This window comes from Phascolarctos cinereus, unplaced genomic scaffold (genome assembly GCF_003287225.1).
Source record: "Phascolarctos cinereus isolate Bilbo 61053 unplaced genomic scaffold, phaCin_HiC Scaffold_4;HRSCAF=312, whole genome shotgun sequence".
NCBI classification, from domain to species: Eukaryota; Metazoa; Chordata; class Mammalia; order Diprotodontia; family Phascolarctidae; genus Phascolarctos; species Phascolarctos cinereus.
In genome coordinates this window covers 104293020-104437198 of record NW_027555847.1, presented here as the reverse complement: position 1 = coordinate 104437198, position 144179 = coordinate 104293020, and the positions used below count along the sequence as shown (strand labels likewise).

Genomic DNA, 144179 nt, shown 5'->3' with positions numbered 1-144179 from the left:
GTATTTGTTGGTTAAATGTCTTCTTCATGCTCTTTTGTCATTAAGTCTGACATAAACATTTGATGATATTCTCAGGAAAGATATTGACTTTCCATTTTGGAGTTCAAAGTGTAGTGGAATGAACTTTGAACTGGAAATCAGAAGACACTTGAGTTTAATCCTACTTCAGCCACTAACCAGTTGTGTGATGTTGGCCTAGTTACTGGGACTCAGATTTCTCATTGTAAAGTAAAGGATGTTGGACGAAATCTTTAAGGCCCATTCCAACTCTAAATTCTATGATTTTATAAAAGTAGGCATGGGGAAGATGATAAACTTTTGGAAAATGTGGATGGAATCGAAGAATGAAAGAGCCTCAAAACTGCACAAATGTCTAACAAAAATCTTTTGTTTTTACATCATCTACATTTCCTATTACATCCTTCCACAATGCCTCTCAGAGAACCATCCCTTAAAATACTTTAAAAGAGAAGAAAAAGCTCAATAAAACTAATTAGCATATTGAAAAAGACAGATATTATATGCAGTGTTCCATAGGCCTGCATGCTTTAAATACATTAAAAGAGAGTCAGATGGCACTTAAGGTGGTGCATAATTTCTTAACAGATAGAAATTGATTGGTTACAGATGTAGCAATCATGATTTGGAAAAGTTTTATGCTATGAAAAATTCTTATTGGAGCCTTTTGAAAAATAAATGGCTTGAATTTATTAGCTCCTTCTGATCCCAAGGCTTATTTTACTGCTGTGTCTTCAAGATCTTAATACAATAACTTGTGCTTGGTGAGTTACATCATGCTTATTTTAAAGGATTTTGTCACTTAGTAAACTGTTTTATTTTTATTGAAAAAAAAAAAGCTGCACCCCCCCCCCCCCGGATCTTGATGATTTACTTTAGCTTTTCTTTAAGAATTTAGACACTATGCTATTTGGGGTGTGTGTGTGTGTGTGTGTGTGTGTGTGCACGCGTGTGTGTGCACGCGCGCGTGCATGTACATACATGTTCAGTGGTGATATTGTTTCATTAGCTATTGGTCTTTAGGCATATTGTAGTTTCTTTGTTTACTAAACTTCTTGACATTGTATATTTTTCTTGTTGCTTTGTCTGAAATCATGATCGTAACCCCCTTTTAAAAAGAAATACTTGATGTATTGTCATTGTTGTTCTAGCCTGTTATTTTAATTTTGTATAGGTCTTTATTTTTTAAAAATGTTTCATGTTTGCAACAAGTTGTAGGGTTTTGTTTCCATATCCCTTGTACATTGGGAAAATTCCATTTTATTGAGGAGTTTAATTCGTTCATATTCAAGGTTAAAATTGTTAGATTTCTGTTTTTCTTCATTTAATTTAAGAAGTGTGAACTAGTATTAAAATTATGAAGATCTTGTTTCAAGTCCTGCCTCTGAAACATATGTAGCTGTATGACCATGGTCAAGACACAGAGAAGTTGTCAGTATGCGTATTTATGGAAGGAGTTTTAACACTTCCTACACCAAGGAAATTTGAGGTCCAAACAGTGACCTCTCAAGAAAAAAAAGCAAAAACCCAATACTATTTCGTATTGATTTTCTCCTCTGTGCTTGGTTATTTCTGTTGCTTTTGCTTATACTAATTTAATCATAGTTTTCTCACAGGTTCTTTCATACTTCTCTTTCTTCCCATTTCCCTTTTCTGACCCAAGTTTCTTAAGTTTATTTAAATTATTATTCTCTCACTCTTCCTTATTAAATATCTTTTTACTCTTTTTTTTTTGTGTGAAGCCATCGGGGTTAAGTGACTTGCCCAGAGTCACACAGCTAGTGAGTGTTATGTGTCTGAGGACGGATTTGAACTCAGGTCCTCCAGACTCCCTGGCCAGTGCTCTCTCCACTCTGCCACCTAGCTGCCTCTGCTTTTTTTTTTTCATACTAGATAGGAGTATGAATCAGAATTCTCCTTCAGAATTCTCCTTATACATGCCATCTCCTCCTCCAATCTGTTTTCTTAACTTTGAGTAATGTTCATTTATGATGTTCTTTTCTAAGAAGTATTAGTTTACTACTTCTCTTTCTTTATTTTATTCTCCTCCCAGTCTTTTCTGAAATCTTGTCTCCTGTTCGTGAGTTCTAAGTTTTAGAACCAGAAGGTACTTCTGCTAATCAGTTGTTTTTTCTTTATTTTCTCTGTGTATGTCATATGAGATAGGGCTTCTGTCTTTCCTCTGTCCCAGTGATTGATTAACATAATGGCAAATCATGTCTGATCTCTCTTCATTTTTTGTTATTTAGTTTTGATTATGTTTTGAAGAACATTTTTTTTTTGATGAATTTCATTCTGAGACCTAAATGAAGGAGGTAGTGTGGTATGATGGGAGGTAACTTGGTCTCAGGGCCCATACTTACTACATACCCTTCTATTCACCTCTGTCCATTCTAAGGCCAGTTTATAGTGTTTCTGGACTTATGTCTCCATGTCTGTCTTGGACATTGACTCTTCCTCGGGGCCAATATGTTCTCTCTCTTATGTGGTAAGATTGATTTTTGCTCTTATTGGGAAAAGATGCTTTCCTGAGATGCCTCTGTCAGAGGCAGCTTATCCCCAGCTTTATTGGCCTTCTTTCCATATCATCTCGGAGCTTTGTATTAGGCTTTTTATATTATGTTCTCCACCTCTATCTCCCTACTTCCCCAGCAGAAAACAGCATCTCCCACCCTACCACTCTACCTCCTTTGTGAATTAAAAGTCTTAGGAAATGAGATTCATAAGAAAACAGCTTCAAAAGGCTTCTCTTTCTAGGCCAGCAGAGCTGAATAATTCCAGGGAACTTTTAGAATTGAGTATTGGGGATATCACACTGGCCTGCTCTCCAATGGAAATTCTGCAGGGGAATGATTATAGTTCATTTGGTCATTTCCACTCTCCTCTGCCTCTTCATCTGTCTGAATGGAAGAGTGGCTTTTCACTGCTAGGTCTTCTCTCCCCACACAGTTGCTCATGCCCTGGTTGCCTTTCCTTTTTCCTGCAGTTTTAATTACTATAATGTATATGTGGCATACTACTTGTTGGTTCAAAGTAGAAGAGTTTGTGAGTTACTCTAAGAATCATCTTATTCTACTATCCTACAAGTTACTTAACCATTCTGGACCTTAGTTTTCTTTTCTGTAAAATAGAGGGTAGAGGGAGAAGGATGACTTTCAAGATCCTTGCAGCTCTGAATATAAGACCCTATGATCTTCCTAATCAGATGTCCCTTTTAAAATGAGACCAATTGTTGTATAATATCAAATTCCCTAGAACAGAATTAATTGTAATAAGTATGTAGTAGAGAACATGGAGTATAATTTAAAATCTAATTTTTATGGTATATTAGGAGTGCAGTAGTTTTTTACCTGTTCTTCAGTTTTATTAATGAAATAAGATGAATAAGAATAAAAATAAAATCACCCACCAACTTGTATCTTGTGTTTTATTGGTTAGGTGGATTGGTGTGCTTATTTCTTCTGTGATTTTTGGATCAGAAAGCACTTAAAAATTAATTGTCTATATTTTTTTTAGGATTCTTTTTTTTAGCTTGAGGCAAAGTATTCTGCACATATTACTTGGTGAACCTATCTTCTGTAGTAATTAATTAGAAAGTATTAATTTCCATACATGTTAAATAAGAATAGTGAATTACAGAGAAATTTGATATTTTACTTAGTTTGCATAGTATATTATATGCTTTAGTTAACTAAAACGTAAGTTTCCTCTCTTCTAAAAAGTGTAATTTATCAGTGTAGTTTCCAGGAAGCTGAAATGAATTATTGAGAATGAAAAGCAGTAGGTGACAAAAGATTTGTAGAACATCATAGAGGGAATGGGCCTTCAGAGATAATTCCGATCCCTTCATTTTACAAATGAGAAAATAGAGTTGTAAAGAGATGATGTGATTTGCCATAGGTGACAAGATATGTTAGTAACAAAGCTATGTCTAGACTAGGATTCAATTTCTGGTCTAGTGTTCAGTCAGCTACGTCATACTTTGTCATTATTTTAATTAAACGTAATGTTAATACACTGTGTCTGATAATTTAATAAAGCATATAGTGTCTTGATCTGTTGTAAATGAGTCATCTCTGAGAATAAGCTACCACCTCTAATTAAAATGACATCACTTAAAAATACATACATACAGCAGAATTTTAGCCCATATAATCTATATACCTGCCAAATGACTTGAAGAATATGTTCATTTTAATTGAAATGTTTTAACCTGGAGCCCTAACAAATAGAGAACATTTATATAAGCCTTGCTATATTTTCTATAAGTCTGTATAACTTCCTTGTACTTTTCCATCCAAATGGCTTATGTTGCTTAAGTGATACTGTAAAGTGGGGTAGTGGTGGTGTTGAATCCATCAATGAACAAACATTTGTTAAGTTTAAAAATAAAATTTTATTAATATATTTTGCTTTTATATCATGTAAATTTCTTCCTTTAGCATAGTGCCTCCAGTGCTTATAACAGTGCCTGCCAAATAGTAGGTATTTAAAAAGTATCTATAGAATGAATTAATGAATCCCATATAGCAATTTTTTTAAAGCAAAAAGAAGAGTGGGAAGAAAAAATTAGTGTGCATGAACATTTTATTGAGCATAATGTGCCAGGCACTGTGCTAGGTGCTGAGGATACAAAGACAAAAATAAGGTGTGCCCTGCCCTCAAAAATCTTATATTTTGTGGGGTAAACAACATGTACATAAATATACATAAACAATTATAAATAAAATAAATACAAAATAATTTTTAGTGGGGAGATCAGGAAATGCTTCATGTAGGCATTGTATAAACAAAGACTTGAAGGAAACAAGTGATCCTAAGAGGCAGAAGTGAGGTGGGAGTAAATTCTGGTCATTGAGGACAACAAAGGCGCAAAGACAGAAGATGGGGTGCTCTTTGTGAGGGATAGCAAGATGACCAGTTTGGCCAGACTGTAGAGTACAAGATGGGAAGTAAAGTATAATAAGGCCATGGTCATGAGAGAGAGATTAAGAAAGAATAGTATAAAATGGAGAGTAAATACTTCCATAGGCAGTAGTTTTGTGTGGAGACAGGCAAAACCATCAGATTACAGAAACTCAACTCAGACTTTGAGTCATGAATCAGTTTTCTATAGAATTCCAATCTCTTCTCCTTTACTAATGCAGATATAATTAGACCCACGCATCATGGGTCCTTTTCTCCCAGCATTGTACTTTAAAAAAAAAAATCTCTTTATTGGGGCAGCTAGGTGGTACAGGGGATAGAGCACTGGCCCTGGAGTCAGGAGGACCTGAGTTCAAATTTGGCCTCAGACACATGATACTCACTAGCTGTGTGACCCTGGGCAAGTCACTTAACCCCAGTAGCCTCACAAAAAAAACCCAAAACCTCTTTATCTTTTCTGGTTTGTTGATCATTTCCTTTTGCTTTGATCTGCTGAAAGGTTACAAAACATATTATTCTTTCTTCTTCCTTTTAAGGTATTGTTAATGATTTACTGATAAATATTATGGATGACTCCCAGTTTCAGGGAGAGGGCAAATAAATAATTCTAACTCTTGTTTGAGACACTTTATAGAAACTACACTAAGATGTAAAGGAATAAATCTGAAAGAGGTTGAATAGATAACAGTTTTGAAGCACCGGAATTTTAGGTGATTTTATGAACTTCTCCACTTGGCTTTTGTTTAAAGTCCATCTGATTAATTCAACCAAAAATGAATAAGTAAAGAAAGATGTATTCAGAGTCACGTGAAGTTGGTCTGAAGTGGTATGATGACCTCCTTTTGAACTGATTTATCTGGATTCTAATCTATTACTACAATTCTAACTTTAAATTAACAAAAGTTGTGAGTTTGAAAAAATATTTTCTCATAAAATTTTCTGATAACTTGGGTTTTGGTGAATGTTAACTAAGCTGCTGCAGAGTTTGTATTCTAACTTTTCTTGCATGTTACTGCATTTGAAAGTTGCATGAAAGCACTAACTGCCTTCTTTCTCTTCCCCCTGACTTGCTCCAAGGCTGCCAGACAGATCAAAGATAGGTATGGTACATACTCTACATTACATTTTTTTTTAAAGTATTGATTTCTAAGTCAGAAATGAAATTCAGTATTTGTTTTGTATCACAATCTTAGTGGTTGAAATAAAAATATTTAGCCGTAAAGTGGGGGAGGAGGGGCACCTTCTGTACATCCTCTCGGAATATCCAGTGTTTCTCTTTATCTTTAAAGCAGTTGAGGAAAAAATGTGTTTCCCAAGTAATTTCATTTCTGACATAATTCCTATTTATGTTCCCTGACAATAGGTTTGATACAATCAATTCTTGATTATCTTTTCTAATGAAGGGGAGGAGTGCTGTGAATTATTTTTTAAAAATAATATTTGTCTTTGAAATTTCGTTTTTGTGCTTAAGTTTGATATTCTGGTAATATATGGGATTTTAAAGATTCTTGGGAGTTGTACTGGTTTTCCAGCATCCACTGCCTCTCTAAATCCTCCCTTACCATTCCTTGGTGCTTTTTCACTCCATGCCTGGTGTTGACTGTTAATTCTGAAAATAATTCATTGAATTCTAAACTCCTGGTACCTTTTCTTTCCTCATGTCCATTTCTACTTAGTTGCAACTCATCTACGAGAAGAAAGATAATGGAGATATTTAGGTAGTTTGGCTATTTTCTGGTGGTAAAACCAGGATTTGATAGAAAACTTAGGATTCTGGTTAATAAGACTAAAGTTTTGTAGGAATTTCTGGTGGGAACATTTGGATGATATTAGTAGGAAGTAGAAAAGTCAGTGGACCTTCTAGATAATGATCAAGAATTGACTGTACTATGATTGTTAGCCTAAAATGTGTGCCTTCCTACCTTCCCTTTTTCTCTCCCTCTTCCTTTTTCCCCCTTTGCTTTGGATTATGGGATTATTTGAAAAGCATTGCTCTTCTAAGACATGCCCACCAATCTGTGATATATAGGATTATTTTTTCTCCATTGAAATGAGCTAATTTACTAATCATGGACTATGTGAAAGAATTTTCAAAATCATCAGTATATTTGTTCATTTTGATTGAGGAATTTAGTTTTCAATCCATATTCCTCCTTTATATCATTAAGAACAAGTTAGTTATTCTCATGCCTGTAGATCTTTACAATTATGTAAATATTGTATTGTCTAATATATTCATTCTAATTTTTGTATTGAGATTCTTGGTTTTGCTTATAAATCAAATGGGGGAGAACCAGGAGGAAAAGATAGAGATATATGTGGAAAGAGTATTAGTAATCTATATCAGAGTTACCTTTCTTTATCTTAATTTTAAAATGTACTTGTTTATTGTAAGGAAATAGAAGCTACACAAACTTTTAGGTTGGCAATTCTTAACTTAAGGTCTGCAGTCTTTTTGAATATGTATTTTTGGTAAGTTTTTAATATAATTGGTTTCCTTTATAATCCTTTGTATTTTTATTTTTATGCATTTAAAAACATTCTGAGAAGTAGACTTCACCAGACTTCCAAAAGGGTCTATGACACAAAAAATGATTTTGAATTTGTTAATTCAGTTTTAAATAGATGGAGTTATCACTGATCCCTGGCCTGATGAGAGACTCAGTCCTTTCCAGTATCTTCTTTCTAGCGTCATCTCCAGTTATAGAATGCCCATGTGATTTTCTGTGAGAATCCAGTTCTAAACTCTAACACCTAACCCCCTTGATAAGAAAGATACCTCATTTTCTGACTCTTAATATTTATTTCCATGAACTTTAGGATATCCTATACTCGCCAAGACCTTGGAGGACCTATCGGTCAAGATCTGTGGCCAGATCACAGTGGTCATCTGATCAGTAGGCTTTTCATGCTGCTTAACTTCCTGTCCGTGATGCATCCTTACCTCACAGCTGAAGGTTATCCAAACTCTAGGCTGACAAATTTTATCTGCACAAGCTGAAGATCAATGTTAATGTTTTCCTTTCCATATGTGCCTTGTTCCTATGTAATATGCTAATGCCTTGAATTTAGTTGAAGAGTAGCCACTGGATGCAGAACCCAACCAACACAAACACTTGGACACTTATGGCCACCCCATGACAGTAGATGCTGAGCAGGGAAAAGAGGAGGAAAAGGTGTTTGACCCCAACTCCTTGAAATCTTATCTATATGGAAGCTGTTCTGGAGCCAACTGTAAGGATGTCAAGTGCTTTAACTTACATGATGATGTGTGGAAAACATTACAAGGATGGGTTTGGGTCCTTAAGAACCTAGACAAAAATTGAGGCTATATATGAGAGGGCTCCAGCCAAAAGATTAAAGAATAAAGGGCACTAGTTGTACGGATTCTTGGATGTTAACAGTGCCCAGAATCTAGCAATCACATGTTCACAAAATTGACCTACAGACTTTGGACATGGATTGCTATTATTAGTATTTTTCATTTAGAGAGGACTGGTATCCTTGATCTGCTATTCTTCATGATGTTATAATATTTTACGAAGGTTGTACTCACCGTACATGTGAAGGTGGATTGGGAGGTATTGAGGATACATCAGTTCTTCGTTACATGAAATGAAAAAAGTGCCAAAAGGCTGATTGGATACTAGGGCTTCCTGGCATCTTTGTGCTCTAAGAGTTGTTATCCATGATGATCAAACTGACAGAAAAACACAAGTTACTGATTTAGAGTTCACCTAGTCCAACCACCTCATTTTATTTTATTTTAAATTTTTAATGATGATGTCACTTTTGCTTCTGAATGTATCCCTCCCTGTTTCCCTTCTCCGTGAGCCAGTCTTTTTGAACAGAGAATAAAAAAGAGGGGAAAAATGCAGTTCACAAAAACTAACCAACATATCAACCATTTGTGATGATGCACACACAGTATTGCAGTATTCTACCCTCAAAACTGCCCCATTTTGCACATGGGGAAGTTGAAACTCAGAGATATTAAGTGATCTACTGTTGCACTTTTAAATTATCCTATGGTTTACCTGCAGTTTTAATTCTGCAGAGACTGGCATTCTATAACTTTGTCATAAATTATTTTGTCATATAGTTGTACATCATAAAGTATTTCATGACATATAAATAATAATTAAATTTTATATCTTAAATTTAAAAATACTGATTTTTAAAAGATGGGCCTTTGTTTTAGATGGTTCACTCACTTCCTCACAGGTGTCTCCTGTCATCTCAAGTGTATGTTTACAGTGGCTGGCAGCATTGATTTTCTGATCTATTATTATTCTGCCTAAACCATTCAGAAGAAAGTCAAGTTGAGGAAAACATCATAATCAAAGGAACTACCTCTAGTCCTGTCTCATCCAGTGGCATCTCTCTTTCTTCCCTTATATGTTCTTCTATCCCCTCCCCTACTCTTCCCCTTTCTTTTTCCTCTCTTTCTCTCTCATAGCTGTGGCCTGTCTCCCACTCCTCACAAAAGTTACGCTTGGGCCGAAATACATTTTTAGTGGCTCACTTTCCAAGCAAAGGAATAATTAATGATTAAACTAATTTGCAAATAAACCATATTTTTTTAAAAAAGGGAACTTTCAACTAATTATACTTATTACTTAAGATTTTTATTTATCATGAAATTGCTTCTCTCAAACTAGAGACAGACTGATGATGGTTGGTTGCCATGGGTCAAGTGACAAACAGGAGGCAGTGTGAAGTAGTAATGATAATGACTGGAGTTACATGACTGGAGCATTAGTGACTAGTGGAAGGTGGGTTAAGTGGGGCGTGGACAAAGTGCTTGTTACGTCTTTGCTTTCTTTCACATCCTCTCCATTTTTCAAGGGCTGCCTGAAATCCTTTGGCAGGCCACAAGCAGCCCACAGCCTGTATGTTGTGCAGGTCTGCCTTAGAGCATGTGAATATTTGACTTAATCCTGAATGCATAGTAGAGTTTGAGGGTTAGTGAGGGAGATAAAGTTGGGAAGATCACTGGCGAAATGTATCACTGCAAGGAAAGTTACAAGTTGATGTGAAAAGTGTTTTGACAAATTTAAAGCAGCATTTATATTTATAATTCTGTTTTGGGGATATGGAAAGCTATTTGGAAGGAAAGTAGTCATTGTGGTGCAGTGGAAAGACCACTGGCTTTTTAATCTATATGTCTACCTATCAAATGTATATATTTTAAAAATGTGTGTATGGATATTAGATGCAGCCAGAAGATCTGGGTTCAAATCCTAAGTCAATTAACCTCCCTCTCCTTCAGTTTCCTCAACTGTAAAATGAGTCTGGACTAGTCGGTGACAATGGTCCTTTGGAGGTCTAGATATATGATCATCTACTAAATCACATCTCTGCCACTTCTTCCTGTGTGACTGTAAAAAGTCATTTAATCTCTCTGGACTTTAATTTTTGTAAAATGAGAGAGTTGGAGTAAATAATCTCTGAGGTCCTTTCCAACTCTAAATCTCTTATCCAATGATCTTCATATTCATTTTAAAGCATTATAAATAAACCAAAAGATTTATATTAATAATAGTAGACATTTAAATATAAAAAACAAACTACTTTACATATATTCTCCTCTTCAGCCTCACAACAACCCAAATAGGTAAATATGGTTAATATTATTTCCACTTCACAGGTAAGGAAACTGAAGCTCCAAGAAGTCAAGTGGCTTGCCCATGGTTACATATGAAAGTGTCTTAGGTGGGATTCCAGATTCTAAATCCAGCACTCTTTTCATTACATCAAGCTGACTCTCTTCATAATAAATCAAGCCATAATTAAAATCCAAGATTTTCATATAATTAAAACCATTGTTAAACTAAGCCATAGTTGAAATATGCAGGCTAAAATACTACAGTGTGGCATTAAGGTATGATGTTTCCATTAAAGCATAATTGTCCAGATATATTCAACTTGTTCATTGTAGTCAAGAAGTTCAAGTTTTGAAAATTATATATGCCTTATGTGTAATTTATATGGAATGTTACAAATATATTGTACATATGTATACACATATATTTTACAGCCCTATATATAGTTTTTGCTTTTTTTACATTTTTATATTTTTTACAAGGCATGTATATTGAATGATATGGTTTTATTTTAAGATTTTGGCAATTCTTTCCAGTGAGCCTTTAAAAAAATGATTTCTCAAAACACTGAAATTAGCTGCTTCCTAGGTGTCACAGATTGGTAGATATGAATTTATATGTAAGGTTTATTGCCTTTTAAAATGCATGAATGTTAAAAACATTTCATTGTACCTCAGCATTTTGAACTAAAATTCCTATATGGTTTGTGTTAAGTTTGATGGGAACCAATGCCGATAATAAATTATTTAGTTATTCAGCAAGGATTTACTTTGATTGGTTTGCACATAGCTTTTTCAGATGTCAAATCTGCTTCAAAAAATACAGAAATTGTCTATCAGTGACTTGACCCAACATGAGTACTATGTACTAGAATTCCAGTCTATTGGAATGGTGCTTATCAGGAACCTGAGACTGAATTTGAATCCAAGAGTCCTCTTCTTGGTGATTGTGCCTTGGTATGCAGATTGTTCTGTTAAAACACCTTTTCCCTAGACTTGAAATTAAATAGTATAAGGGCAGTCTGGTTGAGATATCTCTTGATTGCAAGGTTTGATTCTCATGATCTGGTTAGTTAAGTGGGTATCTACTTCTTTACTCTGTGTTATGGATGTATCTCTTATTCATGCTTGGTTTGAAAGGGTTAATTGTCCCTGAGTTTATCCTGACAATCAGTTTATCAAGCTTGTGGCAACTTATTATGGTTGGAAAAATTAGAATTTTAGGGGAAAATATAACGTTTAGAAAGTATTCTGGGTTTTTTAGGCAAAACACTAATTACAAATGAAAGTAAGCAGTGCATTATTTTTATTTTATTTTTTGTCCAGATTTTATGATTTCATTCCTGTAGAGGGATCTGGGTAAGGGAATTCTCTTCAACAATAAAGATTGTTCACTGCTTTACAGAGTTGTCAGGGGCACCGAGAGTTTAAGAGACTCGCTCAGGTTCACATAGCTAGAATGTGTTGCTTTATTATGGTCTATTTATTGAAAAATGAATGCATAGAAATTAGATAGATTCCTATCCAAATCCCATTTTGAGAATGAATTGGTAAGTAAGCCTTTTAAATGCACCTGTACAGGCATTTTGTAAATTTAAGATGCTCTACCATAGATCACATCTAGAAAATAGTGTTTAGTTCTAGACTCCACAATTTGAGAACAATATAGATAAGTTGGACAGTTGTCCAGATGAGGGCAACCAGGATGTTGAAGGGCCTGAGTTCATGTCATGTGACTGTTGGTTGAAGGAACTGAGGATGTTCAGCTTGGAAAAGAAAAGCCTGGCAGGGAAGGAAGGAGACATGATAGCTGGATTTCAAGTATTTGAAGGGCAGTTAGTTACATGGAAGAGGAATTAAACTTGTTCAGTTTAGCCCTGTAAAGCGAATCAGGAGCAACAGGGTGGGTGTTGCAAAGAGGGAAATTTTGGTTTGTCAGGGAAAACTTCCTAAAAATTCAAAAGTAGACTACACTAGTTGTTTCCCCTCCCTGGAGGTCTTCAAGCCACCAGCAGCATAACCACATGTTAGGTATGTTAGAGTGTAGATTTCTTTTAGATGTGGGTTGAACTAGCTGGCTACTAAGGTCCCTTCTAACTTATATTCTGTGACTTTGTGAAAATCTCAGGTTTACTAGTCCTTGATTTCTCGAATGACCTGTCAGTATTTTAATATCTTTAATTTTAAAACAATCTTAAAAATGTGAGAGTTGTACCCTAATTACAAAACAATACAGTACTGTTATGGTTGTTAATCACTTAACTCTTTCACATAGATCCTCTTATTCCTACTTACCAAACTCCACATCTTCTCTTTTAAGGGTATATTTTCATGTACACTGATATTAAAGAGCAGAGTATGAGTAGAAGGAATTATTTGGTTATAATTTTTGGCATTTGGGAAAAGAATTGAGAGTGGCATTGTGAGATTTTGGTATGATTTTATGTGTAAGTGGTAGATAGTGATTAGTTTTAAGAATATGAATTTCTGTAAGCTTATGCAATCATGTTGATTTTTTTGTTACATATATAATTAAAATATTGAATGAGGGTCACAAAATCCATTGGTAAATTTTAATTTATCTTCATATTAAAGAACATTTTACAGTTTTCAGTGTAATTTTAGAAAGAACCCTAAAGCACATTATAATTGGATATTGACATTTATCTTTGATACCATCTTCTGAAATTATTAAACATTTCTTCACATATTCATTTTATGAATTAAATTGACAATCTCTCATGTTTTTTCCTCCTTTTTTAACCATGTCACTTTTGTGTTTGATATAGAGTCACAATGGCTTCAGCTTTTCGCCTTTCTTTGAAACCAAAGGTCAGTGATAACATGACTCACCTAATGGTGGATTTTTCTCAGGAAAGACAGATGCTCCAGACTTTGAAGTTTCTGCCAGGTAAATGTAAAATTAATGTGGTGTTCTTATATTAAATAGATTTTCTCCCTTTTAAGTTTTTCTGTAGTGAACAGCTGTTTGGCTGTTATGGTCTGATTACTTTCATTTAGCTGTAAGTGTATGGACAAAATTAACAATATGATCTTGTTGTTGTTCAGTCGTTTCAGTTGTGTCTGACTCTTTGTAGCCTCACTTGGGACTTCCCTGGCAAGGATACTGGAGTGGTTTGCCATTTCCTTCTGCAGTTCATTTTAAGGATGAGGAATTGAGGCAAACCAGGGTTAAGTGACTTGCCCAGGGTCACATAGCTAGTAAGTGTCTGAGGCTGTATTTGAATTCGGGAAGATGAGTCTTCCTGACTCCAAGTCTGGCACTCTATCTACTGCACCACTTTCAATGGAGTGTTAATTTTTTTAAAAAAATTTAATATTTTATCTTTTCCCCAATTGCATGTAAAAATAATTTTAACTCTTGTTTTTTAGAACTTTTGAGTTCCAAATTCTCTCTCTCTCCTTTCTCTTACCCATCATTGAGAAGGCAGACAATTTGATGTAGGTTATACATGCTCAGTCATACAAAACATATTTCCATGTTACTCATGTTGTGAAGGAAAACACAGACAAGAAAACAAGAAAAATAAAGAAAAAGTATGCTTCAGTATACATTGTCTCCATCAGTTCTTTCTCTTGAGATGAATAGCGTTTTTCATCATAAGTCCTTCAGAATTATCTTAGATCATTGTATTGCTGAGAATAGCTAAGTCATTCATAGTTGATCATCATACAGTATTGCTGTTACTGTATACATTGTTCTCCTGGCTCTACTTATTTCATTTTGCATCAGTTCATGTAAGTCTTTTCAGGTTTTTCTGAGAGCATCCTGTTCATCATTTCTTATAGCACAATAGTATTCTGTCTCAATCTTATAGAACATTCAGTGGAGTATTAATTTTAAAATGGCAAAAGTATGGTAAAAATTTTTCTTTAAATAGTCCACACTGCTATTGTATGCATTATTATTATTGTTATTGTTATTATTATTTTTACTAAGTGACCTATTAAAATAATAGTTTATGCTCAATCAGGTAGCCAGAGCCATTAAAAATAATTAGGACAAAATGGGTATGTTATATAGTTTTTAAAAAATGTCTAATGGTTGGTTTTTTTTTTAATTTGAGTAAAATTTGAAGTGAGATGTTATTACTAAGGCAATGCATATTAGCTTGAAAAAACTTTTAAAATCTAGCGAGAGAGGTTGATCAAATAAAGTTGCACTTGTATAGATCTGCCTTGGCTGCTGAGCCTGATGCTGAGTAACTGTTTTTGTGTTAAGGCACTTGGATTATTGCTTTGGATACTATTAGAGACCATGTAGTGTAGTGAAAATAACATGTAGATTCAGCATCAAATCTCGTTTTGAATTTTGATTCTAGCTATGATGGGGCCTGGTATAAATCACTGAACTTCCTGAACCTCAGTTTTCTCATTTGTGAAATAAAGAATTTAGAATAAATTTTTTCTAACAGGCCTTTCAGTTTTAAGTTTTATATGCTGTAAAATGGTACTACTTGCTTTTCTTAGAGTTAAAAGAACTAAATGAGATGACTTTTAAGTGTTTAAGGGCTATCTAGACATTAATTATTAATAGTAACAATAGAAGTAGTAGTAGTAGTAATAGAAAATTAATGATTATTATGATTGAACAAATCAATAAGTAAACATTCATTAAGTATCTACTGTGTGCCAAATACTAGTCTAGGTGCTGGGGATACAAAGACAAAAAAAGAAGCAGTTCTTTCAAGGAGCTTGCATTCTATCTGAGAAGACGAAATGTACATACACAGGGTGTCCCAGAAGTCCTAGTGCAGTTTTAAACACTAATAGCTTGTAATCACTGGTAATAGATAGCTAGCTTGATTGGATTGGAGCAGCTAGATGGCACAGTGAATAGAGTGCCAGGCCTGGAATCAGGAAGACTCATTTTCCTGAGTTTGGATCTGGCCTCAGACACTTAATAGTTGTGTGACTTTGGGCAAGTCACTGAACCCTATTTCCCTCAGTTTCTTCATCTGTAAAATGAGCTGGAGAAGGAAATGGCAAACCTCTCTAGTATCTTTGCCAAGAAAACTCCAAAATGGGTCACAGAGAGTCAGACTTAACTGAAACTGAACTTAATTGGATTATGGCCCCTAAAGAGTTACTTGGCTTTGTAAGTTTTAATCCTTTAAAGCTGCACCAAGATTTCTGAATAAGCATATACAGAATAAATATATATGGAGTAAATATAAAAAGTGATGCAAGTTACTTAAGGAAGATGGACTCTGCATTTTGGGGTGATCAGGAAAGGCTTTATGTAGAAGGTAGTGGTTAGGCTGAGTCTTGAAAGAAGTGAAAGATTCTTTAAGACAGAAGTGAGGAGGGACTTAAGGTAAAATGTAAAATAACTACTATATTAATTGAAATTTACCCACTTAGAAGTGTTTTTCAAAAAATCATTAAGTTATCAAAATTATATGAGTTCTGGAAAATTTGAATTGGTTTTGTGCTAATCTGTGTTGTTCTTCGAATTATAAAGTTGAATTCTGTCAACTTTCTTAATGAAAAACTGCTATGTGTAAAGTGCTTGCCTGCCAGATGCTGAATAAGCAAATGAGCAGATTTAAACAACTCCAGACTTCAGAAACTTGTATCTAAAGTCTTCAGTTTGCTGATGTAAACCATACAATTCAGTCAGTTCACTTGAGTGCATGCGATGTGCTTGTCCCAGTGGACGATGTGAAAGAACATAAGAACATAGTTTCAGCTCAAATGGTTAAGGAGCTTGTAGTCTTTTTGGGAAGACAAAGGAAATACACATGAAATAATTACTGTCTATCATGGTAGATTTATTTGCCTTGTAATATTTATATACCATATAATCCAAATGTGTATATATGCATATATGTACTTATACAACATATAGTACATATATGTATATTGCCAAAGATCACATATTTTGCACTTTAGCTAGTATTCTTTCCCTAGCACTCCTAGTATATGCTATCCAATCAAACATCTAATAAATACTGTTTAATATAAGAGGCATATGGAAGAAGTAGAAAAATAATCTACATCTTTACTCCATTTCACCCATAGGGATGGTTACAACTAGATCTTGACATTGTAAATTTTTGACCTCTTTGATTAAAAATTGATATTCCCCTTTCTGACCCCTTCTGTCACACTACTTCTCTTTATGCTTCATTCCTTCTACACCTGTTTCTTAAACCTCACTAAGATTTCCTTTCCCTCCATCCCTCAGTAGTTTCTCAGGCCATTATCTCTGCTCTGACTTCACTTTCCTCCTTCTCCAACTTCAAATAAATAGGTAGCCGTTTCAACTCTACACTATCCTCTCCTCTGGAATTTCATGTCCCCTTGTTGAGCTGCCACTTTTCTTTTAAACATCAGTCCTGAATCGCTCCTACCATCTATCTCCTCTATTCTAGTCATGAGCTGCTGAACAAAAATTGAAGAAAGTCTCATAACTGTGCTGGGAGTATTATAACTTCATGTTACCAGGCCTCAAGTGGGCCCCCACTGCAACCAGCAAATTCTTTTATTCCTCCCTAATTGATCTTTTTTTTTTGGAGGGGGGGGAAGCAATCAGGGTTAAGTGACTTGACCAGGGTCACATGGTTAGTGTCTGAGGCCATATTTGAACTTGGGTACTCCTGACTCCATAGCTAGTGCTCTATCCACTGCACCACCTAGATGCCCCTCTAATTTATCTTTAATCTCAGACTTTACAGAAGCTATTCTAAACTTCATCCCTCCTCAAGTCTTCCACACTTCTGTATCTCAGCTGAAGACCTTGCTTCATGCTTTACTGAAAAAATTGAGGCCATTCAGCCTGAGCTCCCTCCTTTTCTATTCTCTTCATCTTAAAACCTCTCAGAATTATCTCTCATTCTTTCCTCCTTTTCCCAAGTTTCTGACAAAGAAGTTGTTCCTCTCTTTGCCAGGGTTCACCCTTCTACCCTTGCACTTCATCCCATTCCTTTCTGTCTTCTCTAACATATTTTATATCTTCAGTCTTTCTCTCCCACACTTAAATCTTCAACCTCTCCCTATCAACTGGTTCCTTTCCTACTACCTTCAAATGTGCCGGTCTCTCTCATTCTATTGTTCTCATTTCTTTACCCTTTCTGAGCCAAAGTCTTTGAAAAAGTTGTTTACATTTAAGTCCACTTCTTCTCCTTTCACTCACTATTCAACCTTTTCCAATTTGGTATGTGACTTCAGAAATCAACTCTCTCCAAAATTGCCAGCGAGCTCCTGATTTACAAAACTGAGTCTTTTCTCAGTCCTAATCTTTCTCCATTTATTTGTTAGATTTGATAATGTTGACGACCCTCTTCTGGAGTCTTGTTCTTCTCTTGGCCTAGATGATACTACTTCTACTCTCTCTTGGTTCTCTTTTTACCTGTTTGATCACTGCCTAGTGACTTTTGCTGGCTTTTTATCCAAATGCCCAATAACTGTGGTTGTTACTCTCTTAGTAACTTTATCAGCTTTCATGAGTTTAACTCTGCTTTCTATGCAGATGACTTTCAGATCTGTACATCTAGTCCTAGTCTTTTTCCTGAACTTCAGTCCTGCATCACCAGTTTCCTAGGAATGTTGCAAATTGAATGTTCCAAAGACACCTTAAACTCAGCAAGTCTAAAACTGAGCTAATTGTCTTTTCCATTAACTCCTCCCTTGTTCCAAACTTCCCTATTTCTGTTGAATGTATCACCATCCTCCCAGTGATACAGGTTCATAATCTTAGCATTATCCTTTACTCCTTGCTCTCCCACACAGCACATATCCCATTAGTTGTCAAAGCTTGCTTTTTCTACATTCACAACATCTTTTGCTTCTGACCCTTTTCTCTACTCACATAGCTGCCACCTTAATTCAAGTCCTCATCTTGAAGATTATGAAATGAATTCCTAATTGGTTTACCTGCCTCAAGTCCCTCCCTACTTCAGCCCATCCTCAATAGTCGTGCCTAAGTGATTTTCCTTAAGCATCCATTTAACTATATGACAAGAACTCCAGTGACTTCTTATTGTCTCTAGGATAAACATATACTCCTATGTTTACCTCTTAAAACCATATGGCACTTGGCCCCAACCTCTTGACCCCAAGTTTCATTGAACATTATTTCCCTTCCCAATTGTACACGTCTTATGACTCCTTGCTGAAATTTTGCTTCCAAATGATGTTCTGTATTCACATGCTTTTGGGAGACCTTCTAGGTCATTCACCACTTCTTCTATAATGTTTGAAGAGGTACTGATATAGTTCATATGCTGGTAAGGTTTTACCTTACCTCAAGGTAAGGTTTCATCTTTCCTGTTGAAGGTGTAGTCTCTGATTACATTTTCCATTAAAAAGTGGCAAATATGTGTTGAAGGAGCTTTCATTTTAGGAAGTTGAAAAAGGAGACCATTCTGCAATGTTTGACTTTTTTGGAGGGATTTGTGATACAGGACGAAGCCTCTGCTAGAATTAACCATAGAGGCAAAAATTTTTTGTGACTTGTTACTGCAGATGTTTACAGAATAATTAGAAACATTAATTTTGGAAACTATCTTATCTTTTTAAATATAAAGGAATAATATTGAAACCTGAATGAAATGCTTTTTTCATCATCATTATCTATTGGAAAATTAGTATCAATAAAATTATTTCAGCTATTTGTTTTGATATCTATTACGTGTTATTTTTATATTCTTGCATTTTGGATCTGAATATTTATATCTTAATCTTTATTTGTACTTGATTATACTATTGTACTATAGTAAGCATAGGCTAGAAGTATGAACTGCTTGAATCTAATTATTAGAGATATCTGTCTAACAAATTCATTCTTTCACTTAACCTTTAATATAAATATGACATGTTTATAGTGATGTACTGCTTAAAATACAGTAGATGACTCTTGAAAATAAAAAAAAATTAGTAACTGCTCTTAAATGTTGACATTGAATTATTTCTCTCATTTCCTTCTTATTTGAATATTAGGACTCATAATTTTTAATTTCTTTGAAATTATTCATTTCTTTAATGCCAAGGAATTGGGTCATCTTTAAAAACTGTTTTATATAAAACATTTTGTATTTTTAATCACTCAGTTCAAAAAAGTGTCTTTTTTTAAACAGAATGTAAGGAATCAGGATGGTCACTTGGCTTAACTGGAGTTGCTCATACAGTTCTAAAGCAGAATGAAAATATAAATGTTTGAATGGCAAACATAAACATTTGATTAGGATTCTAATAGCCTTTTTTCTCTTTTCTTGTAGTGCCCAAAGCTCCAGAGATAGATCCAGTAGAGTGCCTGGTAGCTGACAATTGTGTAACAGTTGCTTGGAGGATGCCAGAAGAAGATAATAAGATTGATCATTTTATACTAGAATACAGGAAAACAAATTTTGATGGACTTCCACGTGTAAAGGATGAGAGATGCTGGGAACTAATAGATTACATTAAGGGCACTGAATATACACTATCTGGTAAAGACTATGTATTCTCGTTTCCATAAATCAGTTCATGGAAATTGCTAACTTATTTATAATGAGTTGCTATAAAGGAAAGACTTAAGAATCCTATATGAAGCTTAGTTTTAAAATATGTATTATCAATGTGTTTCTGAAGTTTTAAAATTTACTTTTTATCTTCATTTTTTATTTTGTGTTCTCATTTATAACAAAAGGTACATTTTCTTTTTTACTGCTACATAGATTTATGAATGTTATTACTTTCTTGAGATATATTCCCAGTAGAGGCTTAGTAGATCAAAGGATATAATTACTTTCATGATTCTTTTGGCTTCTTGGCAGATTGATTTCCAAAAGGATTTTACCAACTTCCATAGATACCAACAGTGTGTATATGTGTTCCTTTTTTTCTAACATCCTAGACAATGTGATTATGTTTAATTAATTTTTACTCAAATGCTGTTTAATTTGCATTTCTGTAGTTAATTGAGGTTGAACAGATTTTCAGATGTCTTATGCTATTTGTGTTTCTTAAAAGTATAAATTATCTATATATATATATATATACTTTGACCATTTATCTTGTAGATATTAGATATTATTATTTAGAGGTTTTTATCAGTTTTTTGTGAATTCTGGGTATCCATTCACATCAATAAGCATTTATTAAACACCTGTGTGCCAGGGACTGTGCTAAGTACTGGGGATACAAAGAAAGGCAGAAAATAGGCCCTGCTTGCGGAATGCACAGTCTAATGGCTGGAGGAGACAACATGCAAACATCTGTGTCCAAGCAGTCTATATACATGAAACTGGAGATAGTCAACCGAGAGAAGGAACTAGCATTAAGAGGGATCAGGAAGGGTTTCTTGTACAGGGTAGAATTTTAGCTGGGACTTCAGGGAAGCCTAGAGGTGGAGATGAGAAGGGACAGTATTCCAGGCATGAAAGACAGCTTGGGAAAATACGTATTTGGGAGATAGTTTCTTGTTTGAGGAACAATAAGGAAGTCAGTGTCCCTGGATCATAATGAAAGAGAGTAAGGTATAAGAAGACTGGAAAAATAGGAATGGACCAGATTATGAAGGGCTTTAAATGCCAAGCAAAATTTTATATTTGATCTTGGAAGTAATAGGGAACCCATGAAGTTTATTGAATGTAAGGGTGACATGATAAGACCAGTGTATTAGGAAGATCAGTTTGATGGTTGAGTTGAGGATGGACTGTAATGGGGAGAGACTTGAGGCAGGGAGACCAAACAGCAGAATATTTCAGTAGTCTAGACACGAGGGGATGAGGGCCTGTACTAGCATTGTGGTAGTGCCAAAAGAGAGAAGGGATGCATAGCAGAGATGTTGTGAAGGTAGACTTCATAACAGGACTTGGCAACAAATTACTATGGGCTAGGAGAAGGGGGGAGGAGTGAATAGTAGAGGAGGACAGCCAGGTTGAGAGCCTGGGTGACTGAGAAGATGATGGCCTTCAACAGTAGTGGGGAAGTTAGGAACAGGGGAGGATTTGGGGAGAAAGATATTGAGTTCAATTTTGGACATGTTGAGTTTAAGATGACCGCGGGATATCCAGTTTGAAATGTCTATTGGGCATTTGGAGATGAGAGACTAGAGGTTAAGGATGAGGTTAGAGTTGATAAGTTGACCTGAGAATCATCAGCATAGAGGTGACAATTGAATCTATGATAAGAATTGATGAGATCACTAAAAAAAATACTATAGAAGGAGAAGAGAAGAGAGCTAAGAATAGAGCCTTGGGGGACACCTACAGTTTGTATACATGACCTGAATGAAGATCCAACAAAGGAGACTGAGGAGTGATTTGATGCATAGGTGGAAAGCTAGGAGAGAGAAGTGTCACAAAAACCTAGAGAAGAGAGTAATCCAGCAGAAGAGGGTGATTGACAACATCAGAGCCTGTAGAGAGTTCAGGAATGATGAGAATTGTGAAAAGGCTATTAGAAATCTTTGGTGGCTTTGGAGAGAGCAGTTTCAGTTGGATGATAAGGTTGGAAACCAGACTGCAGAGAATTAAGAGTGAAAGAAGCACCTGGTATAAACAGCTTTCTCAAGGAATGTAGCCAGAAAAGGGAGGAAACATAGACAGTAGCCAGTGGGGATGGATGGAGTGAACTGCCTTAATGCTAGTTTCTTCTCTCTGTTGATTATATCTCAAAATGAGGGATTTTTCAGGATAGAGAAGATGTGGGAATATTTGTAAGCAGTAGAGAAGCAACCAGTAGACAGGGAGAGATTAAAAGGGTAAGTGAGAGAATAAGGATGGTAAGGGAGATAGTCTGTTGGAGAAGATGGAATGGGATGCAATCCCTGAGTGAAATGTTCTTTACGAGGCCAAAAAGAGTTTATTTAATGTTTTATTGTTTAACATTTTATGTTTTTATTTTCCTTTGTGGATGAGAATCATTCACATTCTAGCTGGCTTAAAGTTTGATTCAAAATATGTGAAATTGAGTTTGAGCTTTCACTAAGACTATGGCAAAAGAGTATTCTAATGCAGAGGTGTTTACCTTAATGAGGAGAGGAACTACCTCTTCATCTGGGGCAGGGGTGAAGGAGGACATAGTGGTAGAGGGGATAAAAGGGTGCATGAAACCTGCCATGTAAAAAGCTACCAGATTCCTTTTTGGATGGTAAATATGGATTTAATGAACCTCAGAGGAGGAACATGATCTTGTGTTTTTTAGTGAAAGATGAAGTAAGGTTCTCAAATGAGAGGGTGGGGGAGGGGAGCCATGGAAGATTTGAAGAGGGATGGAAAGATTTGGAAAAGGTTCTGTGGTGATAAATGTGATAGTGAATCAATTAAGGAGTAATTATGGATGTAACAGGCCCCAGTATAGTGAGGGTCCATTAGAGATTATATAGCATAGTGAAAACAGTTAGTGCAGTTTCATGATTTTTTGCACCTTTGTTCAGAAGCTCATGAGTAAGAGTGAAGGGAGCAGAAGTTGGGAGTGATCTAAGATAAGCTTTAGAGGGCAAGTTCTGTGATAGGATGAGCAGGCTAGGAACTGGAGAGATGAGGGCAGATAGAGTTGAATTTGTTAACCAGAGAGTAAGTATGAGGAAGGGAAGAGTGTATAGTTAGCACAGGAGTGATGGCCTAGGAAACAACTGAGGAACGGAGGCATTGAATGTTTCAGTCAAGATGAAAAACAAGTGTAACAATTGTGGGCAGAGGATCTGCATATGTAGCTGAGGTAAGGTGGAGCAGTAGGTAGAAGTAGGTTAAATGAGTAAGTTGAGGAACTGGGAGGTTACTGTATTTGTTGATGTATCAGTATGTATGGTAGAGTCCTTTAGTAGGAGGGCAGGAATTGGGGAGGAAAGACTGAACCAGGCCCTGCACTCATTGAGGAAAAAAAGAGAGTGTTCTTGAGTTTTGTTGATAACACTACCAGATTCTTGATTAGATGGTAAATATGGATTGAATGAACCTCGAAGGAGGAAGAGGTTGACACTTCAGCAGTGGGGAACCTGTGGCCTCAAAGCCACTTGTGGCCCTCTAGGCCCTCAAGTTCAGCCCCTTGACTGAATCCAGACTTCACAGTGATTGGATTCAATCAAAGGGCTGTACTTGAGGACCTAGAGGGCCACAGGTTCCCCCCTCCTGGTTGAGTGATAGTAGTAAAGGAAGAGCTTGGAATTGACTTTGGAGAGCAAGGACTATTCCAGCTCCTCTGTATAGACCAGTGAGTTGGGGATAGAGTGAAAGTGCAAACAGTGCTGGAAAAGGTGGGCAAGGATGCAATATCATCAGGAAGAAGCCAGGTCTCAGTCCTAGCAAGATGATGGAAGGAGTGGGAAAAGAAAAGATTTAAGATGAAAGCAAGTTTGTTACCTGTAGAGTAGGCATTTCAAAGAGCACAGTGGTATGTTGTGGGGGAGGGATTGGTTTGAGGGGGAGGGAAATTAGGAAGTGGGCAGTGGAGGATAGAGAAAGAGGTTTGAACAGTGACAGCTGGGGGTTCAGAATCACTGGGATGGGGAGGGTATTTTAGGGTGGGAGTTTGTTAATCATTGAGGAATGAATTTAGGTAGATAATCATTCTTAGGGGTGTGGCCCCTGGGTGGAATCCTCTGCTGGCTGTAGTGTGTAGCTAGAAAGTTGGAAAGTAAAGTGGAAAGAGAGGTACCTACATAGTGTCATACTCAGGTGAGGCAGTTTGTGCAGGTGGAGTTGCAGGAGGGAGTGTGATATAATGATTGGTTTAGGAAGGCAAGGAATCTAAAAAGCTCTCCTCCTTTCCCTGCCAAGCTCTTCCCTGTATCTGAATTTTACCTTGTTTTTCTATGGACGGATAAGCCTGTATTTGCCCTCTAGACATAGTACTTACAAGATAGCTAAGTGCCACACTGTATAGACCACTGGGAGGGGAGTCAGAAAGACCTGAGTTTTTTTTCCACTTCAGACATTTACTAGCTATCTAATCCTGGGCAACTCAGTTGTCTGCCTTAGTTTCCTCACTTCTAAAAGGGGGATAATAAAAGTACTTACCTCCCAGACTTGTTGTGAGGATCAAATAAGACAATATTTGTGAGAAGCATTTAGCACAGTACCTGGCATACCCTTACTCGCATAGTAGGCACTTAATAAATGCTTGTTTCCTTCCTTCCTGTTTCATTGATTGTTAAAAATAACTAATATGAAGGCAATTTAAAGATTAACTTAATATTATCTCTATTTAATGTAGTACCTTATTCCTCTTTGGTATCTAAAAAATACTAATTTGGCTGATTTTCATGTGAAAATCTTAATGATAATATCATTGTTGAGAAATCTCTAGTATTCCTTCATTCAACATCAATGATCACTGGGAATCGCAGGTTGATTAAAAAGTTCATTAAAATAATTCTGGTGGTCAGAGAGCTTAGAAGCATGTAGGGAAAATGGAGATACCTACAACTGTAATGCAAAGTATAACATGAAAGTACAGCAGGACAAATAAAAAGGACAGGTCAAACTAATTCTGACTTGAATGGATCATGGAAAGCTATATAAAACTGCCAAATTTACCAAGGTGTCATTTGCTTTTTTATATGAAATGATAGTACTACTACCCAAAGAAATATAAAACACCTTTAAGTTTCTCATTCCTTTTGAAGAGAATAAATTGCTAAATCATGAAATCTTTGACACTGTGGTTTAATTGGAGACTGAGAGGAAGTAGGATGCTTTTGACCTTTTTTAGAGATTTGAAACTATTTCACTATCTAAAGGGCAAATGGATTGTATTTGTTGATAAAAAACGGTGTTTCTTTGACTGAAGTACCACACAAATAATTTACCCATTTTTAAAAAAAAATCTGAGTGAGATGCTCTTCACAAGGTCAGACAAGGTGTTCTTAATGGTAGCATTTTATGGTTTTATTTTCTTTTGTGAATGAAGATCATTTATGTTCTTTCAGGCTTAAAGTTTGATTCAAAATATATGAACTTTCGAGTTCGAGCTTGCAACAAGGCGGTAGCAGGAGAGTATTCTGATCCAATAACATTGGAAACCAAAGGTAAAATGAATAGCTACATAAGAAACAAAATTTCTGTGGCTCTCTATAATCATTTAAGGTTCTGTGCTAGGAGGTTAAAATTGAATTGGGGAATATATCAAGCTTGACTCCATTTTATCTTCCTATAAGCTCTTAGCAATAGAGTTTGCTGTATGCTGGACAAGTGGCTTCCTTTTTCTTGATGCTTCATGTGTGAAAGAGGCAGAAATGATGTTGAATAATCCTCAGTGGGCACCTTAGTCTCATTTCACACTGAATTATTAAAGGACTGTTATATAAGTAGGTTTGAGGGCCATAAATACCCTTCCATATAGTTTCCTTCCAGATTCCAGAATGATTTTTCGGTTTCCAAGCATTTTATGTAGTGATTGTATAGTGTCTTCTAGTTGTATAATTTTCCTATATAATTTAGTGACCAACAGAGAACCATATTCAGCAACTTTAGCTATATTTTGTTTCCTGTACCTGAGGCTATTTGTATTGTCTTCTTCAAATCATTTAGTATTAAATCAGTCTATGGCTTATGGGGCTTCTCTGGGTTGAGGCCATTTCTATTAGTGTTGACCCTGGATCAGTCATAAAATAAATCTCCCTTAAGTCCTAAGGATTTTGGAGAGATTTTGTTCTGTTCCCACCTGAGGTTTCGTTCACTAATGTATCAGCTTTGCTGACCATGCCTAAAATTAAACCCTTACCCGCATTGAACAGAACCAATCTCATCTCCTACAGATTTTAGTACCACAGATATCCTGGGATCAGTCCACACCAGTCCACACCAGTAGAATTACTAGTGATGGAAGTAGCCGAGTAGGAAATCCCAACCTGAACTAGACCAAATACCCACCCATTTGTAAACATCCTCTGTATATGGGTTTGCTGCAGGACTTCTTAAATGATTCTCAACATAAATACTCAGTGGAGATGATACAGAACTAAGATAAAAGGGAGATAGACATAGTTGGGGCCACAAGGAGTCCCATGTATTCTTACTGTCATCCTTGGTTAGACAAACACTAGATTTAATGTATTAGACTTGGCCCAGGGAAAGAAATAAGGGGTGAGGGGAGATAATTTAGTTCTGCGAATAGTGATAGATATGGAGCAGAAGACTTTGGATACATTCTGTTTTTCCATTTATTAACTACCTGTCGGACCTTGAACAAGTCTGTTTCTCTCATTCTTGTTCAATCCATAAAATTAGGGAGTTAGACTAGATGACTTCTAAAGGCCCTTCTAGCTTTCATTCTGTGATCTTGTGACCATACAGTAAGGGAATTGTCAGTGTTTCTGTTCTTACCTTACATCTGTACCTTTAGTTTTTTTTTAAGGCCTGTGATTTCCAGCTTTGTCTTTCTTGTAATCTTCTTAATTGGATACTAGCAAAAACTTTGCAGTTCATCCTAATGCCTAAAGGGAAGTAAAAGTAGTACCTAGTTTTTAAAACTCTGCTTAAATTAACATATAAACACAATTATCACAATGATAGCCCTTTAACCTTTAATTTGTGTATGTAGGCATTCATTCCCTTTTGTTCCAGCTCCTTGTGTTAATAATAGCAGTGTGGTAGTAATGCCCATTCTTTCAGGTCTGGATCCGCTAGTGTATTTCTTTGAGTTGTTTTTGGTAGGAATTAGTACTTCAGGAAATTTTCACAATGAAGGTAGGGCTGATTCTAAAACCGTTTCCTGTATAACAAATTATTCTTTTTTTTTCCCCTTGCTTTGTTCTGTGTTTGGCCAGAAAGGTGGTCATCACATCTTTTTCTGAGGTTCCTTCTCATAAATGATTCTAATATGTATCTTTACCTAAGTTGAGAAACTAGTTTCTAGGGCAATATACAGAGTAAGAACTAAGACTTTGGGGACACCCGGTACTGTGACTGGAAAGGAATTACTTAAATGGTTTTTTAATGATGGGGTAAGAGTTGCACCAAAGGTATTGTGTTATGTAGTGGATAGAAGCCTGACTTAGAAATCATGAAGACCTGTATTCAACTCCTGTCTCTGATACATACAGGCTATATGACCCTGGGCAAATCACTTAACTTTACAGGTATCCTAGGCAGTGCTCTAGAACTGTAAATTGGGGAGCAGGCTCTGATTTGTAGAGCAGAGTTCCTCACTGGTTCCTTAAATGAAATCACAGATCTAGTCCAAAAAACAGTTGGTACCATAGTGGTATATGGTAGAAAGTACTAGACTGGGAATGGAGACCAGTTTTCTTGTCCCATCCATGACCATAGGTAACTAGTAACCTTATCATCATCATCATTATTATTATTGTTAATAATATTTATGTGTTTGTCAGTTTTATTGGCATATATTTGAACAAAATAGTTTCTGTCAGTATTCTTTATTCTTCATTTGTTATGATTTCTTTTTCCTTTTTGACACTGGTAATTTGGTTTTTCTCTTAAAAAATCAAATAAGCTAATGGTTTATTTTATTGTTACTGTCCCAAAAAACTCCAGTTCCTTGTTTAATTTTTTTAATTCAGGGGTTTAAAAATTGTATTTCTTTATTTTTAATGTTACTGATAATCTCTTTTTTGATTTCCAAGATTTCTCATGGTACTTAATTGGAATTTAAAATTTGTCAGTGTTCTAGTTTTTTTTTAAAGTTGTATACCCAATTTGTTAATCTGTTCTTTTTCTCTTTTGTTGATAAAAGTGATTAGATATATCTATTTTTTCCCCTAAAAACTGCTATGTTTGCATCCCACAATATTTAGTATGTTACCTTATTGTTGTCACTTTCTGTACTGGGATTATTTATAGTTTCCGTGGTTTGTTCTTTGACCTACCAGTTCTTTTAGATTTACTTGGTTTTCAGTTGATTTTTAATGCTTTATTCAGTGGCCCTTTGTTGAATATAAATTTTTATTATATTGTGGTCAAATTATTTAATTAAAGGATATTTTTAATATTTTTATGTTTTTCTGCATTTGTTTCTAAGGTTTTTATGCCTTAATACATGGTCAGTTTTTCTGAATGTACCATATATAGCTGAGAAATATGTATCTTCCTTTCTATTTACATTCAATAACTGACAGATATTTATCATAGCAAACATTTCTAAAGTTCTGTTTAGGTCCTTAACTTCTTTCATGTGTGTGTTCTTGTTGCTAGATTTTTCTTGGTCTTTTTTTTTGTACATTGAAGTTTTCTGCCATTAGTTTAATTATGTATTTCTCCCTGTAATTCTTTTATCTTTTCCTTTTAAATATTTAGATTTTGTGTCACTTGATTCACATACACTAAATTTTAAAATTAATTTATTGTCTGTGGTGCCTTTCAGCAAAATTTAGTTGCCTTATATTTATCTCTTTTAAAGTCTATTTTTTCTTTTGTTTTGTCTGAAATCATCATTGCTACCCTTGCTCTTTTGATTTCAGCTGAAGCATCATAGATGTTGCTCCAGTTCCTTATTTTAACTCTATATGAATCTTTGTTTTAACTGTGTTTCTTATAAACAATATAGTCTTTTATTATGCTTTCTAATCCATTCTGCTATCCTCTTCCATTTTATGGGTCAGTTCAACCCATTCACATTCAGAGTTAAGAGGGTAATTATATTGTATTTCCATCCATTATGATGTTAATTGTATTTCCATCCATCCTGTTCTTTTATACTTTTCCCTGTCTTTGCTTAAACCTTCTTTACAAAGAAGACAGATGGTCTTGGAATAGGATTTTTAAAAAAAAAATAGCTAGCATATATGTAGTGTTGACTGTGCTAGGCTCTATATTGAGTGCCTTACAGTTATCATCTCATTTGATTCTCAAGTGGATGCTATTATTATCCCTCCTTTTACAAGTTGAAGAAACTGAGGCAGAGAGCAGTTAAGTGACTTGCTGGGAGTCACACAGCTAGTAAGTGTTTGGTCAGATTTGAACTCAGGTCTTCAGGCCCAATGCCCTATCAACTGCACCACCCAGCTGCCCCCAAAATGTTTATAGCTCTTTCTAAAAATATTTCTTCAATACATGACTAGAAACTGCTTTAAGTGTTCTGGTCCACAACATAACTTTATCTGGGGTCATTCACATTCCTTAACATGAGATATTATAGCCAGTAGAAGGGGATAATTTTTACAGCTGCTCAGTAGATAAGGTTGTGCAAAGATGTCTAATTTTACCATAGGATTATAGGATTTAGAGATGGAAGTGAACTTTGTAGTCACTCAGTATCGTTCTTTTCCCACCCTACTTTTATAATTGAAATTGAAAGAAACCTTTAAATCTTAACCAGATTTGTGGTTATTGTCCTAAGATAGGCTTTAAGGAGCACTTGCTTACAGGTTGCAGTTCTGAAATCCATGATCTTCAGACTTCTCCTGTATGTTGTTGCTGTTCAGTTGTTTTTTCAGTCGTGTCAGACTCTTTGTGACCCTATTTGGGGTTTTCTTGGGAGAGATACTGGAGTGGTTTTGCCATTTCCTTTTCCAGCTTATTTTACAGATGAGGAAACTGAGGCAAACAGGGTTAAGTGACATGCCCAGGGTCACACAACTAGTAAATATCTGAGGCCAGATTTGAACTCAGGAAGATAAGTATTCCTGGCTCCAAACTTGGCACCTCACTATACCACCTAGCAGCCCCTGTATTTGTATACTTAGAGCTTGAATAACAGAGTCTGACATAGAGTAAGTACTTAATACCTATCCCTCTATAAAATGAGGGAGTGGAGACTAGATTATTTCTGATATCTCTCCTTTGATTCTGTGTTCTTAAGTATGTTGGGCAGAGTGCAGTTTACCAGGTTTCATGTCCTTGCCTTAGGGCCACTCCTTTTACCACTTTCCCCAATCAAATCTACCTATACTTGCTCTGCCCCATAAGAATGGCAGATGTGCCTTGCACAGTGTTATCCTGGGAACCCTCAAAATGTTTGTTATCTCTCCAAAAAGATTATCCATGATAGTTTATATTTTTGCTATACTTAAATCTCTTTACAAAAGTTTCTTCTCATAGTGACTCCATAAGACAGACAGTGTAAGCCCCATTAGCCTCAGTTTCTGTATCTTTTTTTTTTTGTCATAGTAAGACCAATAGTGAATTTCAGCACTCCAGGCTTTTTTATATTTGAAATCACAAATTCATGAAAGTACAGATATATGCTCCTTTATCTTTTAACAGTTTAACATGTTGTCTTAAATAGCACTTAACTTCAATTTGGATAGCTCATCATCCCATCTGAACTTGAAAGTTGAAGATAACTGTGTAGAATGGGATCCAACTGGAGGAAAAAGTCAAGAAAATAAAGTAAAAGGAAAAGAGAATAAAGGCAGGTAAGGAACACCTATTTTTAATTTAATTTTTGAAATTGAGATTGCATTGCTGTGTCTCAATTTTACTTTAACATTTAATGAACTAGGTTTGCTTTTCATATGTGTAAATTAAATATGCACTTAGTTATTTTTTACATTAATTTGTAGTGATATTAACTCTTTAACTAGTGGCGTTAATCAGCAACACTGCATGTCCACTGTGTGACGAGTACTGTACTAGGTAAGTATGATATTATTTTGCCAGGTATTTGAGTTTTTTGGTTCATATATTTTCATCACCTCCCTTTCTTCTGCTTATCTTTGCTGTTTATTTGCTTTAAAAATTTTTCAGTTTTCTGTTTTTTTAAATTGTTTTACAGTAGCTCAAATTGTTTAGAAGAAAGTTACTTGTATCATTCCCCCATTTTTCGATTTTGCAGTTGAAATATTTACCTGAAAGCTCTGCAGTGAATAAGACACTGTAACACATACTAGGCCAATTCTTATTCCTGGGTCAACTGTAGACACAGACTGTGTTTATAACCTTTAGGCTGCATATCATTGTGTTGTCACAAGTTGCCTGAATGATTTACAGATAGAGGTTTCTTACCCTCTGTTATGAAAATAAATGTTATTTGAACTGAAACAACCTTCTATAAATGCAGATTTTAGTTTTATTAGTAGAACAGTGAAAGTATTTCTCTGGAAAGTGGCCAATAATTTTATTTCTTTGTAAGTTATCAACTTTTTAAAAAAGTAGTAGTATCAGTCTCTTAATAATTGCTTATTTCTATCTGACAGTGCCCATGTTACTACACTGAAGAACAATAAAAGGTGATGACCTATATCTTTATGGTTCTAGGATTTAGTGTGTCTAGCTTGGCTGAAAAATTTGCAGTAATTTTCTTTTTAACACTTAGCAGTGTCTACATTAATAAGCAGAAGCCAATCCTAGCAGCCTTTATCAGCCAAAATATTGATCTAATGGATGTGTTGATAGATTGTTTTATAACTGCAGCTTTCGTTTTTGTAGGACAAACTACGTAACTAATTAACTTTAAAATCTCATAATAGTTTCTTTTTCCTAAACCTGATTTCTTGCATTCATTCATGCCTGGATTTTGATCATTGTTACTTTTGGAATGTCTTCTGTCTCATCGTAGTCAATGCATATAACATTATAGCTTTTAGTTGTATGTTAAACTTTTGAAAGTTTAAAAAATTAAAATTTGAAAGATGAAAAAATTTTTTGAAGTTTTATGTGGATAATATTGGCCTAATAGCAAATTTTCAGAATAATTTTTTTCTAAATTAAAAGGACAGTACGCTAGCTATCTAAAGAATAATAAAAAATAATTTCAGATGTAAAAAAGAATGATTTGCAAGGAAATTAAAAGTATGAAACAAATCTCTGTGGTAAAACAGAGAGATATGTTTTGAAGTTATCTTACCAGTTGATTGATTTGTTTATTTTTGGTAGAAGGTATTTTTCATTTTACTGTTTCATTATTGCAAATTGTTATAAACTGTTAAAGGCTGTTGGATTTCCTGGAAGATATCTAGTCTGAAGCAGTCACATAAAATTTTGGATGGCCATTTCAGGCTATATTATTTGCTCTTTTCTTTAAAAAAATTATTTTTGAAATGCAAATGGTTTTCCAAAATCTTCCATTTCTGTTTTGTCTGTCAAATGTTGCCTAACATAACTGCCTTTTGTTTGAAGTTAGCTGAAATTTCCTTAAGGAAGAAAACAAATCTGTTTTTTTGTGTCAGAAAGCAGAAACTGGAGAGCTTCCAGCATAGGTACACTATGAGCAGAAGGATGAAATGCTGATATGGAAATGTTCACTTTCCTTTATTTTCACTGAGATTGAGCCCTAATTCTGAGTTACGTTTATTTTTCATGCTTTCCCTAATTTTGTTTTCTGCTGGTAAGTATACTGTTTTCTTCTGATTATTAAATGCCATAGGCTTATTTTTTACCTAATGCTAAATGAAAATTTCACTTAATTTGTATGATGTTCTGTCACTGTTACATACGCTTAGTCTCTGAAGCTGAAAGATTCATAGAATTGTCATTTTCAGTCTTGTGACTATAAGTGGAGGTTGTGATATCTGATTTATTAACATCCAACCTGTAGATATCTTGTATGTATAAACTACTGGATTGTGTGTCACTTTACTTTTCCAGTTCTTTATCACTTACCTCAGTCAGCCTGTCAGTACAGATTTATTAAGCACCTACTAGTGCCAGAGATACAAAGAAAAGTAAAAAACAGTCCCTACCCTCATGGAGCTCACAGTCTAATGGGAGAGAGAGTGTGCAAACAACTATTTACAAATAAACTATACAGGTTAAATTGGAAATAATCAATAGAGGGAAGGCATTAGAATTAACAAGAATCAGGAAAGGCATCCTTTAGAAGGTAAGATTTTAGCTGGGACTTGAAGAAACCCAGGGAAACCAGGAGGCAGAGATTGAGGAAGGAGAAATTTCCAGGGATGAGAAACAGCTAATGAAAATGCCAGGAGTTGGGAGGGGGGGCGTATTGTTCAAAGAACAGCAGTGTTTGGTGGCCAGTGTCACTGGACTGGGGCTTATGTTTGTAGCAAATTATGTAGCAAAGAGCATTCCTCAAAACAAATGAGTTAACTAGTATATGTATTCAGCTTCATTTTATATCTGAGGAAACAGGTTTAAAAAGATTGAGCAAATCTGAGGAAACAGGTTTAAAAAGATTGAGCAAATTGTCCAAGCCAGGAATATCAAAGCTAAGACTTTGAGGATTTTTCACTGCAAGTCTAATACTAATTTTTTAAATTTAATTGTATCTGCTTTGTCTGTCAGTAAAAATTATATTCTGTATTGTTTTCTGTTATATTTCATTATGACAGTATAGCATTTCAGGTATATTGTAGATTGAATAGTCTTTGTGTGTTGTGTCCTGGAAGCCTATCAGCCATTTATAATAGTATTTTTTTAGGAAAATGTTTTCAAAGTTCTGACAAGCAAAGTGTAGCCAAACTTCTGAATTATTGTTTATTTGTAAGTGGGACTGGTTGAGAGAAGTTAAAGAGAGAGTGGGCTGTTGGGTTATAGGAAAAGCGGTTAGGGTGGAGGGAGAAGTGGTGTGAAGAGTGTAGGAATTTTGTTCACTTACTTTTGTAGATTTGAGAAAACTAGAAAAGATAGCAAAAACACAGACTTCAAAAAGATCCAGATAGACTAGAGCACTGGACTAGATTGAATGAAATTAAATTTAGTGCCTATAAATGTAAATTTTTAACTTTGTGGGTTGATTTCTTAAATCCAAGTACATGAAAGGAGAGGGGTGGCTAGATGACAATTCGTCTGAAAGAGATTGGAGATCTTGATGGTCTCCAGTATATGTCAGCAGTGGGGACACTAATGCATTGTTGGTAGAGTAGTGAATTGATCCAACCGTTCTGGAGAGCAATTTGGAATTATGCCTAAAGGGCTATAAATTTGCATACCCTTTGATCCAGCAATACCACTGCTGGGTCTGTATTCCAAAGAGATTTTTAAAAAAAGGGAGAAAGACCTACTTGTACAAAAATATTTACAGCAGCTCTTTTTGTGGTGGCTAAGAATTGGAAATTGAGGGGATATCCATCAATTGGGGAATGCTGAACAAGCTGTGGTATATGATTGTGATGGAATATTATTGTGCTGTAAGAAATGACAAGCAGGATGATTTCAGAAAAACCTGAAAAGACATATATGAACCGGTATAAAGTGAAGTGAGCAGAACCAGGAGAATGTTTTACATAGCAACAGCAGTATTGTACAATGAAGAACTATGAATGACTTAGATATTGTCAGCAATTCAATGATCTAAGACAATCCCAAAGGACTCATGATGAAACATGCTATCTGCCTCCAGAGAAAGAATTGATATTATCTGAATACAGACTGCAGCATACTGTTTTTCACATTTTTCACTTTTCTTCTTCATTCCTTCCTTTCTTATTCAAGTCTTCTTGTACAAAATAACTAATATGGAAATGTATTACGTGATTGAACATGTATAACCTATATCAGATTGCTTACCATCTCAGGGAGGGAGGAGGGAGAGAAGGAGGGATAGAATTTGGAACTCAAAACTTTTGAAAAAATGCTAAAAATGGTTTTAACATGTAATTGGAGAAAAAAATAAAATATTATTTAAAAATATATGTCAGCCGTGTATTATAATAGCCAAGAAGATGAAAAGCATCCTAGGCTGCCTTAGGAAGGACTTAGTGTCCATGAACAGAGAGATGATAGTCCCATTGGGTTCTGTCCTGGTCAGAGTTCACTTGGATCATTGTATTCACTTTCGGGTGCCTCATTTTAGGATGGACATTGATCTTCTGGGGAGACTGTTTGGAGTAGGGTAGGGTCTGAAAGAGCATGCTGTATCAGGATCATTTAGAGGAACTGAGGATATTTAGCCTAGGGAAAAGAAAAAGCCCAGGATATGGAGGAACATTAAAGATGTCTTTAGATATTTGAAAACCTTCATCCCACAGAAGAGATATTGTTTATTTGCTTGGCTCCAAAAGGGAAAACTAGGTACAATAGGTGGAAATTGTAAAAAATCATAATTTAAACTTCTTGTAAGGAAAAACTTCCTAACAGTCAGAAGTATCCAGAAGTACAATGGACTGCTTTGACAGATCATAGATTCCTCCAAGGTCTTCAAGAACAGGTCACATGACTTCTTGTCAGGTACATTATACTGGGATCTTCAGCATGGTCAGGCCACTTCTTTTGGAAGTTCCTCCTTGAGGAACTAGGCTCAGAGCCTTGAAGTATATGAGGAAGTCAGATGTCTAGAATGCAGTAGAGGAGAAAGAAGAGATGGCTTACCTGGGAAGAAGCCTTTTAACACCCTATTTCTCATCCATTCAAGAAACATTAAAGGAGCTCTACTGTGCACAAAACGCTGAGCTAAGTAGCTGAGGGAGACAATATGCTAAATGAGACTGATTCCTGACCTTAAAGAAATTCATAGTCTGGTACATTATTTCCTTACTTTTACATAAGACTTTATACATTATATATACATACATTTTATTTATACATGTATATATATGTATGTGTATGTATGTATGTCTATGTATATATATGTGTGTGTGTGTATGTATATATATTTTATTTTTTCTCTCCATTTTGTTTCACTCCCTCTCTAATCTATCCTTCATATAGCTGACAAATTAATGTTCCTAAAATACAGGTCTGTCCCTTTGATTCCACTTCTCAGCCTCTTCTGTGGCTCCCTATTGCCTCTAGGATAAAATATACATTCCTCTTCTTGACATTTAAAGCCCTCCATAATCTAGTCCCTAGTTGCCTTTCTAGTCTTTGTATTACTTCCCTTTTCACATGTTCTATTCCAGTATAACTATCCTATTAGTTTTTCCCCAAATTTAACATTAGATTTCTAGTCTCTGTGCCTTCCATAGATTGTTCATCATGCTTAGAACATTTCCTTTTAGAATCTTTAGCTTCCTGTAGGACTCTGCTTAGATTTCATCTCCTTATTGAAGTCTTTATGGATTCACTGAGTTGTTAGTGCTCTTTCTGTCCCTCTTTAAATTATCTTGTACTTAATTATCTGTTTTCGTGTTATATCCTCCCAACAGAATATAAATGCCTTGAGGTCAGGGATTGCTTCATTTATTGCTCTCTGTAGCCTAACACAGTGACTTGTAGATGGTAGACACTAATCACTTTTTGTCAAATTGAATTAAATTCTTATAACAAGACAGCCAGTGTTTATTAAGCACCTACCATGTGCCATATACAGCACATCTACAACACTGTGAAGAAGGTATTATAAATATTAGCCCGTTGTTACCAGCAGTATACAGCCAGTTCTTACTTAACATAACGTGACCCTTCCACAGACTTCCTCCTCCCTAATTTCACCTAGCCTCACTTTCTCTATGGCTATTTTTAGCCCCTACAGGCAGTGGCTAAAAGGACGTCTGATGCAGGGCTGTACTAGTAGTGCTATCTGCAGCATGCTGGGAAGTCATATTTGCCCAAAGCAGTTGTCTGTACTACCAGTGAAAGCCTCTAAATTGTAAGCCTAATCATATCAAGGAAGAGAGAAGTTACAAGGCTTTGTTTTATTTGACATTTGGGTAGAGGACAGAGAAGCCTGATATACAACAGTAGAATAGGAATCAAGGAAGGTATCCTGGGGTTCCAGAGGAAGAGTACAGAGATCTTAGCCCAAAAGACAGTAGTGATTCCATGTGGTTTACACCTAAATTGTCAAGGGACCCTTTTTCAACAATTTCTTCCTTCTAATACCCTGGATCTTCTCTTTTCTTCTCCATCTCTTAACCCTAGAATTCACTGCTGTTCCCCTTCTGGAATCTCTGCCTCAGGCTCAAGAGCAAGCATTCTTAACCTGGGTCCATGGACCTCTAAGAAGTCTGTGGATAGATTTCAGGAAGTCTGTGAATACGGGTGGAAGAAAAAATATACCTTTATTTCAATATTTTTGGTTTCCTTTGTAACTTTATGTGTTTTATTTGTTAATTTAAAACATTTGGAGAAGGGACCCATAAAATTCACCAGACTGCCAAAGATTTATGATATAAAAACCCTTGGCAGAGAACTACCATACCAATATCATGGAATTTGGAAGAGTCTGTACTGTCAGTAGGGCAGGGGGTTGGGTCAGATATGTTTCTGACACCCAAAGTTAAAACTTTGAGCCTTTGAGCATATTTTCCCATAGAAACATTGTTAATCATAGTGAATTGGTTTTGTTATACTCTTTCCATAGTAGTGTATGTCAGTCTACAAGTGTTTATTAACACTTTACTAGTCATTGAGGATACAAAGACAAAAATGAAAAAAATTCATTTCCTCGAAGAGCTTAGATTCTATAGGAAAACAATATGGGCACACATTCAACTACATTATGGCTTAATTAAGGCTTTTGTGAGTTGATATGGCCCAAAACATTTTTCATCCAGGAGTCAAATCTCTGGTGCTAAACCTTTTGAGAATTATCTAGGCTAGGGAAAGAGGAACCAAGAAGGCGGAGTAGAGGCAGCAACCCAGCCAAATTCTTCCAATATTCCCTTCCAAACATAGTTCCTCAAATCAGATTCTGGGCAGCAGAACCAACAAAAGGTGAGGTTGAGATATTTTTCAACCCTAAGAAAACTTAAGGAGGGGCGGGGCAGCTAGGTGTTGCAGTAGATGGAGCACTGGTCTTGGAGTCAGGAGGGACCCGAGTTCAAATCAGGCATCAGACACATAACACTTGCTAGCTGTGTGACCCTGGGCAAGTTGCTTAACCCCATTGCCTAGCAAAAAAAAAAAAAAAGAAAACTTAAGTGGTCAGCAGGCGAGGTCTGTGACACCTGAGTTGGGGGGTGGGAGTATGGGGCAGCCCAGAGCACAGCAGCAGTGGGCTTCTTTGGAGGCAGTTGCAGCAGCAGCGGTGGCATCTTAGGGAGCTCTCAGCTCAGAGATGGTAAGGGGGTTGGATAACTGGTCAGAAAGAGATTATAGGAGACCCTTTGCTGGCACTGGGTGAAGCTGCTACTGATTGACAGCTCTATTGCCCATACACAGTTCTGGGTCACAGTTCCAGGGTGGAAATGAGTGCTTGCGGTTGGTTATAAGGGAACAGTGGTCCTGGTTATAGTTCCAAGGCAGAGAGGACATTAGCACTTAGGGCTGTAGGAGAGCAGAGGACATGGTCACATGTGGTTCCAGGGCCAAGATGAGCACTAGCACTTGTGGCTATAGAGGAGCAGGAGCCATTCCTAGGTAAAGATCAGAGAATAGACCAGGAAAGCAATGATCACACTTCTCCCCAGATCACATCACCTTGGCAGCACCAAAAACTTACAGACACTCCCTCCCCCAAACTAGCTCTGAAAATGGCAGCATGGAAAACTCTGAAACTTGGGACAGTGCTTTTCCATTGCAAGCTGAACAGAGCCCAAATTGAATATAAAGTTCAAAGTCAAGAAATAGGCTCAAAAAATGAGCAAATAACAACAAAATAGAACTTGACCATAAAAAGCTACTATGGTGGCAAGGAAAATCAAGACACACACTCAGAAGAAGAAAATGAAATGATAATTGGACTCAATCCCAAGAAAAATTTCTGGAAGAGTTAAAGAAAGAGATAAGAGTCACAGAGGAAAAATTGGGAAAAGAAATGAGAGTGATGAAAGAAAATTATGAAAAGAGAATTAACAGTTTCATTTTTTAAAATAAGGCATGAAAAGTACTAAAAAAAAACCACCATATAAGTTTAACAGAGTTGGCCTAATGGTAAAGGAAAAAGTTCCTTGAAAAGCAGAATGAGCCAAATGGAAAAAGAGGTACAAAAACTCACTGAAGAAAAGAACTCCTTAAAAAAAAAAAGCAGAATTGGCTACATGGAAAAAGAGGTACAAAAACTCCCTAAAGAAAATAATTCCTTAAAAATTAGAATTGGGCAAATGGAAGCTAATGACTCCATGAGATATCAAAAAACAATAAAACAAAGTCAAAAGAATGAAAAAAAAGTATAGAAGAAAATGTGAAATATCTCCTTGAAACAAGTAACTGACCTGGAAAATAGATCTAGGAGAGAGAATTTTAGAGTTAGTGGACTATAAAAGTCATGATCAGAAAAAGAGCCTAGAAATCATATTTCAAGAAATTATCAAGAAAAACTGCCTTGATATCCTAGAACCAGAGGTAAAATAGAAATTTAAAGAACCCACTGATCACCTTTAGAATGCAGTCCCAAAATGAAAACTCCCAAGAATATTATAGCTAAATTCCAGAGCTCCCAGGACAAGGAGAACATTTTGCAAACTGCCAGAAAAAAAACAGTTCAAATATTGTGGAGGCACAGTCAGCATAACACAAGAGTTAGCAGCTTCTATATTAAAGGATTGGAGGGCTTGGAATATGATATTCTGGAAGGCAAAAGAGTTAGGATTACAGCCAAGAATTACCTACTCAGCAAAATTGAGTATAATCCTTTAGGGGGAAAATGCATATTTAATGAAATAGAGGACTTTTAAGCATTCCTGATGAAATAATCAGAGCTGAATAGAAAATTTGATATTCAAACAAGACTCAGGAGAAGCATAAAAACGTAAACATGAAAGAGAAATAAAAGACTCAATAGAGTTAAATTGTATACATTCCTATATGGGAAGACAATACATGTAATTCTTTTTTTAAAAAAATCTGGTCCAGAAGGATTTAAATTTTTTTAATGTTCATTTTTTAAAATAAAATTTTGAATTCCAAATTTCCTCCCTAAGATAATAAGCAGTTTGATATAGTTTATATATATAATCAAATACATGTAATTCTAAAGACTTTATCATTATTAGGGCAGTTAGAAGCAATCTGCATAGATAGAGGGTATGGATGTGAGGCAATTATGTTGAAATGATCTCCAGAAATAATGAAGGGGTGAGAAAAGAGGATGCACTAAGTGGAGGAGGAGGGAAGAGTTAGAATGGGGGACATTCTCTCACATAAAAGAGGCACATAAAGAAGAGCTTTTACAGTAGTGGGGAAAATGGGAGGGTGTCAGGCAATACTTGAACCTCACTCTCATCAGAATTGGTTCCAGAAGGGAAGACTACATTAAGTTGAGTAGAGAAATCTATCTTACTTAACAGGGAAATAGGAAGGGAAGGGGATAAGACAGTTCTAAAGGACTCATATTATCCACCTTCCAAGAGAGAACCAATGAGTTGAGTCAAATTAAATTATAATTTTCTCACTTTATTTTTCTTGCATTTTTGTGATTTAGATAATATGGAAATATGTTTTGCCTGATTTCATATGTGTAATTGATATCATATTGCTTGCCTTCTCAGTGGTTGGGGGAGGGCTAAGAGGGAGGGAGAGAATTTAGAACTCAGAATTTTTTTTAAAATGAAATGGGAATAATGATGAAAAATACATTGGAAATGGGAAAGAGGTAATGGGGAGAAAAAATAAGTGTTGTTAATTTAAAAAATGAACATCAAAAAAGATTTCTCTCTCACACACACACACACACACACACACACACACACACACACACACACACAGAGGAATTTGCTAGGCTGCTTTTTGGATTACCAGATCTATATTGAAGACCATTCTTGCTTAGTAAAATAGTAAAACTTGCCTTGCCGAATATAGCTATCGAAAACCCAAGCTTAGTTATGTGCCACCAAAGCTTTTAGGAATTTCGTGGAGGATTTTTTTCTAAGGATGGAGGAAGGGTTTGGATTTCTTTCACCAGATAGGCAACTCCATGTGTGGAAACTTTCTCCACTAATGCAGATCAGCAGCTCATCCATTTACAGTTTTAGAAATGAGGCTGGACTTCTGTGAGGGTCAGTGACTTGCCTGTGTTCACACCCTGTATGTGTCAGAGGTAGGCCTTGAAATCAAGGCTTTCTGGAACACACCAGAATGGCATTGTCCACTATGCCATACTACATTTCTTAGGGGAGGATAGCATATTGAAATGTTTTTACTTTAGTTTTTCTCAGAAAAAAAAAACCCTGGCAATGTTTATGAGGAAGAGTCCTATCACTTTTAAGTTAAGCACCAAGAATATAATTTTAAAGTCATGTAGTATAATCTAAAGCAATCATGATGATAATTTTTGAAATTCTTTGGAAGCATTAACAAATCTATTTTCTTTCTAATTGTAGGCTTGTATTTTTGGAATTATGTCAGAGTTTTTGGAAAATTAGGAGAGTAAATAGTAAATTATATTGCTCCCAGAGATTTGGTGGGATCTTAAATTACCAGTAGTCCAACTGCTATAGAATAAAATTTGGATCCTTTGCATTTGATTAACTATATAATTTTTAGGTAGATTATTTTCTTCTTTCTGGGTCTCAGGTTTTTTTATTTGTAAAATAAGTAGGTTATACCACATGATTTCTAAGGTTTATTTCAGCTCTATATTTTATGAGTATTTTGCACAATCTTGTTTCACATATAGCATGCTTCTGCAGCATGTGGGTAAGGCAGCTGTTTATATATTTAGCTTTAAAAAGTCTTCAAGGTAATTTGACTAAGAATTGGTTACTTATCCCCATAATGAAAAAGAACCTGGTGCATTCTTACTTTGATGGATCTGTGATCTCATCCATTTCTGCACTCCCTCAAATCATGCAGGCAGCTATCATAATGTCTTGAACATACCCAGTCTCATATTTAACTTATAAATATTTAAAATCTAGTTGCCAAGGAAGTGTCTTTAGTTGTTATTGTTCAATTTAAAAGTGAATTTGCCATCTTTTCTTCTTTTACTTTTGTCTTTGTCTTTTTCCATCTTGTTTCCTACTTCACCTTTCTGACATGAATCTAAACTTTTGTTTAGTCTGCATAATAACAGTTGTTTTTACCTGCTTTGTTTTGAATGATTTTTATTTGAATGGTAATCATTGTCATGTTAACAGTTCTGACCAACTAAAATGATGCTAATGAGCATAACTGAAAACCTTTCACATAAATAGTTTTATACCACGCTTTGATATTTTGTGCTTTATCAAGCATCCTTGTCCTAGATTTTTTTTTCTGTTCCTGTTTTGTAGAAGTGGTACACCATCACCTAAACGGACTTCAGTGGGCTCCAGACCATCATCTATAAGGGGCAGCAGAGATCGTTTTACTGGTGAATCATACACAGTATTGGGTAGGGTAAAACTTCAGATTTTATCGTGTTTTAGATAGGTTGGAAGCAGTATAAACAAACTAATGGTCTTTCCACCCAGGTAAAATTGGACCTAGACATTTGCATGTCAAATGTATAGCTTTTTAGAAATGTCCCATTACAAATCCTCAGATTTTGTCACCTTTACATCTCAAATTGACTTACTGTCTCTTTAGAAAATTACTTCTGGAAATTATACAGTGTTGCATATATTTCCAAAATAATGTTCAGGAGGTGCTTATTGCACATGGTCTTAGATTTGTTAATAGTGGAAGAGTTCTGTTGCAGTTATTTGTAGGAAAACTATAGTTAGCAAAAGTCAAGTTGTTGTTTGGGATTGTATTGAGGGTGTTCTTTGTTGGACATATTTAGTATATATGCATTGCCATGGTTATTGCCCTGTAATCAAGATTATGCAACTAGAATGTTTAAGTATTTTTTTAAGGAATACAAGTCCTACAAAAGAGTCTTTTTCTGGAAGATTTTTTACAATAAATTCACCTCCCTAATCTTTTGCAGGAGACACTGCCATTGAAAGTGGACAACACTATTGGGAAGTCAGAGCCCAGAAAGACTGTAAATCCTACAGCGTGGGACTAGCATATAAGACCCTGGGGAAGTTTGACCAGTTGGGAAAGACAAACACTAGTTGGTGTATCCATGTCAACAACTGGCTACAAAGCACCTTTGCAGCAAAGCATAACAATAAAGCCAAAGCTTTAGATGTGGTTGTTCCTGAAAGGATAGGAGTGTTTTGTGATTTTGATGGAGGTAATTTTACAACTTCATAGTCACTTTTTTCAGAGAAATCCTTAATAATGCCTCTTAAACTACCTATAGCTATAGTTATATTACTACAATGATAAGAAAACCTGGGTCCTAGTCACAAACTCCATAGGGATATATTGGAAGACTTCTGAATATGGCAGGAAAAGTGGTGGATCTCCCAGAGCTTGATGGAAGTGCAGTGTTTTACATTTGTTCAAAGGATGTCTGACCAAACATTTCTCTTTAATTCAGAAATGTAGCATGGCATAGACGAAAAAAAAAAAAAACATTGATCTTGAAACCAAAAAGGATCTGCGTTTGAATTTCTGTGTTAACGTTTATTAGCTATGTGAGTCTGGGCGTGTCACTTAACTTTTCTGGGCCTTGGTTCCTTCAGCCACAAAAATGGAAGTAACAGCATTCCTCCCTTATGAAAATCTTATACATAAAGTGTTTTGTAAAGCATAAAATGTACTAAAATGCAAGCTGTAAAACTCTTAGAGTTAAAAGGGATTTAAGAATTCATCTAGTCTAGTTCATTCGTCCTATGGAAGCATTAGTTCTGTAGTCTCTCTGACAGACAGTACTTTTTCTAAACCTGCAGTGTAAACGCTTTTTGCTATATAAAGCAGAGAAGATAGAGTGAGGACTTAGAACCATGACTGTAAGGATCAAAAGAGCCAGAAATGTTTAAACTGATAATTAATTATTTTCTACTTGCTTTATTGAATATTTTTGGTCTAAATGCTTAGAATTGTCCTGTTAATAATTCAGTTCAACTATGCTTCAATGTATTTTAAAGTATTACATGTGTAGAGATTTTTTTCATGCTTTAATATTTTATAATTTACCAAGTATCATTGAGCAGAACGAGGGATTAGGTCTTTCATATACTACACATTGCCTGTATCTCATCTACTATGTTCATTTCTTGCCTACTCCCCTACTTCCTCCCTAGAGGGCCCATTCAAAATCCTCTGGAGAGGGCTTAGCTTGAGTTCAGAGTCACTTCAACTCCTCAACTTCTCTCATTTCACCCCTTCTCAAAAGTATCCTTGCATGCACATGCATGCACACACACACACACAAAATAAAGGAAGTTGTCAAGCTGGTTTTATAACTTCAGTATAAGGATTGGCTCTAAGGTATGGAGGGTTGTGATACAGAACTAGGCACAGTCTTAGCTAGATGTACCCTCCTTTCCCTTTTGAGAGTGGGCAACAGAATCTTTGGGGGAATGCAGTACTATTACTAGTGGCTACAATAATGTACTTTACTTTGTGGGTGATTTGCAAGATTTGAGAGATGGTAAATATGTATGCAATTTTCATCTTATATGTTGATTTTAGGACCTAACCACTGTGTGTAAAATATAAAGTTATTTGGGGAGGGGGAGTGCTAACACCTGGGGGGAAATCCAAAAAAGGTCTCTTAAAGTAGGTGCCACTTGAGCTGAACCTTAAGGAACCTTAATTCTAAGAGTCAGAGGTGAGAGATAGGGAGAGCACTTCTGGCAAGGGAGTCAGCTTGTGGAGATAGGTGATGGATGCCATGTACAAAGACCAGTAGATAGACCAGGTTGATTAGAATATGTAAGAAGAAATACTATATACTCAGCTTGGAAAAATAGGTTGAAACCAGATAATGAAAGACTTTAAATGCCAGTGAGAGAAGTTTATGTTTATTCTAGAGGCAGTAAGGGAGCCACTGAAGCTTCTTGAGCAGAGGAATGATAGAATCAGACTTTGCTTTAAGAATGTCAATTTAACAGCTATGTGGCAGATGGATTAGAGAGAAGAAAAGATGTATGTAGAGAGACAGGCGATAATTGCAGAAGCTCAATCTGGAGGTGATGCGAGCCTTAACTAGGAGGGATGTGAATAAGGAGAAGGATATGGATTCGTGGAAAGTTGAAGATGTAGACTTGGCAAGACTTGGCAATTGATGTGGATTGGGAGAGTATAGTGAGTGATACTGAAGAATTGCAAGTTCTCTCTGGATGAATGGTGGTGCCACGCACAAAATTTGTCAGGTTAGTAAAGAAGAATAGGTTTAGGAATCAATGGGAAAGGATTAGTCATCAAGATAAGTTATGGACATTTTGATTGTGAGGTAGCTATGGGATTTACAGACAGAGATGTACAGCAGTCACTTGGGCACATAGAACTGGAGTTCAGGAAATATATGAGTTTTGGCTGTATGTGGCGGGGGGGGAGGTTATGACTCATAGATCTACACATTTGTCTTTACCCTCTCCCCCCTGAACTTCTGTCCCACATCACCAGCTGCCTATTGTATAGTGTAACTAGATATCCCAGAGGAATTTCAAAATCAACATATCCAAAACAACTCATTATCTTTCCCTCCTCTCCCCCCTTTAAAACTTCCCTATTTCTGTTCTTCCTTACCCACATATACGTCTTCTGATTTTGTGTTCAGCATTTTATCTGCTGTGGTTTAACATGTTAATTTTGAGGTGATAAACATGCCCTTTAGGAATGAATGAAAAAAGCATTTACTAAGCACTTACATGTGCAAAGCTCTGTGCTAAGTGCTAGAAATACAACTAAATAGTCAGAAAGTCCTGTTCTCAGGGAGCTCACAGTCTGTAGGGGGAGACAACTAATACAGAAGGCTTCAGCTACAAGTCATATGGAAAAATTCCATGTTTCTTTGGGTGCAATGGCAAAGCAGATGATAATGCCTCTTCTTTTATGTCATTTCACTGATAAAATCATGTCTGATTTTGATATTGAATCATTTGACATTGTCAGGGACTTTCGTGGGAAGAACTTTCTTTTCTGGGTCTTTAGTAGCGGTGGCATTTGTAGGAGCAGCTGCCATCCTATATCTCTATGGTACTTGCTTCCTGGAAGATGGCTGTGGGCACTGTGCTGAAACATTGATCTTCCCAAGGCTTTTGGATTTAGGGTTTTAGACTTGCCTGGCATATGCTGCCTCCTGTCTTCCCCTCAGGATGTCTTATTGCTTCAGGTAGGCTGGCAAACCTATTTTTTAGATAGTCAAAAATATGGTACCTAGGTGAGAAATTGGGATTCAAGATGTAGATTTGGAATTTGTTAGTTTGAAGCCATGAGATAGATGAGGTCATTCTGATAGAATAAAAATGTAGGGAGATGAGAAAGTAGAGGACAGAGCTTTGGGGGGCCAGGCACTCTCAGGGGCTGAGAGTAGCAATAAGAAAAGCAAGGGGAATAGAAGCAATTGCTTTCTAAATAGGAGAAATAGGAAAGTGTAGTGTCATGAAGCCAAGGTAAGGAGAATTTCAAAGAGGAGGGAGTGGCAATCAGTATCATATGCTCTAGAGGGGTTGAGTATAATTGCTTGCCAGCTAGAACAATAATAAATAAAAAGGCTTTCAATCTTGTCTCCTTCCAAATGAGACGGAAGAAACTTTTTTGAATACCTATTCCTGTGTCCATTACTGTACTAAGTTCTATGGGAGATATAATAGTTGATAACAAAAATAGAAGACTTCTTTCAAGGAACCTATTGTAAAGGGAAAAAATGTTAAAATAAGTAGAGTAATTTTATACAGTATATGAAGACACTTGGAAGTCAGCATAAAGCAGTGGAAAAGGCATTGAATTCAGAGCAGTAGGCCTGGGTATTAGTCATAGTTCTGCCACTGATTGGCTATGTGACTCAGTTTCTTCATTTGAAGAAATGAAGCATTGGATTGGATGATCATGTCGAATCCCTTTTCAGCTCTTTCTGTGAATACTTTTTTGTTGTTGTTGAGTCATTTCAGTCATGTCTGACTTTCTGTGACCCCATTTTGGTTGTTTTTTTGTCAAAGATACTGGAGTAGTTTGCCATTTCCTTCTCCAGCTCGTTTTACAGATGAGGAAACTGAGGCAAACAGGGTTAAATGACTTGCCCAGGGTCATATAGCTAGTAAGTGTCTAAGGCCAGATTTGAACTCAGGAAGATGAGTCTTCCTGATTCTAAGCCCAGTGCTCTGTCCACTGTACCACCTAGCTGCTCCATGAATCTTTATAGTCACTGTCATATTTAAGAAATGAGCATTGCAGTCTAAGGATAATGAAAGGGAAAGTTTCATTGAAGAGGTGTTTGGGGTTTTGTTTGGTTTTTAAGCTAAGATTTTAAATACAAGATTTGGATTGGTTGAGAATAAGAGGAAGGTGATGTCAGTTGGAAATAAGATGAAAAGAAGTGTATTGGAAATAAGAGTGTAGAGGGGAGGGAGGTGAATCTGGGTTATATAGATTATAAGGATTGGGTTTGAGGAGATGGTATCAATCGGTAAAGAAAATGACGGTTGAGTAGCTTAAGCCAGGAGACAATAATAGAGGACTCTTGAGCTAGGCTGAGAAGTATCCACTTAAATATCAGAGAAACTAAACAAGTTATGTCATTTTTTTCACATTCCCTTGCTTTCTTAATGTTTCTTCTTGTCTTATTTGTAAACACTGGCACTTGAAAGTGAGCTTAGAGTACAAGTGTTCAAGTAGTAAATTCTATAGTGAAATCACATCAGATTCTTAGGGACTTCAGATGTAAACATTTACTCAGATATTTTGCTATTGATATTTGCGACAGAAGGGCTGTCATTAATATTCAGAATCTAGTGCATTACAATTTTTAGAGAAATAATTTTATTGTTAATATGTATTTAATTTCCAGTATTAGACCATTATATTTTGAGATTATTTTCCTCCTGGTTCTTTTGGGGTTGGGGTTGGTTTTCTTTTTTGTAACTGAGTTTTTAAATTTTTTTTTTGTTTCAGGTCAACTGTCCTTCTACAATGCATCCTCAAAGCAATTATTGTATTCTTTTAAAACAAAATTTACACAACCGGTGCTCCCTGGTTTCATGGTTAGTATTTATATTTTCATTTGGCAACTTTAAGAAAAATAACTTGTGTTTCATTATTCAGTGGAGTAGATCCACTTTCTCTGTGATACATGATTGTATCTATGCTGAGAGCATCGATTTTTAGTATTAGGCTAAGAATGTGTCCCATAAGTGACATTTATGTGTTTCTTTATCAGATCATAGTGATTTCAGCTTCCAGTTTGGGAGTGCTTCTGAACATTCCTGAAAATCCTGTTACTATTAAACTGCCTACCTGTTGCCATTTTCCTGCCTTCTCATTTTCTTCACCTTTTAGGCCCTGTTATTTTAAAATGTTGGGTTCATCATGGGCCTAGAATCCACCACAGTAGCTCCAATTCTGTCAAAAACTGCTCCCATTGGAATGACTCATAATCTGCTTCTTAACTTTGCTCTCAGGGAACTATTCTATAGAATTCTTCACCTGTGTAAACATAGATAGTCTTAGCTCTCAAGGCACTAACCTTCTGATTGCCATTTCTCACAGTGTAGTTTAAAAAAAAGTGTTACTGTGCTTTTTTAAAAAAAAATTTAAATCTTAATTGATATCTTTGGTTTTTACATAACTTTCATTTCTGAATATATCTTCTTCTTCCCCTCTGTTCATTGAACCATCCCTTGCAACAAAAAAAGAAAAAGAAAAGAAAGCAGTTCAGCAAAAATTTGACACAGACACTCCCTCCCCTGATTAAATGAGTCTGACAGTATCTGTAAAGAAGGGAAGTTGGTATATTAGGGACAGTTTTGGTCATTATAATTACATAATATTTTGTTTTACAAATTCTTGCCATTTATATTGGTGATTGTGTTTATTATTTTTCTGTTTCTGCTAGCTTCATTCTACATGAGCTCCCATAAAACTTCCCATGCTTCTCTAAATTCTTCATATTCGTTGTTTCTAATAGCACAATAATATTCCATTATACTTTGGTACCAGAATTTATTTAGCTATACTTGACACTGTGAATGTTTACTTTATTTTTCTTTGCTACCACAAGAAGCCTACTATGAATATTTTGGTGTGTATGAAACTTCTTTGGAGCATATATCTAGTAGTGTAATCTATGTTCTAGTTACATTTAGAGGCTGGCAGAGAACCTACTAAAACTACAGTTCTGTTTCCTAGAAGCAAACCCTAGAACAGTAATCCAGTGTTCAAACTGTTCTTAATGGTGACAGCCAAGTAGAGTATCTAGGCCATTGTGATGCAGATCGAGCCAAAAGTTCTTGTGTAGTAAAGGTGGTTGTTGTTTTTAAACTGGACTGTGTCGTGTATTGTTATAGTGCCATCAGTTTTTTTCAGGGTCTTCTCCCTCTAAATATGCTGTAGCCTAATGTCCCATAAAATTCCAAATGATGATATCCAAGAAGGGCAATATGTTGAATTAATAAAGGCTGTTTTGGTAGGGGGAGTAGGGAAAAGAGTTTTCATGCATAAGATTCTTTTACGTGTTAACATCCTCATCTTGACCTTTCTTATATCATAGTCATTAAGATTAGAATCTTCTAAACTTTTCTAAAACTTTAGTTGACTTTTTAATTCTTACTCTGTCATCTAACATTAGCTATATATTGTATAATTTGCAAATATAATCAGGTCATAGTTTGTAATTTCACTGTGTCATTCATTAAAATGTTGATTAACACAGAGCCAGTGTCATATGCCTGGGGCATTACACCAGAGATATCCCTTCAGATTGATATCAGACCTTTACTAACTAATCTTTCGGTCTGGTCATACAATATATTTTGAATCCACCTTGCCCATTATCTAGCCTGCATCTCTCACACAGTGGTTCATGTAGTGCTGTTTATGTGAGAATGTTTACCAAAAGATCACTGAACTACAATATTGATGTATTTTTGTGGATTTTTGTATATTGTTCATTTGTTTTGCATAAATTTGATGTCAGAAAAGCCCACTTTTTAAGATCATTAATCTATACAACTATACCAGGTTATGGCATGATTTCTTGATGGTTTCCTCTTTCCTATATGTTCAAATTTCAACTAGAATTAGATGTCTATGAATAGACACATCTATCTGTATATTAGTACCTATATTTCCTTTTTATTCTTTTGTCAAATACCTTGTAGAGAGAATGTGTAAAATTCTATAAAAACATACTTTAACAAGCATGAATATAGATTTGATTGAAATGAAAATTTGTAATATTATGGGAATAATTTAAAACAATCTCATTGTTTTGTTTGCCATTAAAAATTTTCTCATTAACATAGTTAATGAGTCCTGTTAGTTCCTATCAGCCAGGGAATTTTCTAGTATCTTAACAATTGGATGAAGATGTCTTGTTAAAACATGAGTTGGGTGACAATTTGTTGGAGATGTTGTAGAGGGGATTTTAATTCACAAGTGAGTTATTCTAGGTGACCTCTGAGGATGATTCTTTATATCTAGGGTATGGTTTTTTTAAACCTTTTTTGTGAACAACTATCTGTTAAGAGAATGTACAGCATATGTAGTTTTTAAATAAACGTATTTTTAAATAAAGTCTCTTGGCTAAAGTGAAGAACACTAATTTCACAGTTGAGGATTTTACAAGCTAGAGTCTTAGTAGAATATCTGTTTTACTGTTTTCAATAAATGTTTAAACAACTAATGATATAATTTATGTTACCAGTCCTCAATATCTCTTTAGAGCAGGGGCTTTTAACTTTTAAAAAAATAATAATTTATTTCCCCCCAATTATATGTTAAAACAATTTCTAATATTTTTTAAAGTTTTGAGTTCCAAATTCCATCCCTCTTTCCTTCCCTTCTCCTTCCTTGAGATGGGAAGAGATCTGATATAGCTTATATATATGCAATCATGTAAAACTTTCCGCATTAGTCATTTTGTATAGGTTCTTAACTTTTTTATATGTCATGGACTCCTTTGGAAGTCTGACAAAGCATGGACCCCTTTCTTATAATAACATTTTTAAATGTAGAAAATAAAATATATAGTATTACTAAGGAAAGGAATTGTATTGAAATTCAGTTATCAAAATATTTCTTTAAAAACAAATAAACAAGAACAGCGAGGTGGCATTGTGGATACAGCACCGGGTCTGGAGGCAGGAAGACCCAAGTTCAAATGTGGCCTCAGACCAGACACTTAACACTTACTAGCTGTATGACCCTGGGCAAGTCACTTAACCCCAGTTGCCTCACCAAAAAAAAAAAAAGTCCACAGGCCATAGATTAAGAACTTCTGTTTAGAAGTACCCTTGTTTAAATGTTTTTCATCATTAGCTTTAACTTTCTATGTATATTTTCATTATTAAGTTCTTTTGACTTTCATCTGCATTTGTTTACTAGTCTGAAATTATGTCCATTTTAATTATTAATTAATAAATCCATTTTAATTTTCATTAAATATGCATGAATTCAAGTTTGTAGGGGTTACTAGAAAATGAAAAGTGACAAAATCTATGCTTTTCATATATGTTCCCTTCCCTCAACCAGCATAATTTGCAATTTAGTAGTGTAACTAAAGTATTTTTTAGAAGATCACAAAACGTTTCTGATCATTAGTCAAATAGTGTAGAAAAAACTTTTGTAACAAGTTTTTTAAATTGAAGAAAAATCACTTTGATAATAGAAGTTTCTTAAATAATTCAGTTCAAGGAATATTAACTGCATACTGGGACCAGGTCACTGTTATGAGACACTGATCTCAGACACTTCTCTGCCTATGAACATCTGTCATCATTGATACCTTATGCATAATTTGAGTGTAGAGAACTCATGATACAACCTTACTTAGGGTTAAAAGGCCTAGGATAATAGCGATAGCCGTGGCTTATGCCTTAGTCACAAGTTCTAAGGCTTTCTAGAAGCTTTATATATGCTGTTCCACAAAATCTTAGCCCTCTTCCATTTCTCTTCTTGCTATTTTGCTGGGATGATGAAAGCAACTAAGTTTCATTTCCACACACCTCTATTTCAGGCTAGTACCAATAACTACTGTTTATAAAAAAAATGAACTAATTTCCTATGTTACTCCAGGACTCCTGCACAAAAGACTGTTTTATTATAATATTTGGCAGCAAATGATATTAGTGTGTTGTTTTGATTTTTCAAATGAATTTTTAAAAAGTTTTGACTTAATTTGAAATCTGACTGCAGCTGTTCTATAATCTTTTCTAGGTCTGGTGTGGTAGACTTTCTTTGAGTACTGGATTACAGGTTCCAAGTGCTGTGAAAACACTACAGAAACATGAAAACGGAATGAGTGGTTCAACTAGCAGCCTGAACAATGTTATGCAGTAATATCACCTCAAGAAATGTTTACTTCTATTTTTATTTTGGTGTTTTTTTCTGTGCAGTTTCTAATCACAGATGCTTATGAGCAATGGATTAACTATTTGGGTTTGCTTCCCTCTGCTGCTTTTAAGGCCTTGATACTGTTAACATTAAGCTCCTGGAATGAAGTATTAGCAGGAACCTACTGTGAAATCCTATAGAAGCAGTTATAAATATTAGTGATTGACTTTCTGAACAATAGATGAAGGTGAAAATGACAGTGTCTTTTTATTTTAGAAGAAAACTGATTTTAGTTTTCTAGATATTTTGTTGGTTCTTCTATTTGTTTATACATAGAACTCCAAAAGCAGGAATAGCCTTGGTTAGGAAGGTTTACCACTTAATTGACTAAAATAATTTTTCAGCTTTCCTATGCTTTTCTTTTCAATTTAATTTTGTGATTCTTTAGAAAAGAAAGACTTTTAGTTCCCAGACTGAAGCTTTAAACAACTTTCATCCCTTATAAGCTTTATAACATTTGAGACTGTTGAGAATGCCAAAAAAACTCTTCTACAGTAACTTTAACATTCCCCCCCCCCCGAATCTGGAAATGAATAGGGTTTTGGCTTTTTTTCTTCTTGCTTAGATCAGGATCCTCTTCCTTCCCTTTCTGTCTTCTTTGTGTGTCTATCCAAACTGGCACAACGCTAAGAGAAAATTTACATTATTCTTGTGACTTGACACAGATTGGACAGGTGAGTTTATAAACATTCTAGTTTAAGAGATTTCATTTTGCACTAGTTCCTATAATCTTCTACTTTGTAACATTAGTGGGGTAATACAGGGATTTTCTGTATCATGCTATGATGTTCAACTAGACTTCCTTTTATAGGTAGGTCAATTTGGACAATGGATGGATTTTTAAGGGCTTTTACATAATGTTTTCTGATATTATTTCCTGCCCAAGTTAAATCTGTAATAAATTTACAATTGGATTTTGAGGTATTTTATTGATTTAAGATTTTGTAGTAGGGTTAAAACAATGTATTAAACTCTGCAACCCATAAAACAAAATTATTTGTAAAGGCCATTCTAGTTCAAACTTGTATAAAAGAGGAGAAAAAAATTAATACACAAAGTGCTTGCTATTCATTCCTTTAGGAATGCTGTACTTGTTTTTTTTACTAAAATTATATTTACATGTGTTCACTAATAAAATATAAATGGCCTGAAATAGTTTATAAAAAGAATCCATACATCTCTGAAACAATTTTTACCTCTAATTATTTCAAATAAAACAATTTGGTGCAAATTCTTTTGTCCTTTATAGTCTAAAACAGGTACAACTCTTTGAGAGTTTATGTACACTTAATGACAGCATATTGAACACTGAATAAAAACAATGTCGAGGGCAAGAAAAATTATAAGGCAAAGTAAACTTGAAATATAAGTCCCTGGGAACTAAACAAAAATGGCAGCGAATGAAATAGTATATGGACTTTTTTTACCCACTTAAAAACCTGAGTACGTATTTTCCCTGGTTTTGAAATGTTGATTTTTTTTAACTTTTATTCTCATTTCAGATACCTTAGGGTGTTAGAGCCTTTCTCCCAGGAAGTTACCTTCTGTTCTTTAAACTCTTCTGTGTTGATCACTAGAGAAAGCATCATGCTTTACATATAGTATTCTCTCAGTAAAAGCATAGTACTTACATGCAGGGTGTCCTGTTGTACCCTCTATACAATGAATGTAAATAAAGGATATTTTCTATCTAGTGATGTAGTAGTAATAGAAGATAATGTAAGACCTGATGTCAGATGGTTTTAAGGATGTATAATAGTTGAGCATGAGGAAGACAAGGGTATTTTAAAATGTGAACATAGATAATCCTAGTTCTCAAAGCACTTTTCTTCTGGTTTCTTTCTATTTCTTTTGGCACCATTTGAAAAGAATGTACTATGCTTAACTTAATTTTGAGGGACTATGAGCAAACTTTTGAAACAACAAAGAATTTAGTTTCATTTGCCAAAAGCAAACCCTAAAACAAAAATCCATTGGTCAATCTGTTGTTTATGGAAGTGGCTAAGTAGAGTGTGTCTTGGTAGTTATTACACATAAAAAGCCAAAAATTCTTTTCTGATTTTTTTTACAAGAATGTCTCATTATGGTGATATCATTTGGCTAATTCAGTGCCTTCTAAATTTTCCCAGTGCCCCACACAGTTTTAACTGATAGTACTCAAGCCAGGGAACATTTTGTTGTATTACTATAAGGATTTATTTTAAAGGATGGGGATGGGAAGAAGGATTGGAGTATTTAAGGTTCTTGTATGTGTTAATGTCCTCATTTTGACACTCTTCATATCAAAATCATTGAGAGGAGAATCTTATAAATTTCCCTGGAAAAAGTTTACTATTGATAAAAACTTGTGTAATATCTAATTTCTCAGAGGATTTTTTAGTAAGAAAATGAATTTCATAAATCTAGGATCCTATTTCTCCCCTCACATGTAGAACACTTGCTATTATTACCTCTAGTATTACCATAAAATGTACAGTTAGGCTTTTGCTGTGCTTTTTAAAAAATTAAATTTAAAGTCCAGAATGTGTCTGTATGGATCTTTTATGAGTTCCTTTTCAGAGCTTCTTTTTAAATTGTATGCTCATTCTGGTCTTTATTTTGAAAACTGAAACAGGATTGATTTCTATATTGGAAATGTATGGAAGATGAACCAAAACTAATATATGAGGCATTACTAAATTATGTTATTTTAGGATCTCTTAGCCCCCTGAACTTTTAAATACCATTTCTGTTTTTAATAAACTAGAGAAAGAAATGAAGGAGTTGCCTTAAGCACTTTAGATAAGAACATTTTTAGATTGAAATTTGACACTCTGACCTATGTTATATGATTTCTAACTCTTTGTGCAAGTATATTCCTGTGCAGTATTTCATAATTATTTGTGTTGCTTGCACTTTGTCAGTTAATATAAATTGTTAAAGGATGCTTTAGAAGTTCCAGATGCTAGATAATGAATAAAGGCACTATTGAGACATATCTTTCTGGAGTTGGGATTTATTGGAAATTGATATACTGTTTGGACAAATAAACTGACTGGCATTATTTGAGTAAAGCTGGGATTGGTCAGCTTGAATACAATATGTAAGCAGCATTGCTTTTCCAAGTGTGATTGTCAAAAGTGACAGATGAGTTTGCTTTTATTTACCTATTTACAGAATTAAAGCATGCATAATGTCTTGTGACTTTGCTTTTGTGTCTAATCCTAGGTATTTTTAAAAAAATGAGGATAATTATTTTTAATGTAACAATTTAGATAAGGTTGATATTTTATCTCGTTGCTTTTTCCACTCTTTGTTCATTTTTTTTCTGTAAAATGAGTTACTGGTTAATTAATTTCTCTTAAAACAATATGAAATACCTAAATTTCTAGTAATTCTGGAAATGGAAAGTGTAGAATTACATGCTAGCTACACTATCATAAATCATATAATACCAGACTAAAAAGAAGTCTGATTTTTCAGTTCACATTTTTAGTATGTGTTTCTAAAACATATAAATTGCATTAGTTTTTAGGAAATTCCTTATAGCAAAGTACTTTCTTCATAGAGTCTTTGGTTGATTATTATTTTGCATTGGAAAAATTGCAAAATTATTATAAAACTGCTGTTCAGTTGTATGAAAAGGTCCTCACTTCCAAAATAGTATGAGTAATTCATTTTCATGTTTGAACAGAGTTGATGGAACTTTAAAAATAACTCATATCAAACATCTCATATACATTTTCCCACCTTCTGTTGTCATCTAATTAGTTTTTGGAAATGTAAATGTTCATTTATCCAGAGTCCAAATACCAGAATTTTTTTAATACTGTTCAATGGTAATGATGCCCCTAAAGTACCGCCCAAAGCTGAAAACTTTCTGAATCATCAGTAAAAGACTAAATTATGTTCATGTGTATATCAGTATATTAAAATTACTTGAAGATCAGTTATCAATATACATTATCTCATCCCAGGTCTAATACTTATGGGATGTTGGACAAGTTATGTATTTTCTTTAGTCAGTTTGTATAAAATGAAGGCATTTGAACCTATTTGGAGTTGAGAAGAATTGTAGAAGAATTTTATAAATAGGACACTTAGTCCCAGAGGGATCAAGGGACTTACCCAACATCACACAGGTAGCCTTTCTACATACTTTAGTCCATTGAAAACAACTGTGGCATTCTTTTCATTGCACCATGTTGTACTAGGTGATTTCTAAGATCTCTTTCATATATAAATCTAATGGTCTACTATTGTTATCTAAACTATTCATTTAATCAAATCACATAATTTCCCAAGCATTGTTTTATTTTCCTGCATAATAAAGTCTACGATTATATTTATATATTTATATATTATATATATTTATATATACAAAACTTCAAGTTTATATAAAAATATATTTGAAAATATACTCATTATTACATCATTATTACATCATGTGAATACATTTGACAAAATGTCCTGAACAAATTCTGATATTTGGTCTTGGCTTTAGTATAATACCTTAGATCTTTAGTAAGCATTGCTCATTAATATTATAAATTATTATATTTATAACCATGTACGGGACAAAGTAAAAAAAAAAAGACTGCACTATACCCATAATTAGGTCTTGCTTCCTAAAATTTGTTTATGCAGTGTGGAAAGAGCACTGGACTTGGGGTTCATGGCACCTGTGTTTGAGTCCTGACACTGCCATGCAGTACCAACACCTGTTTTTTAACACTGGGCAATGGAAACACATTGAACATGATATCAGAAGAATCTGGGTTTGAGTCAAGGCTATGTCTGGACAGGAAATGTTAGTATTTTACATTTACATGATCTAACTTTTCCACAGATGATGGACTACTTAAAAGCAGACTTTGAAAATGAATTCTCTCGGCATTATTTTCTAAGGTGTTTGGAGAAATTGAGAACAAATTGTAGGTATAGTTGAAACATAAGAAAGATCTTAAAAATGTTTTGAACATTTATTTCATTTTGGTTTTGCCTTTGCCTCTGCCTCTGCCTCTGCCTTTGTAAGTCACTTATTACCTAAATCAAGACTTTTCCCATAATTATAAAACATCATCTATACTAATAGTTAATAAATCACAGTTAGAAGGAACTTCAACAGCCATCTAATTTAACTCATACTTGAAAATAATCTCTTTCAACATGCTGGACAAGAGGACATCAAGCCCTCGCTTGAAGACCTATGAGGGAGAATTCAGTACTTCTTGAGGCAGCCCATTCCACTTTTTGGATAGCTCCAGTTGCAAGGATGTTTTTCCTGACATTGATCCTAAATTCTACCCATCACTTCTAATTATGTTCTTTGGGACCAAGTAGAAGAAATCTAATTCCTCTTCCAAAATGACAACACTTCATTTTAGTCTTCTCTAAGCTAAACATACTCATTTTCTTCAGACAGTCTTCATGACATGAGATCAAAGCCCTTCACCATTCTGATTCCCTTCCTCTTGACACTCAAGTTTTTCATTGTCTTAAAATGTTACCTAAAATTGTTGCTCCAAAAGTGAACTGATGGGAGGAAATGAAGAATTATGTGGTGGAGCTATTACTGAAAGCCATATCTCTTAAAGCAGCCCAATATTTTATTACCTGTTTTGCTGCCATAACATAGATTACTCATTAATCTTTCAGTTTACCAAAACTCTCAGACCTTTTTCAGACAAATGTCTCACCACACCTCTCCTAATTTGTACTTGGGTAGTTTATATTTTTAACCGAAGTGTAAAATTTTACATTCATCCCTATTACATTTAATCTTATTTGGTTTGGCCCAACATTCTAGTCTGTCAGAGTCTTTCTGGCTACTGATATACACCATGTTAGCTATCTTTCATATAGCCTTTTCATCTTCAGATTTAATAAGCAGAGCATCTATACCTTTAACATTCTTATCAATTACTCTACAAACAACAAATAGCAAAGCACAGATTTCCGGGTGCCTTAATCTGAATAACAACATGGGTAAATGAATGGCCTACTGCTCTTCTATGCTGCACCAATGTACTTACTGTTGCAGTGTACAAGAGGAATAGAATTTTTATTGCCCACATTCCAGGCTGTCATTGGTTTCTACCAGAGTTTTTTCTGGACTGAGGCCATAGTTAGGCAACAGTTCTTTTTCAGCTGATCTTTTAGCCAGGAGATATATTGAATATGAGTTTATTCCACCTTCTGAGATTCCAAACTATTGAAAACTCCACGTGTTGACTCCACTGGGCCTTTTGTTTAAGTCTCAAAATCTCCAGCATGTTCAGTATTAAGAGATTAAAACATTTAGGCTGTGGGTATCCCTGAGGATGGCAGGGTATAGTTCTAGAATCTGATTCTTGCCAGAGTCAACACTTCCTTTTTAAGAAAAAAAAATTCAATTTTATTTTCTGCTCTGAATTCTTTCATTTCAGCCTCCCACCCTCCATCGAGAAAGCATGCATACACACAAATACATTACAAACAAGTATAGTCAAGCAAAAACATTCCCTCAATAATCGTATTTTATATATTATATATGTGTGTATGTTTGTGTACATACACATATGTATGTATGCATGCATGTGTGTATGCCTCAAATGGCACTTAATGAGTCCATCATTTCTCTGTTTGGAGGTAGATAGCATGTTTCATTATGAATCTTCTCGACTTGTGATTGGTCATTGTGTTGAGCAGAATCCCCAAGTCTTTTAAAATTGTCTATATGGTATTTTTATTGTATAAATTGTTCTGGTTCTGCTCACTTCACTTTGCATCAGTTCATATAAGTTTTCTCATTTTTTTCTGACTCTTTCCCCTCCATAATTTTTCAACATAATAATATTCCATCACATTCATATTTCATGAGTTGTTCAGCCATTCCCCAATTGATAGGCAGGCCCTCACTTTCTAGTTCTTTGCCACCACGAAAAGAGCTGTTATAAATATTTTTGTACATATGGATCCTTTTCCTTTTTCTTTGCTCTCTTTAGGGTTTAGCCACAAATGGTTTACTGGGTTTCGGGACATAATTCCAAATTGCTTTCCAGAAAAGCTGGACCAGTTCACAATTTCACCAACAGTACACTGATGTATCTGTGTTCCCACAGTCCTTTCATGCAGCATTTATAATGTTCTTTTTTTTGGTCAACTTTGCTAATCCAATGGGTATGAGGTCGTACCTCAAAATTGTATTTGCAGAGTTGCAATTTTAAAAAGTTGAAATTTGCATTTCTCTATTAGTGATTTAGAGCATTCTTTCATATAGCTATTGATTGCTTAGACTTCTTCCTCTGAAAACTGCCTATTTATATCCTTTGACGATTTTTCATTTGGGAAATGGCTCTTAGAAATTTGTGAGGAGCAGGTAGGTAGTGCAGCAGATAGAGCACTGGCCCTAGAATCAGGAGAACCTGAGTTCAAATCTGGCCTCAGACACATAACACTTGCTAACTGTGTGACTCTGGGCAAGTCACTTAACCCCAATTTCCTCACCAAAGGGGAAAAAAAAAGAAATTTATGTAAATTCCCTGTGTGTCTTAAATGAGACCTTTATTAGAGAAATTTTCCACAAAGATTTTTTTCCTTTAATTTCCCAATTCTCTTCCAATTTCAGCTGAATTGGTTTTATTTATATAGCTAACACTCCTTGGGTAGTTTGCTTCAAAGTTTCTACCTTTGTCAGAATGGATCCTGTCAGGGAAGACATAAATAGACAAAAACTTGTCCCACAACGCCATAGTAACTTAGCTTTTTAGTTCCTGGTTGGGGATGTTTGTGCACACAAGTAGCAATAATCAATGACTATAGTATAGTGTTTATATTTTTTCTTTCTCTCTCAGAAGTAAAAAGGCTGTCCACAAAGCTACAATGGCTTCTTGATATTTATAATCCCCCAAGTATGCAACCCAAGTAGGTAGCATTTTTTTAACAACTTGGGCACAAGTCTTTCACTTCTTAAGGATGTCTGTTGCCATTTTGGGCCATTGAAATGTTTCTTACTAGCTCATGACACTTTTCTTGACACAAATGTCAGGTTGTCATTTGAACTTTTATGACCAAAGTGCAAAATGTCTTGTATAGCACCATTTTCTGATGCCATATGTGGGATCAATTACAGGCCAATATAGCACTCCACTTCAGGATTCTAAATTCTGCTATTGTCTCAACAGTAGTGTGCTCTCTAAGGAATGAAGCCCAAGGTGCTGAGCTTCGTTCCACTTCATAGCTTATATTGCTTTTCATAGCCATTCATCATACACTTGCTTCAATCTATTCACTTGACCGTAGTCCAGCCCTGGGTATTACAGATAACTTTTATCCATTCTAGAGGCTTCACTATTGCTTTGGATTCTGAAGCAGCTAAAGCAGATAGAGTACTGAACTTGGGAGTCAGGAAAGCTTGAGTTCAGATCTTGCCTCAAAATACTTTCTAGCTATGTGAACCATAGCAAGTCACTTGCTCAGCCTCAATTTCCTTATCTGTAAAATGGGGATAATAGCACCTACCTCATAGTGATGTTTTGAGGATTAAATGTGGTAACAGATATAAAGCACTTTGCAAACGTTAAAGCCCTTTTTATAAATGCTAGCTATTATTGAACACCTGCATTTTCGGAAGTCAGTAGTATATACTGAAATCATAGCTGGCTGGTGTTCCTACCTATTTCTGACAGGCAGCATCTTACAGGCAGCATCTTACGTGATGCTTATCAGAATATGTAAGTGGAATGTCCTATGTCCATATTCGAAAACTTCATACACGTCTTTGAATCTTTTAGTGACAATCCACTTGAAAACCAATGATCCTCGTTTGTGTATGGATAATGAGTCTCATTGTCAGTGAGTCCTGTGTGTAAGCCTGCCAATTATAAGGAAAACCCCGAAATATCCCCTGCCCTCAAGATGCTTACATTGTAGGGCGGGCAGTGGGAATACAATATGGTGAAAACTGATGTTTACATAGCAGTCACATCCATTGTCTTACTGGGGGCTCACAACCCCATAGGTAGGTGCTACTACCATTATATAATTTAGCTATCATTATGGGAAGCTGAGGATCAGAAAATTATACCTAAATAAGAGAAGTTAAGTGACATGTAGTAGGGGGTAGAATATCAATCTTGGACAATTCTCCAGTTTCACTGGAGCATAGAATGGGTGAAGGGAAGTAATGTGAAAATAAGGCAAGAAAGGTAGTTTGAAGCTAGACTGTGGAGTACCTTACTAGTTAGGCTAAAGAGTTCATATTTTATCTTAAAAGATTTAAATAGTCACTGAAGGTTCTTGAACAGGAAAATTACATAGTGAGATCTGTGCCTTAGGAAGATTTTTTTGGCAAATGGTTGGAGAGGGGAGAAACTAGAAGACAATCAGAAAGCTGGTATACTAAAGAAGAGCGGAAGGGATGAGTACCTGAATTAATGTGGTTGACTGAATGGAAAGAGGGAAGGTCTATGATGTGAACTTTGAGATGCCAGTGAATCATCAGAGTGGAGGTTTGCACTGGGAAACTGGCAATGCAAGACAGTTCTGACTGGATATATAAATTTGAGGGCTATCTATGTAAAGATAGTAATTGAACCTATGGGAGAGAGTATAGAAAGGTCTTTACATTTATCTCTACTATATTTCATCTTTAACAATGAGTCCGAAATATTTAAAGAAACAAGGGAATGTTTAAATGAACTGATGAAGAGTGAAATAAGCAGAAAATAAAGAATAAAAAATAAGCAGGAAAACAATATACACTATTAATGTAAATGGAAAGAATAACTACAAAAAAAAAAAAGAAAAACAATATTGTTTCATTATAATGACCAAGCCAAAGCCTTGGAGAAGAAATGAGTAAATAAATGCATCATTCTGCCTCTCTTCTTGCAGAGATAGGCTGGGGAGTATTACATATACTATCTGACTGCTGGCATGTGATTAGTTTTGCTTCCCATTCTTTTTTTCTTTTTGAAAGGGATTATTCACTGGGTAAGAGAAAGTTTTTTTAAATGAAGGTGAGGTTAAAAACAAAAGATACCAATGCAATTTATTTTAAAGTAAACTTCATCTTACTAAATTTGACCTATAGTTTCATATATTTGGATCTGGAAGGGATCTCAGAGGTCATATAATCTACCTACTCCTTTTTTAAATGAAGAAAGTGAGGTCAGGGAGATTAAGTAATTTCCCTAAAATTTTACTTGTAGTTAGTGGCAGAGCTAGAGCTTAAATCCAAGTATTCTGGAGCCCAGTTGAATGTGTTTTTTCACTGTGTCACATTTTCTCTAGCATCTGTCAGGATTTTTGTGTATAATGATTTGGTCATCAAACTTACTAGGTATCATTCCCCCAACTTCAAGTGATCTGCAGATTTGGTGAGCATCTACATTTTCATGGTGGGATCATAGTTAAAGCTGTAGAGGTGAATGACATTATCCAGGAAGACCTTGGAGAAGAGGAATAATGATAAAGTCTTGGAGATTCTGTAATGGACTGGTGATGGATACAAGGCCGAGAATGGGTTTTTAGAGAGGTAAGAAGTAAACCAGAATATGGTGTTTTTGAAGTCAAGAATGACAAGATATCAAATAGTCAAGAGTGGTGAGTATCAAAAGGTTGGGTATTGGGCAGGGAAAAAAAGGCCATTGGATATGGCATTTAGAAGGACATTAGTGATTCTGTTGGTTGTGAGCCAAGTCATTTATACTTTTGATTTTTTTACTTATAAACCAGACCTTTCAGTTGTTAAAGATGAACTTACTCCTTAAATTGTTTGCTATTTCTATTGAGTGTAATTCTATGAAATAGAGTGAAAAATCCCATTTCCTCCAATTTAACTTTTAAATGGTAAGTGAAGAATACTGTAACTATTTATAATAGCTAGCATGTATATAACGTGTTGCAAAACTCTTAGTGCAGTTTTAAGCTGTTAAAGCTTTAAAAAAAAAAAGCTTAAAGCAACACCCTAATTAGCATTTTAGGGTTGCAAAGCACTTTATTTGTGTCATCTCCTTTGGTCCTCACAACCTTGTAATAGGTCCTCCTATTACAGATGAGGAAACTGAAATTAAAAGAGTCTGTACCCCACAGTTTTTAAGTGTCTGAGATAGGATTTGAACCCAGTTCTCTCCTGACTTTTTTGTCAAACACTATATCCACTCAACTAACTAGCAATCTTTTGTACTCACTGTTTTAACTACAGTATTTTCAGCATCTTATCTCATTTGTTAAAATTCTCTTAGGGAAAACATTGTGTTATTATTAAAATAATACAATTTTCCTATTTATCCATACTTTAAAGGCATTTTCCACATACATTAGGGATTACGCAGAAGTGGCATCATCTTATTTTTAGATGAGGAGTCCAGAAATCATAGTTTGCGATTTGTTCAAGGTTAGACTACAAGTAATTGGTAAAACTGAGATTAGAACTTAGGTCTTCAAATTCCTAGCCTATTTAGATTCTTTAAAATGAACAACTGTAAGCTTAAACATACTTTTTGTCCAGTGGTGCAGAATTACCAAGGAATTTCATTAACTTTAGATAATCACCTCTGCACTCCTAAAAATTCTCTCTTTCCTATCGTCTGCTTCTATTCTTTGATTCATTGAACAGGTATTTATTATCTATTAAGTGTTGTGAAGGGACAGAAAGATGAATAAGGCCTACTTTCCACCCAACAAGGATTTTGTAGGATAGATAATGCAAACAAATAACTATAATACAAGGCAGAAACTCAATTTCCATCTTTACATGTCTGGATTCCATTTTCATATAAAGTTGTTAAGACAATATTAAATTGGCAATTATACTTGGATTTCCATTTTGGAGGTTTAGAAGTGAACTGATGACTAGAAAATTAATGCCTATAAAAGTTAGAAGAACTGAGACTATTTGAACTTAGAAAAGAATGACGATTTACACAAAAGAACGACGATTTACACAAAAGAACATTAGGTAACAATTTTTTATTTTTACTTAAGGACAGACTTGTAACAGGTAATATTAGAAACAGCTTCCTGTCGATAGTTTTAAAAGATATTCATTCACAAGAAGGGAATATGAAAATGTCCTTTTGAGATTCAAGAAGAGACTAGAAAATAAAAGAGACTAGAATATGTTACATTCAACAATTATTTAGCATTTATACTGTGTCAGGGATATGCTAGATATTGTTAAGGATATTAAAAAATAGGCAATTTTGCTCTGAATGAATGGTGGGACTAAATGATCTCTATAGGTCATTTCCATAACTCTTAACTCTTTGTTACTTTGTCTCACTAGCTTTATTTACTCTCATTAGCTTCAGTAACATGATGGGAATTATCTATTTATGTTTGTCAATTTGGCAACATTCAAGAAGTTGAAAACTTTCAGGAATATTTTTATGGATTTTTAAATTTAAGCCATAATTTTAAATACTATTTTTAACTTCTACTCCATAATGAAGCAGTTTGAAGGAAGTTTTGGAAAATATTGTATGATGTCCTAAAAAACTATTGTTAGTTTTGCCATAATTCTATGGCAAAGTTATCAACTCATGGTTAATCAATCCCTTATACCTCAGTTTCTGGAATAAACTGTACTTGATACTGAGAATTTTCTGGACATGTGTTCTTTTTTTCCCTAAGTAAATGTACTCTTTACAGCAATGTAGATAACATCTCTTCCACATCTTGTGCGATTCTTATGTTTTCTCATAAATATTTCCTAAAGGAGTGACCCAGCATGTTAGAGATACAGAAAGTTCCAAAAATCTTAGTGCAGTTTTGAGTGCTTAAAACTGCACTAAGACTTTTGAGATACCCTGTGTTTCTGATTTCTTTGGGATCTCAAGAGATCCTGGGCCATCGTCAGTCGTCTTGACTTTTGTCTTGCCACTGGACTCCAAAGACTCTGGAGGAGAGAGTGAGGCTAATGACTTTGTGCAGCTCTGCCTCACTTAAATCTAGTTCATGCACAAGTCAAGACATCACCCTCATGGTGTCATTGGTCCACTTCAAGAACAAAGGATAAACAACAAGAAGTATCTTAAGGGCATCAGCTTACTTCTTTGTTGACTCTTATTCTTGTTATATACAATCAGGTCACTTGCTACCAATGCACATCATGAAAAGGTGATTGAAAGGACCTTAGGTAAAAACCTAGTGAGGCCTCAGTCACTACCACCAGAGCCAGAAAGCCTGAGATATCAGGCAAATGCCTAGTCTTACCATTACCAGGGGCCTCAGACACTAGATTGAATACCAAAAGGACCAGGATCTTAGACATCAGTCCTGACAGAGCCAAATACGTACTCTGTTTAGAATATCTTCTGGATGTATCCACTGCTTCAGCATAACTACTGAACTGTGAGTTTAGTCCATTAGTCCTTGGAGACCCTTATCTGAGACCTAAACTCCCGGCCACCACTATCCCATCTCTCACCCCCAACTCCCTGATATTTAGAGTGGTAGGAGCACATCCACACAACCCTCCATAATAACAAGACCCTGAAAAGTAACTCCTCCTGCTCCCTGAATCCTAGTGATTCAGTGTTGCCATCCGTCATGGCTAAAACTCTCTTTCTCTGTTAACCTCTACTTGGAATCTCATCCCTATCTTATTCAATCCTAATACTCCTTGGTCTCTGCCCTCTCCATCTACTGTGCCCTCTGGAAACCCTACTTGACTAACAAAATTCTCTTCATGCCTTATCTCCTTTGCATTCTTTGTGTTTTCCCTGCAAAACATTCTTATTACATTGAGAATACTGCTATCTTAGCAGGTACACAGATTCATAATCTTGGAATCATTGTTGACTCCTCTCCTTCATCCATTATATCTAATTAGTTGTCAAGACTTGTTGATTCTATCTTTACAACTCTTGTATCTTTCTACTCCAGCAGATAGCACCCTAGCTGAGGCCTTTAGCACCTCTTTCCTGTACTATTATAAGTGGCTTCTAATTGTTTTTAATGTTTCTGGTCTCTCTTCCAATCCATCTTCCGTTCTGCTGTCAAAATCATCTTCCTAAAACACAGGTCTCTCCCCTGGCAAAAACCTTTAGGGGATCCCTATTACCTAGAATAGAGGTGTCAAACATGCAAGTCGTAGTGATACACAGTGCCCAGGATCCAGATTAAAGTGTATCTGTTAAATATATAACAAAATGAATAAAAATGCGATGAAACTTAGATAATGCTAATAACGTGATTTTCTAAGACAATATGCACACGTAGATCCTTACATATGGTTTAGTAACCCACATTTCTATGTGAATTTGACACCACTGGCCTACAGAGCAAAATACAAACTCCTCAGCCTCTCATTTAAGACCCTCCAATCCAATGCAATCAATTCATATTGTGTCCATGTACAAGGCACTATGCTAGGTGTGGGAGATACAAAGACAAAATGGAAAACAGTGGCACTTTCCTATTTTACAGATCAGGAATCTGAGGCCTAGAGAAGTTAAGTAATTTGCCTACAGTCGTACAGGTAGTATGGGGTATATGGGTTGTTCAAGGAGAATTAGCACCTCTGGTGTGAGGGCGTGCCAAGCCTTTTTCTTCACTGCTTATCCACCTTTGGTGCCCATTTGGCATTCAATTCTCATTTGTGGCTCCGAGAAGCTGTAGGATGCACAGCACCCACACCCTGGTAAACTGTTTTGGCAGATGGGCTAAACATTGGTGAGTTAGGGGGCTATCTACCACAAGCATGTGAAGACTTCCCCTGGAGGAATGGGCAGATGAGTACAATTTGTTCCAACAGCCATGTAAGTGGCTGAAGTAGGCTCCAGAGTGCTTTGAGCTTAGTCAGGCATTGAAGATGCCAAGGTTATCCACTGTATCCCAGGCCATCAACAGTCATCTTGACTTTTGTCTTGCCACTGGACTTCAATGATTCTGGAAGAGTGAGGCTGATGACTTTGTGCAATTCTGCCTCAGTTAAATCCAATTCATGCATAAATCAATACATCACCCATGATGTCATGACAAACAACAATAACAAGTAATATGCCAGAGTTTGAATCCAGGTTTGCTGACTCCAGATCCAGCCTTGGATTGCATTACAAAGGTCCTAACCTAATGAATGTATTGGAATGTTGTTGGATAATTGTTAACCTATAAAATTTATCAATATGAAAGAATCAGAAATTTGGAAGACTTTATCCACTTAGCTGTCAAATTGATCTTCCTAAAACTCAGGTCTGGTCTAGCCAAGTCACCTCTTATGCCCCATTCAATAAATTCTAGCGGCACCCTATCACCTTTAGGATGAAGTAAAATTACCTGTTTGACATTCAAAGCTCTTCCTACATTTCCATTCATTCCTACAATATAGTGACACTGGTATCCTTAATGTTCCAACAAAACAATCCACCTTCTGACAGTGCATTTTTACTGGCTGTTCCGCAGACCTGATATTGTCTCACTCCTCATCTCCACCTTCTGGTTTCTCTGGCTTCTTTGAAATCTCAGCTAAAATCTCACTTTCTATAGGAAGCTTTCCCCAATTTTCCCTTAATGTTAGTGTTTTCCTTTTGTTAGTCAGCTCCATTTTATCCTATGTATATCTTGTTTATACACAGTTGTTATATCCTCCATTACCGTTGCTTTCATGTTGTCTCCCTTTTGAGAACAGGTACTGTTCTTTTCTTTGTATCCCCAGGTCTTATAGTGCCTAACTCATAGTAGGTCCTTAATAAAAGCTTATTAAGACTCTTGGGGGCAGCTAGGTGGCAGAGTGGATGGAGCACCAGCCCTGTAGTCAGAAGGACCTGAGTTCAAATCCAGTGTCAGACCAGACACTTGACACTTACTAGCTGTGTGACCCTGGGCAAGTCACTTAACCCCATTGCCTAGCCAAAAAAAAAAAGACAAAAAAACTCTTGACCAGCAGACAAAATAAGAAGAACAAGAACAATTCATTGTTAATTATTATAAAGAAAAAAACCCTAAGGCTTTAGAATTCTGATCAATGCAGTGACTTCAGAGGACTGACTGTGACACAATTCTTGACTGTCAGCAGAGAGGCATAGGAATGGAATGTAGTGGACATTTTCAAACATGGCCAATATATAGATGTATTTTGTTTAAATGTAATTATTTGTTACTAGGGAGTGTTTATGGAAGGTGGGCCAGAGAAGGGACAGTTGTTGTTGAGAAATGAGTTGTGTTAAAAAAAAAGCATCAATTAAAATTTTTAAAATGCATGTGATAGACATACATATATACATATGTATATATCTGTGTACATGTATTTCTGTATCTATTTACATCTATATCTATTATCTTTATCGATACCCATAGGCCCAAGCCAATTGGTAGCACTTATATTCCTGACTAGAGCACAAACTCCTGGAAGGTAAGGAGCCTTCATATTCGTTTTTAGAAAATTCTCCTGTCGAAAACATATAGTAGGTGTTTAACGGACACTTATTGAATCATTGGGAAGCATCGTTTTGTTTCTTCTCTGCCTCCTAAGGGGCTGTTCCGGGAGGCCCAGTTTCTCTAACCAGCTCCTTTGCCGTTTTTATCCCTGCCGGGTTTGGGCTGAACTTGAAGACGACCTCAAACGCCCGCTGGTTCTCGGATTCGATGCCCCGCCTCCAACGGAACAGACTGCGGCAGGGCAGGGACAGCCGGACCCGCTCTGGTCCTCCACGCTCACATTTGGACAGCTCCCGAATCCCGCCAAGATCCTGTTCCGGAGACACACCGGGGGGCGGGGCTTTGTGGCCCCGCCTCCTCGGTGTACGGCTGCGGCCTTTCTAACGCCGGCGGCGTGTGCCGTAAAGCAAACCCGCCGCGCTCGCTCTGGAGCCGCGGCCGCTGTCTCCAGCGGGCTCTGCAGGTAAGCTCGAGGTTGGGCGCCGACCTGCGGGGCCTCCTCGCCTGGGGCGTCCGTTTTTCTCTTCAGCGCTCCCGTGGGCCTCTGGTACTTGACTTCGAGGATGTCCAAGCGCGCGGGGGATGGGAGGACGGGATCCCCTGGGCCTCGCCGCCCCTAGCCCCCCGCCTTAATGCCCCAGGGCAGGCCCAGCTCCCGAGGTGCTCCTCTGTCCGTGTGTCCGCTCCTCTGCACATACCTCGGGCTCGTCCCCTTGTGTCCCTCCCCCCGTTCTTCCTCCCTTTCCCCTTCTCCCCTTCGGCCCCTCCTGCTCCTTCCACCTCGCCTTTTTAATAACTCAGGTTTATCCAGCGCTTGGAGATCAGACATTCATTACAGCCTTCTAAGGGGGGGGCAAGGATGGGGGGACGGCTACTGTCATCTCTACACCTGAGGAAATGATGAGACTTTGGGTTCCCCCTCCACTTCCACACACACTCCCTTTTTGTTTTGTTTTTAGTTAGAAAAAATACATTTAAAAATTGTCCACCCAAGCCCTCTTCTGACGTCTCTTTGTGGTTCGGCTGTGACCACTGGCCCCAAAGTGAGGTACAAGCGCTGGAAAATACTCCAGCTGGAAAAACCTGGAGGATAATTTCCGGCACCAGACTGGCTGCTGGCTGAGGACAGGTCTAGAAATGTATGAGGAGGAGCCTCACCACGTGATGAATGCTTTTTCCGGGCAATGACGTAAAGAAAAAAATATTAAATGGCTCTCCTTCCTGGGCGGTCTTCCTTTGGCTGCTGCGGTCGCAGAGTGGTAGAAAGGGGAGCAAGGGCTGCTATTTAAACCTAATGTAAATATTAATTTTTGTGCTGTACACGTGAGATCCTTCTCCAGCAACTGGCAAGTGGACATACTGCTGGAAGAACTAAACCATGGCAATATTAACGTCCTTACTGTAAATGAAGGCAGAAAATATGAAGAAATTGGAGCTGAAGAATTAAATGAGATAGGCTCTTGCCTTCAAGGAGTTTTACTGTTGGGGTTAGGGTTCAAACATATTCGTAGGTAAGTAAATACAGATTACATAAAAAATAAATCCACCGCAATTGGGAGGAGGGGGGAAGTTATAACACTTAGGGGAATCGGGAAAGCTCTCTTGATCGAGGTGGTACTTGAAGGAAATGATGGATTCCGAGCTTATTCTAGGAATGGGGGAGAGGGCGTGTGTGTGGGGAACAGCAAGTAAGCTGGTTTGACTGCAGCGTAGAGTGAATAGGAGAGTAACGTGTAATCAGCCTAGAAAAATAGACTATACATCAATTGTCAAGGTCTTTAAAGGTCATGAGAGTCTGTATTTTGTCCTAAAGGCAAATGGGGAGGGGCATGTCACCAGAGCATCAAGCAGAGTGATGATGACCTATGTTTGGCTCTGAAATTTAGCAGTATCAGTCTTGCATCTGTCTTACACATTATTCAGCCCAAACCTTGGGATATAAAGGGATAATTAGGTTGCATATGATTTAAAACCCACAGGAAGTTCTTAGTCTTGGACTCATCAAAGGGTAATAGGTTTAAGGCCTACTTTTTGGAAAATCTTATGTAAAACAATATCAAGAAGGTGAATAATTCTTTGGATTTGATGAGCTATTTGTTCCTGTGTAGGCTGTTGCTTATTGACCCAAGTTACATCCCTGTGGGTGGGCATTTAGAAAGTTGAAGCTGCATTTTTTGCTGCAGGTTTATTTATATGTCTTTGTTGAGTGTTTATATTAGTAAAGATGTTTTAAAAATTATATTCCTCACTGATTTAAATTTTCTAGATTATAGACATGCATTTAGGGCTAGCTTGTACCAAGCCTGAGAAAGCAGCTATGTGAGGATAGCATTATAGAAGGCTAAGACTGGATGAAAAGAGACCAGTTAGGAGGCTGTTGCAATCAATCAGCCAGGTGACAAGTGATGAAGTACTGAACTAAGATGGTTGTGTAGAGAAGAGGATAGATGCAAAAAATATTAAGGAAGTAGAATTAGACAGCTGATGACAACTGATTGGGTTTGGGGGATGAAGGATGATTTGAGAATGACTCATGAACCTGGATGACCAGAAAAATTGTGAAGAGGAAGGATGAGTTTGGAGGAAAAGACATGTGGGTTCTCCTTTGGATATGATGAGTTTGAGGATGCTCAACAGGTGATTGGAGATTAGATACTGGAATTGAGGAGATGGATGAGGATTGGTTGTATACATTTGGGAGTCATCTTCATAGACTTCAAAGTTGAATCCCCAAGAACTAATGGAATTCCAAAGAGAAAGAGACATTTGAGAAGTGGAGAAGGTAGAGGACAAAACCCAGGGGCACACTCACACGTAGGGATCAGGACATGGATGATGAACCTGCAGAGGAAACCAAGAAAGAATGGTCACAATCCTGGGTAGAAAAAAAAAATCCCAAATGGTTGGAGTAACCAGAAAGAGGTAGGTAGTGGTCAGCAGTATCAGATATTGCAGAAGGGTCAAGAAGTAGGAGATCTATGAGAAAGCTATTGGTGACAGAGCAGTTTCAGTCAAGTGGAAACAAGCGCCTCTTTCAGAGGATGAAGACTCAGAGAGATTCTACAAAGAACTTAAGTAGGATTTTCCAAACTTAGGTTAATTTATACTTCAGTCCTTGATGATTTCATTGCACGGATGAATTTGGAGAGGGAGGCAAAAAAATATGGTTCAGATTTAAGAAATGAAAGATACTAAAAGCTTCCTGCTTTCATGTCATGAATACTTTCTTTAAGAATATAGTTGGAAGGCAACAGATATGGAGAACACTGAAGAACATAAAAAATTAAATCTAATGTGTTTTAATAATCATAAATGGTTTCTGCTTTATGAATCAGGTTTTTTTTTTAACTTAGATAATTGCCTTGTTAGATCAAAGTTCTGAAACAGTGTTGAAGGTGAGAGAAAAACCAACATTCAATAATGGTAGCTCCAAGTTGACATAGTCAAACAAGTTATTAATGCTGAAAAGTAAGAAATAAAAAAACAAACTACATTGATACTGGCAATGAGACTGCCTACTTTTCCCCCAACCAGTTGTCTGTTACAAGCTTTTTGAAAGGGATATCCACTTTCTTACACTAGTTATCTATTATGGACACTAGAATACATGGACTTTTGGTAGGATATTCTGTCTGTACTCTTCCATCAAGAATCTATTATGGGGGTAGCTAGGTGGTGCAGTGGTAGAGCCTTGGAGTCAGAAGGACCTGAGTTCAAATTTGGCCTCAGACACTTGACACTAGCTGTGTGACCCTGGGCAAGTCACTTAACCCCATTGCCTAGCCCCCCCCCAAAAAAATTTGAAAAAAAAAGAATCTATTATGGTGTTTGGAAGGGGGAAGATATTAATGAACTCAGTACCTGAATTTTTCCCATGAGAAAGTACAAATATCATTAAGGAAAGTGATGATGATATGGACAGCCAAATGAAACTAAGTGTACATGGAGAAAATCTGTGCTGCAGATGATGCAATTTTGAAGGCATTGATCTTGGGAAGAGAGTAATTTAACAGATAATATTATCCATGATTTTTTCTCCAATGAGTAAAAATAATGGAGAAGATAAATTACTTGGTAGAGGAGAACTTAGCCGTAAAGGCTCTCCTCCAACAAGAAATCTTCCATAGAAGATATGTACATTTTGAGCAGGAGGATTCTTTAGAATTCATCTACCCCAAACCCTTTATTTTACAGTTGAACTGAGGCCCAAAGGGAGGTTAAGTGATTTGCCCAGTGTGATAGAGGCATAAGCAGCAGAGCTGGGACTGGAACTTAGATTTCTTTAAATCTAGCACTGTTTCCATCCTGCCATGTTGCCCAAGGGCTTCCCTGTTATCTGCATAATGCCGAGAAGTAACAAAAAACAAAACACAAGAGGAAAGCCACTGGCCTGTTGGTGGACTTCCAGTGAAAGATTTACCAGAGGACATGGGCAAGAGTTGCACAAAGAGCTATGGATGGTTTATGATCTGCACTGTTGGCAGTAGTACTCACATCAGTAACTTCATGGATCCATTAAATCATTAAATATACATTTAAAGGACTTGGATATCTGTGTATCCAGTATTTCATTAATAAGATCTAGCTCTGCTTTTCATCTTCCTCTGCTTCCATAATTGTTCAGACATAGCAGCAAAGTTTGCAGTTATGTGCCTCTACTCTCTTAACTCATATATAATGAAAAGAGCATTGGATTTGGAGTCAAGACATCTAGGTTCTAATCCTGTCTAGGATACTTTGTAGTTATTGAACTTTTCTGAACTACAGTTTCCTCCTCGTCAGATAGGAATGGTGATTCTTGCAGGGATATTGTAAAGAAAATACTTTGTAAGCAAGTACTCACTGTCCCTTGAACATGCCATACTTGTCTCTGCCTTTGTGCTTTTCTTTAGAAGATCCCTCTACTTGGCCCAAATCCTCACTATCCTTCAAAGCCTGACTTAAGCCTTATTAGATCTCATTGAACTTCTCTCTGTACTGCTAGAGCATTTCTGGTTTATCATACAACTCAGCATTCTACTATTATTTCAGCCATTGTTCCATATATAGTCTGTGTTAATATCTTTCCAACCAGATGGTAAACTTTGAGGCCAGGGATCATGTTTTATACTGAGGTAGTCCTGGAATAGTAAAAATATTATTTGGAGTCCTTATACTTGGATTTCAATTTTGCTTCTTCTGACTTGCAAGCACTGTGACCAAGTGTGACCACTGTGAGCAAGTAATAAAAATAATGATAATAGCATTTATATAGTTTGCAAAGCATTTTACAAATATCTCATCCTTATAACAACTGTGGGAGGTAGATGCTATTATTATCTCTATTTTATACTTGAGAAAAGGCAAACAGGTTAAGTGATTTGCTGAGTGTCACACAGCTAGTAAGTGTCTGAAATCAAATTTGAACCCAGGTCTTCCTGACTTAAGGTCCAGGAAAGTCATTTAACCTCTTGCACCCCAGTGTAAATATTTCTACTTCTTTAGATTGTTGTGAGGATCAAATGAGCTAATATATTTAAAATCCATCATAAACTCAAGTCCATCATAAACATGATAGAGAAAAAGTTGTGGTACTTAAAAAATACTGTAAGAATTTTCATTGGAAACTGACCAGACATGTATAATGGTTGTTTCATATTTTTATTTGTAATATAGGAAAAGCTATTTTTAAGCTGAGAATTCGAAACACAAGTGATGAGATCATATTCATGCAATGTATGAGAGTAAGGAGTCAGTTACGAAGAGTGGTCTTGAAAGAATTTCTTTTGAAGTAAATTGAATCATTTATTTGTCAATAAAGTCTTAGTTCTGATAGAACTTTTTAAATAATAATGGCAACATATTTAGAGTTAACCTTGATAATGAATTAAAACATATTATCCTGGTCACAAGTACGCTCTTTTGAGCTCTACCATTCTTTCTATAAAACCAAGATAGTCTAGGTCTGGACCTATACTTAACAAATTTAGAGTCAGAATATTTTGGGTTCCAGTTTTGGCTCTACTTCTCACAGTATGATCTTGGAAAAGCTATTTAAATCTTTGAATGCTTACTTTTCTCATATCCTTTGGATAACATTCCTCATTATTATGCTCTAGAAAATGAAGATATTAGACCTATGTGCCATATGGGATTGTCGAGAGAATCACTTAGAACTAATAATGAAGTTGAAAAATAGGAAAGAAAAAAAAAACATAAAAATAAGGCATCTTTTTAGTGTTGTACTTGAATGTTTAAAAAAGAGAGAGCTGATAGTGACAGATAGATAGAACAAAACAGGAAATTGAATGGCCAGTATATTCCAGCTGTTCTTGGGCAGGGTGGATTTGATTTAAATCAAATATATTGAAATTATATTTGAATTGTTAGTCAGTTGATTAAGTTGTTTTCTCTGTAAAATTGCATGCAGCAGTCTGTTTCCTTTTTTTTTTTTTTTTGGTGAAGTTGCCTCACAAGGTGGTGCAGTGGATAGAGCACTGTGCTCGGAGGCCGGAAGATTCATCTTCCTGAGTTCAGATCTGGCCTCAGACACTTAATAGCTGTGTGACCCTGGCCAAGCCATTTAACCCTGTTTACCTCAGTTTCCTCATCTGTAAAATAAACTGGAGAAGAAAATGGCAAACCACTCTAGTATCCTTGCCAAGAAAACCCCAGTTTGATATGACTGAAAACGACTCAACAACTTGATTCTGTCATGATCCATTCTACCTCTAACAGTATTAAATAATAATATACAATAACTTCTTGAAATTACAATTTAGAATTAACTCATAGGTAATACCATTTATCAAGTCTTTCTGAAGACATTAGTCCACAATTTGAAAATGGAAGGTAGGCATATTTTTGATATGTAGTGAGATCTTGTATTCTGAACTTGGGTTTGCCTTTTGGCAAGTGTTTTCTTTCATCTTTTTGAAAAATAAAAAAGAATCCTTGGGGTACCTCATCAGACTTGCCTTTTATTATTATCATAATCTTTGTCCTATTGTGCCCTGTTTATAAAGTTTTTCTAGAAAGGTCCCATGGATATGTAAATAACCATGTACAGGTGATGTCTTTAAATGCCACATAAATGAATTTCCTAGACATCTGAAGCTAACTCTATTAAATGTGAAAACATTATCTTTATTTTAGCCAGTTTGAAGTTTCTTTAATATTCATTTTCTTGCTTTCTTAAAATCATCTTTGACTCTTCTTTCGTACTCCTATGCCATGTTGTTTTCCTGGTTCTATCAGTTCTATTTATGTTGCATCTTTTAAATCTTTCCTCTCCTATTCCCTTCCAGTAATATAGCCAGAATTTGAGACTTCATTTTTATACTCCTAGGTTATTGTAGTAATTTTCTAACCTATCTTCCAACCTCTAGTTTCTCTACACTCACCATGTGCAAAATATTCCCCTCTCTAACCAAATAAAGTATAAACTCCTTAGCCTGGCGTTTGAGGCTCTCGAATCATCTAATTTGTTTAATCATATTTAACATTAATTCCTGATTATTTTCTACCTTCCAAGCAAATAAGACCATTCACCGTTCCTCATTCTTATTTATACAACATAATGTTTTCTCTCCCTTGTTCAAACCATAGCCCGGGCCTGGAATAGGCTCTTTCTAACCTCCCAACTCCCACTACTCTTTGCAAAATTTTTAACTCTTTTCCTATTTTTGAGGCCTAACTCAGGCCTCCATGAAGTCTTCTTTGATACCTTTGTTAAATCAGTAAGCCTTTTTTTTCCCCTTAAAGCACTAACTGTTGCTAACTGTATGAGGTGCTAGGAGAGTTCCAACTTCCGACTGGAAGTTCTTTTTCCTTCCTTGAATGTTTAATAACAGGGCCATGGACTTCTGCTTTTCGTTCATTTCCTGACTGTATTAGAGTTGACTGTATTCATGCCTTATCTCACCTCCAAGATTATAAAAGCTTCTTGAGGGCAGGGAGGTAGTGTGATATAATGACTAGAACACTAGATTGGGAGTCATAAGACCCAGATTCTATTCCTAGCCCTGCCGTGAACTTGCTGATGATCTTTTTTTTTCTGAAGCAATTGGGGTTAAGTGACTTGCCCAGGGTCACACAGCTAGTAAGTGTGAGGTGTTTGGTCTGAGGCTGGATTTGAACTCAGGTCCTCCTGACTTCAGGGCTGGCACTCTATCCACTGTGCCAACTAGCTGCCCCCTGAACTTTCTAATGATCTTGGGCAAGCTACTTCACCTCTGTGTTTCTGTTAATGATCTACAAGCTTCCTTCAAACCCTCAAATTCTAAGATTTTTTTGTAGTGGACTATAAGCTCCATGAGAGGAAAGGAGAAGAGGAACCTGTTATCTGAATTACCCAAATTCTGCATCTTCTCCTTCACTTAGGACAGTTTTCTTGCATGTAGTAAATGTTAATTGATGTGAACTTTTTTTCCTATCACCTAGCATAGGGCTGAATGAATAATAGGTACTTAATAAAAGGTTATTGGACTGAATTGAACATAATTTAAACTTTCTTGTTGACTTATTGTTTTAGCCATCAATTACTGTAGTCTTTTATATTGATACTTAAGTACTTCAATAAATTCCTAATCTTATTGAAATGGATATTTCTTCCAAAAGTACAGATCCCAGCTCATCGAAATCTCACTTTCTGTGTAATCTTGCCCATATTCTACTATAAATTCCCTATAAAAGATCTACTTGATGTGCTAGAGGCCTCCTTTTGTCTTGTTAAATTTTATGGGCAGTATTTCAAAACTTGGGCTTCACACTTTGTTACATGACTGGATTACTTGCTTTTCTGATAATACATTTCCCATGCTATCCCTTTTGCTATTTCTTAATGGCAGTTAGGTAGCCCCATGGAGAGAGCACTAGGCCTGGAATCAGGCATACCTTTCAAGTATGGCCTCCACTACTTTCTAGCTATTTGATTCTGGGCAAGTCCCTTAACATCTGCCTCAATTTTATCACCTGTAAAATGGGAATATTAATAGCACCTACCGCACAGACTTATTGTGAAGCTCAAATGAAATAATATTTGTAAAGCGCTTAGCATATTGCATGGTACATAGTAGGTGCTTAATAAATGCTTGAGTCTGCTTCCTTTTTCCTCCCTCCCTTCTTGAACCTAGGTCATTTTTGGTAAGATCTTGTAACGTGCTTACACCAATTGTATTTCTTCTCCATTGTCTTCTAGGGCATCCGTGAAACAGTTTCCATTAGTTCCAAATTAGTATTTCTTACACTTTCCTTGCTAGCAGATAAATCTGCTTCTTGCAGCTTTTCCCCTTCGAATTGCATGTTTTTAATCTAATGAAGTCTATTAGAATTCTGTGTAAATTAAAACTCAGTAAACTCTAAAATAATGAACTTAAGCCCTTCCCTGTGCCCAGCTTTATGATAATTCCATTGGGTATGGGGTGAGGGCTGGGATGCTCAGGGGCTTTTAAAATTTCTTCCTGGCTAGCCATCTGACCACAGGGTAAATGGGATGCTAAAATTATAATCTCGTAGTGAGCTCTTTGAGCTTTAAAATAAATTTAAAAATTATTTCAGGAGTAGAGGGATTTTTGTGGTGACATTCCTTTTCTTCTGGTGTTTATTTTTTTAAAAGGAAAATCTTATTTTGGTTTTAAAAAACTGATTAAACAATCATTTATTTGTGTCCATCCTGCTCTTTGATCCAAGTTGGCATTGGACAAGATTGGACCTTCCTTGACAGGTTTTTAGTGGTAGTGATCCTAAACAGACTTTGAATCTTCATTAATGTTTAGGATCTTGAGGAGACCAGATAATTTGGAGATTGCTCTAGAGATTTGAATTAGTGTTTGTCTGATCAGAATTTGTTGTTGTTGAGTTGTTTCAGGCACATCCGACTTTCTGTAACCCTGTTTGAGGTTTTCTTGGCGAAGATGTTAGAGTAGCTTGTCATTTCCTTCTCCAGCTCATTTTCCAGATGAGGAAACTGAGGTATACAGGGTTAAGTGACTTGCGCAGGATCACACAAAACTAATAATTGTCTGAGATCAGATTTGAACTCAGAAAGAGGAGTCTTTTCAGACCTGGCACTTTATTCACTGCATCAAAGCTGCTCCTAGCTTATTAGCTGATCAGAATGGCCCAACATTAAATCACTTTTGAGCTTGCTTTAATAAACATCATTGTCATCATTTTATAGTGCTTTTGAGGTTTGCAAAGCACTTTATAAATATTTCATTTTATCCTCATTACAACCTTGGGAGATAGACCCTTAATATCTCCATTTTACAGTTGGGGCAACTGAGGCAAACAAATTAAGTGACTTGCCCAGTGTCATATTACTAGTAAGCATGTGAGTCAGGTCTTTCTGACTCCAAATCCAGCCCTCTATCCACTTCGATAACTAGCTGCCCTAGGGAAGGGATGCCAACAGGATGTTCTCAGGATTTTCAGCACTGGGGATAATAACCAAGGCTGCCACCACCACTGAAATATGGATTTTCAGTTCAGCTGTGGGCTCCACCCAAAAGAGACAGCAAGCTTAATATCAAGAAGAATAACATTCAGTTCTGGAGCTAAACAAGGATTAGGAAACCTAGGATCAAATCCTGGCTTTAATTCTCTTACTAGTTTGTGACCATGAGTAAGTCAGTTTGAACTTCTGTTTTTCATAATTGTGAAGTGGTGATAATAATACTTGCACTCTCTGTCTTACAAGGTGTGAGGAAAGTTGTATTTGTTTTTATTTAAAATTATGCTTTTGGAAACTATTTGAGGGTGTTGGGTAAAAGGAGATTGGTAAGAGTGTATTGAGATGATGTTAGTCTGCTGCCTGTTCTTTCTGTTTACAAGTATGTTAATAACATCCACTCTGAAGCCTCAGTTTTTTCAGTTGCCAATAACACATTTATGTGTAACACCTCATAATTTACTGAGTACCCTAATGAGACTGTAGGCTAGAAATAGGAACTTGACCTATGAGTTCAATGGTCCAGGGAATGCCTAGGTAGAGAAACTTCTACCAATGCAGATCAATAACATCTCTGCAACTTAACAGTTTAAGAGCTGCTTTGAACACTGAGAAGCCAGTGACAGGAATAGAATACCTGATGAATGATTTATGACTGAAAATTCATGCATGGCCCTTCTTTAGTCTTGAGTTCTTCCTCATCTCCAGGTATAGTTTTTTTCTTAGCAATATTTTGAGTTGGTGTGATAAGTAAGGGTAAAATCAGGAAAATGTTTGATATTAAGAAATTGTTTTGGTGTCATAGGAGGCATAGAGTTAGGTATTATGTGAGATTGTGTTTATAGGAGAGGGTACACATCTGGAAGGTATACATCCTTCTATGCCCTCAGTTTTTCTTCCTTTTTCTTCTTCTCTGTAATTTTTATTCTACCTTCTGCTCCCATACTTAGGCAAGCCTTTTCTCCACTCTTCCCATCCACATAACTTTGAAACCAACTGAAATTCAGCAAAAGGCCACAGGGAAAATATAAGCACATGTTGTCTTAGGCAAGGGTATATGTATTTGTAGGGAGGAAGAGGTATCTAGGGGTAGTAGTAATTCTTTCACATTTCAAAGACCCTTTCCTTATTGCCAGTTGCTAGTTATTAGAGGCGAAAGATCTCATGTAAGTGTTCTTTAGATATATTATTTTGTTCACAGAAAGCAAGACTGTCGACTAATACAAAATGATGAAAAAGATTGAATTATTTTCGAATGACAACCCAATGAACCCTGAAGACAAATGAGTAAAATCAATAAAAACGTGATTTTGGCTCTCTTAACTCTGACAAGTTCAGTGTTTCTGCTATTTCAGTTATACTACTACAAGCACTACTTATCTCCAAAGGTAATTTTTTTAAAAAATTCTTCTTTTCTCTATTGGAGACAATCTAATTGTGTGATTTTGCAGTCTAAGAACAGCAAATCTATTGTCTTTGCAGTATTACAAAATTACCTGTAGTTAAAAAAAAGTCTTTGTAAAGGTACTTTGAATCATTTTTTAAATTCTTAGTAGGTTAATATGGGTGTTGAGAGCTGCTACCAAATAAAAACTTTAGATGTTGGTTTGGTTTTGCAATGTCAAAACAAATATGCTAATAAGCGTCTATGGTGTTAAATCTACTAAACTGTCTCATGTTGACCCTGTGTTCCTGTATTTGAAGAGCTGTGGTTCTTTTATAGAGATTTCTTTTACTTTAAGTAATCTCATTTAAGGAAATACTGAATTTACATAACTGATGAGGTAGAGAGTGAATTTGTTTGCATAACCTGATAAAAAGAATTTTCAGGTTGAAATATATTAGTTTTTATATGGCATCACATACTGGTGAAATGTGATACTGCAGGTCTACTTTCATTAGCTCTCCTAATTATTTCATCAATAGAAGTTACTTTAGGAAAAGCTTCTATAATTGAGAAGGAAAATCATAAAGTTGGAAAGGTACTATGGAGTTCTGAGCAGCAGGTATAATCCTTCTGACATACTTGACAGTCCATTAAGCTTGCAGATATCTTAAATTATTCCTTGCTTAAGAATTTCAATTCAGGCTGTTGGGGGTATTTTTTCCCATGAGACTGTATCTTAAGTTGTGTAGAAAAATAAAATTTATCTTACAACTAAGTTTTCTAAATGTATCTGTGATATACCATCTGCTTTGTTTAAAGGGGCCATAGCCATTGTAACTGAAAATATTTTTAATGTAAAGGTTTTTTAATTATAAATTTACTTTTTTAATGGACTTAAATGGCAACAGACATGAATATTTAAGCATACAAAGAACAACACAAAAAGAACACTGAAATTCTGATTTTTGCAGTTTGAGTTTTTAAAGTGTATATTAAGTTTAACATGATAGTAATAAAACAGCCCTTCTTGTTTGTCCCCTTCTGAACTTCCTTTTCTGTATCTTTTTAGTGTTTCATTGATACTTTTTTCTTACTTTTCATGTCATGGTTACTACTCACCAAATGTCTTCCTCCACCCAAAAAAATTCCTCCCAATAAGTATAGTTAGGCAAAACATATCCTCACATTAGCCGTGGCTGGAAACAAATCTCCTGCCTCTCTAGCTCATCATCTATCTATATAAAAAAGTGAGAAATATCTTTCATCATCAGTCTTCTGAGCTATGAGTCATTTTATTGATCAAAATTCTAAAGTTTTTCAAAGTTATTTAATTATTGTAGTCATATAAATTGTTCTCTTTGTTCAGTTCATATCAGTCTTCCTAGGATTCAGATTTTTTTGAATCTGCAGTATAATAATATTCCATTACATTCGTATACCATATGTAGCAACCCTTTGGAGTAGCTCCTCCCAAATTCACACTCATGGGTTGGACCCCTTGACAACCGTCCCAGTTTCAAGGCTCTCTTTGGCTCTCCGCTCTTAAAACTATAGCTCAGGAGCATCCACTGATGTGTTTAATTAGTCAGTCAAAGGCTGTAATTCAAAGCAAAGGTGTTTACTAAAATGTTTTGTGAGACTAGTACTGCAAAATATTTCATAAATCTGGAGTATTTCTTTTCTCATTGACGTCCACATGCTGCTTCCTCTGGTCACAGCACCTTTCTCTGGGTATGTTTTTCTACCTACTTTCTCTCTGGAGTGATGCCTCTTACCAAGACAGTTGATCCACTGTAAGACACCATTGCTGAAGCAGGGAGAGAAAAGTCCTTTCCTCCTCCTCCCTTTTTCCCTTTGTTGCATTCTGGAAAAAGTATAAGGGATAGGGCAAAGAGTTATTCCCTCTCAAAAGATAGTTTCTTCCGCCAGAGCTGGCTCCTTTTTTGGGGACTAGACATGATGTTTTTGACTGACTTTAGAGCTGGTAAACTTGTTTTTAGGTCACCAGGGGGGTGGTTGATTCTTTAGCTAATGGCTGGCCATCCTATAATTCCATTCAGTTTGAGAAAACTCCCAACTCCTTTTATAAATTTTCATAAAGTTTTTATTTTAATTTTTTCTCATTATGAACTTAATTATCAACACTTTAAGATTCAAAAAATATGGAAGAGGATTGATTACATAAGAAACTTTTGGCCTCTATATTACATAGTGTATAAAAAATTCTACCTCACTTAAATCCAATTCGCATGCACATCAAGACATCACCCCATGATGTCATTGGCCCTCTCAAAAACAAAGGATGGACAGCAATACAGAAATATAAAGTTTAAGAAGGTAGTGACAAAATTGCTCTGTCTTCCATTTTTTTTCTCTTTTTCTCTTCTGTGCATTTAAAAAAATCTTTTTGTTACCCCCCCCAACGCCCTTCATTTATCACTACCTACTAGCCCACCTTCCCCCCAAGTAGAAGCCCCCCCTTGTAATCAATATGTATAGTTAAGCAAAACAAATCAGCACATTGGCCATGCCTAAGAATTCCATTATGTCTTATTCTGTCCCTCTGGTCCATTATGCCTCTGCCAAGAGGTGGGAGATAAGTTTCATGATCAGTCTGATGAAGTCCTTCCTGATTTGTCTCTGTCTCCGCTTTGGTCAGATTTCTGAGGTTATTCAGAATCATTTCCCATCACATTATTATTATGGTCATCATGTAAATTATTCTCCTGGTTCTGTTCACTTTATTCTGCATCAGTTTATATGAGTGTTCCCATCTGAATCCATCATATTCATATTTTCTTATGGCAAAATAACATTTAGTTATATATCACATTTTGTTCAGACTTTCTCCAAGTAATAAACATCTTGTTTGTTTCCATTTTTTTGTTACAAGAAAAAGTACTGCTATAAATAAGCTTATACATATGAGTCCTTTCTCTCCTTGACCTTGGAATATTTACGTTATACTGACTGTTGCTTGGTCAAGGAGTATTTATAGTTAATGACTTTTGGGGTGTAGTTCTACATCGTTTTCCTGAGTTTTTATAATTTATAGCTCTCTAATTATTCATAATTTGGAGCATTTTATATGGTTAATAGCTTGCATTTCTTCTTTTGAAAACTGCAGTTCATGTCCTTTGACCACTTATCTATTGAGTAGTAATTTAATTGAGATTTAGATAAGGTTTCAGTTGCTTTCTTTATATTATATATTATTTAAAGCCTGTAATTTCTGCACTATTTTTTTTTACCGTTAACAATAGTTAAAAGAAGTGAAGTACTGAAAATCAGAGTTTTATGTTATAGTAGAAAATGTTGAAAGCAAAAATCATAAATTATACCAAAACAATATTGTATATGTTTTATAGCTTTACCAATATCTTAGCATCTTAAAGGACCATTGCTAGCATGTCAATGTTGATATTTAAAACTATTTTAAGATATTTAAAAGTAGGGGCAGCTAGGTGGCGCAGTGGATAGAACACTGGTCTTGGATTCAGGAGGACCTGACTTCATATCCAGCCTCAGACATGTAACACTTACTAGCTGTGTGACTCTGGGCAAGTCACTTAACCCCATTGCCTAGCCAAAAAAAAAAAAAAGATATTTAAAAGTAGCATGAGTGATGACCTGAGGTTACACCTGTATTGATCAGAAATAAAGTCCTTTCTTTGTAGAGCACTTCTTTTAGATAATAGCCCCATTATTTGCTGCCTTTTTGTAAGTGGCAGGTTTGCTATGACTTCTTTTTCAACTCTGTGTCATTTTAGTTAAAATTCAAAAGGCCATTGATGTGCAGTGTTTTTTCAGTTTAGGCTTTGGGAAATCACAGGCTTGCCAATATTTTCCCCATTCAAGTGGAAGTGTAGAAGCTTGTTGCTTGAATTGTGTTTGATGGCAGATAATTATATGTGAAATAAAAAATAGTTGAGGAAATTGTTCTATAGGGAAAGGAATACATAATGATATCTTTGAGAGTTTAAAAACTTATTTCATATCAATTTCTGAATTGTACTTCTTCATTGTTGTGACTCATGATCACCGCATTTTAGAGAAATAAAATTTCAGGTGACCCCAAAGGGCCTGGTATGTGTAAAGGGTGGCAACATATTACCAGTGTGATTACTTGTGCATGAAAAGTAGTGTAAAAGACCTCATTAGTAATATGAATGGCCAGAAGAGAAGGAGTGCTGATTACATAAAGAATGACGAATGTTCAGCCTAAGTTCCACAGTGTTATTTAAAAGAATTTGAGCAAGGCAACTAGGTGGTTGAGTGGATTCTCTGTGAAGGATTTACCAAAAAAAAGTGAGCAAGAATTTTGGGAAGGCATGTGGGAAGAATATGGGAAGATATAAATCACTTCTCATCTGTACTGGTAAGAGTCTGTCACTGTATCAGGAGTGCCTGCATTTAGGAGATCATTAATCCATTACAATGCTAAAGTATTTTATTGGATAAATGTGAAAAGCACTTATTGACGGGAAGTATGAAGAGAGGAGGACACATAATCAAATTAAGATTGCTTAGTATAGTAGGCAGAGTATTACAGGTTAGCCCATTAAGCTCTGTTTTATCAACCTATTTCATCATCTGTAAAATAGAGATAATAACATCCACCTGACAAGGCCTACCTGATAGTATCAAATGAGATAATGTATATAAAATGCTTTACAAATTTTAAAGTCATGTATTTGTGAACTATTATTAATTCAGAGAAATATTCAGTGGGTAATATATCTGGAAATGCCTTTTTTTTTTAAGGCGGTTAGGGTTAAGTGACTTGCCCAGGATCACACAGCTAGTAAGTGTTAAGTGTCTGAGGCTGTATTTGAACTCAGGTCCTCCTGACTTCAGGGCCAGTGCTTTCTCCACTGGGCCACCTAGCTGCCCCTGGAAATGCTTTTTAAAACACCTCTATAAAAAAAAATTATAAAGCACCTCTATATTTTAATGACCTCCTGTGGTATCCCGGTTTTAAGAAATAATGAGTTTTCCCTTCTTTTCCTCTCCTTCCCTAGACTGTTTTGTTCTGTTTCATTTTTGTTTAGTATTCAGGCCCAAACCTTCCCTGTCTTTGTTAGACTGTGAGCTCCTTTTGAGTTAGGGCTTCTTTTCTTTCTTTCTTTCTTTCTTTCTTTCTTTCTTTCTTTCTTTCTTTCTTTCTTTCTTTCTTTCTTTCTTTCTTTCTCTCTTTCTCTCTCTCTTTCTCTCTTTCTCTCTTTCTCTCTTTCCTTCTTTCTCTCTTTCTCTCTTTCTCTCTTTCTCTCTTTCTCTCTCTCTCTCTCTCTCTCTCTCTTTCTCTTTCTCTCTTTCTTTCTCTCTTTCTCTCTTTCTTTCTCTCTTTCTCTCTTTCTCTCTTTCTCTCTTTCTCTCTTTCTCTCTTTCTCTCTTCTCTCTTTCTCTTTCTCTCTTTCTCTCTTTCTCTCTTTCTCTCTTTCTCTCTTCTTCTTTCTTCTTTCTCTCTTTCTCTCTTTCTCTCTTTCTCTCTTTCTTTCTTTCTTTCTTCTTTCTTCCTTTCTCTGTCTCTATTTTTATCCCCAAGCACTAATAAATGCTTTTTGGTTGATTTGTTCCCTTAACACAGCATTCTTGTCTCTTCTTTTCAGAATGTAAACACTAAGTGTTTGTCATTTATACCTTTTGAATTGTTCAGATTTGTTTATCATGGGTTTTTGGTGGGGAGGAGTCTACTATTTTGCATTTCATAGTCTGGCTTTTTGACAGAAGTGTTTGGGAGTCATCAGTTCTGTCAGGTATATGGAATGAATTTTTCTTGAGTGCAGTGTTTTCTTTTTTTCTTTTACTCTTTGCTTATACCCTGCTCAGATTTTTTTTGTTGTTACTGATGAGTAACCTATCATAATTCTGATTGGATTTCCTTGTTAAGTGTTCAGTCTTTTCATGGCTATTTGTAGTACCACTGTTCTTTCAGTCACTCAGGTTCACAGTGTCAGCTTCATTCTCAACTCATTAGCAAGCTGGGGAATGTATGCCTTGTTTTCTTTATGTCAATAAATAAAGTTCAGAGACCATCAGACTTTTTCTGCAAATTTCTTTTAGCATCTAATTCTGCTTTACAGATTTCCCTTTAATTTTTACTCCAAAGGTTTCTTCTTTTCCCTTCCACTGCCAGTATTTCACACTATCTCCAGTACTCCATTCCTTATTTTTGTATCTTCTGCATGAAGCCACAAGTTTGTTTTCCATTTTTCCCCTCTCAGTATGCTTATGGATAATGCCTCCTTTCCTATTGTGTTTACCCTTTTGCCTGGATCCCTATAAGTAAACCCAGGGCTCCTCAGGAATCTCTTGACAATACAGAATACAGCAGTAGTACATAACTAGCATGGAATAAAAGTGGAATGATCATTTTTCTTCCTGAGATTCTAATGCTGTTTTTCTGCAAGTTTTCAGCATATTTTTCTCATCCTGTGATTTCCTTACCACTCTCAGTAGGTCCCTTCACCTCTCTGATCCTCATTTTCCTCATTTAAAGAATAAAAGGGTTAGTTTAGCTACCTCAAAAGTACTAGCTCTTAATCTTAGAATCCTGTAACTGGAGAGGTTCTTTTTTTCTTTTTCTTTTCATTTTAAATATTTATTTGTTTTTCTACAATTATACATAATAACAGTTTTTTTAAAGTGTTTTTTTTGTTGTTGTTTTGTTTTGAGTTCTAGATTCTAATCCTCCCTTTCACCTCACTGAGGGAGAGGGTAAACAATCTGATATAGGTTATACGTGTGTATATGTAAAACATGTTTCCATATGAATCATTTTGTGCAAGAAGACTTGAAAAAGAAGGAAGAAAGGAGGAAAAATAGTAAGCTGCGCCTTTACCTAGTCTCCCATGTTAAAAATGACACTTCCCTCTCTTTCATTTCTCATATCCATTGAGATAGCAGGCCTTTCTAATTCTGCCTTTTACTTTTGTGTCTTCTCTCTTACTTCTGTCACTCTGGCTCAGTCTTTCATTATCACCTGCCTTTACTGTTGTAATAGCTTACTAACAAGTCTTCCTACAAAGTAGTTCTTTGTCATGCCATTTGTTAAAAGTCTGCATTGGTCTCCTATTGCTTTCCAAGTAAAATTTAGACGGCTTGGCCTGGCATTTGGTTCCTTCCACAATCTTTTGCCAGTCTACCATTCCAGCCTTATCTTTTATGACTTCTTTTCATGTAAGTGAAGAAGGCATGAAGAAGCAGCTAAGGGGTGGACGTGGAGTCAAGAAGTTTAGTCAGTCATTTTTCAGTTGTGTCCAACTCTTCATGACCCCCTTTGATGTTTTCTTGGCAAAAATCTTGGAGTGGTTTGCCATTTCCTTCTCCAGTGAAATAAGGAAGTTCTGAGTTTAAATCCACCCTCAGATACTGACTAGTGTTGTGATCCATGGCAAGTCACTTAACTTCTGTTTGCCTCTGTTTCCTCATCTATAAAATGGGCATAATACCTGCCTTCCAAGGTTGTTAGGATCAAATGAGGGTATTTTTAAAGCTTTTCACAAACTTTAGAGCACAATATAAATGTTAACTGTTTCTATGAACTCTATACCCCTCCACTCCTGTCATATACTCCCTGCCCTTTCCTCCCTCTGCTTATGTTCTTTGTTGTATTTGGAATATCCTCCCTCTTCATTTTTGCCTGTTGAATTCTTACCCTTTCTTTAAAACCCAACCTATATGTTACCAGGCCTTCCCAGATAGCCATAGTTGATAACAACCTTCACCTTCAGAAATCATATAACACTTTGTTTTTCAACTCTTTTTATGTAACATTGTATATTGTCTGTGTTTGTACCTTATTTACTTAGGAATCAGCAAGCTTGATGAAAGCAGGAACCATATCTTATTTTAACTTTGTATTTCCCCCATGCCTAACACAATCAACACTTGACAAATGTTTAGTAAATGGAAGAATAAATAAGTCAGTCTCCATAACATAAACATAGTCTGTAATATCAGTATAAGTACATTCTTCTAGTTTGCTAGTCATTGGTAAATATAAGCTTGTTCAGGGACTTTCGTCCTTTACACTTTACTATCCAGTCACATCTTGATTTAAATGTTTTTTCTATTTTATATCAGTATTCTTTAAATTCTGATTGAAAGCTCATAGAGGGCTCACACAATGTTTTTGTAACTGTAGTGTCTTGCATAGGACCATGTTTATGTGGGCATTTGCTAAAAAATTTTTAGACCAATGAATCAATTTGTCAGATTTGTATGTTCCCCTTATAGCTGGCCTAAAGGAAAGGTTACTTAATAAGCGTGAACTTGCTGAATTTTTCAAAATATTTTTATCTTAGAATGGAGCTGTTTTATCAGGAGCCAAAGGAAGTAAAGTTGGACACAATAATGCACAATGGGTAAGTATAATATGAATTTAATATCTCAATGAATATTGTCAGTAAGTTAACAGAACTGAACAATGAATGAGGAGAATACTGATAAGAAGTAATAAATGGACATAGGCTAATTTGTATGAATTCTGAAAATATAGCTACATTTGCAAGAAAACCAGCAAATGTCATGGAGCATATTTCAGACACAGTGTCCAAATTTGGAATGTATTCCTACCTAATTTTTTGCAAGTAAATTTAGCAATGCTAGGTTTGCCATTTCTGAATGCATATGTCCTAGTAGTAGGCATCAATAATATGACAAGACATTTCAGTATTAATGATACAATTCAGTCTTTGACTCCTCTGCTACCAGTGAGGAAGAAGACTTTTAGATTAGAACTGGGCTTTTAGGTCACCAAGCAGTCATCGGATACTGATAAATTCTGGGTCACTGCTGACATCAGCTAGAACCAAATTGCTGTTTAAGTGGTAAAAGTTCAGACATTCTGTTACCAAACTCCTCACCCTATCTAGTCTAGAGACATATATATGTACTTTTAGTGATCTAACATGGTGATTTTTTTTTAATAATAGAGACTTTTATAGGATTTTTTTGGGAAAAGAGGAGCAAGATATACTAGATATTTAATAATCTAATCTGAGCTATACATAGAGCTGGGATTAATCTACATGAGATTAATCTACATAGATTAAATAGAATATTAAGCATGTTTTCTACTCTCCACTTGAAGCAAAATGGAATAAAACAAAACTTTGTTCATATGTCATTCTTTGTGGTAAGCTTGATGCTCATCAATGATGTGGCAAGGTAAGTAATAGTTTATATGCCTACCTCAGCCATACTTGAGACCTACCAAATAATTTTTCTAAATTTAAAAAATTTAGACATGCAGTTCATAATATAAATTTTTTTAAGCTCTTAAGAGCCCACATGAATATACTGAAATAGTATGTTTAAAAAAAGTTTTTAAATTAATGTATTTATCTTTAGTTTTCAACATTCATTTCCACAACATTTTGAGTTCCAAATTTTCTCCCCATCTCTCCCCTTTCCCCACCCCAAAATGGCATGCATTCTGAATACCCCTTCCCCCAGTTTGCCCTCCCTTCTATCATCCCCCCCCATCCTCTTCCACTTATTTTCCGGTAGGGCAAAATAGATTTCCATACCTAATTGAGTGTGTATGTTATTCCCTCCTTAAGCCAAATCCAATGAGAATAAGTTTCACTCATTCCCTCTTACCTTTCCCCACTTCCCCTCCACTGTGAAAGCTTTTTCTTGTCTGTGTTATGTGAGATAATTTACCCTCATTCTACCTCTCCCTTTCTCCTTCTCCCAGTATAATCCTCCCTCACCTCTTAATTTTATTTTTTAGATATCATCCCTTCATCTTCAACTCACCCTGTGCCCTCTGTCTATATATACGTGTGTGTATATATGTGTGTATGTATATATATATACATACATACATACATACATGTATATATATACATACATACACACATATATACATGTATGTATATATATACATACATACATACATACATACATGTATATATATACATATTTTTTTCCCCTCCAACTACCCTAATACTGAGAAAGATCTCATGACTTACAAATATCATCTTTCCATTTAGGAATATAAACAGTTCAACTTTAATAACTGTCTTATGATTTCTCTTTCCTGTTTACCTTTTCATGCTTCTCTTGAGTCTTGTATTTGAAAGTCAGATTTTCTATTCAGCTCTGGTCTTTTCATCAAGAATGCTTGAAAGTTCTTTATTTCACTGAATGTCCATTTTTTCCAAGGAAGGATTATACTCAGTTTTGCTGGGTAGGTGATTCTTGGTTGTAATCCTATCTCCTTTCCCTCCAGAATATCATATTCCAAGCCCTCTGATCCCTTAATGTAGAAGGTACTAAATCTTGATTGTGTTTCCACAGTACTTGAATTGTTTCTTTCTGGCTGCTTGCAATATTTTCTCCTTGACCTGGGAACTCTGGAAGTTGGCTACAATATTCCTAGGAGTTTTCCTTTGGGAATCTCATTCAGGAGGTGATCAGTGGATTCTTTCAATTTCTATTTTACCCTCTGGTTCTAGAATATCAGGACAGTTTTCCTTGATAATTTCTTGAAAGATGATGTCTAGGCTCTTTTTTTGATCATGGCTTTTAGGTAGTCCAGTAATTTTTAAATGATCTCTCCTGGATCTATTTTCCAGGTCAGTTGTTTTTGTAGTGAGATATTTCACATTGTCTTCTATTTTTTCATTCTTTTGGTGTAGTTTTACAATTTCTTGATTTCTCATGAAGTCATTAGCTTCCATTTGCTCCATTCTGGGTTTTTTTTTGGGCAATTGGGGTTAAGTGACTTGCCCAGGTTCACACAGCTAGTAAGTGCTGAGTGTTTGTTCTGAGGTCTGATTTGAACTTGGGTCCTCCTGACTTCAGGGCCAGTGCTGTATCCACTGTCCATTCTCATTTTTAAGGAAGTATTTTTTGGTTTTGGACTTGCTTTTCCATTTGGCCAATTCTGCTTTTTAAGGCATTCTTCTCCTCATTGACTTTTTCAACCTCTTTTGCCATTTGGGTTAGTCTATTTTCTAAGGTGTTATTTTCTTCAGTATTTTGGGGGGTCTCCTTTAGCAAGCTGTTGACTTGTTACTCATGATTTTCTTGCATCACTCTCATTTCTCTTCCCAGTTTTCCCTCTACTTCTCTTACTTGTTTCTCAAAATCCTGTTTGAGTTCTTCCATGGCCTGGGACTGATTCGTATTTTTCTTGGAGGCTTTGGATGTAGTAGCTTTGACTTTGTTGTCTTCTTCTGGTTGTATATTTTGATCTTCTTTGTCACTAAAGTAAGAGTCTGTGGTCTGACTTTTTTTTTGCACTGTTTGCTCATGATCCCAGCCAGTTACTTGACCTTTTTTTTTTTTTAGGCAATTGGGATTGAGTTACTTGCCCAGGATCACACAGCTAGTGTCAAGTGTTTGGTCTGAGGCCAGATTTGAACTCAGGTCCTCCTGACTTCAGGGCCGGTGCTCTATCCACTGCACCTCCTAGCTGCCCCGACTTGACTTTTAAACTCTTTGTTAAGGTAGGGGTCTGCTTCCAGTGTGGAGAATGTACTGTCCCAAGCTTCAGGGATTTTGTGCAGCTATTTTCAGAGGTACTTCTAGGGACCTGTAAATTTTCAGTCCTTCCAAGGTGGTCTGATCAAAGGCGAGGTGTTTACTCCTTTCTTGGCCTGTGCTGTGGTCTATGAGTGACCACAAGCACTCTTTTCTGCCTTGGAACTGTGAGGACAATCCACTATGTACCGCCATCACAAGGTCCATCATGCCAGCTCTCCATCTCGCCCTAGGGCTGTCACCCAGAACTTTGACCCAGATCTAAGCACGGGCAAAGCCTCACCAGCAAAGAGATCCCTGCAGTGCCCCTCTGATCAGCCGCTGGATCCTTAATTAATTGTGGGCCAAAAGCTCCAGAAGCAATTGCCACTCCGAAGCTGCACCAGGACTAGGGCCAGACCATACTCTTCTCTCACCCAGGTCTGATAGACCTTTCCTACTGACCCTCTATGTTGTCTTCAGTGTTTGTGGGTTGAGAAGTCTGGAAACCATTACAGCTGGTAGTGATTCAATCCCCTGAGGCCTGCTCTGGGTTCACTGAGGCACTGTCTTTGCCTGCAAGGCCCACGCTGAATTGGGCTGGATATATGTTTCACTCTGTCTTTTTGTGGGTTCTGCTGCTCTAAAATTTGTTTAGAGCTATTTTTTACAGGTATTTGGAGGGGTTTGGGGGAGAGCTTAAGCAAGTCACTGCTTTTATTCCACCATCTTGACTCTGCCTCCTTAAAAAAATTTTAATAGCTGCTATGTTTATGAGAGAATCTTGGTTGGCTTTATAGACAGTGTCTATAATTTGCAGCCTTCAAAAAAATTTTTTTAAAAAGTGATAAAAATGGACAAGTTCTTTGATTTACTTAAAAATTGAGAGTTTGTGTCTCTTTAATGGAAAAATAAATTAATCTGTCAGGGAAATCCATTTGACTTTATCCACCCAACAGATAGGGTAGGGATATTTCTATTTTGAAGATAGAAAAAAATTGTGAAATAGGTAAACTTTGTCTTTGTTAGCCCTCAGTCCTCTCCTATGAGCCCTTTTTTCATTGTTCCTGCTTTAGCTCCAAGATCTCAGTCCCGATTGCCCCAGGGTCTTATGCTGCTTTATAGTTCTTATGCTCTGTTCTTTGCCTCTCTGAGTTAAGTGATCAATTCTTAACCTCCTTAGAATCTTTTTAGCTCTAGAACTTCCTTCTAAAGCAGCAACAACAACAACAAAAAAAGAAACTGTGATGTCTGTATATATCTCTGTGCCTGGACACTTGTTAGAATTGTTTCCCTGTGAAGCTTTAGAGAAACCATCTCCTTAATTGCCATTCTTGAAGTCCTGGATTCTCAAAGTAGGGTGATTGTTTTTTTCCTAAGCAAAAAATTTTTTTTAACCAACAAAGGTACAAAAGGAAAATTCCACAGAAGATGAAGTCCAGGTTTATCTACTGTATCCTCATAAGTGGATATGGATAAATCCAAATTTATTTAAGAGTATTTTAGCTCAGGAAGTAATTTTAATTCAATTAATATCCTTTTGTTTGTTTGTTTTCTTTTCAGTGAGGCAATTGGGGTTAAGTGACTTACCCAGGGTCACATAGCTAGTAACTTTCAAGTGTCTGAGGCTGGATTTGAACTCAGGTCCTCCTGATTGAAGGCTGCAGCTCTATCCACTGTGCCGCCTAGCTGCCCCTAATTCAATTAATATCATAAAACAATAATTAAATTCTACTTTTCATATGGAACTGAGCTAGAAGCAGAGAATTCAAAGATGAACAAAAATTAAGATACAATTCAAAGTCCCTTATCCCTCCTACTACTATTACCAACCATTAAGCAAGTACCACTTATGGTCAGTTGAGCTACTCCCTTCTTCTTCCTTCCCCTGCTCCCTAATCCCCAGCTACCCCTGCTTCTAGGCTGGTTCATATAGCCATGGTCCATGCAAGCAACCCTTAGAAGATGCAGCTTGCCAAATTCCTCAGCAGCCACAGTTACTTGGGCCTAGAAACAAGGTTTTTGCTGCCAAAGTTTTGGTACTGGGGCACCTAGGTGGCACAGTGAATAGAGCTCTGGCCTTGGCGTCAGAAGGACCTGAGTTCAAATCCAGCCTCAGACACTTAACACTTACTAGCTGTGTGACCTTGGGCAAGTCACTTAACCCCATTGCTGCACCAAAAAAAAAAAGGCAAAGTTTTGGTACTGCCAAAAGGTTTGACATCAGAAACCAATATGGGTTTGATTAGGCGGAGCCAAGATGATGGAGTGAAAGCAGTGACTTGCTTGAGCTCTCCCCCAAACCCATCCAAATACCTATAAAAAATTTCTCTAAACAAATTCTAAAGCAGGAAAACCCACAAAAAGACAGAGTGAAGCAAATTTCCAGCCCAAGACAATCTGGATGATTGATCGGAAAGGTATATCGCACCAGATAGGGAGAGGAGCTCAGTGCAGCATTGGGGTGCAGGCTGTAGCAAACCTGGAGCAGTCCTCAGAGGACTGAATTGCGGGCAGCTGTGGTGGTTTCCAGACTTCTCAACCCATGAATGCCAAAGACGACTTAGAAGGTCAGTGGGAAAAGTCTGTTTCTGCGGTGAGAGAGGAGCTAGGTCTCAGAGCCAGTTCCAGAGCACAGAGCGCAGGTGCCAGGGCGTTGGCTGTGTTCTGAGCTTCCCGTCCACAGACTGAGGGGGAATCAAGTGGCTGATCAGAGGGGGATTGCAGGGATCTCTTTGCCAGTGCTGAGGCAGGAATCTCTTGCTTTGTCCGTGCTTGGTTCTGGGTCACAGTTCTGGGCGGTGGTCCCGGAGTGAGGAGGAGCGCTGGCATGGTAGAGCTTGTAGTGGCTGGTGGAGAGAGGAAACCCTCCCCACAGTTCCAGGACAGAAAGGAGTACTTGTGGTCACTAACAGATCAGAGCACAGGCCAGGAAAGGAGTAAACATCTCGCCACCTTGCAAGAACTGAAAATTTACAGGTCACTACAGGTATCTCTGAAAACAGCTGTATAAACCCCTGAAGCTTGGGACAGTACATTCTCCACATTGGAAGCAGACTCTTACCTTAATAAAGAATTTAATCTTAAAGTAATTGGCTGGAATCATGAGCAAGCAGTGCAAAAAGAGTTAGACTATATTATCTTACTTTGGTGACAAAGAAGATCAAAACATACAACCAGAGGAAGAAAACAAAGCCAAAGCTCCTACATCCAAAGCCTCCAAGAAAAATATGAATCAGTCCCAGGCCTTGAAGAGCTCAAAAGGGATTTTGAGAATCAAGTAAGGGAAGTAGAGGAAAAACTGAGAGTGATGCAAGAAAATCATGAAAAAACAAGTCAACAGCTTGCTAAAGGAGACCCAAAAAAATACTGAAGAAAATAACACCTTAAAAAATAGCCTAACCCAAATGGCAAAAGAGGTCCAAAAAGCCAATAAGGAGAAGAATGCCCTAAAAAAGAAAAATTGGCCAAATGGAAAAGGAAGTCCAAAAGCTTACTGAAGAAAATACTTCCTTAAAAATTAGAATAGAGCAATTGGAAGCTAGTGACTTTATGAGAAATCAAGACACTGTAAAACAAATCCAAAAGAATGAAAAATTAGAAAACAATGTGAAATATCTCATTGGAGAAACAACTGACCTGGAAAATAGATCCAGGAGAGAGAATTTAAAAATTATTGGACTATCTGAAAGCCATGATCAAAAAAAGAGTCTAGACATCATCTTTCAAGAAATTATCAAGGAAAACTGCCCTGATATATTAGAACCAGAGGGCAAAATAGAAATTGAAAGAATCCACAGATCTCCTCCTGAAAGAGATCCCCAAAGGAAAACTCCTAGGAATATTGTAGCCAAATTCCAGAGTTCCCAGGTCAAGGAGAAAATATTGCAAGCAGCCAGAAAGAAACAATTCAAGTACTGTGGAAACACAATCAGGATAACACAAGATTTAACAGCTTCTACATTAAAGGACCACAGGGCATGGAATATAATATTCTGGAGGGAAAGGAGATAGGATTACAACCAAGAATCACCTACCGAGCAAAACTGAGTATAATCCTTTAGGGGGAAAAGTGGTTATTCAGTGAAATAGAGGGCTTTCAAGCATTCTCGATGAAAAGACCAGAGCTGAATAGAAAATTTGTCTTTCAAATACAAGACTCAAGTGGAACATGAAGAGGTAAACAGGAAAGAGAAATCATAAGAGAGACTTATTAAGGTTGAACTGTCTACATTCCTGCATGGAAAGATGATATTTGTAACTCATGAGACCTTTGTCAGTATTAGGGTAGTTGGAGGGGGGAAAATTATATGTATGTAGCTAGCTAGCTAGCTAGATAGATAGGTAGATAGAAGGCACAGGGTGAGTTGAAGATGAAGGGGTCATATCTGGAGAATAAAATTAAGGGATGAGAGAGGATTATACTAGGAGAAGAAGAAAGGGAGAGGTAGAACGAGGTGAATTATCTCACAAAAGAAAACCAAAAAGAAAAGGCTTTTACAGTGGAGGGTAAACGGGGGAAGGTGAGAGGAAATGAGTGAATCTTATTCTCATAAGATTTGGCTTAAGAAGGGAATAACATACACATTCAATTGGGTATGGAAATCTGTCTTACCCTACAGGAAAATGAGGGGGAAGGGCACAAGAGAGCAGGGGGGATGATAGAGAGGAGGGCAGATTGGGAATGGGGGTAATCAGAAGTAAATTCTTCTGAGGAGGGACAGGGTCAAAAGGAAGAATAGAATAAATGGGGGGGCAGGATAGGATTAAGGGAAATAGAGTTTTTCGCAACATGTGTACTATGGAAGTGTTTTACATAACTGCACATGTATAACCTATATTGAGTTGCTTGCCTTTTCAATGAGGGTGAGTGGGGAGGGAGGAAGGGAGAAAATTTGGAACCCAAAGTTTTAGAAACACATGTTTAAAAAAACATGCAACTGGGAAATAAGAAATATAGGAAATGGGATACAGAAGTCTGTCTTGCTCTACAGGAAGATAGAAAGGGAAGGGGATAAGAGAAAGAGCAGGAGAGATAGAAGGGAGGGCAGACTAGGGGAAGGGGTATTCAGAATGTATGCCATCTTGGGGTGGGGGGAGGGGCGAGATGGAGTGAAAATTTGGAGCTCAAAATCTTGTGGAAGTAAATGTTGAAAACTAAAAATAAATTTATATTAAAAAAAAAAAGAAACCAATATGGTTTTTATCAGTGGAAATGACGTTTTAAAGGATGCATTACTATCTGCTTTGCAGTTGCACCCTAAAGACTATACAGCCTTTCCAAACCTCCTATATCTGTTGTCTTTTCCCTTAGAATGGGAGCTCCTTTAGAGCAGGGACTGTCTTGCCCTTCTATTTTGTATCCCCAGTGCTTGGCATAGTGCTTTTTACATAGGAAGAGTTCAGTAAATGGTCCATTCGTTCATTGTAGCTGTAGGGCTTAGGGACATCTTCAGGAGGATGGACCTTAAAAAAAAAAGAGAAGAATTTCAGGGAAATATATGTGAGGGGAATGTTCAGCATAGGGAGAAACTTGCAAATATCTGGAGGCTAGAGGGGGCAGGATGAGTTTGGGAAATGATAGATACATTTTGTCTGGTATGTAGATTGTATCCAGGGAAGGAAAAGTATGGAATAAGGCTGCAAAGTTAAGCTTGAGCCAGAGTGTGGAAGCGCCTTGAATGTCTGGTAAACAGTGGGAGTTAATTAAAAGCTTCTTAGCAGTGGAGTTATGCAGGCATAGTGTTATTTACTTTTGCAGCTCTGTGAAGGGTAAACAGGAGAGCATTCTGGAGCCAGGGAGACCACTTAAGAACAGCTATAATAGTTCAATTCACTAAATATTTATTAAGTGCTATTATATGCCAGGCACTGTGCTAAGAGCTAATAGTCCAGGCAAGATTTGAACTAGAGTGGGATGGTAGAGGAAAGGAGGGAATTTATGTGAGGTGAGGGTAAGATTAATAGGACTTGGCAGTTGATTGGATTGAGAGGAGAGAAGAGTAAAACATGACTCCAAGGTTTAGCTCTTTGGTAACTAGGAAAATGATGGTTCATGTTGTCATGAAATATTGGCAGGTTTGTAAGAAAATGATGAGTCCACTTTTAAACATGTTCAGCTTGAAGTATTGGGAGAACATCCAGGCAGTGATATAAAGCAGGCCTTTAGAGATCTAGGACTGAGTTGGAACTGCGTAGTGGGAAGAACACTAGATTGGTAGTCAGAGAACATGGATTCAAATTCTAGTTCTGCCTATGTGACCTAGGAAAAGTCACTTATGCTTTTTGGGCCTTGGTTTCCTCATCTGTAAGATGATAAAACTAGACTAGGTAATATCTAAGTTCTCTTTTAATTCAAAATCTATGATCTTATGATGTCCTGGAGGTCAAAGGAGAGAGTTTAGAGCTTGAGATATAGGTGTGTGGAAGTCAACAAAATACAGTGCCCCCAAAGTCTTAGTTATTTAGTTATTAAGGTTTAAAATGCCCTAAGACTTTCTGGGACACCCTGTAATCATGATAGTTGAAGCCATGGAAGTGAATGAGGTCTTCATAAAGAGAGGAGGTAGAGAAAAGAGAGAAGTCCTAGGACAAAACCTCACATGCCACCTGTACTTGGGAACTAGGAGGAGCAAGAGGATCCAGTAAAAAGGAATGGGAAAGATTGATCAGAGATGTTGGAGGTTGACCAGAAAAGAACTGTATTCACTGATGTGGGTGGAGAGGAGGTATCCAGGTTGAAGAGGTGGATGAGTAGTGGCTTCTGTTACAGAAAAGTCAAAGACTTTGAAAACTCAGAAGACATTTTTAGATCATTTGTTTTCTCCATTAGAGAGGCCCAGTTTCTTCCTTGGCTACATTGTCTGATGATTCTCGATCAAAATAAGCAAAAATAACCTCCTTTGTCACAGTGGCAGCCATTCCCCTTCTCCATCTCTCCTCCCTACCCTTTGCTTCTATCAGAATAGGTGAATGAGATGTCCTGGTGGCCTATCATACTTTTCTAACCCCCAGTTTGAAAGAAACGCATCACACTTAGAGAGCTAGAAGTAGACACTGAGGTGGTAGTACTCTTGCCAAGAATCTCTGCCTTGCTTCTGGTAAAGAACATGTGAACTATGTCACCCGTGCTGAGTCAGTGTTGGTAGTTTAAATGTTGGTGGCCTCAAGAAATATTTTTTTCAATATATTTTTATTCATTTCATTAAATATTAGCCAATAAAAAATTAAAAAAAATAACAGTTTTAACAAAGAATTCCACATTCTCTCTTCTGCCCCTTTCCTACTCCTTAAGAAGTCAAACATCAGTTATATATGTAAAGTCATGCAAAACAGTTCTATAAAAGCCATGTTGTAAGAGAAAAAAGCTGTCCTTCAATCTGCACTCAGAGTTCATCAGTTCTTTCTCTGAATGTGGTTAGCATTTTTCATCATGGGTCCTTTGGAATTACCTTGGATCATTGACTTGATGAGAGTAACTAAGTCTTCCGCAGTTGATTATTGCTACAATATTACTGTTAATATGTACAATATTCTCCTGGTTCTGCTCACTTCACTTTGCATAAATTCATATAAATCTTCCCATGCTTGACAAATCATTTTTACTTGTTTCTTTGGTCTAATTGAAAGAAGCCCAGCCCTTCCTTGAGTCACGGAAGCACGTTGGCACTAACAACTAGTATTTGGAGAATCTTCGGGAAGTAAGAAGGAGACTAGTTACCAGGTTCACCAGGGAAACAAATAAGACATAATAGACTTGTTTCAGTAAGCACAAGGTTAGCCTGGCGTAAGGAATATTATGGACACTAAGTCAGTACCCTTATGGTATGCACAAAGGGAGGTCATGGCATTCACAGGTAACACATGAATAGGAAGCAGGATACAGGGAATGAGGGTTTAGAAGGTCATGAATAACTCAAGCAAGGGCATAGGAGTGGGAAAATACAGAACAGATACTAGAAATGGCATGTTGTATTCTCATAGTTTATCTCAATTTGTTTTCTTCATAGGTTGGATTGAACATTTATGTTATATATACTTTTATATTTTCTTGTTGTCTCCACCACTAGGGTATAAGCTTACCATGAATAGATATTGTTTATTCTTTGTACTTTTAGTACATAGTAGAAATTTAAGAAAGACTTGTGGAAGGAACTCTATTTTCCCCAGCCCCAGACTCTTGTTTCCTAGCCTTTGATTACATTTTTCAAGGTATTGAAAGTTATGGTATTTGAGAATAGGGGAGAAAGAAGATACATAGATCAAGTTTTGCAAGAAAGGTAATGAAAAGTATATTAAACATCCATATTTAGGACTTAGATATACACACTGATTTTATGTAGGTGGTTCACCATAAATATCTATCCTTTTCAACCCTATTCCATCCAATCACAGCTCTTCATCTTGTCTTCAAAGATAGTATAAACGATTTTATATAAAAGATTTTGTCAAATGGTTTGCTAAAATCTAACTCATTTATATCTAGATCATTCTCTTGAGGGGCAGCTAGATGGCGCAGTGAATAGAGCACTACCCCTGGACTCAGGAAGACCTGAGTTCAAATTTGGCCTCAGACACTTGACAGTAAGCTGTGTGACTCTGGGCAAGTCACTTCACTCCAATGCCTTGCAAAAAAGAAAAGAAAAAAAATATATCGTTCTCTTGGTCTATCTTTCCAGGAACAGTGTCAACAAAGTAGAAGAAATTAGTCTGGCATGACCTGTTCTTTTTATTCATTTATTTATTTATTTATTTTTAGTTTTCAGCATTCACTTCCATAAGCTTTTGAGTTTTAAATTTTTTTCCCCTTCTTTCCCCTCCCCCTTTCCCAAGAGGGCATGCAATCTCTTAGAGACTCTACACATACATTCATATTAAACATATTTTCACATTAGTCATGTTGTAATGAAGAATTCGAGCCAATGGGAGGAACCAAGAGAAAGAAGAAACAAAACAACAACAAAAAGAGAGCAAAGAGTATGCTTCATTCTGCAAATCCCACAGTTCTTTCTTTGGATGTGAATAGCATTTTCCATCGAGTCTCTTGCAGTTGTCTTAGATCCTTGCATTGCTGAGAAGAGTCAAGTCTATGAAAGTTAGTCATCACACAGTGTGGCCATTACTGTGTACAGTGTTCTCCTGGTTCTGCTCACTTCACGCAGCATCAGTTCATTCAAGTCTTTGCAGGTTTTTCTAAAGTCTGCCTGCTCATCATTTCTTATAGGACAATAGTATTCCATTACATTCATATACCACAACTTGTGTATGACCTGTTCTTGATGAAGCCATTTGGGCTCTTTATTATACCTCCCTTCCCCCCCCCCCCTTTTTAGAGGTTCACTAACTGTTCATTTAATTATACATTCTAGAATTTTACCAGGAGTCCAAATTAAACTTAGTGGTCTGTAATTTTCTTCTTTCATCTCTTCTCTTCTCACTTTCCTCCCTTCTCTTTCTCTGTTTCTATATATTTTGGAAAAAAAGATTTTTGGTAATAATAAGTAAACTGCATGAACTACAACTTAGGAAATCACCTTTGAACTTAGAATTGCATTATGATAGAGAAATTTGAATGTGAATTAAAGGAGATAAAAATAGAAAGTCCTGTGAGAATGTGTCATCAGTCCTTTGGCTACCAGGAGAATTTGGATGAAACTTTCCTAACAGATTACAAAATTGACACATATGCTAGTAATGGTGAATTTCAACTATCCATACTGTTGCTTTAAGGTTCGTTTTGCTAAAAGTGGAAAGGCCAATAAATTTTTAACATGTTTGGCTGACAATTCACTTCTAGGATATGAAGTATAGAATGAAGGAAACTGCTACTGTATATCAAATTCTAAACATTGTGGAAAAACAGGATTATAATGTAAAATTACAGAGAACCTTGGGGGAAAAGTGACCATATTATCCTTTTAAAAAAATAATTTAAAATTTTCAATTAACAAGCATTTATTTTCTTTCTTTTCTACATCTCTCTCACTAGAAAATAAAAGCAAAACCATTGTAAAAAATATACATTGTCAAGCAAAGCAAATTCTTTTATTAGCCATGTCCAAAATTCTGTGTGTTATTCTGCATATTTAGTCCATCATCTCTCTGTTAAGTAGTGGATAGTATTCTTCTTCATTGGTTCTCTGAGATCGTGTTTAATAATTTCATGTGACAATATTATCTTAGAGTTAAAAATAACCATGAAAGGAAATTCTGGACATAGACATAGCAGCATATAAAATATTCAGAAGGGATGCCCCTCCTGATCCCTCTGAGGAAAGATACAGTGGAAAATGTAGTTGAAGTTAAAACGGAAAATGTATTTAAAAGAAAGAAAGATATGTTCCTCTAGTCAGAGACTCTAAAAAAAGGGAAAAGGGATTTTAAAGGCATTTAAAAAATTCCGACTCCACAATCACAAATTATTTCCATGAGAGAAAAAGGAAGAGGCAACTAAGGAACCCAATGTGATGAACTCAAAAAGAGAGTGTATAGAATATAGAAAGAGATACAGCATTTGGTAAAACAGCTTCTAAGTTTTTTCCAAATCTAAAATTCTGTGTTTTCTTATATTCCTATACAACCTCAGACTGTTTAAAAGATATGAATTCCTAAACATTTCTAAAATACAGGTAATTGTGCATCTCATTGAAATATGCTATGTAGCTTTAATAAATCCTTAATTTTTTTATCTTCATCTTTCATGCTACTAGGTAAGGACATATACCATCTAATGCTGTCATTTCTTTTTCCAGTAGAGGGCTCTGTTGTCCTTGTAAAAGAGTACTTAGAAAAAATGCTTAAAAAGTTAAAGTAAATGTAGATTGGTCTGGTCAGAGACAATGTCTTGGTCACAATCTTTTGCACAGAAGGTATAGACAATAGTGAAAACCTTTGGCATATTATAAGTTATAAAATCTTTCAATAAAAGGGTACAGATAATTAAATTGCCAGTTTTGAGAAAGCATTCATCTCAGGTGACTCATTTTAAGTTGGAAGATCTGGTCTGCCTTTGCCTTTTTCTTCTCTTGGGAAAAATTATTCTTTTAGTGAGAGATTAATTTGTATATCTAAGTATCTTATAACCAAATGAAGTGAAGATGTGAAATTGAAACTGATTTTTTTTTGTTTCCCTAAACAGCGTGCAGTTAAGAAATTTCTTAAGCTAGTATCAAGCCAAGATATGCCAGTGTTTCTTATTGATCCTTTGGTTCTGGAAGTGATTAATAAAGATTTTGAACAGGTTAAAAACTCTTCTTATGGCAGTGTCTCAGAATGCAAGTATTTATGTGTGAAAAGAGACTTTACTACATTTGCACTACTGGACCATCTATTGAAAAATGAGGTAAGGTGGTTTACTTTTAAAAAATTGGCTGTGTATATTTTTGCGTCTTTCATGAAAGCAGCCTATGTCAGGTCAACTAGCATCTGTTAAGCACCTATTATATATCACTCACTGTGGTAAATGCTGGGGATACAAAGAAAGCTCTTGAGGAGTTCACAGTCTTAATGGGGGAAACAACATGGAAACAATTATGTACAAACAAGATATATATGGGATAAATTGGAAATCATCAAAGGAGGGAAGGCATTAGCATTAAAGTAAAGGAATAATCTGAAAATAGCTCTGGAGAAAAATGAGCTTTATATTGCTGGTCCCATCAGTTGGAGGAAGAAGGAAAAGGAGTGGTTTCCATTGGAGAAAATTGCAAAGGATGTAGCAGTATACTCAGAGGAATCTGTTTTTCAGGAAAGGCAAGGTAGTGGTTGAATGTAGGAGCTTTTGTTGAGAATATAGTGGAGGGTCTTAGAATGGACTAGGAAATAGGACACTAGGAAGAGATGGCCCCAGTGGGTTGCCAGCTGATCAAAATGAAATGAGGATTTAGAAGGCATTGCTAACGTCATACTCCTTCAGCTAAAGTGCTGGGAGTAGGTAACTGACAGATTGGAAAAACTAGTATAATGAAAAGTATATTTAGAAGATGTGTTTTCAATATAAGAGGTAGATTACTCAGTTGGCAGAACTCTTAACTACCTGTTCTCCTCCTCCCCCACCCCTAATTGAGAAAGCAAGAAAAACAAAACTTGTTCCAGGCATGTATAGTCAAGCAAAACAAACCCCTATGTTGGCCATGTCTTTAAAAAAAAAACACCTCAATTTTCTTTCTGAGTCCATCTCCTCCCTCTGGAGAAGGTTCTGATAAGTTATTTTTTTTTAATGGGGGGGCACACTTTGGACCTGTGATTTTATTGACGTAAAGATATTCTTGAGGGAACTGCTTCTACTGATGCAGATTGGTAACTGTTCTTCAGCTTACAGTATTAGAAGGTTGCTTAGGGCACTGAGAGATTAAATGAGTTGTCCCAAGTCACAGAGCCAGGGTGTGTCAAAGGTGGGTCTTAAAGCTCCATTGTCTAGATTCTAGTACCTGCTATCTGGCCTCTGTGCACCACTATTGCTTGAAGCACACTTTCACTATATGTAATTGTGTTGGGAAAGATAAATTGTCCTATAACACATTAAGATCCATGTAATAAATTCTTTTATAATAGTATTCTGTTACAGAAACAAATTGTAATGTAAGGGTGCTCATGAAAGGGCTGCTTCTTTAAATTGCTATGGAAATGTAAAGTTATTAATAACTAAATTTAGATGAGCAGCTTTCACTTTAAGTATTGCTAGTGAGCAGTCTATTAAAATTTATTTTATTTATACTTTCTGGTGAATTCTGAGGAATAGATTGGATGAACAGTCAATCAGCAAGTATTTGTCAAGTGCCTATTTACTATGTGCCAGTCACTGTGCCAAGAATTGGGGATACTGATGCAAAATCAAGACAGTCCCTGCCTTGAAAGAGCTTACATTTTGGAAGGATACCATTATTGTAAATGCCAGTTATATGGAAAAGAGTAATTCAGGGACGGATCATATCAACTGGGAGAACCATGAAAGTCCTCTTAAAAGATGTGGCACTTAAATTGTACCTTGAAAGAACCAAGGGCGTCCAGGATGCAACAGGAAGAATATTTCAGGCATGGGGAAAGCTAAGGAACAAGTAGGTCATTTTGGTAGAACCATAGTATTCATGAGGGGAAATCATATGTAATTAGTCTGGAAAGATAGGCTGGAGCCAGATTATAAAACATTTTAAAGGTGAGAAAGAGGAGTTTAAATTTTATTCTAGAGACTTAGGGAGCCACTCAAGCTCTTTGATTGAAGCAGCATATTCAGATCAGAGTTTTAGGAATATCATTTTGGTAGCTGTGTAGAGGATAGATTGGAGAGGAGATAGACTAGATCCAACCACTTACACCCTTTCTTCTTCCTTCCTCATTCACTCTTCAGTACAGTGATACTGGCCTCCTTGTTATTCCTAGTCTACGATATACTTTTCCCCAGTGGCAGGCATTTTCACTGGCTTCCCCCAGCTAGTTGTTGTCTCTCCCTTCTGGCTTCCCTCAAGTCTCAGCTAAAGTCCCACCTCCTGTGAGAGGTCTTCCCAGTCCTCCTTATTCTTAGTGCCTTCCCTCTGAGATTATCTGCAATTTACCTTGTGTATCTCCTGTTTACATGTTTTCTTCCTCATTAAGCTGTGAGCTCCTTTAGAGAAGGGACTGTTTTTTGTAAGCTCAGCACTTATTAGTGCCTGGTACATAGTAGGCACTTGATAAATGCCTGTTGACTAACTCATTAATTAGAAGGTTATAATAGTACACAAGTGAGATGTTGTGGGGATCTGGACTTAGAGTGGTTATGGTATAAGTTGACAAAAAGAGATTGAAGTGAGAAATGTAGATGAAGGATAGACTTGATGTGGTGGCTGATTATGGTGTAGGGAAGAAAGTAAAGAACCAAGGATGAACCCTTGTTTTATGCTTGGGTGACTAGAATAATGATGTAACCGTTGACATAAATAGGAGATTAGGAGAAGTGGGGAAAGAGTTTGGTTTTGGACATGGTGAGTTTGAGATGCCTGTGGGAGATATAGAAAATGTCCAGCATTCATTTGGAGGTGGGACTAGAGCTGAGAGATATGGAGGCTAGACTTGTAGGTTTGGTAGCCATTTCCATGGAGATGGTCCACGGGAGTTGGTGAACATACCATGAACCAGATGTAGAGAGAGAAAAGAAGGCTCAGAATATAGCCCCAGGAGTACACCCATGCATTGAAAGCAGGGCATGCAAAGAACGCTGAGAAGAATTGATTGGTCTGGCTGATAGGAATTATGGGTAAAAAGTCATAAAGAGATGAGCTCAGACTTTATGTCAGGAGAAACTTTCTTATAATTAGAGTTGTCCAAAAATAGAATGGGCAACCTTTAAAGCTGTTGGGCTCTGCCTTGTTGGAGGTTTTTAGGCAGAGGCTAGAACCAGTGCTTCTTAAACTGTGGGTCAAAACCCCATATGGGGTCCCATATGTAGTGCTGAAGTCCCATATGAAAGTGGAAAAAGTTTAAGAAGCCCTGGGCTAAACAACAATTCTCAGTTATATTATAATGGGGAATCCTTTTAGGTATGTGTGGGTTTGAATGGCCATTGAGGTCTCTTCCAGTTCTCAAATTCTGTAATCCTGTTAACAAAACCCAGAAAAGAGAAATTTTACAGAAGGAAGGAATGGTCAGTGATATCAAGTAGTATATAGGATTGAGGAAAGATCATTGAGGAAAGATCCATCTCCTCTCTCAATGTTAAAGCTTCAAGGGAGGAGGAACGTCTCAGTATAAAGCAGTAAAGGATCCCTTGAAATCACTTGTGCAGTCTAATTGTGGGAAAGGCACTTCCCTGGGCTTCAGTTTTATTATCCATAAAGTGAAGATTTGGAGCTGTGTGATCTCTAAGGTCCCGTCTAGTTATTCTTTTGATCCCATGATCCCTTAATGTATTTAGTAAACACCAATAAAATTTTGTTGTTCATCTTTGGCTTTAGCTGAAGCTTTAAAGGACACTTCTTTGGTTCTAGGAGAACTGGTTTCAAATAGCTGAGAGAATGGGATTCCAGTGCCTAAAGATTCAGAGCAAAGATCCCCGCCTAGATGGAATAGATTACCTGTCAGGAACTGACATCCCCGTGCACTATATCCTCAAACTAGCAACTCATGCCATTCATCTGGTGATCTTCTATGAAAGAAGTGGCCACTACCTCTGGCATGGACAGTTACGACTTAAAGGACATTCCGACAGAAAGTTTGTGCCTTTTCGGAAGTTGCAGTATGGTCGTTATCCAGGAGCTTTTGACTGGTGAGTTAAACAGCATGAAAAAAATCAGAAATGTTTGCTGACCCATCATTTCTTCATGTGTGAAAAAAATGTAACATAAAATTAATATATGCCAGTTCTAAAATTCAAAAACATTTAAAAATCTGATTATCAAGTTAAATGGTAATAGTCATCATACTAGATCAAGGACACATATTCATGATTCATTATGTATAGGAAGTAACAGCTAGTCACTTCATGACATCTAAATGTTTACTGATATAAGCATTTCTGTCCATTCATGGATTCCTTAGAGTTAGAACAAAAACATGAATATGAAAATAGCTAGTGAAAGCATCATTTTCTACTCCTTTGAGGAATAGCAGGTGAGTAGAGTTAGTGGCCATAGAGAAGAGAAATTTCAGCTCTTTTGAGGAGGAAGACAAATATTTGCTTTCCCTTTTATTTTAGTTATGCTAAGAGTTTTATAATTTCTGGGAGTGAATTGTCCAGTTTGTGAGTTGTCCATGCTCTGTGGTTCCTTTTCTTTTTGTCTACTTCGGCTATTTCCTTGCTAATACAGTACCTCTTCAAGGGCAGGAGGGCAGTAAGGGAAACTTAGCCATCCATTTTGGTTTGGGGTTTTTTTTCTGCTTGTTAGCAACTATTGTGAAGTGGGAGAGCATAAACTTCAATGGCTGCCAGAAGAGTTTGAATTATATGTGGTTTTCCCCGCTCTGTGCTGTGCTCTGTGTCCTTCAGTAAGCATCAGTAACACAATTGGCTTAATCATCCAGTCAGTCTTTCTAGGCTAATCAGAGACTTTCCTTTAATTGTTTGATTCTTTTCTGTCTTAAGACTGGGAGGCAATCTTGTGAGATAGAAGGAACACTGAACTGAGAGTCAGGCTCTGGTCACATCTCTGCAACGAACTAGCTATGTGACCTGGGCAGAACATATCTCTAGGGTTCAGTATTCTCAATGTAAATGTAAAGTGAGGGAGTTTGATAGAATTGTTTTCGAGCCCTTCTGACTCTAAAAGCTTTGGAATCTATCATACTTTAAGGGGGCAGACTAGATGGAACATTTTCACTTACTCTAGTACGTTGAAATCATTCTATTTCAGATATTATAAATATAATTTAGTACCTTTCTACTTTAATATGGACAGTGAGAATTGTGACTAAAGACTTAAAAGCTTATTGTTAACTTCATAAAAAATTGTGGAGCAAAAATGTACCTGTTTTGCTTTTAGTGTCCAAATTTGAAAAACTAAGGGTTTCTCAGTCATTATTTCGAAGTGAGAACATTGGGGGCAGCTAAGTGGCACAGTGTATAGAGCACCAACCCTGGAGTCAATAGGGCCTGAGTTCAAATCGGGCTTCAGACACATAACACTCACTTAGCTGTGTGACTCTGGGCAAGTCACTTAGCCGCAGTTGCCTCACCAAAAAAAAAAAATGAGAACAACATTTCCTTTGAAATATAGTTATTTTTAGGGGCAGCCAGGTGGCACAGTGGATAGAGCACCGGCCCTGAAGTCAGGAGGACCTGAGTTCAAATCTGGCCTCAGACCAAACACTTGACACTTACTAGCTGTGTGACCCTGGGCAAGTCACTTAACCCCAATTGCCTAAAAGCATATATATAGATATAGTTATTTTTATGGCATTTAAAATGTTGAAAATTCTATAATTAGTGGTGTGAATTTATGGTTATTTGAAGATATGTCAACTTTTGGCCAATTTGGCTGCCTGAATGGAGGCAAAGCAGATCAGCTCCCCTTTAAAGCCCTAAAAATAGCACCACGCCAAATGATCAAGAAATCCAGTGAGAAACTACAGTAAGTAACTTATTATGCCCAAGAAATGCACACAAAGTCAGCTGGAAGGTTGCAGGTGATAGGAAAGGGGGCTGCCAGCAAAGCTAGTACCAGCTCAGGCAGATAAACCAATAGTCTCTTTCTGTGACCAGACATGGGTCTAAGATATGTGTAGCCTGCAGAGCTCTGTATCTGGAGGCAGCAAAAACAGAGAAAGCCCTAGGGTGATCAGAAACCTTCAGTGAATACCTTAAAAACAACAGGAAATAATAATGGCAAGTGTGGTCAAAGTAGTACTCAAGAGTCCCTAGCACTCTGGGGTAAGATTCCATAGAGAGCTCTGAAGATATAAAACAGCATTTAAGAAAAAAAGATATAAAAGCCATACTTGGAGTTTAGCATCAAAAGTTAAATCCCTTTTCTTGTGACATTAAATCTTTTTCCCTTTTATAGATTCAGTAATGCTGAATCTGCTTCAAATACTGAGGGGCCTGCATATGAAACTGGAAACAAACATGCCTCCTCTATTCTATTTTTTACATTTGACAAAATTCTGACAATGAGAATTTCTTAAATTTGGTAAAATTCCAGTATCAAATTCTGAGGCATGGCAATTTCCAAGGAGAAGAATTGTTCCTTTAAAGAAAAATGATGATTTGCTTATGTTAACTTTTTTAATCAGAGTTCAAGAGTTGAATATTTAACTCGGAATGAAATAGTGTCTGAACCAATGCATTTTTCTTGCATGTAGATGTAGATTTTTTTTTTCTGACCCTAGCTAGGTATTAAAAAGACCAGTTTAGTCAAAATAATTTGAAAGATTGACTTCCATCATGGATTATTTTAGATGAGCAAATAATAGCCATTATTCTGAACATCCCATCCCTTGTGCTTGCCTCCACCTTATCCCCTTCCTTTTTAGGGAGTCTATGAGGACACCCTCAGAGATAGGAAACATCTGGTTCCGAGAAGACATGATTTTGGAAAGTTTTGTTAAAGGCTAGGACTAGTTCATTCATTCATCAAGTATTATTATGAGCCTACTATGCAAAAGTTGCAGCTGGATGGTGCAGTGGATAGAGTGCTGGGACTGGAGTCAGGAAGACTTATCTTCCTAAATTCAAATCTGGCCTCAGACACTTACTAGCTGTGTGACCCTGGGCAAGTCACATAATCCTGTTTGCCTCAGTTCCCCATCTCCAGATGGAGCTGGAGAAGGAAATGACAAACCACTCCTGTCTCTTTGCCAAGGAAACTCCAGATGGGGTTACAAAGAGTCAGGCGTGACTGAAAACACCTAAACAACAACAACCCTATGCAGAAGGCATGGGCTAGACACTGGGACATGGAGAACAGTGAATTTGTAGTTGGAGGACCTGTATTCAAGTCCTGCCTTTGATATCTTTTGATTGACCTTGGACCAAGTCACTTAACCTCCCTAGACTTCCCTTTATTTGTAAAATGAAGGAGTTGGACTAGATAGTCTCTGTAGTTCTTTCTAGTTTTTGTTATTGTTGTTGTTGTTTGTATTTTGCATTTTGTATTTTGCTGAGCAGTGGGGGTTAAGTGACTTGCCCAGGGTCACACAGCTAGTGAGTGTCAAGTGTCTGAGGTCCAGATTTGAACTCAGGTCCTCCTGATTTTAGGTCCCGGTGCTCTATCCACTGCGCCACCTAGCTGCCTCTCTTTCTAGTTTTAAATCTATTCATTTAGTCACCATTCAGTAGTCAAAAGTCAGTAAGCATTTATTAAATGCCTGCTGCATGTTAGATATTTTCCTAGATGCTAGGGATCAAATGAGATCCTTGATCTCCTGAAGTTTACATTCAGGTGTATAGTGTGGGTTCTAGTTGTCTTCAGTTAATCAGCATACATTCTTTGGTCTGGTAAGTGCAAGGTGCTGTATTGAACACTCAGTTTGTGCTAAATAAGCAGAATTTCAGTTTTACAATTTTGTAGAAGGGAGCATGGTTTTTTAAACCTTCAGACAGAAGCTCTCTATAAGGGCAGAAAAATTTGTTCTTCCTTTGTCTTATCTTTTTGTTTTTTAGAGGAATGATGAATCTCTCTGACATGGGAATATAATTCATTAACCTGATGGCCAGTCTCCAGCATTGCGCTCAGGCTGCCTCTCTTTTAAGTTTCTAGAGCTTAAAGACACTCTAAACAGCTTTCCCACAAAGTAAATTGATGGCTTCGTGTTTTTTTAGCACTGTTAACTTCCTTCCTACTGAAACCTGTGAGAATATTTATGAGTATGTACAAAAAATACATAAATCACACTTGTTTCAGGTAAAGTTTTATAGATTGTCCTTGATTTGTTAATTTGTAACTAAGTTGACTATGGTGAAAATATTCTTAAGATTTGCCATTTTTGCTGATGTTTTATATGTTTGAAGAGGCAGTGGTTTAATAACAATTATAGGTACAATGTCCTGGGTCAGAATCCTATCTCAAATTTTATGTTTTCTCTTCAGGCCAGAATTACTACAAGTTTCTGTTGATGGACTTGAAGTACAGATTCCAAAGGACCTTAACAGCTTTCTACAAGAAGTATCACACTCTAGGTTTATTGAATGTAGGTTTAAAGAAGCGCGCGCTTTCTTTCAGGTTAGTGACACTCAAGAAGTATAGCTTTTAAAATTAAAATAGGTTTCTATTTTTAATATTAAATAAAATATAGAAATTTGTGAAAAAAAACAAAATAAAACTTCTGTCAGCAGGATTGTTTATTTGTGAATGATCTCTTTTGGATATTTTGTTTTAATGAAAAAGTATGGCTTAACCTTGAGAATATAATTCTTTCCAAATGGATAGTTTGATGCTTTTGAGGCCCTTTTCTGAGTGGTGGGGAGAAGTTCATTATTTTTATTTAACACTTCAAAACCACTTATTCTTTTCTGCATACTTCTCACGTGTTTGAGGCAGAATTTTAGAATATAAAAGCTAGAAAGAACCTTAAGAAGTCAGTTAGTTCAACTTGTTTCCAGGTAGGACAGCCCATTAATTGTATATATGTAATGTAGTCTGTCCTGTTTTTCAAAGTGTCAAAGGAAGATTCCCCTTTGGATCATGAAGAAAATCTCCTCAGAGGGGTAATACTGAGGATTGCTTTTATAATTCTTGTCATATCATTTAAAGATAAATAAAATATGAGGATAGTGTTTTTGAACTTTATTCTTCATTAGTGTGAAGGGTATATAAATTGAACTTTATGGGGTGACATGGAGTAGAAATATTACACACATAAACAAGTCACTCATATAACCAGGTTTGGTGAGCACATGTGTTTCCTTAATCCTACATGACCTTCTAAATGGGAGAGGTGAGTAATATTTAGAAGCAGGATTTTTTTGATGTTCAGAAACCAGGATGAAGATTAGTGCCATATATAACCTAAGCCACTTATAGATGACCTTGGTAAAGTCACTTAACATTTTTCTGCTTCAGTTTTCCCATCTGCAGAGCAGGGATACTATGCATTTGTAAAGCTATTAGTGATTTTCAAATAAAAGCTGCTATTGATAAAAATATATAAAATTTATATCTATTTTGTGGTTTGTCTGCTGCAAAATTTTAATTCCATTCCGTTTAATTTAAATCCACGTAACACTCTACTTTCTCCATGTTCCACTAGTGAGTGAGTATAGGAACAGAGAATATAAACTGCTTTTAATGGTAGCTGAAGCAAAATATTTGGATTGGCATGTTCTCCCTTTGAAGCTACCTTTGAGGTACCTTAAGGTACCTTAAGCAAAACCAGATAAAATTGCAGGAAAAAATAATATATTTAAAATCCAAATTACTTGAGGATTACTAGTCATTTTTTTATTGCAGTGCTACAGTTCCTTCCATCAGTGACCAGAGAAAGATCATCTAAAAGAAATATTAATTTCTGAAATTATAGAAACTTTTATTTTAAACCTTTTTATGTAATACTTTAAAATAAATTTGGTTAATAACTTTTATTTTTACATTGCCTAATTTTTTTTTCCTGTATCTGTCTTAGTCTCTACTTTCAAAGAACCATCCCATGTAACAAAGAATATCCTCTTCATAATACTTTAAATGTTTTTTGAGTTTGTTTTTTCTCAAATACTGCATGCATTTAGCAGTAAGCCTTAATTCTTAAATGTACAATTTTTTTCATCATAGTGTAAAGAAAAGCAATTTTTTTTAAATTAGAAAGAGTTAAATATATCTTGTCATTCTGTTGACTTTTTTCTTCATTTAAATTTAAAATTTTTTTATTGATCTCTTATTTATACCATTTTTATTTCAAAATATATAATCTTCCCTTTTCCTTTCCCAAAGAGATATCCGTTGTAACACAGAATAAAAAAGAGAGGGAAAAAAAAGTTCAGCTAAATTAACCAACATATCACTTAAATTAGAGAACATATATAATGTTCCACATCCATAGTTCTCCACCTCAGCAATTAAGGGAGGTGCATATTCTCATCTCATCTTTAAAGACCCACTAATTATAGTCATTATAATTATGTAGCTTTCAGTTTTGACTTTTTTTGTTCTTTTCATTTTCAGATGATTTTTAAAATTATATTTTTAAAAGAGATTTATCACTGAGCATAAACACTTTCTCCACATGTTTTCAGAAAATCTATTTTAAAATAAGGCAGCTGAAAGTATATGAAAGTCTATCCTGTCCAATTGACAACATGCTTCTTAACTGATAAAGTCTGTGTTATTCTCATTTTCTTCTCTTTGAAGGTCCACAAATATTCAGTGTTCTGCAGGTACAGTCTTATTGTTAGTTCAAAAACATTTAACCCCTAAGTATTTTTTTTTACCAGCTTTGTATGTTTTCCCTGGCAATACCTGCATTTATTAGTATTGTGGCACCTAATGACAGAGAAAACACAGTGCTAATTGACAGGCATAACAGAAAGTATTTACTGAAATAGTTCTTTCCGGTAAGGACATCCTACGCAGAGGGAACACATTTCGTCATTCAACAAATATTGTGCATCTACTATACATAAGGTGCTATACAATTAGTTATTGTGGCAAATGCAAAGAGTAGTATAGCAATTCAAATCCTTAAGCAATTTACCACCCAGTGGGGAAGATGAAAAAAGTACAGAAATAATTGTAATTCGAGGCAGAATATGAAGAACAAAGTAATATGGGAGTTTGGCCGTACTGTTATAAAGCCTACTTTGTGAAATACCTATTAAAAGTAATTTCCCTTTGGGGAACAGCAATAAATAAACCATATTGTCAGTATAGAGTTTCACAGTAGTAAGCAAATGAGCAGTGATATCCGTTTGGGAATAAGTCATCCAGATCAAGTGACGTCTATAGAACTTTTACTTAGGAGGCTGTTTTATTGCCTACCATCCAGTTGTCTAGGCTCATTACATTCTGGTAGGTATCTATATCTATCTACATGGGGATCTATCTTTATAGATATAGATATAGATATACATGGAGATACATATCATCTATGTAGGGCTCTATGTCTATCTATATCAGGAAAGGCAGTATGATATGTAAGGTGTTTCATAATATTGAGAATTCATGAGAATAATGTCATGTTTTTGAATTCCAATATATTTGCAATCTTAATTTCAAATTTTAATGGAAAGCACTCAGGAAGCATCTGAGGAAAGGAAATGAATGATGGATGAGAAGAGCTCTTAATGTAACCATCCTAGTTAGGTACCATTAGTTTTGCTCTTTTTTTTTTCTTAAGCAAAATCAATATGCAAGATAGTAATGCTGCCTGGAGCATTCTGTTCTTGACAAAATCAGGTAGAGTTTTGCATTAATTCATTCTTCATCATGTCCATCCATGCATGAAAATAGGCCTATGACTCAGTATTTCCCTTTCTTGTTTCTATGTATTGGTTTTTCTGCTGTGGGACGCAGTAATGTTCCATGTGTTATTTTTATCTTTACCCTACTCTTACTTATTCCCTTCCTGCATCTTTGCTGCCTTCAGAGCCTTGGTTGTAATTGCCCCAGGTCAGTTATCTAATTAAAGTATTTGCATACTATTTTTAACACTTTATAGCACCAAATAAATTTAAATAATACTGCCAAATTTTTTAAAGAAAAGAAATAGGGTAGAAGAATCTATTAGGTGTTTGTTGAGGCTTTTTTTTCAGTCGTGTCTAACTCTTTGTGACCCATTTGGGGTTTTCTTGGCAAAGATGCTAGAGTAGTTTGCCATTTCCTTCTCCAACTGCCATAGTCATTCTGGTAGTATATCAGTAGTAATACAAGAACTGTACCTAATGAGAGAAGTATGTTCATAACTACACTATTATAAGTCATATGTATACATTTGCATACCTATATCTGATTTTATTGTAGCAGTAGTCATTAACTATGGAGGTAGTGAAAAGAGTTATGATGTTGTTGTTCAGTCATGTACGATTCTTAGTGATCCCATGGACCATCGCATGCTAGGCCCTTCTATTGTCCACTATCTATCAAAGTCTGTCCAAGTTCACATTGTTTTTTCCATGATACTGTCTATCCATCTCATTCTTTTCTGTCCTCTTTTCCTTTTGCCCTCAATCTTTCCTGAAATCAGGTCTTTCCTAATAAGTCTTATAGTCTTATTATGTGGCCAAAGTATTTAAGCTTCAGCTTCAGTATTTGACCTTCCAGCCTGAGTTAACTTCCTTATGTATTGACTAATTTCGTCTCCTTACTGTCCAAGGGAGTCTCAAAAAGTCTTTTCCAGCACCACAATTTGAGTGTGTTGATTTTGTGGCTCTCAACTTTCCTTATAGTCCAACTCTCACAGCCATATATTGCAACTGGAAAAATCATAGCTTTGACCAGGCAGACCTTTGTCAGCAAGGTGATAACTCTGATTTTTCACGTGTTGTCCAGATTTGCTATTAATTTTCTTCCAAGGAGCAAGGATCTTAATTTCATTGCTGTAGTTGCCATCTGTAGTGATCTCCAAGCCCTAGAATACGAAATCTGACGTTACTTCCATTTCTTCTCCCTGTTTGTTGAAGTGATGGGACCTGTTGCCAAGATCTTAGGTTTTTTTGCTGTTAAGTTTCAAGGCAGCTTTTATGCTCTCCTATTTTACCCTTATCCAGAGACTTCTAAATTCCTCTTCACTTTCTGCCATCAGAGTAGTAGCATCTGCATATCTGAGATTGTTTACATTTCTCCTGGCAACCTTAATTCCAGCTTTTGATTTATTTAGCCTGGCATTTTGCATGATATACTTTGTGGAAAAAAAAGTTAAAGTGACAATATACTGCCTTGTTGTACTCCTTTTCCAATCTTAAACCAATCAAGTGTTCCATGTTCGGTTCTAACTGTTGCTTCTTGGCCCACATACAGTTCTCCAGGAGACAAGTAAGGTGATTTGGCATTTCCATCTCTTTGAGGACTTGCCCATATTTTGTTGTGATCCACACAGTTAAAGGCTTTAGTGTAGTCGATGAAGCAGGAAGTAGATGTTTTTCTAGAACTCCCTTGCTTTCTCCATAATCCAGCTAATGTTGGCAGTTTGGTCTCTGGTTCCTCTGCCTCTTTGAAAACCAGCCTGTTCTTCTGATAATTCTTGATTCATGTGTTGCTGAAGCCTAGCTTGCAGAATCTTAAGTATAACCTTGCTGGCATGTGAAATGAACACAATGTTCAGTAATTTGAACATTTCTTGGCATTGCCATTCTTAAGGATTGGGACATAAACTGATCTTTTTCAATCCAGTGCTCATTGTTGAGTTTTCCAAATTTGCTGACATGTTGAGTGCAGCCCTTTAACAGCATTTTAGGATTTTAAATAGCTCAGTTGGAATTCCATTACCTCCATCACATTCCAACTAGCCTGATTGTTAGCAGTTCTTCCTAAGGCCTCACTTGACCTTTCTCCAGCATGTCTGGCTCTAGATCAGTAATCACACCATTGGTGTTATTGGTGGTGTTAAGATCTTTCTTGTATGGTTCTTTTGCGTATTCTTGTACCTCTTAATTTATTTTGCTTCTATTAAATTCTTACCATTTTTGTCTTTTATCATGCCCATTTTTTGCACGAAGCTTTTCCTAGATATCTCTAATTTTCTTGAAGAGATTTCTTGTCTTTCTTATTCTATTGTTTTATTTATTTGCATTGCTCGTTTGAGAAAATCTTATCTCTCCTCAAAATTCTCAGGAATTCTGCATTCATTTGGAAAAATCCTACTCCTTCTCCTTTACCTTTCTCTTTCCTTCTTTCCTCAGCTATTTGTAAAGCATCATCAGTCAGCCATTTTGCTGTTTTGCTCTTTTTCTTTGGAATGTTTTTTTTTTTTTGCTACCTCCTATACAATATTGCAAACCTCTGTCCATCGTTCTTCAGGCTGTCATATTCATATCCTTATTAAAGTTATATTCATATTATAAATCATATCCTAATTAGTTTTACTTATGTTTTTAACTTGATAATTAGCTTAGTAAAGAGGCTGCCCTAGTATAGAGCCAGCATCGTAGTCAGAAAATCCTGGGTTTGAGTCCCACTTTTGACACATTTTGACTTTGTGACACCAAGTAAAATCATTTAACCTCTCAGTGCCCCAGACAACTAGTTCCAAAGCCTAAGTTGCAGAACAGCTGCCAGTTTTTATTGGAAGAGAGAGGAGTTCCCTCCCTAGGAGTGCCCTATACCAATGAAATCACCAGTCTGGTACTGAAAAAATATTTAATTTAGCTCTATAAGTTGTTGAATTTCAGCCTAGATGTAGGCATATATTTATATAGGAGTGTCTGAGAGTTTATATTATGAGGGAAAAATATTCCTGTTGAAAGAGGGTAATGAGTTCACTGAGTGGTCGCCATATGGAAGTTGGATGATTAGTTGTCAGTTATGTTGTTCCAGGGATTCCTGCTTCAGGAACTAGTTGGAGGAGATGACTTCTGAGGTCTCATTCGATTGAACAAACATTTATTAAAGTCTGTGTAAGATACTGTGCTGTGGATACAAAGACTGATAAGTAAATTCAAGGTTATTTGGTCATTAACAACGGGGGGGGGCGAGAGGAGAGGGATCAGGAAAAGATTCAGAGAGCCTCACTTGAGCCTTGAAGGAATAAAAGTATTTTGAAAAGCAGAGCTGAGGCAGTGCGTTTCCAGTTATGGGGAATGGTCCAACCAAATAGCTTTTTCCTTTTTGCACGTGCCTTTCCAATGGTTTTCCTCTGTTTCTGGCATGCTCTCCCTCCTCATTTCCTCTTTATAGAATCCCTCTCTTGCTTCTAGATGCAGTTCTGGCATATGAATATTTTAGAACATAATAGGTTCTTTTCCTTTTTCCTTAACCATCTTGGGAAACAGATCTAATAGTGATATTGCTGGGTATATAAGCAAAGGGTATATAAGCAATTTAATAACTCTTGGGGCATAATTCCAAATTGCTCTCAAATGGTTGGATCAGATCCTAGCACTTTTAACTTTGCGAAGTTGGTGATTTCATGTTATACTCATAGTAGTACAGTGCAGCATGTAGACAGGAAATTGGAGTGAAAAAATGTTAAGGGGGGTGGAGCCAAGATGGTGGAGTAAAAGCAGTGACTTGCTTGTGCTCTCCCACAAACCTCTCCAAGTACCTGTAAAAATGGCTCTAAACAAATTCTAAAGCAGTAGAACCCACAGAAAGACAGAGTGAAACAAATTTCCATCCCAAGACAACCTGGATGGTTGATTGGAAAGGTCTGTTGTACCAGGCTGGGAGAGGAGCGCAGCTCAGCATGGGCCACACAGGCAAAGACAGGGCCTCAGCGAGCCTGGAGCAGTCCTTGGGATTGAATCAAAGGGAGCTGTCTCGGTTTCCAGACTTCTCGCCAAATACAATTTATAGAAGGTCAGTAACAAAGGTTCATCAGACCTGGGTGCGAGAAGAGCATGGTCCAGCCCCAGTCGTGGCACAGCCCTGGAGTGGCGACTGCTTCTGGAGCTCTCAGCCCACAGTTAATTAAGAATCAAGCTGCTGATCAGAGGGGGATGGCAGTGACCTCTTTGCTGGTGAAGCAGGATTCTCTTGCTTTGCCCGTGCTTGGATCCGGGTCAAAGTTCTAGGTGAGAAGGAGAGCTGGCATGGTGGAGCTTGTGGTGGTGGTGGAAAAGAGATTCTCCTCACAGTTCCAAAGCAGAAAAGAGTGCTTGTGGTCACTCATAGACCAGAGCACAGGCCAAGAAAGGAGTAAACACCTTGCCCCTTATCATACCACCTTGGAAGAACTGAAAATTTACATGTCCCTAGAAGTATCTCTGAAAACAGCTGCACAAACACCTGAAGCTTGGGACAGTACATTCTCCTCATTGGAAGCAGACTCTTACCTTAACAAAGAGTTTAAAACTCAAGTAGTTGGCTGGGATCATGAGTAAACAGCACAAAAAAAGTCAGACCATAGAATCTTGCTTTGATGACAAAGAAGATCAATACATACAACCAGAAGAAGACAACAAAGTCAAAGCTACTACATCCAAAGCCTCCAAGAAAAATATGAATCAGTCCCAGGCCATGGAAGAGCTCAAAAAGGATTTTGAGAAGCAAGAGAAGTAGAGGGAAAACTGGGAAGAGAAATGAGAGTGATGCAAGAAAATCATGAGTAACAAGTCAACAGCTTGCTAAAGGAGACCCCCCAAAATACTGAAGAAAATAACACCTTAGAAAATAGACTAACCCAAATGGCAAAAGAGGTTGAAAAAGCCAATGAGGAGAAGAATGCCTGAAAAAGCAGAATTGGCCAAATGGAAAAGCAAGTCCAAAAGCTCCCTGAAGAAAATACTTCCTTAAAAATTAGAATGGAGCAATTGGAAGCTAATGACTTCATGAGAAATCAAGAAATTGTAAAACTAAACCAAAAGAATGAAAAAATAGAAGACAGTGTGAAATATCTCTTTGGAAAAACAACTAACCTGGAAAATAGATCCAGGAGAGATCAGTTAAAAATTATTGGACTACCTGAAAGCCATGATCAAAAAAGGAGCCTAGACATCATCTTTCAAGAAATTATCAAGGAAAACTGCCCTGATATTCTAGAACCAGAGGGTAAAATAGAAATGGAAAGAATCCACTGATCTCCTCCTGAAAGAGATCCTCAAAGGAAAACTCCTAGGAATATTGTAGCCAACTTCTAGAGTTCCCAGGTCAAGAAGAAAATATTGCAAGCAGCCAGAAAGAAACAATTCAAGTACTGTGGAAACACAATCAAGGTAACACAAGATTTAGTACCTTCTACATTAAGGGATCAGAGGGCTTGGAATATGATATTCTGGAGGGAAAGGAGATAGGATTACAACCAAGAATCACCTACCCAGCAAAACTGAGTATAATCCTTCAGTGGAAAAAATGGACATTCAGCGAAATAGAGGACTTTCAGGCATTCTTGATGAAAAGATCAGAGCTGAATAAAAATTTGACTTTCAAATACAAAACTGAAGAGAACGCATGAAAAAAGGTAAACAGGAAAGAGAAATCATAAGGAAGTTATTAAAGTTGAACTGTTTACATTCCTAAATGGAAAGATGATATTTGTAACTCATGAGACCTTCCTCAGTATTAGGGTAGTTGGAGGGGAAAAAAATTAAATGTATGTATAGATAGATAGATAGAGGGCACAGGGTGAGTTGAATATGAAGGGGTGATATCTAAACAATAAAATTAAGGGGTGAAACAGGATTATACCAGGAGAAGGAGAAAGGGACAGGTAGAGTGGGGTAAATTATCCCACATAAAACAGACAAGAAAAAGCTTTTACAGTGGAAGGAAAGTGGGGGAAGGTAAGAGGGAATGAGTGAAACTTATTCTCATGGATTTGGCTTAAGGAGGGAATAACATACTCACTCAATTAGGTATGGAAATCTATTTTGCCCTACAGGAAAATAGGGGGGAAAGGGATAAGGGGGGGATGATAGAAGGGAGGGCAAATTGGGGGAGGGGTAATCAGAAGCAAACACTTCTGAGGAGGGACAGGGTTAAAAGAGAGAATAGAATAAATGGGGGTGCAGGATGGGAGGAAGGGAAATAGAGTTAATTTTTCAGAACATGACTACTATGGAAGTGTTTTGCATGACTACACATGCATAACCTGTATCAAGTTGCTTGCCTTCTCAATGAAGGTGAGTGAGGAGAGAGGAAGGGAGAAAATATGCAACCCAAAGTTTTAAAAACAAAGTGTTAAAAATTGTTTTCACATGCAACTGGGAAATAAAATATACAGGCAGCGAGGTATAGACATCTATCCTGCCCTACAGAAAAATAGAAGGGGAAGGGGATAAGAGAAGGGGGAGTGGGTAATAGAAGGGAGGGCAGATTAGGAGAAGGGGTATTCAGAATGCATGACATCTTGGGGTAGGGGTGAAATGGGGAGAAAATTTGGAACTCAAAATTTTATAAGTAAATGTTGAAAACTAAAAATAAATTAATTTTTAAAAAAAGAAAGAAAAAAATGTTAAGTGACTTGCCTTGGGTTGTACAGCTACTTCACAGCAAAATTACAGGTAGAAAATGAATTACTTATGCTCGGTCCCAATTTATTTCAATTCAGTTCATCACCATGCTGACACTATTAAGGGATGATAGATGAGGTTTCCCAGATTCTGGCTCTGTGTTCCAGGGCTAGGTGTCTGTTCCAGGTGAAGTGCTTTGGAAGCAGAAGTGTCTTAGTGTCAGAAGGATGAAATGGGTTTGTCCTTTAAAAGAGATCTACCAATCCATGTTCCATAAAAGGTTCTAGAGTGGTGAGGACTGGAGCTGGGCATTCTAGAGAATATTTGGAGAAACTCTGACTCCTCAGGAAGTATTGCCACATTGTTCAGTGCTTTGGCCCTATATTGATACCTTGCTATCGTTTATTGAGAAGAGCTCCATTTTTCTATGTTGATGGTAGCTGTAAGCTGCGCGATCTAAACCAGAGAATTGAGTCACTGAGGTCCTATGCAAATTTGAGAAGTAGAACAGTTCCCTGCCTTACCTTTCTATGCCTGCTTTGAGTGTTCAGTATCTCATCACCTCTAGATACCTAGTACTTCTATGCTGCCTCATATCATTCTTGTCAGCAAGGAAGAAATCAGATAAACCAATTTCTTGCTTTCCTTCTTTTACTCATCACACTCATTTTTTTTATTAAACCAATAAAGTATGATATTCTCTTTTTAATGATAAAGTAAAGAAAAAACAGAAGATAGGTGATATTCTTTCTAAATATGAAAGTAATAGTTAAATATTTATTCATCTGTAGAAGTACCATGATGACATCTCTGTGGAGGCAGTGCTGTTTCAGAAGAGTGCAAAAATGTTGTTACACCTGGCAGCTGCTGTATTAAAGGATTTGGGAGTCCAGTTTTGGCTCAGCAGTGGAACCTGTCTCGGTAAAAATCTTTACATTTTTTATTTGGCTCTTTTCTGTCAAAAACCTCATGCTTAAATTGGTGGTATACCAAATGTATAGATTTTCAACTTCTGATTCTAGAGATGGCTTTTTGAGATTAATTTTAGGGCAGTTCAGAGATGTTGGAAGTATTCAGTTTCTAAGCATGAGAAAAAAGAATTTATTGAGTACCATGGAATAATTCTTTCTGCTTATATTTTTCCAGATTATTATTAAAATTTATACCCTAGCAAAGAGAAACATAGTTGTGTTTATAGGAAAAGTATAAGTAGTTTGTAAAAAATTCACATGTGCCTAGATAATATTGCAGTCTTCTCGTTAACATTTTATTATTGCTTCCTTGAAGATAGTCACAAAAATTTTAATTTTAGTGAATTTTCATCAGAGACCATTTTGTTGTAAACATAAGTTAGAATTAAATATATGAAACAACTAAAAATCAGTGAGCTATTAGACAAGGTAGAGATTAAACCATTCAATAAATGTTTAAGCAAAGTAGCTTCAGGGAATCCTTCAAGGTCAAAATATTTCATGAATCTATGAACTCACATCCTGGGATTTCTGGTCTGAGGAAAAGGAACTGGAATTTTAAAACTAATTATATCTATTAGTTATAGTTACTCCCACGCCCAGCCCTGTACTGGAGGCACTAGAGAAGAAAGCCAAAGAGGAAAGCCTGAGGAGTTTTTCAGAGAGCCAGGAAAGTTTGTGGAATGAGAGCAGACTATGCAGAAATTAGAAGCAGCAGAAAGATCCATTGCCCTTTCAAGAGCAGGATTTTTCTACATTTCTAGAATAAGGCATAATTTAAAGTGAACCTTATGCAGTCCTTAAAACTGTTATCCATATCTGAATGTCAAATAGTTAGGTGCTTATCTAATAAACTGTACTTTTTGAAACCTATCTCTATTTACCCTAGTCTGAGATTGGCAGATTGTGACATCAAAGTTGATCTTGCTCTGAGCATCCAAGGAATTATTCCCATTCCTTTCTGTATTTGTCACCTCCCAGTGGTTCCACCCTTTCTGTCCTTCTTCCCGGCAGTTCCCACCTCCATTTGAATGCATAAAGAACTGATGTTAGTGTGGTGTGTGTCCTACTTATTTTCCTTCTTCATCCTAATCTTTAATGTCACGGTAGTATTAAAAACATTGCCCATACATACACTAACCCATTGAAAATTTTTAGGAAAATTTATAAACTTCCCTTTAGCTTTAGACTTCTCTATTCTGCATAAATCTTGTATTTCTACTTCACTTTGTAGTATTGTTTAAAAATTAGTATTTTAAAAAATACTTGTCAATAATTTTTTTTTGACATTGCAGGTTGTTCAGTTTTATCTGACTCTTTGTGACTCCATTTGGGGTTTTCTTGGCAAAGATACTGGAGTGGTTTGCCGTTTCCTTCTCTAGTTCATTTTACAAATGAGGGAACTGAGGCAAACAGGGTGAAGTATCTTGCCCAAGATCACACAGCCAGTGTCTGAGGCCAGATTTGAACTCGGGAAGGGGCGTCTGCTTGACTTCAGGCAATTAAGCAATTAAACATAACATGACATAGTAGAAGTAGTACAAGATTTGGACCTATGTTCAAATCCTGGCTTACTAGTGTTACCTTGGGTAGTCACATATCTGGGCCTGTTTTTCCTCATGTGTTTAGTAAAAATTAGATTATTTCTGACATCTCTTCCAAACTGTAATTCTATATGATACTATGCTATGGCCGGTAGAAAAGGAACAATGACCAAAAGCTTATATGTACTACTGTTTGGCATATAAACCAAGAATTACCAGTTCCTTGTCTTCACTCTGTCAGAGTTTATTTGGAAGCAAGTGTTTTTAAATTAAGATTCTAAAGGCACTTAGTACTTATAAACTCCTGTTTCTATGCAAGGGACTTATTCATGGCTTAAATTGGTTTTCATTTTCCTAAGTAAATATTTCCTTGCACTGAATTAAAGTGACTTATCTGCAGTTAACCAACAAACCAAGTCACTATAGATTAGCACACTTTATGCTTAGGGCCAAATTATCAGGTACACTGTGTCTCAGGCAAGAAAACCTTGCAATTACAAGCAAGCCTAAATTTCAAAGAGAGAGAGAGTATGATCTTATGATGAGTATACGGCAGTGAGTCTAGGAAAAATGGTCTTTAGTTTAACTTGACATTATAGGAAAGAGTCAGCTAGAGACTTTTCGGAAAATGTGTCAGCCTTATCAACATAAATCCCTTTTGTGAACTGAACCCAGCATTTTTTTTAAAAGTGCTTTTTGCTTTTGTTCTTGATAAAATTTTCAGAGCCCAGTGCTTAGAGATCCTTAGGAAAAAATATATTAACAATGTAAACCTTTTAAAACTTTTTTTCTTATAAAGGCTTGTTGAGGGGCAGGTAGGTGGTGCAGTAGATAGAGCACCGGCCCTGGAGTCAGGAGGACCTGAGTCCAAATCCAACCTCACACACATAACACTCACTAGCTGTGTGACTCTGGGCAAGTCAGTTAACCCCAATTCCCTCACCCCAAAATAAATAAATACATACATACATAAGTGCTTGTTGGGATTTTTTTTTGCCAGTATAAGACTACTGACACAGAGCCATGTATGTAGTGATGAAGACTCAGAAATCTTTTTCAATGGCCATGTTGAAAATTTAAGACAGTGTTGCCTTTCTTTTTACCCTAGGTATCATTTGGTCTTGTCAGCATTCTTCCTAAACTTTATAAACAATTTAGTTAGGAAAGGGTACTTGTTGAACAAAGGAGTCAAACTACAGAATCATTTTTGAGAAGAAGCCAGGGGTAGTTTTCTTCACCTGTCAGTGAACTATTCTTCTATTCAGTATAGTACTCCTAAGTTAACCAGCATTTATTAAGTGCCTGTTTGCCGGATACTGTGCTAAACTCTGGAGATAACAATTAAAAGCAACCCCCTCCCCTTCCCTCAAGGACCTTGCAGTCTGACAATATACAACATAAACAAAATATATACAGGATAAATTGGAATTAATCAACAGAGTAAAGGCACTAGCAGTGGGAGTGGCGGGGGAGGGGGAATCATGAAAGGCTTCTTGAAGAAGGTGACATTTTAGCTGAGACTTGAAGGAACCCAGGGAAACTTTTTTGATAATGTTGTTAAAATTAGTACTTTAGTAGTAGTATTTACTTTTAGACTTGCAAATTTATTAAAAAATTTAAATGCAACATCCTTTCTAGAGAGTTTAGGCCAAATTTAATTTAAAAAAAAACAACAACTATACCACACACATACATGGTCAATTATATCCTGTTTGGCTTGGAGTAATAGGTTAAAAAAATTTTTTTTAATGACAGTAATGTGCCCCAAGATACTAAATGTTATAGAACCCAAGTATTATAAAATTAGTAAGGAACAATGGTTAATATTGTATCAACTGCTTACATTTTTTTTCTCTTTTTTTTCCCCCCTTTTTGTTAGGCTGGTATCGGCAGTGCAATATTATTCCTTACAGCAAAGATGTGGATTTGGGGATTTTTATACAAGATTACACATCAGATATAATTACAGCTTTTCAGAGTGTAGGATTTTCACTAAAACACAAGTTTGGAAAGGTTAGCAATGAACAATTTCTTTAATTTCTTGATGGTGGTGCTTCAAAAAATAAATTTATGTTTGGGGACTTAAAGCTGGCTAAAAACATGTACTTGCTATGTTATTTATCACTTTCTTCAGCAGAAATTCTGTGGTTTGCAAAATTGTGACTTGTCTTTTCTGTTTAAAGAATAACAGGAAAACCTGCCTGTCCATTAAAGATGAAAATATGAAAAGGATCTTGAACTCCTTTAGATTGGAGTTAGTAAAGTTGCATAGATGTCATAAATAGTACTTTTTCTTTTACGTTAGATTAATGCTTAGTGCATATCATTCATAAAATAAACAACAGGTTCACTGTCCTAGAACTGAAATTGTTTATGGTTCTTAGAGCTAAACTTTCAAACCTACAGTTGGAAGTTTTTCATCAGCTTGGGGGAGGGGAGAAGGAAGAGGCTGAGGAAGGGAAGATTACTGGAGATGGAAGGAAGGGACTTTTTTTACCCTCTTTTGATTCTCTGTGTAGGTTGCAAATTGAAGCTATTGATAATAGCAAGAGGACTGGTTTTAGTTTTGGGGGGTAGGTGGAGAGATACCAGGGAAGAAGAGATGAAAGAGAAACAAGAGGAAGAAAGACCAAAGCTACCTACAAAAAGAAAGTCATCAAACCCCAAATGAAACAGTTACATATCCATCTAATTAGAAATCCCGGCAGTATCTCATTTCACATTTCACTTTATATTCCATCACAATGCACTTGTGTCATTAAGCCAAGGTAAAATACATCTTCTGTCACCAAGAAGTGAAAGTGTGTTATTTAAAAGTAGAAATGTAAACATTTCAAAGTGCAGATTGGTCGGTCTCCTAGAAAAGAAAGTAAATGTGCTTGAGGAATTCCTTACCACCTGCAGAGTCATCTAGGGCAATAAAGTATTCCTCAGAAACCTAGAAGAACTAAGGGCTGACAAAAGGCTTCAGTTTGAAACTGACGAAGAAAAATGATCTGAAGATGCAGAGGACAAGCGATTGGAAAGAGGAAGAATGTTACACATGGAAGGAAAGAAGGCCCACTGAAGGCTGGGTGCTCAGAAACAAATATGAAGCTCTTTCTGAAGACATGGGGTTGGGTGCTTTGAAGAGGAAGCAATTACTTTTTATCCAAGGAGATGGTGTTCATACATAGATGTTATCAGATACAATAGGATCATAGGAAGAAGAGATGAGTAGTGTTGACTTCTTTGTAAGAGTAATGAGTCAGCCATGTTTTGATCTGAATAAAGAGGTTTGTTGCTTTCCCAGGGCATGTCTCCAAGATAAGGCAGAGAGCCTCCCAAGACTTGTCAAAACAGTGATGACTGCACATCTGCTGATTCAATTAGGAACAAATGATACTTCCAGTGGAACCTACAAAGCATTGCTAAAGGTTATAGAGTCCTATATATGATACCATAGACCTCAGGAACTTCAGCAGTGTTTTAATCATTGCAGTGTATCAGAGGCCAGGGATGAACAACAGATTTCAAATGAGAAGAGCTAATTAAGGTACTGTCTGAGAATGGGATTTGAATTTTTGACCTTTGTCCATATATTTTAATATGAATGGCAGGGTCTTACGTTTGGAATGCACCTCATAAAGACTGGTTAAGGATATATTTTCCTGGAAACTTTGAAACCTAATACAAAAGGCTTTAAATGGAGAAGCTACAATATGAGAAGAATAATTGAGGCACCCAGAACTTGACAGTGGGCAAAAATCAAATAAAGGAGATAATAATAAAACCTATAACTTAAGACATCAGTATACAAATGCACGAAATATAGGTAACAAGCAAGATGAACTAGATCCTAACTTGAGACAAATTTGACCTGAGAGTTATTATGACTGACACTTGGTAAGATGATGCTCATGATGGAAAAATGGTTCTAGAAGTATATTAGTCAAAAGAAATAGGACAGATAAAAGAGGTGCAAGGCATCGTTTTATATATTCATGTCAAAAAGATATATTAGGAAACCCCCCCCAAAAAAAGTGGGGAAACATAGTGGAAAGCTTTAAGGGGAAGATCAGTGGAGGTAGAAACTGAATAACAATGCCACCAGAATGGCATTGAGTGATTTATAAATATTACCTCATTTAATACAACCATCCTTCAAAAAATGAAATCAACAAGAAGAAATTCTATTCTGGACTTGATTTTCTCCAGAAAGGAGGAATTGGTTATCAGGGTACAAATAATGGGAACCTTGAGTAGAAGTGATCACTCCATTCTAGAATTTGTGATGAAGAAGAGAGAGTTGAGAATAGTCTTATATGTACCCTAGATTTTTGGAGAGATTTTAAGGTTCAGAAGAGGGTGGGTAGGATTCCATCGGGACCAAGATTCTGTAGGGGAAGTCAGACCAGAAAGAATAGGAACCTCCCAAAATTGAGATTCTAAAGAAACAAACCAAACCACAAAACCTAATTCTGTTGAGAAAGAAAAAGGGGCATTGTCTAAAGTGATTGGTGATTAAGGTGGACACACAGGAAACTCACCAACCAACTTAGATTTTAAGAGACATGCACAAAAGATAGAAGCAAGGCAAGTAATGGATGATGAATACAGAAGTATGGCTTGGTCTTGGATGAATAGCATCAGGAAAGGTCTCTGGATGAGAAAACACAGAACAAAGATGGTTAATGGGGAGTTGATAATTGAAAATATGATCAATTTTATTATAATGCTTATTTTGAAAATGTGAATTTAATTAGTATGTTAGGGAAAATTTTAAGCATAACATGAATTTTAGTTTGCTTATTTGTGATTTCTTCCTCAAGAAACAGCAAGAATGCAGGCTTGCAACCCTTTTGATGCCTACTTCCACAAGCAAATTTAAGGTGTTTTTCAAGTTAAAGTGTCATATTTATTGTACATCTTCTGGTGCAGTAGGAGCTGTGAGCAAAAGAGTGCTGATCTATGCATCTTCCTCCCCATCTTCTTCCATGCTCCCTTCTCCCCAGGCCTATAATTATGACCAGCCCAACCTGGGGGGAGGCTTTGTAGGCCAAGAAGCAGCCCAAGATTGCTGACAGTATCATAGCATTTATGTACTCTTATCAATTTAACATATATAGAACTGTGCTATTGTTTTCATTTGGTTCCTATCTTTTTTTTTAAAGTAACACTGATGAAGTTTTTGAGTGTTGTTCCCTGACCTCATTTTCCCAGTGAACTCTGTAGTTTTTATTGCATAATTTTTCATAGTGAGGTGCTTTTTGAGAATGAGTATGTTAAGTTGTAGTAAAACTGACTGACTGAGGAGAGAGTAGGAAAGCAACTAGTAATCCTTAATGAGTTCGTTATAAAATTCAGATGAACTATGCCCTAGGATACTAAAAGAACTGTCAGATGTGATTACTGAGCTATTATTAGTCACCTTCCCAGAACTGGGAAATGGCCAATGTCCCAAGTTTCAAAAGTAAAGAGAATGGAATTAAGTCAGTGGATGGAAGTTTCAAAGAGGCAAATTTAAGTTCAATGTAAAGAAAAATGTCTTACCAATTAGAGCAATCCAAAAATGGAATGAAATGCCTTATGAAGTAGCCAGTTTTTTCTTACTGGAGATTTTAAAACAAAGACTGGATTACTACTTGTTGGCAGTTTTGTTTAAGGGATTAGTTTTAAGGTGTGAGTTGGGATAAACTCTAAGGTCCCTTTCCTGAAATTCTGTTGTTCTATGAAAATAAATCTTGGAAATCAAAGCGAAGGAACCTCTTAATTACTATGGTTACTTTTAGGGCTGGGTTTCTTAAGAAGAAGTCTCTTAAAATTCTTTTGTCATGAAACTTCAAAACTTCATCTCACACCTTTTATTTCACATAGATTTTTAATGACCTATGGTGTGTAGGTTCCTCATGACTGTTTTTAGGCAGAGACCATGTGTTTATGTAGTCAGTAAACCTTTGTTAAGCTCCTGCTATGTGGTAGGCACTATGCCAAACACTGAGGCTACAAAAAAAGGTGAAAGACAGTCCCTGCTGTCAATGAACTTAGTGTAATGGGGGAGACAGTATGCAAACTACTATGTACAAATTAGCTATATACAGAATAAGCTGAAAATTATCAACAGAGGGATGTCACTAGAATTAAAGAAGTTTGGGAAAGACTTCCTATAGAAGGTGAGACTTTAGCTGGAATTTGAAGAAAGTCAAGAGGAAGAGATGAAGAGGGCATGAGGGGACGGCCAGTAAAAATGCCCCAAGTTGGGAAATGGAACACCAAACAGAGGGCTTTATTTTTTTCTTTGATCCTGGAGATAATAGAGGGCCACTAGAGTTTATTGAGTAGGTGAGTGACCTGGTAAGACCTGAACTTTAGAAAGATCACCTTGACAGCCGAGTGGAGCATGCACTGGAGAGGGGAGAGCCTTGTGATAAGCAGACCAATCAAGAGTAGGCTATGGGATAGTTCAGGCATGAGAATAATGAGTACTTGCACCAGGGTGGCAGTTTCAGAGGAAAGAAGGGAGGGTATCCAAGAGATATTATGAAGGTAAAATTGACAGGCCTTGGTGACAGATTGGACGGAGAAGGTGGGGTTGTGTGGGAGAGAGTAAGTTGACACCTAAGTTGCAAACCTGAATGGGAGGATGGTGGTGCCCTTGACAGTAATAGGAAAGTTTTACAGTTCAGTTTGGGACATAGTGAGTTTAAGATATCTGCCAGAAATCCAGTTTGAGATGTGCAATAGGCACTTGGAAATGGGAAACTGGAGATCGGCGGAAAGTTTCAGGCTGGATAAGTAGATTTGACAATCATCAGCAAAATAGAAATGGTTATTGAATCCATGAGAGCTGATGAGATCACAGAGTAAGAGGGAGAAGAGAAGAGGGCCCAGGACGGAGCCTTGTGGGACAGTCACAGTTAGCAGGCATCCCCTGGAAGAAGATCCATCAAAGAAGACTGAAAAGGAAACATCAGATAGGAGGAGAACCAGGAGAGAATAGTGTCATGAAAACCTACATAGATGAGACTATCAAGAAGAGGCTATAGAGAGGTCAAGAAGGATGAGAATTGATAAAAGGCCATTAGATTTGGCAATTAACAGTAACTTTGGAGACAGCAGTTTTGTTTGAATGATGAGGTCAGAAGCCAGACTGTAGAGAATTAAGGAATTAAAGAGGAAAAAAAATGGAGGCACCTATTGTAGATGACCTCAAAGAGTTTAGCCACAAAAAAGGAGGAGAGATAATGAGATGAGAGGGAAAGGGGAGTTGTGGAGAGGATAGATAGATTGAGTGGTTTGGGTTTTTTTGAGGATAGGAAGACATGGGCATGCTTGTAGGCAGTAGGGAAGCAGCCAGTAGTCAAGAGATTGAAGGTAAGTGAGAGTGGGGCTAATAGAGGGAACAGTCTGCTGCGGAAGACATGATTGAATGGCATCATTTGTGTATGTAGAGAGGTTTACCTTGATAAGGTATGAGATGTGGAGGAGGGGAGAAGGGAGAGCTCTTGGAGAGCGGCCTAAATTTTTTTCAGAATTTTGATTGGGTGGTAGATATGAATTGAGCTTACTTCAAAGGTGGAGAGGTTACTGAGTGTGATAGTGGTAGCTAGAGAACCTGGAAGTGGCAGTGGGGAACAAGGAATATTCCAACTCCCCTACCCCAGCTAGTACTGGAAAGTATTGGCCAGGGAGGCTGTGTCTTGAGGAAGGAGCTAGGAAAAGATTTAAGATGAAAAAAAAGTTTTGTTGCCTATGGAGCAGGCATTTCAGAGCTCACAGTAAGAGGTGGGTGGGGTGGGGGTGGGGTTAACTTTAGCAGATCCAGTGATCTCAGAAAGACCACGTAGCTTCTTCAAGAATATTTCATGACAAACCAAACTCATTCCTTTTCTTAGAAGTTAGTAACTTTGTACATCAAAGGTTACTAACTTTGTAGAGCTAGCATGTTACTTAATGTCAACCAAGCATCAAATATTTAGTCCTTTTAGGATATTGGGTAGGATGTGTGGTGTGCTAGAGCACACCATAAGTTTTAAGTTACTTTATTAAAATGATTGTTTATTTGCTAATGATTTTACTTTGTTAAGGAAAATGTATGGGGGGTGGTATTTTATTTTGTTCGCATCCATATTTAGCCAAAGGGGGTTGCTGGAATTTGGTATTTAATATTCATTTTGAAGAGGGAATGTAACACTGAACAGTCTTGGAATAATTGCTTTCTGTTTATTCCTTTTCCAGTAAAAATCTCCTGTTTTCTTCACAGGTAGAAGACAGTTTGGAGCTATCTTTCCTTGGAAAAGATGATGTGAAGCTTGATATTTTTTTCTTCTATGAAGAGACTGATCACATGTGGAATGGAGGCACTCAGGCCAAATCAGGGAAAAAATTTAAGTATGAATTGTATGTTTTTTAATAGTTTATGTGAATTCATAGTTCAAAGAAAGATGATGAAACAGTAGTATGACTGTTCTGGTAAAAGAATCAGCCATCTTCTTGATAGCCACCTGTTGATGACTTGAGTTCACATATATTCTCTTCCCAAGTAAACTAGTATGGGAAGGGAGACCTTCTTTCCCTATTATAATCAAATAAGCCTAAATGTTTTATTAATACAGGAATTCACCATGCCCCATAGTCAGTGTGTCAGAGAAAAAGAGAATAGGAACATGCTCACTAACATCCAAGTCAACTCTTACACACCAAGTCCCATATCTCGTTGCAGATATGCCTTCCGCGCTTCCTTGTCCAGCTGGTTTCAGGCAGAAAATAGCTTTCTGTCCTCCCAAGGGTCCACAGGTTTTGGCCTCCATTCCCCTCCCCCCACTTCCCACTGTAGACACCTAAGAGAGCCATAGGTAGTCCACACTGTGTGAGGTGACCCCATTCTTACTGGTGTGTCATATGACAGTGAAGTCTTTCTTTTGATCCTGCAATGCCCCATTACTACAGGGCTGGATTTTTTCTGAAGATTTGCTTTCTCAGGAGACCCCCTCTTTTTTTTCTTTTTCAGTACTACCAGCTGTGAAGCTAGAAAAAAAACCAAATTTTGGTAATTTACTTAAATAAGTATCCTTTAAAACTGACTTTTCTGCAGCAGTCCTATATTTCTCACTTTGTTTATATGTTTGTGTTTTACAACACAACATGTGGGTCATTTCTTAGGTCTTTTTCATTATGTCTCTCAATTACTCATATGAAGCTGATGCACAATTAAAGAACTTTGAATGCATATGATGTACTTACTGCATGTGCATACTATTATATGCAGAAACTACCCCTACGTTGCATAAAGAAGTTTGTTTCTCCTAAAAGAAAGGTTTTCCCAAGAATTAATAACTCCCTTGCATTTTTACATGTTTTTTTCAAAGTACACACACATTATTGTGTCTGGTCTTCACAGCAATCCTATGAAATGCATAAAATTGATATGATTATCACTCCATGTAGAGGAAGAAACTGAAGCCAAACCCGAGACCAGAAAGTGGTAGATCTGGGACTATAACATGGATCTCCTAACTAAACTTGATCTAGTTCCTGAGGGACAGATTTAATTGCAGTTAACCAAATTTATCCTTTTTATACTTTTGTTGTCAAATCTTAAACTTACTAGCAGGTATAGTGTAACAGAAATTGCTGCAAATACAGATTGAGGCCAGATTGTGAAGGGCCTTGAATGTCAGTGTTAAGAGATCAGATTTTATTTAATAGGGCTTTAGGGAGCAATTGGAGGTATTTGCATTGGGAAGAGTAATCTGGCAACAGAGTGATGGATAGATTTGAGGAAAAAGAGATTGGAGAGACTGGCAGAATAGTTATAAGACTGTTGTGATACTTCCAATGAAAAGTAATGGGTACAGTGTCACATTGTGAATGGAATGGAAAGAAGTAAACAAACGTAAATATTAATATGAAGGTAGAATGAACACTACTTGGCAACTGATTTTTTTTTGGCAAATAAAGGAGAGGAAAGAGTAAAAGTGACTGAGATTTAGAGTCTGGGTTGCTGGGAGAGTGGTGGGGCCATCAAAAAAAAAAACTGGGGGCAGCTAGGTGGCACAGAGGATAGAGCACTGGCTCTGGAATCAGGAGGCCCTGAGTTCAAATCCGGCCTCAGACACATGATACTCACTAGCAGTGTGACCCTGGGCAAGTCACTTAACCCCGATTACCTTGCCAAAAAACAAAACAAAACAAAAAATACAGAATGGTGGGGCCATTAACCAAACTAGGAAAGTCAGTAATAGGGATGGGTGTTTGGAGAAAAATAATTAGTTTGAGTAGTAGTGGACATCATAGTTTTATATGGGCTGGCACATTCTTGGGGGTTCTCAATGGTTCTTCCCCTTCTCATAGGCAATTGGAAATATAGGACTGGAGTCTCAGGAGGGAGTTGGAGGCTAGAGACATATATAGAGATTTTGGAGTCTTTCATTGATTTGACATTAAAGCTGTGGTAATAGATGAGGACACCAAAGAAGAAGAGTATATAAAAAGAAGAGAAAAAAATGGAATGCCAAAATCTGAATTGATTGATTCACGTTTTGGATACATATCTCTAATGATATCCTTTATGCTATTTCTCCTGTGCAATTTCTCCTTCTAATACTCTTTCCCACCATGCTCCTCTTGATCACCTTTTCGGTGATCCATATTTTAATTCTTCAGAGACTGTGGTATTCCTTGACTCACAGCCATCATCAGAGTACTATAGACATTTTTAAAAAGGCAAGCTTTTCTTTCAGAGAGATGTTTGAGATCGTTTAAAACCACTGAACAGTTTCTCAAAGGCAATCCAGTACAGTCTGCTCGTCTAAGATGCTGATAAAATATCAGTTGTCCATACAGCTGTATAATATAACCTTGACGATAGGAATTCTTCATCCACCATTTTTCCCCCATGTGGATAGTTGCATTGGTATTTTAAGAAGGGATAGCTGTTCCTCAATATCTCATTCCTGGGCTGACTATTGTAATATCTTGCTTGCTGGTTGGTCTCCCTGCTACATGTCTCTTCCCACTTCAATCCATCCTCTACTCACCTGTCAAATTAGTCCTCCTCAAATGCAGATATGACCATATCACCTTCCTACCCTCCTGTCACCCAGTCCTGCAGTGAATGGCTCTAATTTCAGTCTTTTCCTATTGACTGGTTTGTTCACTGCTCCATGCAGATATAACCCAGGTCTCTTTCATCCTTAAAAACCCCTCATTTGATTCTTACCATCCCCTCAAGCTATCATCTTATATTTATTTTATCTTTCAAAGCCAAAGTCCTTGAAAAAGCAGTCTTCTCTCCACTTTTCACTCACTTCTCAACTCTGCAGTCTTGTTTCCTACTTCACTGCTCAGCTGCAACTGCTGTCTCTGAAGTTACCAGTGATCTTTTAATCGCGAAATCCGGGAGCCTTTTTTCATTCTCCATCTTTCTTTACTTCTTTGCAATAATTGACATTTTTTACCCACTTCTCCTGAGTATTGCCTTCTTTGTGGATTTTTTGTGAAGCTACTTTCTCTTGGTTCTTCTCTTACCTGTCTGCTTGCTCCTCAGTCTGCTTTGCTGAATCATTCACTGTCCATCTCGTGCCCCTTGACTGTGGGTTTACCTCAAGGCCCTACCCTGGGCCCTTTTGTCATCTCATCTTTCTCTCTCCCCATCTCCCCCTCTCTCTCACTCCCACTCTCTCTCACTCCCACTCTCTCTCTCTCTCACTGCCTCTCTCTCTCCCTCTCTCCCTCCTCACCAGTTTCTATCAGTTCAGTTATCTCTATGCACATAAATCTCAGATCTTAATATCTACCCTTAGTCTTTCTCCTGAGCTCAAAACCAAAATCACCAACCATGCATTGGACATTTCAAAGATATTCTATAGGCATCTCAAACTCAACATGTCCAAAACTGAAGTCATTATCTTTCCCCATAAGCCCACCCTTCTTTCAAAATTTCCTATTTCTTTTGGGGAATCTGCTGTCCTTCCATTTATCCAGGTTCACAGCCTCAACTCTACTTTCTTCCCACATATCCAATCAAACACCAAGTTTTATTGAATTTGTCTCCATATTATCTCTTGGGTGTGGCGTTTTGACTGAGTTTCATAAAACAAATCATTTCATTTAAGGGGATTTGTTCTTTGAAGTTTGGATTCAGTCAGAGGGCCACTCTTGAGGACTAGAGGGTCACATGTGGCGGCAGGTTCCCCATCCCTGGTCTACACCATGTGCTACCTCCTACAGAAAGCCTTTCCAGATCCCCCTAGTTGTTAGTGATCTCTCCTTCCTCAAATTGGCATTTATATAGTCCTATCCAATATACATGCTGTATCTACCCAATGGACTGTGAGCTCCTTTATGGTGGACTTTTTAAAATTTGCATCTAGAGTACTTAGCACTGAGCCTCATGGATAGTAGATGCTGAATAAATGCTTGTTGAGTTAAATTGGATCAGACCTTTTAGGTAACAATAGTTATTCCATTTTAATGATTAGTTTGCCTTTCTGTCTCTGCTAGGGAGACCAGATTTTGTATTTGCTGAATGTCATTGAATATTTTTGGAGAGAAACAGACTATCAAAAACTTACTTTTGTAAAGAATAAACTCTTGAGCTGGATTTTCTTTTAGTTATTTTCAGAAATTGTTCATCAGCTTTAAAAATTGACATTTAATTTTTTTGTTTATAAATTCCTTATTTCTCAAGAGACTGAATTTATTCCATCTGTACAGGGTCTGTGATTCAGTTGTTTATGAGGCTTTGGAGGCTATCACAGAAAATAAGGAATCTTAGATTCTGCCTCATCTCAACTTAGTAGTGTCAGCTTGATGGGATGGGACAGAACAGGTGGATGTTCTCCTGACAAGCAAAATGATCCATGCCTTTAATATGAGTGCACAGAGCAAAACTGGGAGTGGCAAAAGGTGACTCAATGCAGTATCTTATTCCAGAGCGGCCGTTGTATGATGTGGTTTCTTGTTCTCAGACCCCAGCTGGGCTTGTCCATTAGCTGTGTGTACCAACAAGGAAGAGTACTCCCTGCTTTCTTGAGAACACTTCAATGCTTTTGTTACCATATTTGATGTGATGTTCGTTTGAGTCAGGAGAGGTGCTGGCTAGGAGCCAACTTTTCTTTGGCAGAGATGCTGAAATGCTTAACTATATCTCATTTCTATGATATGATTACATTTTGACACCTGTTTTTTATTTTCCTGTTGCCCAAAGGAAAAAATCCACGATAGTTTTAAAGCCTTCTAACCTTGTGCAGCTGGGTAGTGACTCAGTGGATAAAGCATTGGGCCTGGAGTCAGGAAGACCTGAGTTCAAATTTGGCTTTGGACACTTATTAGCTGTGTGACCCTGGGCAAGTCACTTAACCTCTATTTGCTTTTATCTACCAGAGAGGGAAATAGCAAACCACTCTAGTATCTTTGCCAAAAAAAGTCCATGGACAGCATGGCCCATAGGGTCATGAAGAGTCAAACACAACTGAACAACCTTGTGCTATTGCTACTCAAATACCATTCATAAAAATCACTTTCATTGAATTAAAGGTAAACATTTCTCAAAAACTGATATGGAAGTCACAACCTTACACTGAGTTTTTTTAATGTAGCTTTTAAGCAGTTTTTTAGATATATAAACTTACATGGCCCGTGGCAGTTTTCAAAAATATACTTGCTCCAAGAATTTTAAAAGTTGCCCTTTCAATGAAGTAGTTTGCTGAAATTGCACCAGGGATGGGTGTAGTTAATTTAGCTTTAATGAACAGTGCCTGGTCTGTATTAAAGGTCATCTACAGCTATTTAGGGGGAAATTATAAAGTTAGAAGCTGCACATATCATTTATCCAAGTATTAGATTCAATTCAGCACATATTTATTAAGTGCTAGTGATTTGCAAGGCATAGTGCTGGATTTGGTATCAGAGATACAAAGATAAAAGCAAATGGACCCTGCACTGGGGGTAGAGGACGGTGCTAAAGTATATAATTCTTGAGGTGCCTCTTAGGCATGATACTTGAGGGAATAAACAAAATGGGTAACTTTGGGAATCAGACTTGCTCTAAATTATAGAATTCCCTAAGTTGAGATTGGAAGAAAAGATGAATCAGTCTACATGAGATGTAAATATTCTTGAGTATTATTTAGGTTTTCTTACTGGTAGATTGAGCTAGTAACCATTTAAAAAACTAACATACAGGCAGGAAAAACTTGATTTCCACTTTTGAAGTTTAATATATGAAAAATTAATGTTTCCTCCTTTAACCCTGTTTTGTCACAGGTACCTGTTTCCTAAATTTACACTGTGTTGGGCTGAATTTGTAGAAATAAAGGTCCGTGTACCCTGTGAAACTATCAACTACATTGAAGCCAACTATGGCAAGACCTGGATGATTCCTGTGAAGACCTGGGACTGGAAGAGCTCCCCACCTAATGTGCAGCCCAATGGGGTCTGGCCTGTGGCTGAATGGGATGATGTTATTCAACTATACTAAGCCATTGAACTTACTAAACAAGATATTTCTCCTTGTCAAAGTTCTTAAATTTAAAATTTTTTTGTTGTAAAAATTACTGAGTTTTTGTCAAATATTCTTACTTAAATGGAAGGAGGAAAAAAAGGTTCAGATGAAAAAAAATATTTTTTAAAGCACCCCAGATCGGTAGCCAGCTGACTTGGTGTCTATTTATCATCTCATTAGATTTATTCTTTAAGATTAAAGGATCAGAGATAATGATCAGGAAGTAAAATTTTTAGGTGTTATAAAGTAGCAAGCATTGGACAGCTACATCTCAGAAGACCTATTCAGACCAAAAGAAGCCAAAAGCTTGTTCCTAGCCCAATAGATTAGGTAGCTTCATAGATGTCTAACCTCATGTTTTTAAAACCTTAGGTGTTTCTGTGATGACTAAGGTGAGTGAAAATAATAGAGGAATATCACCCTCTCTACTCCCCAACTATTCAGCTACAAGATAAAAAGATCAGATCACTGACCTTTACTGAAAATAGGCACGATATCCACAAAGTCCAGTTTTCCTTATTTTAGTCTCTAACTATCTAAATGAAGGAAACATAAGAACTGTTGTTTGTATTTTTAAAAACTATGGTCAATCCAGTGCTGGTAATCCTCAAAAACACCTTTAATTTTTAAGTATACTTCCATTTGGCTGTGACTTTCTTATAATTCTGGAGTACAATTCAGTTAAAATTGAATGAAAGTGGATTCATGTACTAGTAAATCAGTCCCTTTCTCCTCCATTTCTTAGTTTAGTAGTTTTCTAGCTTTCAGTTAAGAGCTCTAGTTTTTGATTATATTTCACAGATTCCCTTCCCTCTTAACCTTTTTCAGATGGTTTTCTGTTTTATCTACTCATAAATTATGCATATTGTCTGTTCTTTACTGACCTTCCAGGAGAAACCTGCCACTTTTATGCCAGTCATCTAGATGTTCAGGTCCCAGTTTTCCCCCATTTATTGTGTTTCCCCACAATGACTTGACAACTCTTCTTCTGTTCCCAGGATGTCTCACTCTATCCATCACATTCCTGCAGCTAACTCTCCTGATGTGGACCCATACTTAGCCAAAAGCAGAAATAATAGGAGATTTGGATGGCAGAGTTGTTCTTTACCTAAGTTGTTTTAATTATCTAGACTTTTTTTTGTTGGTGATATTGGTTCTTAAATCCAACATGTATGCTAATTCTATTAGTGCCAGTAGTTGAAAATTGATTATATTAGTTCCAACTTGCATCCTCAAACCAGTTTTTACATTCCTTACATTTGCTTCATGCCCTCACCCTTGCCTTCCTCACAAATAATTGGCAGGTGGATACATAGGTTTGTAAGAAGCAGAGAGGAAAAGAAAAAGAAGAAGAAGTGAGAGAGGGAGAAGAGGAAAGAAAGGAAGATTTCCCCCTTCACTTTCTCCCCCTCCCTAATCCATCCAATTTTATCTAGATAAACTAGGGGATAGTCAGACTACAACACAAGGCTGAAATCCTAATTTAACAGTATTTTTCTAAGTCAGTATCAGTAATTCAGTTGGTAATGCTTTTGGCAAAGGACCAGCCCCAAGTAGAAAGCATGGGTTTTCAGAGGTGGCCTATTTTTGCTTTGGTCATATCCTTTTTTCAGACTTTTTGCTAAGATTATCCTCTCTTCATGAAATGCAGATTGATCAAGTTATCCTAGTTGATAGCTAGTTCTGTAACTGTTTTCATGAGTGGTAAAAACTTTTGTATTTCTAATATGAAAGAATTTACAATCTTACCTTTAAAAAAAAAGGACTTTAGACTCTCCATATGACTAATTCAGAGCTTTGTTAATATTTAATTATATTTTCTTTTCTGACAGCCCCACAACCGAAAGATAACAGCTCTAGCCATGCGGTGAAATACTTACCTTATGTCACAGAAGTGGCCTAGTATTTCCCTACTAGAACTAGATAAAAAGTGAAATGTTTAAATATAAACACACATATGTATATATTTAGAATGAAGTAGGGTTTTTAACCATGTACAGAATTCAGTGTTTATTTACTAATTATTTCATTTTGTTATAAAGTCTGTGGATATTCTGTTGTATTAATTGATGTTTATTTCTACTGAAAACATTATATTGTGGTTTTGCACAGAATTTTAATATATGTTGTGTTGAATGATGAATAAAAATTTTCCAATATATTTTTACTTTCAGGTGTTTTATGTTTTGCTGTTTCATAATTAAATCTTGTTGAAAACAGGGATGTTTGACAACTAAAAAGTAGCAGGGAAATGGCAACAAAAATAAATACTAATCAAGGCACAAGGCTAGTTACTGAAGATGAAACTTTTCATTATGATGATTATCTGATATTGTTCTAGTGCCTTAGGTGTTACAAGGTGTTATATCCATTATCTGCTTTGGTCCTTACAGTAGCCCCATGCAACAGATAGTTTAGGTATCATTATCCCCATTTTACAGATCAGGGTATTTAGGTACAGGGCATCCAAATGATTTGCTCAGGACCATCCAGGTAGTAAGTAGCAAGCCAGAATTTGAACCAATGGCTTCTGACTTTAGATCCAGTGTCCTTCACATCCCACCACAGCTTCCTGAATGAGACTTAGTTTTCAATAAGCTTCACAACCAGAATACAGTGTCAAGTGATGCTATCATCACAAACTCTTAACCAAACTGCTTAGTCCAATGCTTTCCCAATTAACTTTGTTTCGGAGTACTTTTCCCATGTGTCTGCTTGAGAAAGGGATGGACTGTATTGAAAAGAACTTATTACTATGACTTGGCTGTTAACAAAAATGTCAATGAGAGGCAGCTGTGGTGTAGTGGAAGGGGCCCTAGATGGGTGAATGGATGAAATCATATGACCCGATTTCAACTCCAGACTCTTTGCTACCTATGTAATCTCTTGGGCCTCAGTTTCCTCAGTTGTAAAGAGAATGGGGGAGGTGCTGTAATAGATGTTAGCTTGTCCTTCACTTTGAAGAGGACCAATGATATGGGGTGATGTCTTGATGTGTGTGTGAAGTGGATTTAAGTGAGGCAGAGTCGCACAAACTTGTTAGCCTCACCCTCTCTTCCAGACTCATTGAAGTCCAGTGGCAGGACAAAAGTCAGGACTTCTGGCAATGGCCCCCTGGATACAAATGGATAACCTTGACATCTTCAGTGTCTGACCAAGCTCTAAGCACTTCACAGCTCCTGCTTCAGCCACCTTCATAACCACTGGAACAAACTGTTCTCATCCACCCATTCTTGCAGGGGAAGTCTTCATGTGCTTATGGTAGACGTCCCTAACTTTTTTTTTCTTTTTGGTGAGGCGATTGGGGTTCAGTGACTTGCCCAGGGTCGCACAGCTAGTAGGTGTTAAGTGTCCGAGGCTGGATGTGAACCCAGGTCCTCCTGACTCTAAGGCTGGAGCTCTATCTACTTTGCCACCTAGCTGCCCCTAGACATCCCTAACTCACCAAGGGGTTTCAGGCCTGTCGGTTACTCTCAACCTAATTTATCCCATCTGCTGAAATGGTTTTACCATGTGGCCTCTGCACATGCTTTTTGGAGGCACAGGTGAGACAGTCACTTTTATAATCGTTTCCAGATCTAAATCTTATTACAATCATACAAACAGTTCAAATAGCCATTACAGCAAAATATGTGTGTCAAACCCCTCTAAACCCCAACAAATGACCTGCTTACTTTAAGCAACACTAAATTACAAAATTAGATTTTAAGAAAAAAATGTTATGTTCAATTTTTAAAAATAATATTTAGGTTTCAAAAGAATAAAAACCCTTTTTGCCTTTTAAAGTATTTCTGCCTTATTCCTTCTGAGAAGGGTTTTTAGGTCTTAAAGTTTAGGACTTATGCTGTGCTATGGTCGGGTTCTATTTGAGAATAAATGTGAGAATCAGTGTGGTGTCATAACATAGTATGTTGGCCTCAAGAGTCCAAAAACATGGACTAGCTTTTTGACAATTCACTTAATCTCTGAGCTACAATTTCCTTACTGTAAAAATGGGGATTATAATAAACCTACCTCCCTCTTAGGGGTACTTAGGCACTTTGTAAAGAAATATGGGGGGGAGGGGCAGCTAGGTGGCACAGTGGATAGAGCATTGGCCCTGGAGTCAGGAGGACCTGAGTTTAAATCTGTCCTCAGACACATAACACTCACTAGCTGTGTGACTCTGGGCAAGTCACTTAACCTCAATTGCCTCACCAAAAAAAAAAAAACCAAAATATGGGTTTTGTTTTGTTTTGTTTTTTCACTAAAAGTGCCTTTGCATGACAATGTGTCCCTTAGGTTATTCATCACCTGTCAGTTCCAAGTCATAGACTTTATTGGATCATAGGATTTAAAGCTGGCCTTTAGGGACAATTAGCTTCAATCCCCTCATTTTACAGATGGGGAGACAGAGACTAAAAGGTGTTGAGTGACTTGCTCGAAGTCACACAGATTGGCGAACTGACAGAATGAAATTCAGTGACAGTTTTAAATATTTTGTAAAGTAGTATAAGGAAATGTTGTTGCTTTTTTATAGGTTCATTTTTAAGCCTGCAGCATTCCTGAAGCTGTTTTTTTTTTTTGAGTTAGTATCTTTGATGATTCCCTAGGATTGTCTAAGTAAAGCACCTTGTCATCAGCAAACGGGGACAGCTTTATCTCCTTGGTGTTTACCATTACACCTTTAATTTCTTTCTCTTGTCTTGTTGCCTATTTATCAGGAAAGGTTGCTTTTGGCCTTCACTTTTACAGCGTCTTTGTAAGGTGTATTAGGAAACAGTCACCTTAATTCTCATTTTTAGAAAGGGCAAAATTATACCCAAGAGATATAGTGACTTGCACAGAGAAAGAAGTGGTAGTACAGCTGAGCTCCTTTCCGTGAAACTCCAAAGAGATCTAGGAAACGCACCAGATGGAATCCTAAAGGGGAAATCCTGAAAAAATCACAGAGAATCATATGACTAGCCCCGCTCAGCATAGGGAGACAGACAGACTACAGGCACTGGGGGTGGGGGTGGGCCGGACAATGCCAGGAACAAGCTGCTTTGCACACATTACTCCAGCGCCTAAGGAGAAACTGTATTAGGACAAAAGGAGGTCCCAGACCCATACCAGACCTACACCATGACACTTCATCAAGGACAGAGGTGAACCAGAAGTTTTGTCACCCACTGTCCAGTTCTAGGTCACAGATACAGAGTAGACTGAAAAGGGGACCTGCATGCCAATGACATCCTGGTGAGGAGGGCCTTGAACATATGGAAAAAAGGAAGTTTGAGAGCCAGAAGCCAGCAGCAGCATTGTGGCTTAGACCCTGGGCGCTCAGCAGGGAGGAGTAAGGGAAGGGTAGGAGGGTGAGAGAGTAGATTTTGGCAGATTAAAACAAATGAAATATTAAAATAAAAAAGAAGTGATAGAGTTAAGAATAAAATATTAGTTCTAGAGTTCTTCATTATGTGTATTCCCCATAACATTGATTGTTCACCTTTATTCTCAAAATTATTTTCACATTTTCTGGTAGGACTCATAGGATGCAATAGAAAGGTGTGCTACTAAGGCCATACTGATGATCTTTTTTTTTTTTAAAGGACGGAGCCAAATGCAGCTGGGTAACTTTGTCCTGAAAGTCCTTCAAAC

General features: G+C 36.7%; 2 protein-coding genes across 10 annotated transcripts in view; both read left to right on the top strand.

Annotated features, from left to right (window-relative positions):
• FSD1L (fibronectin type III and SPRY domain containing 1 like) overlaps nt 1-55668 on the top strand; it is an 87503-nt gene extending 31835 nt beyond the window's left edge. For 4 of the 6 annotated variants that reach the window (XM_021002208.2, XM_078152479.1, XM_078152480.1 and 1 more), the window contains 10 exons: nt 6022-6044; nt 13339-13460; nt 19792-20001; nt 25428-25526; nt 30686-30815; nt 31596-31628; nt 42390-42490; nt 43028-43279; nt 48049-48137; nt 52309-55668. In XM_021002208.2, coding sequence (XP_020857867.1) covers nt 6022-6044; nt 13339-13460; nt 19792-20001; nt 25428-25526; nt 30686-30815; nt 31596-31628; nt 42390-42490; nt 43028-43279; nt 48049-48137; nt 52309-52431 — 1182 coding nt within the window. In that variant the 3' untranslated portion in view covers nt 52432-55668. The remainder of the gene's footprint in view (nt 1-6021; nt 6045-13338; nt 13461-19791; nt 20002-25427; nt 25527-30685; nt 30816-31595; nt 31629-42389; nt 42491-43027; nt 43280-48048; nt 48138-52308) is intronic. The other 2 variants (XM_021002211.2, XM_021002210.2) reach the window with 2 other exon arrangements.
• A 13517-nt stretch (nt 55669-69185) lies between these two features.
• Nucleotides 69186-140721, top strand: FKTN (fukutin). Of its 4 annotated transcripts, none has more exons than XM_021002227.2 (10): nt 69186-69292; nt 80460-80646; nt 88952-89011; nt 103258-103461; nt 107081-107358; nt 111616-111748; nt 122352-122481; nt 125955-126088; nt 132318-132445; nt 138323-140721. In XM_021002227.2, exons 2-10 carry the CDS (start codon nt 80542-80544, stop codon nt 138534-138536), a joined length of 1386 nt encoding a protein of 461 aa, XP_020857886.1. In that variant the 5' UTR covers nt 69186-69292; nt 80460-80541; the 3' UTR covers nt 138537-140721. The 4 variants fall into 4 exon arrangements, with proteins under 4 accessions (XP_020857886.1, XP_020857883.1, XP_078008604.1 ...); XM_021002224.2 differs by having other exon boundaries at nt 132318-132454; XM_021002226.2 differs by lacking the exon at nt 69186-69292 and adding an exon at nt 69314-70340 and having other exon boundaries at nt 132318-132454.
• Nucleotides 140722-144179: the final 3458 nt, after the last annotated feature.

Coding starts and splice junctions, on each gene's coding strand:
- FKTN (XM_021002224.2), top strand. CDS start 80,542: ATGAGTAAAATCAATAAAAACGTGATTTTGGCTCTCTTAACTCTGACA. Junction 111,749..122,351: donor AAGCGCGCGCTTTCTTTCAG/GTTAGTGACACT, acceptor ATTCATCTGTAG/AAGTACCATGATGACATCTC. Junction 132,455..138,322: donor AAAAAATTTAAGTATGAATT/GTATGTTTTTTA, acceptor GTTTTGTCACAG/GTACCTGTTTCCTAAATTTA.